Genomic DNA, 119,509 nt, shown 5'->3' with positions numbered 1-119,509 from the left:
AGTTTTTAATTAATTTGAACTCAGGCTAATTAAAATATTTGTAGATTGCAACAACCAAATTCATTTTTAAAAGGCAAGCTTTTACATCTGCAGCAAATATGCTCTATTTTCCATTGGGATTAAAGAACCAGCCCCTGTTTGAAGTGCAAAACCCTCTTCAGCCTTAACAGTGGAATTACAAGTGACAGCAGGTAATAGAAGTGCTCCATCAGCTTGGGCTGCGTGCTATAAATCACCTCCTGAGCATTCCCAAGTCCACTGCTCCCACTTGCATGAAAATCTGTGCACTGGAGACAGGAACAAGAGTTTCAGCAAGCCTTTGGTGGTAACAGCCTTGGCTTAACCCCTCACTTATCAAATACTTACCTTTTTATGCAGCACTGGATAAATGAAAAAGCCAATGGCTCGCTCTGACAGCCACCCTGCAACAAAATTTGCTAGGTACCCCACAGAAACTCTAGCTTCAGTGGGTAGTTTCAAAAAGGAAAGGCAAAGGGATTCAAATTTGTAAGCAACAAAAATAAGGTTGTGGTTGTGCTACAGATGTCTCACTGCCCACAGCTACTTTTGTCTTCACTGATGATTTTTAATGTCATTTGAGAAAGGGGAAATGGCTCCAATGACAGCCCAACAAGTAGCTGGCTGCAGGCTGGACTATGAAGCCAACACAGTTAGGAGTTGTTTTAGTCATATTCTGTATCTCAGAGCCCAGGCTTGCTAGCACCTCCATAATTTCCAAGCCAGAATCATGACTTGCCATTTCTACCCCAGGGACAGAGGAGAGACCCCATTGCTGGAAAGCTGTAGATTGGACCAGGTGCTGTATAATCCCACCTGGGCTCCCTTTCCCATGACAGGGTGGACCAGAGGATCTTCCCAGGTACCTTTCTACCTGGGCTGTTCTATGATTACTAGGGGCACAGAAAAGAAGAAATTTTTCTGTAGAGCAAAACAAAGGCTTAAGGAGGACAAAGGACCTGATCCCACGGTGCCTAGATTTTGCTGCTTTCAGTCTGCGCTGCTTTAAAGGCATGAAAGTCACCAAGTCCTTGACTGGCATGAGCCAAGTTGGATTTTCATTACGACACCTTCACACAGCTGCTGGCTATGAGCTTCCTTCATATACAAATATAGCTAATGTATACAGTGATTGTTGGCTTGATTCCTCCATTTAGAGTGAGCAATGCATATAGCCATAGTAACCAGCTCCTGCCACTGAGTCCTCCTCTTCTGAAGGCAATTCATTTATGCATGGCTCTGTGAAGAGGAGTTCACATTTCTCCTGTCTGGAAGAGCAGGAGAGGGAGTTCTGGCTCTGCAGTTCTGCCACACGCTGCAGACATGACAAGGAGTGACCTTGGCTATTGCTCTGTAAGTGGTTTTCCAACATGTCACATGCATCTGTTACACACTTATCGACCCACTTGAGTCTGTATAAACCAGCCAATACTCTCTTTCCTAGGCAGGGTTATTAAAAATGCATCATCAATGTGCAGTAATATCTCCAAATAAATTTTTTAGTCAAGGTATTAATAGTTTTAAGATCTTGGAAAAACATTTTCAATGGGTACATGGAGTTTCATAGCAAGATAGGCTTGTAGCTAACATTCACATTAGCATTTCTCCTGCCTAAAGGATATTGAATCTGAGGACATTTAGCTTTTAATGCTTTAAAGATATGAGCATGCCAGAGCCTTTAACACAAGATAACAAAATCCAATTTCACTTGTCTCCATCAGCCTTTGTAAGTGTTGCTACTCAAGTGCTGAACTCAAGTCCCAGATCTGATCTAAGCTTTATCCCTTTCTAAACGGGTAAAAATAAACACATCCTTTCTTATCCTTTCTTGCCCTTTATGGACACAAAAACATTGCAAAGAAGGAAGAACGCTTGTACTCTAAAGAACTGAGCCAAGCAGCAAAGATTACCTCAAAAGGGCATGCAGCAAGTACTACTTTAGTTGTTGAGCTCTTTATGGTAAATAGTGGTGTTTATATATACACTAAAAGATTCATAAGGCCGTTTAGACTGCACACCTGTAAAAAAAAATCTCACCTCCTACCCCAGAAAGCCCTAGAGGTTACAGAGACCATTGCATAGAAGAATAATATGCAGAGACCAAGAAAAAGCCTAAAGCTATTGTGATATTTTTAATTGCTACACAGTACTTTACTGAATGAAAGGGAAGCTAGCCATATGCATGAATAGTGGAAAGCAACTATTTTAGACAGCAGTAAAACAGGTTTGACCTAAATGCCTGAGCCCAGAACTTACCAAAGCCCAGCTGGCATCAATAGCCCATGGAATCCCTGAGCTGTGAAGCATGAGTGCAACTATCCAACAAAAAATTGCCAGTTTCTATCAGTGCTATGAATGTTCATAGTTTAATATTTCAGTCCAGCAGAGCTCTCATCTGAGTACATGTCCTTGTTAGATTTTCCTGGGACTGATGGTGTTTAATGAGTCTGGGAGAAACCCAGGAAAATGTTATCACAGAACAACAGACAGAGACTAATGCCAGATTTCAGCTACCCGATCTAAAATTGTTATCACACTTCAGTGAATGGAAAATAGTTCCCAAAGATTAGGACCATTCCTTCTATCTCTCCTCTAATTACTTTCAACCTTAAGTTCTGAGAAATGGAAGAACTCGGGGGAGGTGACGGTGTAGGGGACACTCTAGTTCGAGTAAGACAAGCCCCATGCTTCTTAGGTTGTGGAGCAACCCCCACTCTTACATCCATCTATTACACTACATGGCTGTAGTGTTACAGTTTTTTTAATTACATGCATCACACACAGTGGTAAAATTCTTACAGATTTAAACACTAAGACTTTACTTTTAAACCCTTTCCCTCTTAGACTTATTTACATAAAACGTCAGCTTTATCTCAACAGAATAATAAGGAAAGATAGAGGGGACTTAACAAGTATTACCTTCTGACAAACAGCAAAGTTATCACCTGGAGAGCTGCAGCTCAGGACTTGCACTTGCTCGGGTTTAGCCAAAAGGCTTTTCACCCTCTAGCAATGGTCACTCACAAGCCTCCCTTGTAAGCAGAGTCTGTAAGCTAATAAAATACTGACTGTAGCTTAGGTCTAGCTTCTATCTTTTCTTCTCACCAACTTATGAATAAAGATGACAGAATCATCAGGCCTTGAGCAGTTAGATATATAATAAACACGGTTTGGGAGCAGGAGGGAAAGAGGGAAGGAAAAATGTCATTTGAGTACTCCAGGCTTCAGAAATAGAACGCAAATTGGAGGCTGTGTGACCTCGCACCAGCACCTGCGTGCATAAGCGCTCTGCTTCCAGTGCTGTGATTAGATGCTATTTTTCCCCTGGGGGCTCTGCCTCATTCTGCATATGAGATAGGTCTGCATGGGGAGGAGGGCAGAGTCAGGTGGCGAAGGAGACTCTACTGCCTGCTTGTCCCTTTCCACTCTGTTGCAGAAGCTGCCTTCTGTATGAGTCAGAAGTGGGAAAAGAAAGATGATTTTAAGATGCAAGTAATTGCTTGCTGCATTAGTATTCCAGGAGGCTTCACTACAAAGTACCTGTGCGATGGCAAGCAAGCCATTTACACCAACTTTCAGACAGACAACTACCATAATACATGGTTGTATTTCCTATGTGGCTAGAGGTTGAAACCCCCAATTTGCATGGAAATGCTAAGAGGAAACACATAAAAGTACGGCATGCCAGGGCTGCAGCCAAAGCCACCAGGACCAGCCTCTGGAGCAATGGAAAGCACACTTGTGCATGCAGGTGTGAAGTGCTATGGAATAACAAATGGAGGTTTTCACATAAGGAGCCCCAAAACAGCAGTTTACCCCAATGCATCTTGGTACCATGATGGCAATTGTATGTGGATACTGTAACAGCAAGTACCCCACAGAAATGAGTGACTGAGAAAGGCAACACAATACATATTCTATTTTAGGGTTCTATAGCACAGGCAGGCATATCTTTGCACATACATAACCACTGAATATGCTCAGCTGGAAGGGACCTTCAAGGATCACTGAGTCCAACTCCTGGCCCTGCACAGGACATCCCAGGAGTCACACCATGTGCCTGACAGCGTTGTCCAAAAGCTCCTTGAGCTCTGTCAGGCTGGTGCGGCAGCCACTGCCCTGGGGAGCCTGTTCCAATGCTGAGCCACCCTCTGGGGGAAGAACCTTTTTCTAATATCCAACCTAAACCTCCCCTGAGACAGTCTCATGCACAATTCCTGCGTGTTTGAGCACCGTCTAAGCAGCAGCGGCCTTTGAGCAGCTACACACTGCAGTCCTGCTCTGCTGATGCAGGGAGAGGCAGGGGCAGCCTCTGTCATGGCACTCCAGAGCAGAGCAGCCTGTTAACCTCTCTAGGGGAGAACAGTCATCTGGGAGGGTAGCACACATCAGCCAGCCCAGAGACTGTGCAATCTAAGCACACCTTGCCTAAAAATACAGAGCGCTTTGGCCAGACACTAACCAGAAAGGATGCTGTTTCCCAGCATATTCATACACACTCCTCCCCCAAAAAACAACTTCTTCCCTGGATAGTGAAAGGCATGAGGGCATGTACTTGGTCTTTGCAGAACACAGCTAAAGCAATAGCACAGTGCCTCAAAGCATATTCTGAGTTTTTTGGTGTTGAAGCAAACCACTCAACCAATACTGAAATGAACACAACTCTGTGATTTCCCACTGCCATAGAAAGCCACAACAAAATTCACTTTGTTTCATCTCATCCTGAATATGCACAAGAAAATGAAATGCTTCTTTCAAAACTTGATTTACTTCCAATTACTAGATACATGACAAAAATAAACCAAAGATATTTTCCTCAGCTTTAGCATCAAAGGATAAAAAGAGGAGCAATTAAGGCACTCACCATGACACATGAGCAAGCAGAGATGGTTCCCACACTCCAACCAAGATTAAACAAAATATATTATAACTGATCGCCACTGGATTTTTATTCCTTTTAATACCAGGCTTATCAGTAGCCTCTGGCTTTTTAAATTGCAATAGCCTTATATTTCCTTATAGGACATCCTGGCTATGGTGTAAAACATAGGTGAAATTCAATATTTGAGTATCAATATAAGCAAAGAATACACCCATACAGATTATTCTGAAGTTAAACTGAGTCAAAACAAGAGTTGTTTGTTTACAAAATTAGTTTTTAATAACTTAATACATGGTAAAAAACCTAAGCCAGATTGTTAGCTCAGTTACTCTAAAGAAACATTTAACCAGTACAGTATTTGTTCTCTCATGTAAAGGCTTAGCTACATATGGGTAAATCAAGGGCTGGCAATCCCTGCTATGAGGGGGATCGCAGCAGTATGAGGTACTTGTTCTGCATGCAGTGATAACCTTTTCAAACATCTACAAGATCCTTTGGAATTTAATCAGTGCCTAGTCAGTGAAAACTCACAGCCTGGACTAGAGTCTCTGTAACATAAGCCAACCACTTTCAAAGAAAACTGCAGTCAACTATGATACAGCCAAAGAAATTTGGGAGTTTTCACTCCTGTCTTAGGATCTGGTGACACAATCTCCCCTTTCTGTGTACTCTCTTCTTTCCTTATCCCAGAGTACAAGCAATGCTGGAAATGTCTCAGAAAAACAAACAAACAAACAAAACTGTGCTGTCTCCCTAGGCTTGCCATGTTGCAAGGAGGAATGTGCAAGCCACCTCCGTCACATTTGTCAAACACTGATCATTTCTGACACAGAGCTTTAGAAGGAAAAGATGTTTTAATGCCCTGCAGGCGACCAGTGCTTTCAAAGTCCATCTAAGCAACAAGACTGCAATTCCCACTCCCAGGTAACATACTGTCCTTGGCTTGTCACTTCTTTACTGTCACTTGTACAGTATGCTGTGTTCAGGACTGAGATTGCGTACTGGCTGAAAAGATACTTCAGATAACACCCAAATATACTTCAAGATCCTCTGGACCTTCTTCCTTCCTGCCTCCGTGCACCAAATAAAGTGTTTCACTACCTGCTTTTCTCAAGGTCATGCAAAGGCTCAGCCATTGTCTCAGCAGCTTTGGATTCAGTTTTACAATGATGCACAGTTGATACAAAGAGGTTGAATACTTCCTATTGCCATTAAGACTTCCTGCCTCGCCTGTGGTGCCTTTTGTCCCTGCAGTCCATTTTCCAAGCTAGGCCAGAGCCTGCACTGCCACACTTCAGTTTTGTGGGAGGTGAACCCACAGACCTTTCTCACAGCCAGGTGCCTTACCCCCAACACCTTCTTTTTTGTTTCTTTGTCTCTTAGGTATGGAAAATACATAAGGCTACCTAAATGAGAAAGTTGTACCCCAATAGTTTCATTATATTCCTTTCCCTTTTTTCTCCACAAACCTGCTCAGAAGATACTGGTAGGGGAATGCAGCATGCAATGATGTGCTTACACACTTCTCCTGGGACAGTGGGGCAAACACCACAAAAGTTTTAATAGTTAAGCACCAAGAGTTTGCATATTTCCATTTCCAAAGACATCTTCTGTAACCAAGCCAAATCTATTCTTGGCAAAGTGTAAAGTGGCTGCAATGTTTGCTCGACACCCAACACAGCCCAAAAATAATGGGTCAGGAAGACTGACTATACACTGGGAGCAACATGTCACATAAGGGATCCCATAACTTAGTTCCCGTTTTTAGACAAAAAGCTAACGGCCATAAAAAATCCCAACCCAAACTGAACTCCACCTTCTGCACTCAAACTCCACTGAAAGCTCAGTTCAAAAGTCATGTGGTCAAAGTCATGCAGACATAAGAAGAAACACAGAGAGGTTGAACTGTAATGCTGAGCATGAAACCCATACATGGACCCAGCTGGCTCTTAGTAACTGCCCTTTACAGGAATCATTCACAAGACAAAATCTTCCCGCTAACCAGTTCTGCAGCCAAGAGCATCAAGCAATCTCAGGTCAAAGAACATGTCAGAAGGGACACGAGGTTGTTCCTCAGGAAAGGTTTAACATACTGCAACCATGAGAACCTCAGGCACAGCAGATTCAAACAGAGGCTGGGCATAAAAATGAGACTCACATTACCTTGTTACATCTGCTCTGACATGGATGCCCTCTTGGATACAGTTGAGCAGAACAACCAGACTGCCATTCAGGAGGTGGGGAAGCACCTGGCCCTTGTTGTCAGGTGTGGTCTGGAACTCCCAGGATATTTACATCAACAGCTATACAGCTTCCAGTGTGGCATCACTCAGCCTATTTACCCCTCATTTCTCTGCACTCCTAGGAAAGGATCCAATTTAGATTGGACTGGGGTAGAGAGAAAAGGATGTGTCACTGGGGACATAAAGCTAGCAGACTGTTCCCAATTTCAGCGCTCTGCAGCAGGGAAATTGGTGAGGGAGTTAGAAAGGAAGCATGCTTCAGTGAACAAATCTGAAGATTTCAAAAGTTACCAGATGGGAACGCACGGAGGAGTTTATTTATATATAAACCAACTTTGCAAGGTTGAAAGCATTTTTTGAGAAATAAGTACTGGTCTAAAAATACCTCATCTTTGGCTGCTAACAATAAACTCTAAGAAAAAGGAGCAGAGAACCTCTTCTTACATCTTCACAAGAATGTTGAACCAAACCTATAAAGCTGGGTGTCATAATTTCAGTGGAGTCTCTCCCATTTTTGGCCTTCACTTATTCCAGAAAACTGCACTGCTAGATAATTCTAGACATGTCAGGACATGTTTGGATCAAGAAAACCGTAAACATAAAAGAGAGCTGGCATAAATCCTGACCAGCAGCTATCACTTTCAGCACTGCTGAATCTGTAGCATAAGTGGTTTCTAAATTTCTTTATTCAGAATTTTATGTTTTGCTTACACCATCACTAAATAAATCCTACTGGTCACCATGAGCACTAAGTACTTCCTGAAAAATCTGTCCAAGATCACAGCAGCTGTTCATTAGATGGCTTTTTTTAAGCAGGCCTTCTTACCAGCCCTTACATTTAGGATCACTTTCTACTTCCTACAACAAGGTCATGCTTTCAGTTTGTAAAGTTCTGAATTCCTATTGTTTGTGCAGGATATTAACTTCATCCTGCAGTTAAGAAAATTCCAGCTGAAGTTTCACAAGGTTGGGAGGAAAAGGCTTTTTGCCTACATGACATGCTGGCATGTGCCAGCACAAAGACCTCAGCACAGATATTTTGGCCACACTACTACCACAAAGCTCTGCCTTGTTTGTAACAGAAATAAGTATGGGGTGAGGGTGACAATGAAAGCTGGGAATTGGTTCAGGTGAAGCTTCCCATTCCATCTTCCATGTAGGATGAGGATGATCAGTTGGACTTAATTCAAAAGTAAGAGTACCATTCTACAGACTGTTTTATCCCAGAGGTGGAAAAGACTCTACTACTAATAGATCTAAACAGCACACAAAGACAGCTTCCTAATTTCAATAAAAGAGATTTCACCAGGGAAAAGCAAATGGTAGGCACTGTCAGTTGGAATGAGTGGTGAAAGAGAGGTGAAGAGATGGAGAATAAGGGGAAAATGAAAGCCTAAAATAAACCACTATCAGGGAAATAGAAAAAGATCAAAGGATGTAGAATCTAGACTAAAGAGGAGTGCTAAAATGAAGACAACACACAACAGGTCATGAATTGAAGAGCATCAACTCCAAACCCTTTACTGTGTCATTATTCCCAATAAGTACACCAAAAGTGAAATAGACAGCAGAGAAAACACATAGTACAGAAAAATAAATATACGTTTAAGGGTATTTTTAGGCATGAATGAAATAACATACAAAGCCATACAGAATCACATGTTAAATGGAAAACTTTCTCCAGATAATGTAGAATAAAAGGCAGCTACTTTCAGGTAAGAAGTACTGGAGTCCCCTATATTGAGATGTTAAGGTACTCAGAACTAAGACAGCACAAAAGTCTCTGCTTGTAGAACATGCAATTGACAACCTGACATGACTCAGATAATTAAAAATCGACTCTTGTGGAGCTATTTTTTGTGCTGGTGCCAGCTACTCCGTGCACTAAATGAGAGAGACTGTGGGGAAAGGGAAAAAAAGTCCGATAGTGTGGTGGATAAGGCACATAACATGAATATGAAAACAGCACTGGGAACTTTATTGCAGAACTATTTTGATTACAGAACTGGTAATACCACGATGCCTATCAGCAAAATCCCTTACATAGGTATTTCTTTGCATGAATGAAGTATAAAAATCTCCATTTTTTTTTTTTACAGTTAAGAGTAACATATTATCTTTTTTAAATAAAATTTTAAACAGATATCAATTTATTTGGTAGTTCCATTAGCCACTATTCATTACCATTTGGAAAAACACTACCACAAAAGAACACAGAAATGCTGTCAAAATATCTTGATGTGTTCGTGCATTTATTTTCTATGCAACCCAGAGTTCAGCTACACTTGGCTTAGAATAGCATACTGAAACAATGTATTTTTCCAGTGGGGGGGGGGGGGGGGGGGGAATCAATATGTATATACTCTGGATTCTGTCACATAAATGCTAAAGATTAATTTACCATTTTCTGCAGACATGTATCTTATTGCCATCTTACTCTGGTGAGCAGCTTGATGTCTTCTCCCTCCCATTCCACCATTTGACAAAGTCAAAATGGCATTTATCAATTTAGTTATTAACAAGCTTAGCATTCTCTACTAGAATTTTTTTACTCGAGCACTTTCTGGTAGAAAAGGAGGAAAAAAACCCAAACAACAAAACCTTCCCAACATTCACTTATCCCTTCCCCATGACCAAGACATTTAGAGGGAAAGCACCCATGTCTGCCAATTTACTTTGACACTAAAAGTTTTTAACCCCTTACACTGACAGTTACCTTCACAACTGACTTTGCAAAACTCCAACAAAACCCCTTAATTCAGCAGCTCTGATAACATTTTTTTTTGTTGCTGACCTTTGTAAGCAATAACTGCATTATGCAAAAAGGCAGCCAAACTGCATGTGCTGTGTACAAAGCTGGCGGTCACCCCTATAATTTAGCTCACTTAACAGAATTCGTAAAGCACAGGAAACAGAGCCCTACAAACTGAGGTTCACTGTTTCTACACTTTGCTTGCCATCACTTAGTTTGTGAATTGCTGCAATCACGCTGGCGTGTATGTCCAGTTTTTCCTTCTGCAGATTTATGAGTGCTTCTTTTTCTGCCAAGCATCCTTCTAACTGGGATTTTTGAACTTCCAGAGAAGATGCCTGCAGAAAAAAACAAAATATTATAGCTTCCTCTATTACCAATGGAAAAACACATAATACAGTGAAAGCTGAGTGGCCTGGTGGTGAACTTAAACAAGTATTTAAAAAGCAGTTTTAAAATTACAATCTTGTTTCAGAAATCTCCCTCGGCTGGTGCTCATGAGTGATTACAGCTAGTGCCACACTGCAAAATGTTGGATACCATGGGAAAGCACCAACTCCTTCGTTATCATGGTGCTACCATCTACATTTCATTTCAAGCACCACAACTGTAAATATTTACTGAGAACAAAAGAAATATTTGCTATATACATTGCCTGAAGAGATTAAGCTTTTGCTTCCAGGAAATGAAAACACAATAAATTTGGTTGTCAGACTGCACACTTTGCATTTGCTGATCAGTTTGCATGTAAAATGAATCTCTGCTTTGTGATTTTAGAGGGAGTCTTACTTGCAGTCAAGTAAGGCTGCACTGAAGCTTGGGGGATTAGTTTTGTGAGTTTTTTTCCTTCGTTTTTTTCCTGTTAACTTTATCTTGTTGACTTGGTACAGCCAAAGTAATCTCTCTTTTGAAAAAAAACCCACCTTTTCTTGGAGATAAAAATGTTTTTTTACTAGAATTTCAATGATCAAAAGAACCCCAGGTGCATTTTGGTGCATACATATGTACCTTAATTCAATGTGAGAAAGGGCTGACCTACATTTTCAGTAGTCAAAACTACTGGAGGAATTCATTACATTTTGTTATTTAACATTATGCCACAGGTTTGGTGGGTTTTTTTCCCTTCCCAACAACATTATGTACTCACACGCCATGCCACACAGAGTCTCATTAGAATTTGATCCTGACTTAAAACTCAAGAGGTACGCAATTGAAGTTGAGAGAATTTGTTCTTGTCCACTACTACATCAGCTACTCTAGGGTCTTTAGGTACTTAGCTACCAAAGTACTGATTTACCAACTCTATCAATTAAACAGATACCTAAAACTCCAGTCTCAGGAATGCAGGCTCAAGTAATCCCTTACCTTGACACTCAGTTCTTCCCTTGCTTGCTGTGTTTCACTTAATTCCTTTCTAAGAATATCGATAGTTTGTTCCATATCTGTTTTTTCTTTCTGTTGAGTTTTTATTTTTTCTTCCAGAACATTTATATTCTGTTGCAAGGCTTAAGGGAATGAACAAATTAGAAGATCAGATATCAAACTTAGAAAACAGATACTGCATTGGCCTGGGAAACAAGGGGCTTTTTTTATTAATATTTTTTTAGACTCAACATGGCTGCTAATTGAATTACTGAGTAGTGCCACCTACTGATAAATTTTAGAGGTTGCTTCCAGTCATTTGCAGAGTTAAATTAAGCTCTTCTAATTTGCAATTCATACAGAAAATAGTTCTAATGGACATGTTGCAAGAAGATCCTGAAGGGATACAATATGCAGAGATTCAGTCAAGTCTGGGAAATCAACTTCATGCATCCTTTCTAAAAGATTAAAATTTGTATTTGTTTCATTCAACTATTAAATTATGTATCTGTGCCCAACTTTTAAGTTTTACAAGTTGCTCATTAAGATACAGCAGCTTATCTAGAGCCTATAATAACAATATCTAGTTAATACAGTTATTTCTCTAGCTTCAGTGACCTTTAGGTAGGTAACTTACTTGCTATTGTGCCATCTCTCTCCTGCAGCTGTTGCTGTAATTCATTTCTGTGATGTTCACTTTCTACTAACTGTGCAGCATTCCTAAAAGTGCAGAGAAATAAATTTTAATGACTAAAATGAGATATGCCACCATTTCCCTGTCCTAAGAAACTAAAATGATTTTTGTATTATTTCCTGTTACTGTCAAGAGCTTCATCCATCCTATGAATGTGCATGGTGTGAGCAGAGATAGATCTCATTTCCTTCATGCCACCATGACCCAGTCACTGCCCTTCTGTGATCATGGTAGGAACGACTGAAAAGGCTGATACTGGGAGTACAAAGGCCAGAAACTGATGCCTTTGATCACAGCCACAGATAATTCAAAATACTGTGGCAGAACTAAAATTGGCATTCAATGCAAGTAAAAATTCCCTGCCATTAGTGATTAAGGATGCTGGGCTTTTAGCTCTTACTATGCTCCTGAAGAGACAATGCAATTACTAAACCTGTTTCAGGTATTATCCCTGTATCTATACACAAAAAATACCATTCTGAACATCTCCTGGATTGTCACACAACACTCAAAAGTGACCATACCATAAGACAGTGACAAAGCTTTTGTACAGGCCTGCCTCACTTCTCACTATTTTGGGTAATCCTCCGTTTCCACACTCATTTAATACAGAGGTACTGGCATCTACCAGTAGTACAGCTCTAACATGAGCACTTCACACCCTCTGAAGCTAATCTACTTTTTCCATTACCAGCCAGACTAATTTCTAAGGGATATTCTACTTGCCACTTGCCTTGCCTAGATGGCATCTGCTGTCGCTTTTGTTTACTTGTTTATCCACTTCCTATCTACCAGTTTCTAAGCTGCAGCCTCTAGCAAGAGAGAGGGACATATATTTCCTGTGTCTCCATTTCTGTGGCAGTTCAAGAGTATCTATATAATAAACTGCTCCTGCAGACTGGCATTAACAAGGGTCGGCTTTCATCAGAGTGCCTCCTCAATTACCCTGAGCTGCATATTGCACCATTCGATGTAAGTAGCCAAATTTGCTCAGTAGCAAACTAATGTATCACTATGAAAATTTTCCATCTGAATCAGAACTCAAGGCAGTGATTTGGACTGCTCTGATTACTCTCAAGGCAAGAGCCTGGAAGGGTGAAGTGAACTTTCCGAGTAAAACCAAGAACAGCATTTTATTTCTCAACTGAATTCAAGGCCTGCCTATGAACATATTTTAAATACATCTTCTGAAAATTATGTATTAAATAAAATCTGTCAAGAGCCTATATTCCCTTAGTTACATTGGTGAAAGGTACACCAGACCTCTATTTTAAGCCTCTATTTTATTTATCAAAAATGAAAAATTACAATTTCTCTTCAAGAAGACATAGGTAACACTAGTTTTATAGTTAAAAAAGATGTTTTATACCACAGGCAGAATACCATAATGACTTCTAGGGTAACTTTCAAATGTGTTCATTTAGTAGGGTTGGTTGTTTTGGTTTTTTTTTTCCAACTTGACAATATTAAGAGAAAACATACAGGCTAAAAGAAAGTACAAGGAAATTTTTGCATGATAAAAGCATTTAAGAATTCAACGACAACCAAAATAACACCTCCATGCTCTCCCATGGGCACCTGAGAATTGGGTCATCATCTTTCTCTTCATACTATTGCTGAAGTCTGTCAATACTCCCTCACCAATTGCTCCAACCAATTAAGGAGCAAATAAAATAAACCTAAGTCAGTACTACAGATTCTCATCAAAAATAAATGTATAAACCAACCCAGCATTTTTGGCTAACTTCACTTCTCAGATGTTACTTAAAGCACAGTTGAAAAACTGAGACTAAAGTGCTATTTAGTTTTACTGCTTCACTTGCTTTAAAAAGACTGAACTGATCTGCTGCTTGAGTGATTCATTTAGTTTCATCATTGCTTCCACTTGTTTATTTAGTGAATTGCATGTAATCTGTAGATCTTAATATTGCCTTTCAGTTGTTTCATACCTACAAATGAAATGTAATTGCTTTTGAAGAGAGCTTTTACTTTAATAGTTTGCCAAATAAAAATATTTGATATGATCTATGCGATCATCCCACTCAAGTGACAAGCAAGGTGTTTTTTGGAAGGGGGTGTTCAGTTTAGTGGTTTTTGGTGACAGCTGGCTGTTAGTGTGTTAGATGTTTGGGTTTGTTCTTTTTAAATCAACATACTTAGAATCATAGAATCATTTAGGTTAGAAAAGACCCTTTAGATCATTAATCCAGCACTGCCAAGTCCACCACTAAACCATGTCCCTAAATGTCCCATCTACATATCTTTTAGATACCCCAGGGATGATCACTCAGCCACTTCCCTGGGCGGCATGTTCCAATGCTTGACTTGGAAGAAGAAAACAGACAAACAAACAAACCAGCCAAGCATCAGAGGATCTCTTACATATCCTGAAGTATTAATGATCAGGAAGCAATCTCCTTCCAGCAGAAAACTTTTTGGAATTGACAAAACTATCAATACCTTTAGAAATTTGCGAAGAGCTAATCTATAACAGTTTGTGTATGTCAGTCATCTTTTAAGGTACCCTATGATCTTCTATAATCTTGTCTTGTGGTGTCAGTTAATTGATTGCTTTCAAGAAACAGCATATATGAAGTATGAAGGTTGTTTTAAAAAGTAAGTTTTTGCTTTAGAAACAGATTGTAAGGATTTGAAAGTTTTGTTCCTAGTTTGGAGAATTTAAAACTGTTAGATCCTAGACAGAGGCTGATTTATTTCCCATGAATTAGACAATACATGTTCACAAAGTGTATGACTGCCTACAATTCAAGCAAAAATGGAGGCACTTCCACAGTGACCATACTAGACACTTATTCAAGAAATCTAGTAATGGAAAAAAGTTTTATACATTTTCCTCCCTCAATGACTCCTTTATTGGCAGCAATATGCTTTCAAAATTGTCTAATAATGCTTGCTTCTGTTATTAAGCAAAGAACTTGATCTCAATGTTATCAGTTTCTTTGCCTTGCTGACACCTAGTGTCAGCTCATGAGTTGAGAAGTCAAAACTCTCTTAGGCCTTTATTCTTCCAAAGCAAATATTTTGCTTGCAAATATTTTCTATCTTTATGTTCTTTGCATGTCTCACATATTCTTTTTAGCTTAAGATCCCAAAGAAATAATGCTTATAAATAATTCAGGACACACAATGTGTCTCCTTCCCCCATACCTCATTTTTACACAATTTAAGTCAAATTTGGTAGAGACTTGACCAACAACACCAAGTCCTACATTATGCAAACACACTGATATTGGCTGTTTCTCCAGAACTCTTGCAAGCATGTCATCAAGACAGCTTGTAAGATCAAAGAGAGATATGGAGAGCATGGTATAATGCTAACAGAAACTAAGCATTTTTAGTTCTGTGTCTTCGAGAACAACACTCTCTTTTTATACAAAGCTTGTGCTATTTCCTGAACTGGACCTTCAGCACCTACAATTCAGTTCTCATTCCACTGAAAGCTGAATGTTAATACGTTAATAAATTTAAGTATGTAAATGTAACATAAATTTGAGTTCCTGAAAGACCTTATTGACAAGCATACAGAAGAAAAAATAATGACCTTTTCATTTAAGAACATGACACAGCATGTAATGTTGCTCTTCTAATGTGCCTAGCACAGTAAAGGACATCAGAACTCTTTTCATATTAAATATTTGTTTAGAGATCCTACATGCCTTACCTCTGAAGGAGATCAAGAGTGGATTTTTTTAGTATTTCATGTTCTTCAGCAACTGCCTGCAATTTCCTGTTGTGCTGAAAGAGCTGCTCAATATCAGTCTGTGCTCTTTCAGATTCTACCTGTTGAGCCTTCAACAAATCGTTAAGCTCTTCATTTTTTCGTTCTGCATCCTTCAGCATTGCAGCAAGAGTTCTTGCCTTGGGGTGGAAAGACACCCCCAAATAAAAAGAAAAAAAAAAGCCACATACATTAAAGGGAATTTTGTTTCTCCAGTTGTATTGGGCATGTTTGAGGCCATAGATCTAACACCAAAATGTCACCATCTACCTTAAGAGAATAAATTCCCTCACCTAATATTAACTACAAATTAATTGGTTCACTAAATTCCTTTAGCTCCATTTATAGACAATCTGAGGGAAGAACAAAGTAAAAGATGATACATTTTAGCTGTGGATTTAGTAACCAGTAGCACAATCTTTAATGTAACCTTTAAAGAATAGAAATTATTCTCACTTTTCAATGTGCAGCCCAAATACACACCCCACAAAAGCAAGCTTTATTTGAAAGTTCATCTCTGACCAGTGAATCAAAGGCACAAACAGGAAACAGTTCTTTATATACCAGCAAATTCGATAGAGAATTCTAGTAAGTGGGTTTATTACTTTTTAATATTGCTGAATTATCACTAATGGCTAGCAAATTATAACAAGCAGAGTAGGGTGGTTTTGTTGCCATCCTGTAAGAGAAATGACATTAAAGAAAACTGTGCCAAAGAACAGGCCAGAGGAAAACAGGATTTTCATGATGAAATTTAGGACTGCCTTAACTTGCAAGCACAGCTTACAGTAAGCAGTATAGTTTTCACATGTGATCACAGTTAAAGCTACCCAGATAATCATTACTCAGTCCTACCTTGAAGTTCCTCTACTTACCTCAGACTCAGCCTGGGCTCTCTGACACCGGTACTGAGCCATCAGCCTCTCAGCCTGAGCCAGAGCTACTGCCTTTACTTCCAGTAGATCCTGCAGCCTCGTTTCTTTAGACTGCATATAGAGAGAACATTTCTCATTAACATTTTCTGAAAGTACCAACTGCAGCATCCCCATGCACATTAGGCTGTACTTACTGCTAACGCCAAGAGCTTCTGCTCATAGACATCCATTATGTCAGATATCCTCATATCAGCCAAGGGCTCCTTCATCTGTGAAAACGTTTTCCAATTACTGATACTGGAATTTTCAATTTACTTAAACAGGTAATGTGCCACTAAAGAGCTCAGTAGTTCTGTGAACTCCCCCTGCCACTAGACTTTCTGAATTCACATTTTTGTGTCTGAGGCTATCTACTCAAAGATATCCACCTCACCCTTCCTAAAGTTTGGAAAGGGTGAGGAAAGTTTGTGAGCAATTAAACTGGTTAGGCTTAATAGGATTCATCTGCAGAACACTATCAGTCCAGAACTATAAAAAGATAAAATCACCATTCTAAAATCATTCCCCTTGGTTCAATCTTTGCTGAAGAATTAGCAGGCCCCTCATAGGACACCTAAAATAATCTGCCCTAAGATTAACAGCACAAAATGCATATGGTTAGAACTCCTTGTTTATACTCTGTTGCTTTCTCAACATACATATTAGGAGAAAAGGCCCAGGAAAGTTTTTCTAGGATACTGGAAAGGATACTATTGAGGACCTACAGAGCCTACTGTGTTAACCCAGTGACTTACTAGAGGAAACGCACCATGGATGGCACAACAAGACCTAAGTGTTTATTAAAGTATATGCCTGAGTCAAGTGAAAATGCTACTTAGATTTCAGGGTATTTTCTCTTAGGCAGTGCTGCTATAACACCCATTCTGAGCAGCTGTTCACAGATGCTGATGCACAACCAAGTGCAAACTATGCCAGCTGTTCATACATTGAACACCTACAGAAGCCTGCAGCATCCTGAACTACTATGTATGAATGCTTTTTGCAAATTAACAGGAGACCCTGTGTAGCTCCAGTTCTCAGCTCATTTTTCTGTCCCTAAAGTATGAAACAAGTAGTTTATTTTCCTACTTGCAAACTTAAAATATCTAAAGGAGATAGAAATTACTACAAGAAAAGCTCTAAGAATGAAATTCCCTTCATTCTCTCTGAACAGTGATACTATGAAAAGTGTTTTCTCAATTATGTTTTTACAAGCATTTGAGCTTCACATAATACACAGACAGAGCTCAAGTACTGGATATTTTAGAGTGAATGTGTATATTGCTTTTGAATTACTAATTAGAAGGTCTAAGAAAAGAATAATTCAACAATTCATAAACAACCTTCACCCTACAAAAAATTGAAGCAGGTTTACAATCTGTCACATTAGTGTGAAGGTGCTGCATTAGTGCTGTGTAGGCACCTGTGCTTGCTTTGATTTACATTAATATGAACACAGCAATGCACCCACAGACTGTCATGCAGTCCTGAAAAGAACGATCAATGGGAGCATCCGGTGGCAGAGTAAAAAGTAAGCCAAGGAAGACTCACCTGACCTTTTTCACTGTTATTCTGGCATCTCTCTGAGATGGTAGTTCTCTGCTAGCTAACTGGTACCTCTCTGAGTTTCACTTTTATCAGTTACAACAAAGAGATAAGAGTTGCAAAGCTAAGGCTGGAGGCAATACCACTCATACAGATATCAACTGTTACCAAGAAACTTTCAATTTCTTTTTCCAATTTGCATACTGTTCTTTTAAGCCAAAAGAAAATAGAATCAACAATCCATCTCTCAGTCTAAAGCAGCTACAAAGCAGGTAACTTGCTTTGAACAGAAAAGGGAAAGAGGAGATATATTCAGTATCTGCCAGGATGCCCCACAAAGCAGCACATGGTATGTGCTGGTTGGGTGTTTCATTCACAATGCAAGTTGCTGCAGAGGGAAGTAAAAACTGCCTTCTGAAATAATAACAGCACCTTTCCAAGAAGGCCACAAAAGCTGAACTGCAAATGCTAGAGTCAGCTACAGCCAACCAAAGGGGAATGTCAGTATGCATGTTTAGGCACACAAGAGATGCACCACACTTTTCTAAAGTAGCACAGCATCTCTACTCTATAACAGGCTATTTCTTAGGAAGCAGAGGGAGGAGGTTCCTTCTATGTGTCCCTGCAAGTCTAAGCAGTTGGACTGTACCTGGCTCCTGCCTCTGCATCTGACAGCTAAGATGACCGTGGGCAGACCCTCTGGAGAAGGCCCTCAGTAAGGAGCCCTACCTTCAGGTGTAGCTCAATATAGCATCTCTGAATTCTGCTCAGGAGCTCAGTAAAAAGAGCGCATTCCAAACAGACAGGAATCTAAACCAAACTTGACTGTTCCACATACAGTAGTCTGACACTTGGATTTTAATTTCCGTCCCTTCCAGTAAAAAAAGTGTCAAACGTTTCACAAGGGTATATAAATTCTACTAACCTCTAGTCCAGAATGAAGTTTTTGTATTAATTCCTCGATATTTGAAGCTTTGGAGTCATTACTTGAAGGATAGGATGAAGAACACCTCACTGAAGTAGTGCTCATCACAGGTGCCTGCATTTGGATTCTCTTTGCTCTGTGCTGCATTTCTTGCTGTCTGTAGGCATTATTTGCTACAATGCTTTCACCCAGCCTGTATAAACATGAGGCTGTTAATGACACAACCTGCTACAAATAGCATTGCAAGGACTGAAGATGAGATGTACAGTCACATTTGCATTACCACAACTTACAACGATGTGTGTTGGGCATGTGCTCAAACTGGCCAGAGGTACAGAAAAAAGGGGAAAAAAATGTATCATGGCTAACTTTTAGAGACATACAGAATCTCATCAGAAAAGGTATAATGCTCAGCTCTTTTTGAGCAACAGATCATATCTCTTATGCACCTGAGAAACAGGTTATTTCACCTGTTATTATTCAAATTAACTAGGCCACTGTTTGTATCAAAGAAGATGGAGAAAGCATTAGTAAGAATTTTTATTGGGCATCAAAATAAGATTAAATCAAGAAAAGGCAGAGTGCAACCAATAAACCTCAGTTTTTCCTTGTCTGCCATTCTATTTCACAATACTGTATTGCATACAACACATTTGATTTTGTAAGTTTTAACCAAAATTTAAGTATGCAGATAAAAGTGCAATCTGTTTAAATTTGTATAGGGAAGAGAACTCAAAAGCTTAGAAAAAAAAGCACCTATATTCAATTGTCTGTATGTAATTTGTGGCTGGTATTTTCAAGGCAGGTACCAATAACATGTTTCAAACAAGAATGATAAATCAAGAGCTGATTTTAGAGGCACCAATTATAAATTTTTTGCTCTTGATAAATTCCTTAATCACTAAGCTATCTCAGCCACTTCACTGAAGTGCTGTCTCAATTGCTTCCTAAGCGAGCATAGCTTATTTTTAACTTGCATTTATAGACATCTTATTTGACTGTTCCAGACATTTGATTTTATAGATCCTTCTTCTTTCAGCCAGACTATTCATTACTGGCTACTATAAAAATATTCTTATATCCACAAACCCATATAATTATAGAATAATTAAGATTGAAAGAGACCCATCTACACACCACCTAGTTCAACTCTCCTGCTCTTAGCAGGTTGCCCAGGACTATGCCTTGTAATTTTGACTCTCTCAAAGGATGAAGACCCCACAACTTCTCTGGGCAACATTTTCCAGTTTGACTCACCTTACAGTAGTTGGGTTTCTTTTCTGATATTTAAAGAAATCTAAAAGGTTTTTTCTTATATTTCAGTTTGTGCCTACATCTATCCTATCAGTGGATACCACTGAGAAGTCTTGTGCCAGTCTCTTTTGTTCCTTTCTATCAGCCATTTCAACACACTGGTAAGAAGCCTGCAAGTCTTCCCAAAAGTAAGCAAGCTCAGCTCTTGCAGTCTCACCTTGTGTAACACATGCTCATCCCTCAAACTCTTCACTAGACTCACTCTAGGATGTCTGTATGTCTCCTGCACTGGAGAGCCCAGGCCTAGACACAACAGTACAGGTGTGGCCTCACCACAGCAGAGCAGAGAGGAATGCCCTCCTTTGCCCTGTCATCAGGACTCTTCCAAGTGCAGTTCAGGGTGCTACTGATCATCTTTGCTATTCTTGAAGACAGAAGTTACATTTGTTTTCTTCTAGTCTTCAGGAACCTGTCCCAGTCACCATGAATTTTCCAAGGCATTCTGGAGTGGCCTTGGAATGACAACAGGCAACTCTCTAAGCACTCAAGGGCACATCCTGTCAGGTCTTCTGGACTTCTGTATACTCAGTTAGTTTAGATGTCCAATAAGCTGACCCTGTGCCGCCCAGAGTACGTCTTGCTTCCTCTAGGCTTTCCCATTGCTCTTAGGGACATTGCTCTGCCTTTGGGAATCCTTATCAGTGAAGACCAAACAAGACATTCAGTATGTCAACTTTTTCCATGTCCTTTGTCAACAGGTCCCCTGCTTCACTCAGCAGAAAAGCATACATTTTCATGTCTGGCTTTTGCTGCAGATGCAATGGTCTTTCTCACTGCCTTGATATCTGTCATGTTCGACTCCAGGTTGTGATACAATTTGAAAATTTTTTGTATTTTATTACATCTATGGAAATAAGGACTTCACCAGAGTTTCTCAATAATTTTTCCATTGTTTAAACCACCTTATTAAAATACTACCTAAACTGCCATCTGCCTGAGCCTTAGCCTAATCTGTTCTTTCTTGGAAGATACTGCAAAAGGGTGAGCAAAGCTTTAAGAACTGAAGAATGACACATTTGACAGAGTTCATTAGAGAGAAATCTGACAGTCAGATGCACCCTAAGTTCCAAGCACAGATTTCAGAGAGATGAGCACAGGGACAGGAGTCAATTGCTCCTCTGCTCTCTAGGATCTGACATAAAATGAACACCATCAGCATTGCGATGGCTTCCTCTGGCCTCTGCAGGATCACTGTGGTCTCGTAAGTGCACATAAAGCAGAAACAAGACAATTTTTCTACAGTTTCTGTGTCTGATAAGCTGAAAATAGTACTCAAAAAAACATGAATATCACTAAACTCATAAAAATGTCAAATGTAACCAGAGTATCACAAAAATACTTACACTACGGCAGGAAAATCCGGTAAGGGTGCAACCTCAAACAATATTTTAAGCCCCACTTGGACCCGCTCTCCGTGGTCCGATGTTAAAGCAAATGTCAAAGGTGTAATCAAGCGCTGATCCTAAAAATAAATTAGTTTGGTCAAAACAAGACACAGCAGACAACAACAAAAAAAAAAACCCACAAACACAAACTACCAAAACATCACAAGGCCCATGAGCACAGCAATGCTTTATTCAAAACTTAAGTTACCTTCTTAAAGTTTGCCCTTCTAAGTTTCTGAGCCTGAAGTCCACGGAAGACGTGATTTTAAAAGTAGTCTATACTTCTGAGTATTTGAAATCACATTTTACATTAAAGGCAACTCAACAGGTAAAGAGGCTAGTTAATTCCTGCAACTTTTCAAGTGCTTGAAACTCAACATAAAAGGTCACTAGCAGAAGTTATAAAGATTAATTGTGGACTGTAAAACTCATTGTTACCCATTAAATTACACAATTCCCATTCTAGAATGAAGAATCTCCAAAACAGCAAGAAGTGTTTGACTCTCTGGATTGCTTTTCCATCTATAAAGTAATAAATTAAGGTATCATCTGACCAGAAACTGTTTTGGCCATGCAAAGCTCCAAATCAGATGTACATACTTAATAGTAACCAAACCCAAAAATGCCATGGTAATTGTTTTCTAGTTTGCTACCTTTAAACTGCAGTCATAATGCAGTCTAAAAAGGATCATTCTTACCAGGCAGCTAAAATATAATTTCATATGCATTACCAGAACAAATGACAAGAGTAAAAGCAAACTACTGTTATTTTAGAAGAATAGTGACACAATCTTTAGGAATTGTGCATAAGGGACTGTACTTTCCTAGAAGCCTTACCACTTCAGAGATAACCACGCAAAACATTTATAACTAAAACTACTGTAGTGCAGTGACACTTTATTTCACAGATACACTTCATAGAACATATTAAAATCATACCTGTAACATTTTGTAGAAGCTGACCTTCATACCAGATACATCCTGCTGCAATCTGCTCATAAGATCAAGTGTTTTCAAAATAATATCAGTAGCAAGTTTACTTTTAAACATCCAAGTAGAAAACCAAATTGGGTGGGGAAAAAAAAAGTGAGATATGTCAAATCAGCACTGACAAATCCAGTCAATTTAAAAAAACCCTAATAAATACCTTCACAAAGAAAATAAATATATCTAGCAAGGCAATGATGCTAGAACCAAAGAGATCATACTGATTTCCCTGGACATGTGCCTGAGCTTCTCCAGCATGTCAGGGATGGCAACAGTGAAGACCAAAAACACCAATTCCAGTTGAAAGTGAGGACGGTTTAATTATAGGTCCAATTATATTTCACTGGGTTTTGGCCATTGAAACTGGCTGTAAGTTATAGCTATAGCTAAGCTATAAGTTATAGCTAACTTATAGCTATATTGACTTTTACCTATAATAACACTGAGCTGAAAGAAGTGTGCATTTAATTTTCAGTGCAACAACTGAAAATCGTTGCGCCCCATAGTGATGTGTGATATTTTGGATCTCTGGTTGCATAAAATCAAAATAAGAAATCACATGCCATGAGCAGTTCTAGTAAGCTTTCACTTGGATCAGCCTGAACTACTGCATGGGTTTTAAGGTCACTATTCCACATAAGTGGATCTCCAGCTTATGCCAAAAACATTATCTGAATAAACTGACCAACAAGATTACTTTTTATTCCACAAAATACCAAGTTTAATTTACTACCAATATTGATTTAAATGGTACTTTCAACTACTATATTCTTTCCATTGTAACAATATCACAACTCTCATTCTAGTCATGCCTAATTAGATTTTAGATAAATATGTGTGCTCACCACATTTTAGAGTCCACCAATTTTGTCCCAAAGCCAGTATCAATCCCACAATAAGGAAATTGGTGTTCTATGAGACATGTGCATTGGCTGGCAGTCAGGACCTTCGAGACATGCATTTTCAGTGTGTCATCTCTGCAGAGCAGTAGGCAGAGTTAAGAATAAATTCAATATACCTATGCCTAGGTATTGGCACCAAAAGGCAGTATTTTATAATAATAAGGCTAGGGCACAAAAGCTAGGGCATCAAAGCACAAGAGCCTCTAAAAATGCTTGTAATACCCAACAACATAAAGCAATTAATTCATGCCTAACAAATCAAATAAGCTTCAGTTTTCAGTTAATACATACACTTATTGGAAACAGACAGTGAAGGCAAATGGATGGCATAAAGAAGCATAGTCAACAAAAGGCAGGGACCAAGCAGTCCCTAATACAAGACTCAGTTACCCAGAAGCGAGCCAGCAGAGACTTCTCCACAGAACTCAGCTTAAATGCAGGACTACACCCTGCAGTCATGTCCCCTTACTAAACTTACTGTGGACACTAAGGACTCACTGAGGAGTTTAAAACTGTATAATTCCATGTTATTTTTTGTAGTTTCTCTTATCTAAGTTTGTATCATATTTGGCTGGGAGTTGCACTTGTCTTTGCTAGGCAACAATACTATATGGATCAAGAAGATGGCTGCCCAAATTCCCCCACAATTTCAATGGAAAACACTCATCTTTGTTTTTGATCCGCAAAGGGCTTCTGTTCTGTTGAATAGCCACATTTTATCCTGCACCACTGTATTACAAAATAATTTCACAGCAATTAGAAAGCTACTTTAGATCTTGCAATATGACATTCCTAAGTAAAATTAGGGCAAATATTGTCATTAGAAGCTAATAAAGTGTCCCAAGGTGAACATGCCTTTTAATATCTTAGAGCAGATCATGGTGGAGGAATAATAAATCAGTTGCCAAGAAGCACATTAAAAGGATATTTAAGAGGACATTAATAGCCTTGACCATTCTTTCACACTTTTTCTTCACTAATAGCTCATCCACAATCTGTTCTGGCATCTGAAGATGATCAAGAAGAACAGGCAGCAGAAGATCCATAAAGTGTTCAGCTGATTTACCATTCTTATTGTCAGTAACATCCTGTAGTAAAGACATTTTATGTCAATATTGAAAAGTACAACACAAGAAAGCCAAGCTTACTCTACCCCTTCCTGCACCAGTCTGTGTTCCTGCTTTCCCAGTCTCTTGCTATTTCAGGTGTAAGATGGCTGACCAGTATCATACTGGAGGAGGAAGTTTACAGGGAACAGAAACAGCAGGAACTTCCTCATTTCTCTAAGTCCTAGAAAGGAACTCTGATAGTGTTCTACCTACCTCATGACTTCATAAACTGCCTTGTCTTCCACTTACAACACAGACATATTTCTAAAATACTGCATGTCTTTAAAAGAACGGTTGTTTTATGAAGTATGTTTCTTCCAACATAACTATTATACAATGAACTTTATTACAGGTATTTTTCTATGTGCTATTTTTCAAGTCAAACTATAACAGCTGCTTAAAAATAATTTAAAAATAAGAGCTATTAAGAAGCTCTTTAAACTCAGTTATCAGTCTTGGTACCTCAAAAATCTCTTTGAGTAGTTGCAATGCTAGCCCTGAACAGTCTTCAGAGCCTTCCAATGGTTGGTTTGACAAGTGCACCAATGCAACAGATGGTTCAAAACTCTTTGAGCTAGTCACAAGTCTGGTGTTTGCAGAGACTGGCAAGCCAGCTGGTTCCAGTATCGCCTGCCGCAGGATGTGACGCAGTTCTAGCACAGAGCAGAAGGCAAGCAGCAGCTCTAAGATCTGTGTGAAGTGAAGAAGAGTTCAAATACTTTTAAATCAAGAACTTATACAAAAACTGCAGCTCCCATAACACAAGTCTAAAGAGATACACAAGTTCTATGCAACTCCTTTTAGCACTTGAGTTTTTTGAGGAATAATTTTCTTTCTTTAAAGCCAAGTCAGCAGCAGAAATAGTTCATTGGACTGGTGAAGGCTTGTGACAGTATTCAGTGTATTGCCTTCTTTTCTTCTGACATGGCTGCTGGCTAGTGATATAGTAAAAGTACAAACATGTATACACTCAGCATGAAGAAAGCCGTCAAAGAGAAAAACAGACAGGAATGGATGCACATCTCTGAGCGTGCACAAAGAGAAAACCATCCTGGAAAGCTCCATGTCAACATGCCTCTCTAAACCAAATAAACAACAGCAAAACCACACAGAGAGAAATAGTGGCATCTATTATTAACTAGGATGTGTAACACATTCATAGAAAAAAGCTCTAGATCTGTTTCACAGATATATTTAGCCCCAACATTTTCACATTTCATATTTTAGACTTTAGTGACAGATAGCCAGTTTCATTTACATAAGGTGGTAGTGACACAAAGCTGAATGTAACAGTTCACTGCTTAAACAAGTGGCATCTATTTGTTCAGCTAAGGCAAGAACACTTATTCCTACATGTTTGGGACTAGCATCATGGTTCCCTGATCACCAGCTGAAGTCTTAGTAATAATTCAAGGTTTAGAGAGCAAAGTGGGATATACTGCATTCCTGGTAGATGCCAAAATTTCTAATAGCCAAAGCACAAAAGGTGTTTATGTTGGCTTTTTGCCTTTACATCTGTTGCCTGAAAGCAGACGCACAATCCGGCAAAACCCCAACATTACAAATTCAACCTGACAGCCTTTTGAATAACTAGAAAATATAAACCTGGTGAATTCTCTAGGTCATTTAAGAGTCCTGAAGACAGTGTATTTTATGACCAACCCTTGTATACAAGGAACCTATTTATAATAACAGAAGAGAAACTAGTTTAGGAATGTAGCCTCAGCCTTTAACAGAAAAAGTATAAATACCTTAGATGATGAATCAGGATCCCTTCCATGAAGAAGATCTAATACTTGACCAAGGCAAGAGGTGAAGTGCTTGTACCTATAGCATGCATAGAGAAGAAAAAAATTATAAAACTGAAATTTCAGCACATTTAGACATTTACACCAAGTGATGAATGAAAGTGCCCTATTCTTCTTCTTATCCCCAAACACTTCAAATACAGTGACGGTTTTGATAACATAATTTCTATTTAAATTTTTGATAATTTAACAGCACAAGCATTAAAAATATTTAAAGTTATTTATCACTAATAATGAAAGCAAATTCCTTAAAATAAGCTATGATTTTTCAGCTATGTTTACTGCTTGATTTAGATTGAAAATCAGCACCTAAATTCTGCTAGTGGAAAATGTGCAAAACTACTAGTCAAGCTCTCCACAGAACCACTCTATAACCCCCCACCAATAAAATTATTACTTCTTGCAATTTCAATTATACTATTCCACTTCAAGATTGTATAACACTGTAAAAAGCAGCATAGCTACTCATCTTGTTGTCTGACTACCAACACTATCCAGATAAAACATTACAAACATTACAGAACAGAGTATTCAATGTTCCTTCAGTGACAATGAAAGAAAAAGGTTTTAAGTCACAATTCTGTGTCAAACTAGTAACCCAGCCACCCTTTAGGTTCAGATATAGCAGTTATAATTATAATCAACTAGCAACATTCAAAAAGCATCTTGGGATTTTTTTCCCCCAGTGTTTGGTTTAGAATTCAAATAGCATACAGCAAAGAAACTGAACTAGAGCTTAGGAAAAATACTTTTAGGAAATGAAGCCATACCTGGTAAGATAATCTGCAACTTTGGGGTTCTTCATAAGATCCATGAGTAAATCAACAGAATATTTTCTTGTTAGAGTATCTCCATTTACAACAATATTGAATATTAACTGAAATGTCTGATGGATATTTCGACCGTGAAAGAGCTGGAAGGAAGAAGAAAGTTGTGTATAGGCACATACTTTGCTGGGTGTCTTGCTCATTAAAACTAGGTGGAATTAAGATTTTATTTGGCCAGTGTGACAATTGGTTTTATCTACAACTTAAGAATAGAAACTACTTCAAAGACACACTTACTTTTTCTCCTACTTCTTCATTTAGGGTAAGGCTTGATAACACCGAAAGTGCAAACACAACCATAGTCAAACTGCTGTGGGCCAAGAAACTTATTAAGGTACGATAGAAACTCTTCACATTATTCTACAGCAAAAAGGAGAAACAAAGATATTACAAACCCATCAAATTTGCAGGTTTGACATATCTACACATAAGCCATACAAATAATGAATAATACAAAAAAAATGTTAGTATGGTAACAATTCTCTGGGAAAGCTATTTCATTGTTCTGCTGCACAATACTGGCACTGATGTTAATATTCTCTTTTCAACCTGTATAAGGAAAAATGAGAAAAAACACCCCAAAACAACAGAGAACCAATGAAGGAAGAAATTCCATCATTATTTTAAGGAAAGATGAGAAAGTCATTTTGCTAAAGCCCATAAGAGAAAATAATCACTGAAAATTGACTCTTATCCCTTCTCTGATTAATGATCAGATCTGACAATAGTTTCTCCCTTTTTTTTTGCCCCCTGCCTCTTCCAAGGTAAACAGAACATTTGCTTTTATGTAGATTAATTTCTCTTTCTGAACTAAAAAATAAAATGTTTGCACTGATTTATGAACACATAGGAACAAAGCAGTTCAGATATGTATATGTATTTGAGGATTCAAGGACCCTGACATGAAGATCAGTGCTATTTTATTGATTTATCTTTTGAAAAGCAAATCTCCTTTTTGCTTATCAAAAATCCACCTATAATCTTTATGTTTTAATGACATTTAGTTTTTTCTATGGAAGAATGATCACATTTTCAATTCACTTTTCAGCTGCAGAGAACAGTTGCAAAAACCAAACACATAATACAAGCCAGGGCAACTACACAGCAATGTACCAAAGGATAGAGGATATCCAACTTCCTGTTCTGCTGGTTATTTTCTCCAGCATGGGAGAAACAACTGCCCTTCGGCAGAATAAGCAGAAAATGTTAAAGTGCTGAAAGTGTTAAAGAAGTACTAAGGTACCTAGTAGCATCAATTAACTCTTACCCTTAAGCTGGAGAATCATGACACAAAAGCAAAGCTCTTACCGAAGATTTTATCTGACTTTGAATAGACAAGTTGTGACGACAGAGGTTTGCCAGGAGTCCTAAACACGGTATTGTTAACTCATCTTCAGTGGATTGACTTAAAAGAAAAGCCAAAAAGATGATTTCATTGAAGCATCCTGAATTTAATTACAAGAAATTGCAGGGTGGGGGCTGGGAGAGCTGGGTGCTTGGGGGACTTATATTTTGTTTTGTGTCTTGGCAAGAGCTTGTTTTTTAATAAGATACCATTTCACTATGCAAAGCAAAATTCAGACTGTAATCCATGCAGTGTGGGCAGCTTTTAACTGAGTACATCTGGAACAAACCCAAAGTATCAGAGATCACTGCTATCAGAGGTTGTTTATTAAATATACTTATAAGTTTCATTAGATTTCTTACAAGAGCACTTGAATCAAATTTTTATTAATCTAACAGTCTGCTCCTAGTGACAAGCATGAATTTCCTCCTGGCTTTTCTCTTTATTAGCTCCCTGCTCCCACAGGTGTGGAGGTGGGCTGAGGCCAATTAATATTCCATCGCTCAAAGTCCCACAATCACTGCATTTGACAATCTGCAACAAGTACATGGTTTTCAAAGGAAAGTGATAAGTCAGAGCACAGCTGAGACTCTCACTCTGGAGACCAGGTTAGTACAGTACTCTAATAGTCTTCAGAAAGTTTAGAAACTTAGCTTGCTGTTTCCCATAAGAAAAGACACTGAGTACACACTTACACATGATGCATTAGAAACAGAATTAATCCATCGATGTTGGCACCAGCACAAAAGATGGGAACGTTGTAGGTTAGTCTCTGCAGCAACTGAATACCCTGAGGAAACAGAAAGCTGTTCACATGCTTGTCCTACACCATCTCAGGAGAAATGTTACAAAAGATGAAACTGAAAAGACAAATATCAAAACACCACAACTTAATTAATTTTCAGACTCTAACATTAACAATTACATAAGCTGCTGCAAGCACATTGTAATGTCCTAACATACTGATGTACTTAGTAAAACCCAAAAAATATTATTAAGATTTTATTTTGACAGAGGAGTTACCTTTTCAGCCAATTTGATGCCTTAAGTTTTAGCTTTCATATTTTTCAGATTCTGTACTGCCTTAGTGTGTAACTCTGAGCCTGAAGTGTTAGTAAGTTCTCTTCATAGAGTAGACAGACAAAACAATCATTTTCCAGCTTGGGAACCAAGGACAACTGTTACCAGCTTCAGGCCCAAGAGTATAAACAACAGAACTGAAGAGACCAAACATGGAGGATGGGACTTCATAACCTGAAGCTGTAATTAACCCCAATATGTAAATAGACCAAAACTTATAAAAGTGTGAAACCTTGTGACCATTTTGGGTCCATCTTGGATGTAGCCCTGACCAGGCTCTTGTACTGCCCAAGGTATATCCTTTTAAGGCCTTTTAATAAATACCTTATTTATTTTTTAGCTCTGTCTAGTCTCTGTTCCAGGTCAGCCTCTCAAGGCATCACATTCAATTCTCTACCTTTGCCTTACCAGCAAGTTCTCCATTCTGTCAGTGATAAACAGGCTTTGTGCTATTGAAAGGTCTAGAAGTCTCATCAAAATCCAAAAAAGCACTTTGCAAGCTCTTGTAGAAAGGATGCCTACAGGAAAACAGGTTTGCTCTAAAGACTGTCAACAGATCTAAGGTAGCAAAGTCCTTCATACAGCACTCTTCTGGCACATAACCAAAGTCAATACACTCAAACATGACAAAAATCACAGCAGAGGTTAGCAGTTGAAACAAAACCTCAACATTTAGATATCTAAGAGCTTCAAGGCGTTAAGATTGGATCTATCTGGTGACTGCAAATTCTCTCCTATTGACTGGTGATTCACTTGGATCCCTAGATCTTGTGGTACTCCTAGTGCTTTGAGAAATACACAAACCACAGGAATAGAGATCTTTACTTGATGCCTGACTTATTTTCCACATAACAAGAGCCATAGGACTACCAGTAAATTAATTTTCTGCTTTTCAGAAAGAGACAAGTGACAACAGGCAAACAGCAAGTACTTACTGAAAGCTTAGAGGAAAACCTGTGCATATTTGAAAAAAATAAAGCAAACTTTAAGGACAGGTTAAAATTGGTGAGTTCAAACTGATAGTCAGACATTCACTTAAGTTTTGATTAGTACAGTGCCTGGCATCCACTGGCAGATAGTACTGACCAGAAAAAAGGAGGCCATACATGCCCTGCAAACCTCCCATGAAAACAGGCAGCCACAACTTTCCTTTCACTCCTTCACAGTTACCTGTCAAAGTACTGATTAGACAAAATGACCTCCAGGCTTGTGTTATGAAATGGCTTATGTCAGGAGAAACAGCCAAATACCTCAACTGGAAATCAATCTTCTGAGCTCTCAAGCAATGACTTCTTGAAATAATTTTTAAAAAGCAGCATTTTTTTTGGCTGGTTGTTATTTTTGCTTTGTGGGATTTTTAGGGGCTCTTTGATTAGAGCACGTGAGAAGCCCAGTAAGATTAAAGAGTACAAAGAACTCTATAAATTGTTAAATTCCTGTCACACCCACCTCAAACAGCAAATAAAGCACACAACTAAGATCAATTTTCCCTTGACACATTATTTCCAATAGAGTTTTTGAAGGGTTATTATATGCATAAAGTATAATGTTCATTATGCAACAGTAGCCAAAAATTATGAAGCATTAGTTCCTTTACCTGTAATAAGACTGGGTCACTCAGATTAGTAGAACTTCGATGGACCACTCCTGCCAGCACGCTAGTCAGATTGTGTGTGTCCTGGAGAGCTTCTCTAGTCTCTGTGTCTGAAGCTGGAATTTGGGAATTATTAGCAGAACAAACTGTCATATTAGCTACCAGTTGAAGCAGAAGCCAATGTCTTTGAGCAGTTCTTCACCCATGTTTTAAAGGTAATTACAAATAAATGACAGCTCCTATGCTCTTGCCTCTCTACCTCACCTTTGGACATACAGTTAATTATAACACTAATCCATTTCCTTAAGATGGTTGGACACTGAAAGAATAGTCTGCCTCCTACCTACCAAGTTTCATTTCTGAGATCTTGAAACCTGCACTTCAAAGGCTTAGATCTTAATGAGCTCAGTTTCTTGCCTCACACTATGGTAGAAAGGTAGACTCAAACTGATAACCTGATAGGGTTATCTAGCATTAGTTAAATAAATAAATAGAAGCCAGTTCTGCTTAGGCAATCCTCAGAGTTGTAGCAAAACAAGTAGAGCAATAGATCATTTGGAAGAGGAATTAATTCTTAAAATTTTCCAGAACCCTATAACAAATATAATTTCACAGTAATTGTTCCAAAAACATAAAAGGAAGCTCAGAGAGGCTTAAACTCCATGAATCACAGAAGATAAACGAGGGAGTGTCACAAAGGACTCAGATCTTGAATAACTACTCATATATGATGAGAAACTAAGCAATGATGGGATAATTTTTCTCTGTATATGTAGGTTGTGCTCTGAGCACAGAGCTCCCTGGATATTGCAATCCCATTTCCATGAAATAGAGGGGGAAATAAAAAAAACAAAAAAGGCATTTCAATACACAAGCAAAAGGCAGTAGAACCTCTTTGCTGTTGGGAAACTTGATGCACATAGGCCAGGCTGTTGGAGAGCCCACACTGCCAGAAAACACTCCAGTGGGAGAGGCAACCTGAGGTGATGTCAGTTGAGGATTGTTGCAGATGCAGACAGGTAAAAGATGTTATAAAAGAAAGGTCTTATAAAATATGGCTTAGGCCCTGCTACTCTAGCTAAAGCTAGCAGTAACTTTTAAGTTCCCATGTGAAGAAATCCTAAGAATGAGAATTTGTTTGCATTGCCACCTATTCTTAGAGAGAAAAATAAGTGGCACCAGCATAAACAGTAGATCTGTCCCATGACAATCCACCAAAGCTATATGTAAACACCTGTAGATGGAGAGAGTCTTAACACCTACACACACAAGCACTTTCTAACCAATGAATTAAGGAGCAAGAAAACTACTAGCCCATCAGAGTTGAGCACGAGGTCTGTGAAAACTGTGTAAAAATAGTTATGAGAATAAAGAATTGGCTTCCTCTGCACGAGGAAACTGAGTCCCGACTGATTGCTATTACAACAGAGGATGTGACACCACTTCTCCCTATCCTTGCACACCCTAGCCACATTTTTCACTTAATTAAAAAAGTAGTCTTTTCCAGCTCCAAAAATAAAGGACAAGAGAATAATTTCTCACTCTACCCAGTGGATAAATTCTGACAAGCATGATCATTGTCATTCAGAGGGATGACTTCAAATCTCCTTCTCACTGCAAAACTTCTTAATAGGTAGCTTAGCCAAGCACTCCACTACAATGAAAAATACTTCATCTTTCACACCTCAAGCTTCTTCCAAGACATTAATCACCCACAACACAGACAGATAAGACAGCATCTGTCTTATCTTCCCTTTTCCAGACAAAAGATAAAAAGTTCAGATGCAAACCTTACCTAGCTGTGATAGCAAAGTAACCACAGACAAGACCAGAGAAGGGTTTATATTAGTGTCCTCCAGGAGCTCTACAAGGCAACTGAGACATTCACTTGGTAGAATCTGGTTTGAAGCAAAAAAACGAGTAAGCTTCAGTCCGGAGATAACCTGGAGATGAAAGGAGAAAAACCTTACTTACTCAACTGCAACAATGTAATTGACACGGAAGTCGAAGCACAGAATTGCGAGAAATAGATTTTGTCCTACTTGACAAACTGAGAATGTAAGTGTCATTGTACTGGGACATTTATGTTCATGTGTGCTGGGGGGAAAAAAAGAGGCAGAAATGGAAAAAAAACCTGTTTTTCATTCCTTTATGCTTGGAAAGTACCAAGTTTATTTATTTTGAAAGAATAACCACGTCACCATCAGCCTGCCTTCCAAAGGCCTGGACAGGGACCCAAAGGTGGCACTCTGCAGGAAGGATCTGCAGGGGCAGTCAGGGCTGTTTTGGGAGGACTCTGTGGCTGGAATGAAAAAATGGAACCTGAGCTAGCAGAACCCTTCATAAGAAGAGGCCAAAAATTATATACCTTTACACCAATACAGTCAGACACGATTTATATTTTGCATATGGGAGACACATAATGTTGCTTTTGTGTATTCCCTCTGTATCTCCTTGCAAGGGATATAGGGAAGAAAGCAAAGCAAGATACTAACTCTCGCATAAACAATTAAAGCAATTAAAATAAATTAAAATAAATACCAATTAAAATAAATCTGTATTTGAAAAAGTAACTTGGAGATTAATTCAAAGTTGTACACAAAGCTGTACCACATAAGTTGTACACAAAGCTGTACCTGAAGATCAGGGAAAGGAACTGGTCCACCTCCTTAGTGAAAACTCCAGTTTCACTACTCCTTAGTAGCACGGAACTGGAAAATTCCAGATGCAAGACCAATTCGTCATTCACACGCTATTTTTTAAGCTGTGAAACGATTCATGCGGGCCAGAATTTAAGGGATAAATAAAAAATTAAGTCCCCTGTAACCCACGCTATCTGCTTGCCCTGGGTGCATATAGACTCACAATACAGCTCTGTAAACACAAACACACCATAAAACGTTATAATAACAGATACCACAGCACCCCCCACGCCCCGCTCCCTCCGCGCCCCGGCACGGGCGCCGCTCCCACCTCCAGGCTGCGCTGCAGGAGCGCGGCATTGTGCGCCGTCTTGGCGGCGCGGTACTCCGTGGCTGCGAGGAGCAGGGCCTTCATGCAGCTCGGGGGGTCCATGGCGGCCCGGCACCTCAGACGCTCCACTCGGCCCTCACTCGCATTTCCCGCCGCCGCCGCCGCCATCATGACGCAGCGACCACTGAGCGCGAGCGGCCGCCGCGCGGCAGCACGGGAGACGTCGCCGCCGCCGCCATCTTGCTTAAGGGAGGCAGGGACGGGCAGCAGCCACGGCTTGGGGCAGGTGGCGACTGCGGATCCGGGAAATGCGGGCGCTTGGATCGGTGATAGCGGCTTTAGGGCTCACGTGCCGTCGGGGCGATCCAGAGGGATGCTTTTCCTAAGCGGAGCTCTGCGTGGTCGTGGGGAGCTGAGTCTTCCAGTCGTCCTGCCTCTGGAGGGCTGCCTCCGATTGGAGGTGCTGTCGCTTCCCACCTGGCTCCCGCAGCCCTGCCTCACCTTCCTGCTGTCTTTCTAGTACCCATGATCCTTTCCTCTCCTATTCGGGAGGGCTTAAGCCTGGCCAGATGCCAGCCTCCCCCTCCCGCGAGAGAGGCCAGGGAACCACGGGCGGGAGGGAGAAGGTTTAGCAGTGTCCTGGCGACGGTGGGGACCGAACCCGGGGCCCCGCGACCCCGGCCCACTCATCCCCCTCACACAGCGACCCCCGCAGGCCGCTGCGGGCACAGCGCCCGCTCCCGCTGCCTGCGCTGCAGCAGGAGACCTTTCCTCGTACTCCTTGCAGCTGGAGTGCTCCGGGACATCGGGATCATGCCTTTCTTGGACCATGTTCTTCCTTACACCATGTGCTCGAAGTTCGAATGTACAAGAGGTACAAAAAGTTCCGCGCCCCCACTACTCAACCCCCCGATATGGACAAACACCCACTCACCGATCCACCCTTTGGATGTCGGCAGGTAGATGCTGCTGTGTGAAGCTTTTGAACATATTTTCTCAACTCTGATTGATTGCACTGATTGTTTTCTGTCATATTAGGTCTGCAAATATGTGTAGGAACGTCTATATCGGCCTCTGTATTTTCCTGTGCTGTTTCCCATGCTGTTTGTCCTAAACATTGCCATAAAGGACAGGCAAGCAATGTGAATGTAACGTCATTGTGTCTCTTTTTCCTCTTTTAAGTCCTTGATCCTGTGTCCCCTCTTTCACATGACTGCTGCAAGGGAACGCTGGGGAGGTGACTGGAGTGTGGGCCTGAAATCACCCTCAGTCCTGGACCAGGAGTTACAGCCACCAGGACTGGTGGTGTAAGTCTCAGTCCATAACACGCTGACAAGTGCCACCTGAAAGGCACCACGGCCCGGCCCTTGCCCTCTGTTCAGCCATCAGAGTCACTCAGTAGGCACCATGAGGCACAGGCTGGGATTCCTTGTCGCTCGGCCTTTTCCCAAGGCTGAACATCAGTGTGACTGAGTGAGCACCTGGGGGACTGCTGAGACTTTTCAGAAGAAACTACATTTCAGAAAAACTACAGTGCTGTGCTTTGTTGAGGACCGTGCTGCTGGAGGTGGGGTGTCTCAGCACAGCAGCTGCTCAGTCTGTTACCTGTGATAACCAGCTATCAGACAGGCTACAGGATTCTGCAAGTGAAGAGGCAAATTAGTTACGTGCTTCTACAGAGCAAGGGCTGGAGTGTTTATGTCCCATAGTACGTTTTTCATGGATGACTACTTTCTTTTCAATTAATGACGTTTTGGACATATATTTTAGTACTTCCTGGCATTTCTAGGGTTAGTTAATAGTCTATTTTTTTTTTTTGTCTCTTTCATACTACAAATACTAGTTGAGCCTGGAGCCAAAAACTCTGCAGCACTGTTAAATTCATAATGAAGTCCAAAGCTCTGAAAGGTCTAAAATTCCTTTGACAAATAATGGTGCGAGAGAAACATAATAGAAAAAAAAATCTAACTAGTATTACCTATTAAAATACATAAATAATTTGTGAAGGGTCTTAAACATACAACAAATACAAATGTCTTCCTCACAGTCTCAAATGGTGAGCAAGTCTATAGGAGTGACTGGAAGACTCAGGACATACATTCCCATTTTGGCTGTGGCTGCTAGTTGCAGACCACCTTCAGAACTAAAGTATTTATTAACTATTTAAAATTGGGGTTAATATTAAAGCAAATTTTTGCATTAAAACCAAGCAAACAAACAACAAAAGACATATACATAATACAGAACTAATGGCAATAGAAAATCAAATGGAGTAAGTATTTCCATAAGTACAGAATCTATTTAAAAAATGATGTGTTCATGCTGACATGTATGTACAACTTGTAGCCCTCTTGTAATCGCCAGAACCGTTCCTCAAAGTTAAAAGTATTTCAAACAATTTTCCTCTGGTTGGTTATTTTTTTATGGCATGGATTTAACACAGCATTTTTGTCTTTTGTCATATATGATTTTTATCAACACCTATCAATTCTGCCATAAATTACTGCTTTATGCCTATTCATTTAATGTATTTATATTGCTGCCTTCTAGCAGAATGTTCACTCTAGCAGTCAACATCTTAGACAATTTCCTGGCTAAAAAACACCAGAAGACACATACATGGACGCCTTCCCCCATACCTACATATGTGTATTTGTGTCTGTAACAAAAAGTACTTCTTTTATTGCTGAGCAAACATGCATAATAGCTTGTACTGGATCTACTGGCTGAACATACAGCTACTATCGCAGTGAGGGAAACTTGGACGCTCAATATGAGTGTTTAGCAAGCTTCGTTTATTGAAGAGAGCATCAGACTTTTATGCACAACAAGTAATAAGCTCATACATATTCTGCAAGCTAAGCAATCTATTGGCTATACTACAATATCAGCTCTTCCTCATACCTAGGGGTTACATCTTTCTTTTCTCATGTCTCTCTCACTACTTGTTATTGTACCACAGCTATGCTCAAGGACACAGTGTTTTGCAGGTGCAGGGACCCAGATTAGCTGCATCCTCCTGATTCTTGGTCCAGAGCATGGCCCCTGTCATGTAGCCATTCCTCCACAAGCTACTCTGACAGTCTGCAAAAGGAGAAGGTAATTCCAGATCTAGAGCAGAGGACACCCAGCTGGAAGCTCTCCCCAGCTGATGCCCTGTGCCGGGGCATGTCCTGGAATGGCAGCTTCCGAAACCATCAGGCACAGATCCTTCAGGGTAAGACATCAACGTAATCATCGCTGTCATCAACTTCTGTGAAGTAATCAATACAAATAAAAAAAGATGTCATTGCAAGGTGCTCTTCTGAAAGGCTGTGGGTGCAGCACAGCCTGTGGCAGGGCAGGTATCAGTAACTCAGTTTGGTTTCTCAGTGTGCTATTGCAGGGCCAACATTTAGGCCCCCTGTCCTATGGGCTGGATTCTCCAGGAAAAGGCAAAGCCTTTTCTGAGCCAGGAAGCACTGTTGTAAACAGCTGTATTCACATGATACTACCCCCTTCTTCCTGAGAAACAGTCAAATGTCAGAAATGATCCATTCTTGCTAAATCAAATCAGTAGCTGAGATATCTGTGACTCTCAAAATGCATCCCTTGTTCTGTAAATAAATACCCAAGAGAAAAGTTCTCATCCCAACTAAAGGAGGAGAGCCTGAAAAATCCTGTTCTCTCTTACACTTTGTAAGATTGGTTGTGGTTTTTGAGAAGCCAGGAAAAAGGCAGAAATTCAATGCTTGGAACTCAAAGTTCCACTACGGAGACCTATTGCTCTTCAAACAGCTGCCCTCAGAAAAGCTATTCCTAAGCTAGAAAACAAAACTCAAATATCTCCAACCACCAGGATCATGATCTCAGTCCCTTGAGGTGTTCCACTGGTTGTGCTGGAGTGCTCAGTTCCACGTGTGCAGCAAAGCCAGCTGCTGGTAGCACGTGAGGGACGCGCTTGCTTTAGGGAGCACTGCTGTGCTTTGGGCAGTGCCTGTGTTTCGGAGAGCATGACCTTTAAGCCCCATAAGCCCCTGCTGTGGACATGTAATAATGCAGCCTGAGAGGGAAGTTTGGAATGCTGTATAAGTGAAATTTAAATCAAAATTTAATAAAAACAATTCCAAAGTAGCTTGATTATTTCTAAAAAGCCTCCATATTTATGGAAGCCTACCTATATTTTGACATTGAAATATAAGGGTTTATTTTCCTCCCTGTGATTCCAGATGAGGACACTCTTCATCTTCAAGAAAAATTCCTATTGCAGGACCAAAAATTTCTAAAAACATATCCATGTTACTGCAATGTTTTCTGTCTCCCTGCAACAGCAATGATAAGAAACCATAACAAAATTTTTAGAGCAAATATGGCATATTTGCTGTGTGATACAGGTGACAAGGTAATGTTGATGACATGGGAAATGTGTCTCTGTGGCTTCCCCTCAGCAAGGTTGCTGGAGGTCAGGCCCCAAAATTGCAGCAGTGCACGCTGTGCTGGGGAGCTTGGCCAGAGCAGTTGTACTGCTCTTGTGTGTGAAACCCCAGCAACTGCAGCAAAGAGGGCCTGTCTGTCAGAGTCTGAAATAGTTCATGCCTCGAACTTTGATATAAAGTTCTGCTCATTATAACAAAAACTGTATAAAGAAGTTACAACCAAAGAAGCCTCCCTGAAGTTACCCAAACTACTGAGATTAGATAAAGGAAAACCCATTCTTCAGTCACCTGAAACAAACAAGTAAACAAAGAAAAGAATGTGATCCAAACCCAGCAGCTGAACTGAGAATCATCTCTGCCTTGCTTCAAGGTGGGGGAGGCCATAGCCGTCAGACCCCTTTTCTGGGAGGAGGTTTGTACAGATTTCCCCCCCAGCAGAGGTGGGGGGAGGAAGTTTTGGCATGTTGTTTGCTGCTCAGGGGCAGTGAAACCATCCTGCCTTACACAAACTGGCTATGGAACCCCCAACCTTGGGAAGGCCACATCCATGGGGCATTCACGTGAGAGGCAGCTGAGAGAGTGCCTTAATCCATCAAAGACTCCCTGAAGTGCCCCCCAGAGTCCTTCCTGAAGCCTTGCATCACAGGACTGCACGTGATGCAAAAAACCCAGAGTCTGTTGTAAGAGACAGTGGCAAACTCTCGCTGCCCCAGGGAGGTACCTGGGTTTTCCTACCTAGCCTGAGTGTATATTAAGCCATTGGATTCTATGCATTCTGGGGACACCTTCACCACCAAGAAGACCAGCTGAGAGGATCAAAGGAACATTGTTGGGATTCATGGAGTGGTGATATTTTCTGTCACTCTCTTTCTATCCCCCCCACCTCTTTCTCCTTTCTCTTCTTTTTACTCTCCTTTTTCTCTCTCTCCCTCTCATATTTACTATCAAATAAAACCCAAACTATTGTCACTGGCATATGGTCTCATTTCCACCTTAATTTGGGCAGAGGCATTTCTAATAACTTTAATAACTGGATTATAACACTGCCGCACACCACCGTGCTGAGCTGCTGTTGGGCATGAGATGCAAATCACAGGGCAGGGTGGAGACTCCAAAGTTTTGTTTGCTTTATGATATCTGTACTTAGCAAAAGGATTTACCTTACTCCTGGCTGGGGCTCTTGGCACACTCTGCCAGAGGTCATGGAACAGTCTCAGGGTTATTTTGCAGCCCATGGCCTGATGGATGCTGCAGCTCAGTGTTGTACAGCAGGAACATGAGGAATGGTGTGAGGGATACTAGCAAGTTATCAACAGTATCTGCAGTCATGCTTCTCAAAACAAGGATGTAAGGATGACATGAGGCTATACAACACAGTCTAAAGCTTTATGAGAACCTCTGTCTTTATTGTATCCATTTGCATAATTCTGTCAGGTAGAAGCATCATATCCTCATCCTACACCTGGGAGTCGTGACCATAAATTAGCAGAAGAGCAATGAGAGGCTGAACTCTGGTTCCAAAGCTGTGATCCTGAGCACAAGGCTATATGCTGATCACTTAGTCATGTTTGAATACAAATCACAAGCTGGCTTGCTTGCCTGCCCATCTTAGAACTAACTGAGTAAGGTTTTGATATAAACATATCTTAAGACCTGGACAATGAAGGTAAATGACAGCCTCAACTCCCAAGTGCAAGGGCCTGGTATCTTGGCAGAAGCACATTAAGTAAAACTGGTTCTCAGTCTTCTCCAGCCTAAAAGCATCAACATCCATGAACGAGACAGCTGGAGGCAGCTTTTTTCATCATTGTGAATCTCTAGTGATTTTAATTTGTACATTTGTGAGGGTAAGTAACCTGTGAGCTAATAACCATTTCAGTGAACATAAGAGAGAAGGGAGGAGGTAAAACTTCTGTCCATGCAAGACAATGTTTAGCAAGTATTTACCACAAACCTGTCAATGCTGTCACCTTTAAAAAACCCACAAAGGCAGAGCTAAGTTTCTCACCATCATAAACATTGTCCATTTCTGACTTGAACCTCTGGCTTCTTTGCAAGGCCTTCGGTTTCTTCACCGGGTAGCGGAGGTTAGTTATCAGTCCTTGATTTGGCTTTTCAAAAGCGTATATTAAGTCCTTTAATGTTTTGAAGGTCCTCTCTGGAACACCTTCAAAAGTCTGCAAGGAAAGGATAACAAAATGTGTTTGCAAGTTCCCTTCACATGGAGTTCCCTAAATGAAAAGAATGATAAGTTGTTTCTTATTTACCAAGGAGCTGTTTTGTAAACAGGTTTGGTGACAGAATATTGCACTGTCCTTAAAACACTAGGGAGACCTGTTTGGAGCCATGATTATGGCATTAAAAGTAACCTCCCTCAGTATCTTTTTTTTTTCAAGAAGAACATCAGTTAAATTATTGGTGTAGATGTGTGCTGCAGTGATCCACTACAGCAGAGTGTTGAAGATTACAGCATTACACACTGTACTCTGGTCTGAGAGTAAAAGTTTAGGGATAACATATTTAGTTCTCACTTAAAATGCTGCCTTTAAATAACTAGGTGACAAACAGAACTCAAACTTTTACAAAATATCAGCATTGGCAAGCAAAGGTCATGTGCAAAAAACTGTTCTTTAAGTGTGGGTTCATCTGACAGGACTGAACTGCTCCTGCAGCTCAGCCCTGTGGGGGGGATCTGTGCATGGACTTTACAGTGCTGTGACTTCAGGGCAGTGACAGACAGTGAGCAGCCTACTAGTAGTCATTAAAAGAGAACGGGGCTTTCTCTTAATCTGCTAGCTAACAAAGAAACATGCATTTATTTGCTTTGGTTTTCTGCATCCTTCATCTTTTATTCAGCCCTGGATGAACTGGGTGCCAATGCCTGTGTGTACTGGGTCTGGCTGGGATGAGTAAACTTCATAGCAGCCTACAAAGTGCTGTGCTCTGAATTTGTGACTGAACATTGCTGATAACACAGCCACCACATTTTGGCTGTTGCTGAACAGTGTTGTGCAGCACTAAGGATGTCTTTCTTGCTCTTGGTTCCCCTGGGGAGTAGGCTGGGGGTGTGCAAGATGCTGTCTGTCCTATCTTACCCCATCTGACACTGTACTCAGCGATAAAAGCATAGGGAAAGGGAGGACGTTTGTGGTTATGTGTGTGCTGAGGCTTCACTTTCCGGGAGGTCACTAAATATCTGCCCCCTGATGGGAAGGAGTTGCTAAACTTCTTTGCTTTGCTTGTGTGCACAACTTTGCTTTACCTGTTTACCTATTACACTGTATTTTATCTGGGCCAGGAGTTTTCTCACTTTTGCTCTTTGTGTTCTCTTCCCCCAACCCCGTCCTACTAAGGAGGGAGGGAGTGAGCAGCTGTAGGGGTGTTTAGCTGGTTGGGATCAGCCTGCTGCACTCAAGAAAGCTCATGTCTGAATCTGGCTTTAAAAAAAATCCCAAACAACCTCTCTTCCACATCAATACATTATTTTAGTCAATTATTTTAGTGAGCCAAAATAACCTGATTTAAAATTTTTAAGAACTGAATTCTTCTTTCACACTATTGGCAAAAATTTGTGGAAGAATGGGTTTAAAAAGTCTAAAAATATCTGAGTTACCTGCTGACAAGAATGACAGCATAACCCCAGTAGAATGGATAAAGTCCAAAACAGAATATTTTTTGTCAGTAAACCATTCTTCAGGGGAAATTGGGTCTTTCATGCACAGGCAAAACCATTGTTTTACTTGAATAAGCAGCATTATTTGGCATTGTCGCTGCAGATGCCTCACAATCACACAGAATTATAGATTCTTTAAATCAAAAAGATCATTTCAATATCCCAGATCCTTATGAAATGCTGCATGCACTAGCAGTGCTTTCAAGTAGAAAAAGGTAATTAGGAACAGGAGAAAGTAAGAAACAGGAGGAAGTAAGAAAAGTAATAGATATTTCATCAGTGCTATCAAAAAGAAATGGTCAAATGAGAAAACAGCTGGTTAATAAATAATAGAGCCACTTAAATTATAAGGAAATTCTACAAACACAAGAGCTACTTTTTGAGGTCATCTACAATAAGAATTGAGTAGAGAGCAAACTTGGAAATATTTTCTATAGTATTGTGTTTATGGATTTTTTTTAAATTTATGATCATAGACTAAAACGATAATAGATTAAAACTATCATAGATCATTGATCATAGATGAATCTAAGATATTTTAATTTATGGGTTTTTTTAAATCTATGATCCTTAATGCAATCTTTAGAGATGCAATGAGAGTTACTCACCTGTATTCTAAAATATCCTTGGTGTTCTCTGAAGATACGGTAAGTGTAGATGAGGCCCTCAAAGCTGTGAAAAAACATCATATATGTAACACATTAACGAAGTGGACATATCTGTAAACAGTATTAAAGACATGAGAAGTGCAGTAAAATTGAATGAGGCAGAGATGGGAAAGCAAAAGAGAAGAGATCCTAGAGATTACAAAATGAGTGAAGGTTTAATATCTTGAAATACAAGATTACTCTGACCAGGAGTTTCAAAGAACATATGAACTAAGCCTAACACAGGCCTTTAACAAGCATAATTTCATTCCACAAACAGCACCTTTTCTCATCTCTCTCTTATCTTCCTCACTTCTCTAACCTTCATTTTGTATTTCTGTCACAGGAAGGCTGTTGAATTCTTGGAGAGATGTAGGCAGAAAATGGCCTCCAGTCATTAGCACCCAGAAAATGATGGTATGGCTCCTACTTCTGAGAATAATATTATTCCTTTGCATTTCCCAAGGTTTTAGTCATTGTTATTTTTTATAATAAGCATGTGTTTGAACACTGTGGCTACTGATGTCTTTGGATATATTTTGTCAACAAAAATAAAAGCTTTATCAGATACCACAGTAGCAGCAATTCAGGAGGTGGACTGGAGATCGTGACTGTGATCAAAAAAGGTAGCAGAGCTGCAAGAAAATATACATCACAAACAAGTGAGGAGGTTGGGGAGAGGTGGGAGCAGCATCTGAAAACAAGTTTTTTTAACTTGTGTGCCCATTCATCAGGAGGACTTCAGCTGTGGATATGTGAAGTGAACTGTCATGAGAAGGAGAATCTTGGAGCAGAAACCTGGCTCAGGGCACTTGTACAAAAGTGAAGGGTTACTGAAAATAAACACTTTGTTCTGCAAAAAAAGTTACTATGAACTGAAATTAAAATAAGGCTTTCAGTTATAATACGTTTAATTTAATTCAAAAAGTGGTATAATAGGGATGCATATTTTGGTCTTTGTCTTCTTGAGATACCTGTGGAAATATACATGTTCCTTGCTGAAAAGTACTTTTACAAATGTGAGTGCTTACAGACACAGAGAAGTGAGAAAAAGAAATACCAGGAACTGATCATTTTTGAAACTTGTTCTTTACTGATCAAATATAAAAACATTTCTTTCTGGATATTATTCAGGTACTTTAATTCTTACTAAATGAAAATGAAACTACCACTAAAATGGAAACTTCTGTCTCCTCATTAACTTCTAAATGCTTACCAAGAGCAAGTAAAGGGTAAAAATAAACAAAATGTTGGTCTGGAAGAAAAGCGAGGTGAGAGGGAAAATGGCATGTTGAACAGTAAGGAGAACAGTAGCAAAACCATTAGGTCTGAAGTGAAGTGCTGTCAGAGACCTGGGATAATTCTAGATGAAAGAGACTGTGCTGTGGAGGAAGAGCCATGCACCTTGCCCAATTAGAGAGATGAATTTGAACTGGTCACACCATTCTGCCTCCCAGGTCCTCCATAGGAATGCACTTCCCCACATATCCCAGTAGAAAAGGACAAGAAAGTTTGTTTGCTGTAGCAAGTGGATCAATGTCTCTCCTCACAGATCAGGTAATTTGAGAAGGGTTTATCAGTTTGCACATAAACCGTGTTAGGTGCTAAACAAGGTGTTGAGATGCAATGCTAATTCAAAAGTTGCTTTTGAATATCACTAAGAATTTCAGTGTTGGTTGCCTCCAGTTTTAGGGCAGTTTGCCTAGTGAACCACTGCCAGGCAGCCCAGTTTGTGGGGCAGTTCTCAGCCAGTGTACTAATACTATTCCATGTGCTGTCTAAACACAAGCCTTGCTCTGACCTGTGCAAGCCACCATCTGTGTACCACTGCTGCTGCTCTCGCAGTTTAACTATGGCATTTGTTCATGTCAGGATTATAGGCAAATCCACTAAACACTTCAGTTTTTATCAGCTTTTAACACTAAAACCCACAAAAGCAAACTGGAAGTCATGATTTTTCATGTGCTGGCACAGAATATTGTGGCAGGCAGATGTGACAGGCCAAAATGTTTCTGCAAGACATCACAAGGCAAATCTGCTTTGCCCTTAAAAAAAAAAAAAAAAGATGAAAGGAAAAGCAATTGTGTTGGTGTGGCCTAACCCAGGTTCTAACATTGTCATTCTTCCTCTGTGTCAGGTTCCCCATTTGTCCCTTCTGACAAGATATACATGTGCCTTCCCTCCCACCTCCCTGCCCTCCCCTCAGCCCCTGCATTGTCCCATTCCACACCATACTGAAAGCAGGTTCCTGTAGCTGCCTTGCTGAGGGGTCTGTTTGTCCCCAACTTGCTATTTCTCTTCAACTCGTTCTGTTATTTTGAAGATCTGCTTTCTTCTACCTGCCAACCCAGTAGTACTCCATTTCTCTCTCTCTTTTTCTCCCCTTTCCATTGATTTGTTTCATAACAAATTAATTTTTAGTGATTGACAAAAATATCTTCTCATATTTGTTCATTAACTAGATGTTAAAAGGTTTTCATGTCACATTCAAATGTATCTGCAACAAGAGTTCAAAACCTCATAGGTTCAAACAAAGACCTAGATTCTAGTTTTTAAACTTGTGAACAGATCAATTATATATGAAAAGAGTAAAAAGGGAAATAAAAGTGCTATTCCCCACAGAAAAAAGAAAATAATAAAATTTTAATTGTAGTAATTAAAGCTTTGGACTAGAAGTAACAGTTTTCTATGCCCATCTTGTCTGTGGATTTGTCATATAAATTCAGACAGAACTTTGTAATTTTCAGCCTCAGCCTATGTTCTTATATCAGGTAAAATTCCTTTGAAACACAAGACTGAGTTTTTATCAGACAGAAAGTCTACAAAGAAGGAGGTGTTTTGTAACATGCCATGAGACTTTTCAGTGTCTCAACAGTGCTAAAATGCTGTTTACTCATCATTACAGAGGCAGTTACTTTGAGTAAGGATCTTAACATATTTTGGCAGGCTGAGTTATTTTCTCTGGGCTGCCCTTATTGTCTGCAGAGAGAGACCAGCATCACCAGACTATAGTTCATTTATCATCTATTACATAAAATAGCTTTTTGGAAATGCTACCCCCTCATTTGTCACTATAAAGGAAACCTAAAGCAACCAGCACTACTTGAATACATAGACACACTCCCTTGGAGTCTGTTAATATCATGGAAGAACTATTAATTTTAGAGAAGATGATTGTTGTCTTTGGATCCAACTGAAAGCTCATAAAAAATCAGTATTAGAGTACTTACAAAACACAGAGACACAAGGCTCCTTCCACACTCTCACTCTCCCGTATTAAATAGCTGCCATTCTTTTTCTTCTTGCTCAGCAACTCTTCACAGGTTCTTCTTGTTATCTTTCCGTGAAAAAATGGGAATTCCATGGACCAAAGAAAACAATGTGTCTTGCCCTTCAAAGCAATTCTACAGCAAGTCAGAAGCCTAGCATGAGAAGAAACCTTATTCCAAAGGCAGCTTCTTGTGGACATCTGAAGTTGGAGGTGCCAAGGACACACAGGAGTTCATCTGTGTTGTTTACTGAACTGTCCCCAGTGAGGTGGGTTAGCTCTGCAGCTTGACAGCTCATGAGCTCTGTGGAGGCAGGAAAAGGTTGGTCTACACTGGTCACAGTCCACATCAAAAAGTAAGACACTTTTGTCACATTATACCAGCAGGTTTTGGGTACGTATCACACCTCTAGACTATGAAATCACTAAGTTGATACTGAGGTATAGTTACATTTTTAAGTTAACTTTCATGTTTAAAGTGGCTCAAAGCCCAGAAAATAGGGTCCTATGCTTCAGGAATAAGTCAGGACTGTATAGGAGGATAAAATTATGTAAAAGCACTCTTATCTTTTTTTCAGGTGATTTTGAGAAGAGAAAAGAGGTATTCGTGATATTTTAATCAGCATCAGTCATGAACACATAGGATGTGCCAGAAAAAATTTGGCAATTCTCTGTTCATGCAGAGGTTTAAAAAAAATTCATCAAAATAAGCTGTAGAAGGACACAAGGTGTTTAATGGAGGAACAGTGTAAGATGCAGGGACTGCTGTCATCTTGATCACAGTGAAAAAAACTGTGAAAAAAACAAGGTAAATACTGATGGAACACTGTAAGGAAAATCAACCATGTTTTACATGCAGCTGTTACATTCGTGCTTTTTCTCTGACAACTTTGTACACACAAAAATCTTATATTAACATTTGTGTGTTTAACTGCAAGTTGATCATGCATCACACTAAGACCATTTCCAGATGGTATCTTAGTTATTTCAGGAATAAAGTACCTCTAAAAAGGTACTGTTTTGTCTCAAAGAATGTAGAAACCTAAGGAAAAAAGATATCCCAAGAGAGAAACCGAGAAATGGCAAGTCCAAGGTGATGCTGTCGCTGAGGTCTGTCCTGCAGTGACCGCAAGTTACTGATAAAACAAGTCCTGATCACCAAGGGGATGAACTTGTTTATGTAGTTAGATCCTCCAGTTTCAGCTGTCTGCAGACAGCTGCATTTGGAATAAGTCTTATTTTATCCTCCAATGGGATGGGGATAGTGATATTGGGAGGGAAATATCCCAGTCTTCTAAGCATCCTTAAGAACAAACATCCTTATGTGACAAAGATTCTCCTTCTTATCAAATGCATTTGTATTTTCCTCAGGTTAAAACTGTTTGTGGCTTTTTTTCCTACACATTGTATAAATAAGCATTTTCCATGAGGTATTGTGAGGTGAATGGCTTTTCCAGAAGCCCAGCTCTGCAAATGAAGAGCAGCAACTGCTCAGCACTGTCCTGCTTCAGGCAGGTACTCTGCTTGCATTGAAAGGAAGGTAGATAGGAAACAACTGCAAATTCCTCTTTCAAAAAGGTAATAAATAGACGTTCTTCACATTTTTCCCTGAAGGTCTCATTACCTAGGTGCAAAAATATGAGACAATAGTTTCGGTAGATCTTGCAGCTCTGAATGTAGAATTTACTTAAAGTGAAACACAACCACATGCTACCTGCTGTCTGCTTAGCAGAGTGTTTGATTAAAAAAATCCTAAGGAGGAGAAAGTGCTTGAGGAGAAATGGGGCTGGGGTCTCCTTCCAGCAGTAGTCACCACCTACTGGCCCAATCACCTTCCTCCTCAGTCAGTCTCCACAGCTCCCTGAGAGGATTCAGGAATTAACATTGTCCTTTTACCTCACCTCGCCTTTCTGCAATATTCAAATGGACCTGAGAATAGGATTGAATACTTGATTTTAAACCAGAAATCATTGAAATATACTAGAGAAAGGGGTCTGGGAGGGAAAAAGGAGAGAGACTGTAAATATGGTCTGGTCAGTCACTAAATATATGTGACTAAATTTATGCCACTAAAATATATGTGTGGGTGTGGGGTTGTGTGTGTGTTTGAGGGCTAATCCAGAGCAAAACCACACAAATATACAACAAATATACAACAGGACTTGCAGATCCTAGCCTGGGATACCTGTTGATGGATGCTGTGTAACAACTAGCAGGTGGGGGATTTCCTGGTCAGTCACCACAAAGCTGCGCCATGAGCCTCACCACAACTTGTACAACACAGCACTGAATCTTTACAGTGCATGTAGGGGTCACATAACAATATATTTCCATGGGCTTAATGTAGCCTAATGTAAACTCTGAGCAAACATTTCCTAACACAAACATTTCCAGCTTAACAAATCTCGCAAGTATTTTTGGCTTACACAAACCTGCATACCCAGTCTGCCTCCTCAGCCAAGTCTGAAGAGTGGTAAGAAATATGACGTGACGATCTTAAGTCTGATTAAATGTATGATAAGAGACTTGGGGAACTGAAACAGCAGTGATGCCCCAAGGCAGTGGGGCTTGGGTGGCAGAGGCAGTTGCACCAAGCTGAGCCTTTGGGAATTTTAGCTACACCAAACCAAGCAATAGCTCTTGTTAATCTGTGCTGAAAGTTATTTTACTCCATTCCAAAATAAAATTGGGTTTGTTTTTTTTATTTCTCATCCACTTAGGGAGATTTCACAGTTCCTAGGATAGCCTCTTGCAGTGACTATTGTTTCAGATGGCAGAGAACAGGGGGAAAACAAAGTTCTTTTTCCTGAGAATCTGTCTCTTGGCCTGCTTCTACCATAGCATGGGAAAGAAACAGAGTTTCACTTCCTAAAAATCTTCTGTATATCAAAACAAGCACATCCTTTAGTCGGTCTTACACTTTCTGAAGTTATTGCAATCACTTCTGAAGGAAGTCTTTTTCCATAAGCCGCCTTTTCTTGCAATTGTTCTCTTTACTTTTCTCTGGCACCGCTTTGGCTACTACTTCTATAAAATTTGATGCCTATAAATAAGCAAGTCTTTTGATTAGAAGAGCAGGATAGTTAGCCACTCTTCCCTTCACAAATATGTGCTAGAGAAACAAGACATGCAACATTTTCGCAGCAGTGCCAAGCCCTTGTTGACCATTTAGATCATTGGTTTTCTGCCATTCAGCTGCCTGGATTAATTTTCTTTTTTTTTTCCTCCTGTTATTGTAAAACTTAGCAAGGCTATTTCATAGTGACACCTCATATTAACAAGCACAGTTGGAGCTCTGGTTCTGCAATGTCTCCTGGCTGCAGCTCTAGCACAGGAAAACTCTTGACAGTGTCTTCTGTAAGAACAGGAAATCTGGGGAGGAGCTAGGCTATGTGACAAGTGAGGGTCAGACATTCAGTGAGTCATCAGGCACAGTGTGGGATATTGGGGCTAAATAAAAGCTGTGGTCAAAAGCAAAACTAGTGTGTTTAAACTATTGTGAGTAAAGCAAGAAGCTGAAGGTCATTTGTTATCTAGCCAGAAAGAAAAAAACAGACACAACATAAGAAAACAGAAAGTAAGTTGAGTTCTAGCTAAATATGAGCTCTTTGTTGAGTTGAGTCTCTGGGCAGTCCCAGTCCTGTGGCTTACTCTATGAACAGAACCAATAATGTTTTTGCAAGAAGAACTGTTACAGCAAAAATTTACATTTAATTTCAATTTACAGCTTTAGCATGATATCTACACCAGGCTGTACTTTTGCAATTTACTGTGCTGGACACAAAGGGATTTTTTAGTAGTATCTGTTGATGGCAAGATTTACTTGATACTGAAAGAAAAATCATTATGATGTGAATTTAAGAAGAAAATTGAACTAGTGTGTTTGTTACTTAGAGATTGTTGCTACAGCTGTCTGTGGAGCCCCAAGGCATCAGAGCTCTCCCATTAGCTTTCTAACAAAATATAAACATAGGAGGAAAAACCTGTTTTATAATTCTCTTAACATACTGCCCGTTTTTTAAAATACAAGTAAAGAGAAAATGGTAGTTCAAAATTAAGGTGGTAGTTCAAAATGAACTGAGAATGATAGTTCAAACTTGTCTGTGCTAAAATTTGAATTAAAAAGTTACAGAGCCAAACAATTAAAAAAGGTTTATAAGAGACATGAATATGTGTAAGTAGTGGGTTTTGGTCTTAAAAATTATCTAGAATGTTGCTTAAATGTTTACTTACAGGATAGAGTCATAAAACAATAATTTCCTTCTCACTGGCAACCACATTGTGTTCACTCACAAGAGTGATCCATATTCAATTACTCCCTGAGATTATAATAGCTGCAATGTTTGTATTTAAGTGTTATGATCTGCCTCTGAAGGAGGGTAACTGAGGCTCTTGTTAATAGATCCCTTGGAGTGAATTAGAGTGAAACAATACTGAATGTCCAGTTTATATATGAGGCATGCTTATTTTAAAACAATTTAATTGCAGCAGAAAGAAGGAATGTAGCCGTTTTAGTTCTTTTCTACAAAAATATAAAAATATATCCTGAAAATTCAGCTTCTAAGACATCATTCATTGGTCTCAAATATCACATAAATCAATTAATGAAATGCAGTAAGAAGTTAGCTCACATCATAATGCCCCCAAAGTACTGCCTTCCTGTTAAGAAATGTGCAAATAAAGCTGTAGGAAGTGACAAACCTCACTTACACTTAATCACATTTCTGTACTTCCGCTACATACTCCATCACATACAACTGCACTATAAAAGTTTGAGCTTTTGTCTTAATATTTGACAAGACTCCATCCAGGGTGTTTATCTGTCCTTCACATCTAAAGTCATATTAACAGTGGCATCATTTTTACCTTGTGAATTTTCTCTTATTAGTAGTTCTTTTTACCATTACTAATATTTTGCTAGTCATTAACTTACAGTGTCCTCTCAGAATGCTGTGTACATGATAACTACAAACAGTGCCATCTTTGCATAATATTGAAAATAACACTTATTTCTCACCCCCCCCCCCCCATCCCCTGTAGCAATTAGGCACTGAATAATGTAAAGAAAAGCAGGATGACAACATACAAACTTAAGAGGGCTCTTGCATAGTTTTCTAAAACACTGGGGTGCCAGCATTTAACTTTTATCCCACAACTACCAAACTTTCTTCACATAATCCTCTTCCTTTACTGATGGTCTGGGCAGCACTACAGAGAGGTGATCAGAGAACCAGGCTCTGCAAGAATGTGCAGTGCATGCACAGGACAAAATGATGGTCCCAGCTCTCAGAAGTTTACAGGACAAGTTCACACAAGGCTTGGATTCATATCTTGGGCAAGACAGACATGAATACCCATACAGAAGCTTATGCTTGAAAGTATCAACTTTCTAAAGCTAAAGGCTAAAACACAAATAGGAGTTTAAGTCACAGACTTAAAAAAATGGGGTCAAAAGAATAGGCCAGGAGAAATGATTAAAGCCGAATTTATGGAGCATGTCAAAAGCAAAGAAAGCACTAAGGCTGCCTATCTGGTTTAAGCCAAAAGCCATCATCCCACTTCCAAAAATGGCTACTAGTGGATATGTAGAAAAAGAAACAGTAAGATACACCTTTTTTGTACAAAGGTGAGTACAGTTCTTGTACATAAGAGGATAAATACTGTGAAAGGACAGCCAGAATAGGAAGCTTATCTGTAAAAATCAGTAGGAAAAAACATGTCCTGCTAGACAGAAGCTGCAAAGTTCAGATGAAGTCTGAATATGGGAACCTATAGATGCCCCAGCAAAGGTGACATTCAGCTTTGTGTCCCTTTAGTTGTGCCTTGTGGTAGAAAACATAATGGAAGAATGGTTTTAGGGAAAACTGGCTCGGTAGCCCCAGATTCCAAGAGAATGCATCAATTAATTTAAAGGGTTCTGTTAGCCAGTTGTCTCAGTCAAAATCTTCTGTGATTCCTCAAAGGAAAGCCAGAAGGAAGCAAAGGGAATCCCTCAAGGAGAGTGGAAATCACAACAGAGCAGATCATAGGATAGAAGGGAGAGAGGCAGACAAAAGGGGCACAGAATAAGCAGCAGGAAGCATAAGTGAGATCCTGTAAGGAGTCCTTACAGTGAGGGTCACTAAAACCATGGGAAGAGTGGCAGGTGTCTCAAGGCCGGTTACACTCACCCAGCAGGTCAGTGGCTGAGGTCAGCCACACAGGATGGGAAGGGCAGAGGAAAAGCAACAAAGGAGGGAAAGGAAGGGAGTTAGAAAAAAAAAAGATTAATGAATGAAATAGAATCTGATTTTCCTAAAAAAACAATCAAAGGCTGATGAGAATAATAAAAAGGGGAAAATATCTAAAGACCATTTAATTTACCTTTGTTTAAAGACTTATCAGCAAGCACTGATCATACAACAAGTGATTCATTAGGCAGTATGAAGTACAGGTACCATGACTTTCATGTGAACATAGCCCATGAACTGCATTGCAGGATGGTTTTCCCACACTGCTTCATCTTCTCTGATCAAATTAATTTTGATTTTCTCCAGCACAGTTGTATATGAAAAGGTGAACTTTTCTCTTTTTCAAGGACAATTTATAAAAGTGACCTGAGTAGAGACTATGTGAGGATTCCCAGCTTTTCTGTGGATTTCAGAGCCCAAGAGCTTCACTTTGGCAGCTTACTATTGGCCTGCAAAGGCACCTGCCCTCTCTCTGTGAGAAACATTCTCCCTAACCCTTAACTGGTCTCCTGCTAGATTTCATTATTTTGTAAATAATTAGATGAAAATATATGAAATCAGATTGTAGTTTAGCCCAAATCAGTGCTTGTAGACCCCCAAACTAGTTAGACAACCTTTGTTCTTTTTGACACAAATTAGTAGAGGCCAACATTTATCAAGGGCTTTGTGTTTTTACAGCATGCCTAGATTAGAAGTGCTGAGCCAGGCAGGAACATGCTTTCTCTCACTTGATTAACAGGGAGAAAAAAAAGGACTTGAACTACTGCAGCACAGCTATAGCAGACTCTCTTGCTGATGGAGTTCTCAGTTCTGTTCCATTTTGACTCCCTTTCCCAGACAAAGCTTCCCACTGCTACTGTTGCTACTATCAAATTCATATTCAAATCCAAATGCTCCATCTCACAGCATGAAAGCTGAGTGCAATGATTCTCTGGCTTGGTGCCTCTGAAAATAACTCCACTGCACTGGTTAAAATAATCATGAAGGAGGAAGCAGAAATGAAAATTAACGGCACAAACACTTCAATTTTTCTTTGGAAGTCTAAGAGTTTATCAACAAAGCTTATTTAACTCCTGTAGAGGAGAGAGGGGTAAGATTTTGTGCTTACATAAAGACTATTATAATCTATTTGTATAGATATGCTCCATTAAAAAGGAGGAAAATACATCTCACTATGCAATCATTTGTGGTTCAGCTCATCTCTGCAACCTCACACACTGGCAGTGTAAATGTGGGAAGCCTTCCCTGTTCTGTTTGTTGAGTCTGTCCTACTTGCAGCTCAACACCTCACTTCTGTGATCTAGAGAATACATCTGTTTGGATATGAATTCACAAGGACCTTATTACTCACCTGTGAAGAAAAGACTTGTTATGAGACACCACTTAACATATATGCAAAAAATTTCAAATGTTCTGCAACTGTTATTAGGACCAAAAGAGAGAAACTGCAGTGCAGAAACCCTTTACACACAATGCCAAGAGCCCTGAAGGGATGACTGGCATGGCTGCAGGGTGTCCTGGGTGCTCCCAAGGGACAGTGACCTGACCCAGGAGCTGCTTCCAGTCAAGGTGCACCAGGAAACTGGTAACTCAGGGATGACTGCCTGGTCCTGGCCCTGAGTGCCAGCCTGTCCCCAGCCCCATGGAAAAAGTCCTGAACATGACTGTAAAACTGTGCAAGTGGAACATCTGGATTTACAGAAAAATCAGATGTTATCCACAAGTTTCCTTGCAAAATTGGAGATTATTAGTGTCATACTAAAAGGTGATTTTTAACAGCAGACCTTTCAGCAGACTATCAAGTAATCTGTTTTCTTGCACACCCTCTGAGAGCCCTATTAGGCCCTTCCGCTCTGCAGCCTGTGCTCTTTACTACATGCTGGGCTTTTTATTTTAGTGAGGAGTTTTTTCAGAAGTTTTACTGCTGAAAAATATGGAAGGCCTGTCATGCTGGTTTGTCACTTCATGATCCATTATACTGCCTTCTCAAACTGAGAGCTGCTCTGTAGGTTTCCGTAACAACTTTCATAAAATAACATTTCACTGAGCTTGTTACAGACAAATATGCAATGGTTACATCTAATACTGGGCTAACAGCAGGTGGGGTAGACTTTGGCTTTAGAAAGGTACTCAGTTGTTAAATTTTAGGTCCCCAAAACAAGTGAGAAATTTCTTTCATAGTGAGTGAGAAAATGGATTTCTGGATTATGTTACAGAATTTGTCCAGTTATTTATTTTAAACTGCAATTAAATTATGTATAGAAACTAAGAAGGAACCAACAAGGTAACTGATATAAATCAACAGAGAGATCTCACCTCTGTATTAGCGTATTATATTTGGGCAATACACATCTCTCTATATCTATCTAAAGAGAAGCAGAGAGGGTTTTTATCACAATTCTTAGAGTAACTCCGTGAAGGGATAGGACCTGTAATTGAGACCAATCTCAAGAGGCTTCTGTGGGACTCCCTTGTATCGATATTTTTGGTCAGAACACGTCATATTCTCCCCCTTTTTACATTTCACACAGCTGAGTTAAGAGAGAGAAAAGAAAAGGAGGGTTCATTTTGTCATCTCAGGAAGGAGTAAGGCTGATGGGTACATGGTCACCCTGTGTCCAGTGGTGATTGATAAGTCCCAGTACACTGCATACCTTTTGTGTTGACTTCTCCCTGGATTGAGGGCTACAGCAGGATGCTGAGGCCAGCCTCAAATTTTGATATTTTCATTAATCAATTCCAGCCTTGTATAAGGTGTGTCACTTCAAAAGCAAATGCTCTTATATGTTAAAGAACAGGTACAGAAGAGAGCAAGGCAGGGATTTACACACTCACCTCATCATGGGCTGCCCTGGTTTCTTCAGAGACAGCACTGTGGTGGTGCAGGAGGAGCAGGGCTGCCCCATGGGCCACACAGCAACCACAGGAGCAAAAAGCAGTGGTAGGCCTTCCTTTGGCCCTGCCATCTTCAGTGCCCCAACACAGTCACGAGCTGTCTAAGGGAGGGCTGAGAATTACCCTGCCTAATGGTCACTGGATGCAGATATGCACAATGGCTCTTCCTGCAGGAAATAATCCTGGGATGGCTGTGATAGTCATCAAGCTTCTAGCACCATTTTACCTTCATTTCTCAAAGAGAAAAAACCCTTTCATGAGATAAAAACAAAATAGGGAGATGAGGGTATGATAGCTAAACATCCTTATGTGCCCATTCCTGAAGCAACAAAAAGCAGTGTCTCTCTCCCTCTGCCAGGGGAAGAGCAATTCTTCATCAAGATGTACTTTTGGGAGAAATGAGTGTCCAATAGGTCTGCCAGTGATTTTTCCTTAACCCACACAGTATGCTATTATTATCAGTCAGCCACCCAAACTCCGTTTTCAGTCTGCTTAAAAGGGAAAAATGAAGATTTTAAATTTGCATGGTATGCAAAGAAGTCATGTATTCAAGCATCTGTAGCAGGACACTCTGGGCTAGGGTACAGCAGCTCAAACTTTGGCTCATTTACAAGTTGGCAATGATGGACTGAGCGAAGAGGATTTTTGGAGTTAAGAATGCTTGCCAAACAATCTCAGTTTAGACCCATCATGAGCAACTGCCAGACAGATGCTTCCTGGCTGAGGCTGGCACCAGTACAGGTGTGCAGGCCCTGAGAGGAGTGTGAAAGCCAGAAGTGTTGAGTAGGAGAAACCGAAGAGCTGATAATATCTCTTTCAGCAATAAAGCACATTTTGCTGAGCAGGTGTATTGGGTCTGAGCTGGAGCTCCTTTTCCCTTGGAAGCTCTCACAGTGCTGTGCTTTGCATGGGTAGCTGGAAAGGTGTTGATAACACACCGGTGTTTTGGGTACTGCTGAGCAGCACTGGCACAGCATCAGCGCTGCCTCTTGCCCCCCCATCAAGGGGCTGGGGGTGGGCAAGATCCTGGGAGGGGACACAGCTAGGAGAGCTGACCCAAATTAACCAGAGGGATATTCCACACCACAGCGTGTCAGCTCAGATATAAAAGCTAAGGAAAGGAGGAGGATCCGGGAGAGCAACTTTTGCTCTTTACAATGTTTGCCTTCTGGAGCAACCACTCCACCTGCTGAAGCCCTGGTTCCTGGGAAATGGCTGAACATCTCTTGCAGATGGGAAGTAGAGAATAAACTTTTTTTTTTCCTCTCTTTGCTTATGCACTCACATACTTTCACTTTTGCTCTAGTAAACAGCCTTATCTCAATCTATGAGTTGTTTTCCATCTTATTCCCTCTCCCCTGTCCAGCTGGGAAGGGGAGTGGTGGAGTGGCTTGATGACCTGGCACCCAGCCAGAGTCAGCCCACCACAGCAGGCACAACACGTACTTGTATATGATTGACAGTCAATCATTTTAAAAAGACCAGTCCAGCTTTTCCATGGGGGGGATTTCTAGCATACCTCCCTAAGGTGTCTGAAGATCCTTCTCTTACATGGTGATGCCCCTCAAGGATACCCCTCAAGGCTGGGTGAAAGTGATTCCCCATGGCCATTGGTATGGGTGAGTAACATCAATATATATTTGATAAGCTAGCTCTGATATTGATTTAATAAGAAGTACACTATATTTTTAGTTTTATTTTGTTGTAAATAATTCTGATTAAAGCCTTTTGTCTTTTGGACGTTTTGTTCTTTTCCATTTTCACTTTTTCAATTTTTACTTTCTTACCTAATCATTAACAATTTTTTAAAAAATCGTTCATTTTATTAATACTGAATATCTGGTTTGCTATCCTAAATCCTGCAGGACAAGCTCAGATAGAGGTTCTAATTCACCTATACATTCTTTAGGTATAAACTAATGACCAAGTCTGGGGACAGGACTGGATCCAGCTGCGCCTTAACTCCTCTCTGAGAAGGAGTTTAGAAAGCATGATGATACATCCTGCACCTTGTGACTCAGCAAGAGGGTCTGCCTGATAAACTTTTCTCAAAGTTCCCATTCAGTTGTGCAACAACATCCAGTGTAAAGGCTATGGGTAGCTATTGTCCCAGCTCTGAAATGGCTTTACAGACCCTAAGAAGGGTGGAATGGGGGATAGCCAGTTCTGGGGAATTGCTGGGCTTTCCAAATAACCTGCAGAGCCTCCAGGCCTCCAAATCTTCCTCTCCTTTCTCCTTCAAGACACCAAAAATATAAAGTATAAGCACAAATTACAGCACCTCTGTGGGCCCTGGGTTTCCAAATCCCCAGAAGTGGGAATTAAATGAAATGTTTGCATCTTCTCCACAGAAACAGGAGACATAACCCAACTGATTTTGGACACCTGACTGAATTATACAAACTATGGCCATGAACCATGTCACCCAACTCCCAAAATTGGCTCTTTCCTCTTGGGCCATCTGAATCCCAAATTTTCTGACACAGATGCAGGAGACTGTTTTCAGGGGCAGATTGCAACTCCTGCTTCAGGTCTCAGGAAAATTCACAGGGGCTTGTTGTCATTAGAAGACATTAATTAAATCTCTTTGGTTTAATTAAAAAAAATCAGAATGTGTTGCTTTTCTAGTTTGCTAATCCCAGATTGTTTACCTTGGTATTTGTGGTAACTGGCTTTTGCCAAGTGTTTTTTCCCCCACACATTATGGAGCAGAGAGAGGTAATGCTCTTCAGACACTCATGCCACTCAGCCTTCCTTCGTTCCTGTAGGTGTGAAGGTTGTGTTTTCACAGCCAACACTGAGCACACAGGCTTCCCAACACAGCTCTAACCTGAAAGGCTGGAAGTGCACAATACTTCTTTCAGGAGCCTTGCCTTCCACCACAATAAACAGAACAAGGGAAAGCATGTGTCACTTGGATTCACTCTGAAGTTCCCTCAGATTATCTCATGAGTGCCTAGTGCCTTCTGGTGTATAACAGCACACCTGCACTTCAGCCAAAAATACTTCAGGGGCTCAGGTTTGTTATCTGGTTAGTTTTGCTTAAGCCTGCCTCCACCAGGCCCCAGTCTTCTTTGCATTTTCATATAAAAGATTGAATTTCAAAAAAAACTCCATGAAGACAAGAAGTAGGCTCGTGATCAAAACTGGATATTAATAACCACAAAGCAAGCTATTGTTTCAGTGAAAAGCAGTGTTCTCAAGGCATAATGTATTAAACTTAGGTATGACAACAAAGCCTTCTCTGTTCCTCTAGTATCAGTTCTGAAAGCTGTCTGCAGTCTCTAGATGGCACTGTGACTCTTTATAATGATTAATCTAAAATGACCAACCCTTGTAAAATAGTGCATTGCCAATTGAGTAAGAAGTCACAGCTGCCAAGTGACTATCTTCCATCCTTTATATATCAGACATGCAATAATAGCTGGGTTTATAGTGCCTATTTACTTCTTCAGTCACAGCACAACCTTGTGCTTTATAAAGTGTCTCCCTTGGTGTATTCACAGTTAATACCACACATACAGCCAGGTGGTGCTGTTTTACTCAGATGTTCTTTCTTAAGTAATCTGAATTATCCAATTAGAGATCCCCTTCCCTACTATTCAGAACATGTATTCTGGATGTAGCTGTACCTATAGCCAGGTTGTTAGGTCTGATTAGAAGCACATAACTGAAGGGTTAATCAGGTGTTCACAATTGCAGGGTATCAGTGTGATCAGTCACTACTAGTGAATTTACTGCTAGCCATCATGTTATTAAAGGCATGGAGAAATATATTATCCAAAGTCTAAATCAATAGAGATAATATTTTTTCCTGCTTCCAGACTGGAAATTAAAAGTTTTCTAGTATAAATCAACTTTCCAATCTACATTACTATTCAGAATAGCCACTTGCAGAAATACAAGTGTAGGTGGTGGGGGGCGAACAAACCAAAAGAAAGTTCAAGATCACAGGGATCTTTTGTATTATCAGAGACTGGTATTTAGTCACATCCTGATTATAATGATAAAAGCCTCTAACATTATTTCCTTAATGGAAAGCAGCATGATAGCTGTCATGATGAAAGATCAGATTTAGCATTTTGTATGACCATTCTGTGTATTTGGGCTGCAGTTGGATATTGTCTCTAAGAGCGCTACAGAATTAGAATGAGAGAAGAACAGAGTTTTCACAAAGAAGTTTAATCTGTTCTAACCCACTGAGAAGTCCAGTGCATTGTATAATCCTTTCTTATTTGTAATAAATACTTTAAAGTAGTGGTGTATATTATCATTACGTGACCAACTATGCTTCAAAAGGAGATACAAATAAATGTTATAATGAAGGCATAGCAGTTGGAATCAAGTTATCAAGTGAAAATGACAGAATTCTTTGTGATCACATACCAAAGAGGCCTAAGATGTTTTACCCTCACCTCTGGGATGCAAAGATATGCATCTTTCCTAAATTCAAGTCAAATATTTCAGATTTGTACAAAGATGATTTCACTGCTGTAAACACGAGGAGAAGCCTAAGCCAAGGCCACAGGGCCTAAGACAGTCAATTGGTTCAGTGCCTTACAGAGTGGGTGCAGGCTGTATTCAGACTAGATGTTAGTGATTTCTTAGCACAGCCATCAACAAGGATGGCAAGAGGACTGGGAGAAATAATGATCACCACTGAATTCCATCAAGTCATAGACAAATTACTCCAAATTTCTTTATAATGGCCATCAGGGACCAGAGAGCATTATGGTGTGAGGATGATCTACACAAATATTGTCAATAAATAATGCTGGCTCATAATTTTGTGTCTCAGATCTCAGTGGGAAAACAAGACACAACTGTAAGATATAATTAGTAAATTCTTGAATAGCTAAAGTGAGGAAACTTTAAACTTTTTAGCTTTAACCTGGTTTTTAAGTGCTACATTTAATTTTTCTAATATACTCGATGTTCCTCCAAGATTATTTGCCTGTTTTGGACAATTTTCATAGCAACAAGGAACTTTACCAGAAGAGCCAAGCAGTGCCCTGCCCTCAGAAGTGGGCTTGAACATTCTCTGAAGCAAACTTGTGTTACCTGGTGGCAGGGCAAGATGGGAGAGTAGCAATGGCCATTTGGGTTCCCATTCTGCAGGATGAAAATGATTGGGTTCCAGTTACTGCTGGTGCAGTGTGTACCTCTGGCAGGCTTGGACTGTGACCCCAAACAGCCTAGAAAGGAATGTTTTACACAACAAGTGTATTTTGTTGTGGTGGTGTAAATATGCTGCTATACAAGCAGCAGCATGGTAGAAATAGCAACTACAACTGATTGAGTTCTGAAGATCACAAAGCCTCTCCAACAGCTCGGCACCATGTGCCCTTCAGCTGTCATAGGTCTTATGGAAATGGATGGACCAAGGTAGGCATAGAATTACAGCAATAAATCAGTTTATGCCTGCTTCTTGCCTCAGTGTCAATGAGACTGTGTTCTGACCTATGTTTAGCTAGAAATTTGAACTAAATGAGAACTTAAACTGAAGTAATCTAATTTCTGTTTTGCAAAAGGAATACCATATTTTTACTGTCCACATCCAGAGAAGAACCAAAGTGAAAGCAGTTTTACTCAATGGAACAGCATTCGCATTTCTTGGTCCCATGTCCCATTCCCCACTTCTTCATTCAAACACAAGAATAAAGCAACTGATGGTGCATCTTACAGTAAATGTGGCACTTTAATAATTCTGCATCTCATTTGTCAGTTTATACTGTGCTCCTTGGAAATCTGAAGATCTATTGATTATATTCATACCAGGAAGCTAAAACAGATGACTTGCCAATAAAGTCTACCTGCTTCTGGTTCTCAAATGCGATTTACTTACAGATTTAATGCCATTTTACCATGGTGTCCTGATTCCAGAACACCAGCTCACATCTGTCTTCTTGCTACATTACAGAAAACAAAACCCAAGCTTGTTCTATGCCAAGATGAGGAGTATATTTTGTCTAGGGAACAGAAGTAACATTCAAAGACAATTCACAAATCTGACTTCCAAATAAGTAGAAAACATAAAAGGTCATTATGAAAGATAAAAGTTGTTTTGAGGAAGATTTGAAGGGGGAAAGCCTTATTCTTATGCATTTGTGCCATGAAGTTCCACTTTTGATTGCAACCCACTTGTTTAAGGTGGTAAAGATTTTGATTCAAAACTTATTTAAAGGGTTCAGATTTATGATTCTTTCATGATTTTGACTGAAAAAAACCCAACATAAACTCTTTCATTTCAGCTCAAAGATTTGAAAATATCTTTTTTTTCAAGGTTTGGAATTTGAATATTTCAGAAATTTGTTCTGAGAAGCAATAATGATTTAACCATTGCCCTACTTCACAGTAAAATATATCAACTTTTAGCTGATTCTCCTACTGGAAATTCAATTTTTTTAATGCCCTGATTTGCACTGTAATTTTCTTCTTTCTTTTTCTTTGCATCTGCCTCATCACACACTCCAAGCACAGAGACAAGGAAACAGCTAAATACCTTTTTAAGAAGCTTCTCTGATATCTGCCCAATGTTATAAATCACTACTTGCACTTTGGCTGTTTTGGAAAAGTTTTGTAGGCTTTCCTCCTTCAAAATGAGACTGGGAGTTTACACAGAAAGCAGCCTTTGTGTACCATTTGGGATGATTTGGATAGGGGTACAGTAATCCCTCCTAGCTGACAGCAGAGAATGGCAATGTTTGCCCTAGCCATCTGATTAAACTCTCCTGTGCTCCTGAACATGGGGCCTGAGTATTTTCCTCCTTTTTCTGATTGTTCAGTTTCAAGTAATTTAGAATTGTTACAATGGAATATTTGTTCTTAATTCAACTGTTAATATATTTCCCTAAGGGAAAAATCTGCATTTTATTCTATTTTGTCAGGACACTCTTCATAGGCTCAGGCTGTGTAAAACTCCTAGAACCAAGGCACTTAGTACAAGCTTTCAGCATTTAAACTTGGAGTTTCCCTGGGGTTTCCCTTGGCTTTTACTTGGATCTCATTTTTCCTTTCTTTACTTATGATATGAAGGGATTAGTTGGGTGCATGTAGTTACTGCCAGTCAACAGTTTCTCTTGTAGTTCCAGCCTATTTGCTGTGCCCCAAGAGTCTCAACAATTATTTTGGTTCTTTTCTGTTCATGTGTCTCCTTGTTTATCTCTTAAGAGGTCCTGTACAAGTACAAATCTTGAGGAATGTTATTGAACCACCAATGCCTTTTGCTGCACCTCCTTAAATTTCCTTGTTATTCAAATACTTCTGGCACATTTTATGTCTTGTGCTTTGTTTTACATCAATCTTTTTAAATCTTTATTGCAGGTGTTCACAGAAAAAAAACAAGGCTCACCTTTGCTTGTTTACTTTCTTAATATAGATTTTCCATTTATTCATTTGAGAGTAAACACAACGAAACACCCAAGCCATTAGCATAGTGATGTTCCTCACATGACAGAGTTAAAGGGGATGAGAATGTGCTTGTGCAAGTCCGGCTTTTTGAAACTGGAGCTCTGCTCTCCAGTATCACTTTAAATTGTTGTGTTAACATCTTTTTTTATTAGCTGGTTGCCAATAGCTGTCTTAGTGCTGTTTGGCCTTTTGTTCCTGAAATGTGATTTTAGTGTTGCTGTATAGCAAATGAAGTTGAATTTGGTGTCAGTTCCTCTGTGCTTTGTTATTTTAGTCGTGGACCTCAGTCTGCTGAAGGCCACCTCCAGATGACATGGGCTGACCCAGAACTCAGTGTGGCTCTTGCTTCCTGCACTGAAAATTCATGCTCCCAGCTGGCCACAAGAGCCCTGCCTGCTTTCTGGTGGAGGCCAACTCTAGCAGGAGCAGTAATCACATCCCAGGTAGGATATGATTACTTTGCACTCTGATATAGAAGCATAAAGTCATAAATATGTATAAAGAATGTTTATCAGTTCCTGACCTTTACTTAAAGACTTCAGGGATTTGCAAAACCACAAGGGAATCCTGTTTGGTCAAATATTATATCCTGCTCTTTAAGAGGCAACAGTCAAAAAAAGTTTTTTCTGACTCTATACTGCTCTGTGAAATACTGCTGAAGTAGCACCAGATACTGCTTTGCTTTCTGGGCTGTTACTTCAAATCATTTAGGGAAAATATCAGCTTTGGTGGTATTAATAAATAAAGGAAAGGTCTTGTAATTGCCAAATTTGGCAATCTGTTATTTAGGCATAAGATCTCCACCAATATAGACATCCAGTCATAATGTTAGTCAATGGAGAGGGAAATAAAATTTTTCTTTTATTCCACTGCAAGTCAGGAGGTAATCTGTCGTATTAAAATAATGGTGCAAACTTGCATCAGTTAAGGGACTCAAGCCCTAAAACATTTGTTCTCAGTAATTTTCTGCTGTTACAAGATAATTATTATTGTACATTTAACGACTTTCATAATTTTAAGCCTATTGTAGACAGCTACAATTGAGTGCTACCTATATACTAGTCAATCCCATACATTTTCTATTACTTAATTATAAATCTTTATTTCTGAATAATATTTAGTGTGGAGTCAAAGTATAGAAACTATAGAATAGGATTGTTTCCAATTGCAGTAAGGATGAAAACCAAAGGCTCTGTTTAAATGGACTATTCAGATTGCACCATATTCTGGGTATATTATACAGGGTGTTCAGGGGGAAAAACACAAATTTTTTTGTGCAGAGACAGCTTCAGTCTCAGGTTTCAAATCAATCTCTGTTTTGTATGAAGAATCTCTTTTGAGCAATCACAGTATTTCCTTAGAGAAGTGAAAAATTATGCATCAAACTGAGGATGCTGGCCAGAAAGGCTAAAATGCTATTCTTAAACCATTTCGAGCAAATTATTTAGTGCTCGTTTTGCTTTGTAGGCACAGGATTCAACAGCACATGACTGAAAACAAGGAGCTGAAATTAGGAATCTTTCTGATTTCTCAAGCTAAGCACTATTGCCCATTTTAAAGTGACTTCCTTTTATGGCTCATAATGCCTTTGACCTCTGTACCCCTAGCCAGCATTTTAGATATGTTCTTTGTACTTAGAATCAGACTACCTACCACACGTAACCTTGCTTGTGTAACCAAGGTCAAAATAATTCCATCTGTCAGTCTTGAATTCCATAAATGATACCACCCTTGTGCTCTGAGGCAAAGAAAAAGCTTTCAGGCAATGTTGCTGGTTAATGAATTCAGCATTTATGTGTTACACAAGGGTCATCTTGCCGTACACCATTCAGGCAAAACAGTGATTGGAAGAAGAGGCACAGCATCTTCATGGAAATTTCTCTGACAAGCTTGGGGCACAAAGCCAGTGCTTTTCAAAATATTTGCTCCTTATGTCAGTGTTTTAGCATGACACTTTCCTAACAGTCCTGTTCTGCCAGCTTCAAGAATGTGTTCCCTATTGGTGTCCTAACCTTTCCCCAGTTGCCCAGAATGACTTCATAGGCTGACCATGATTATGTGCTCTGGATCAGTAAAGAATTGGGAATTTCTGGTCTAATATGCACCATTTGCTCTTTGTGTAGCCTGTCAGCCTGCCTGCTGCAGACAAAGACTGACTCCAGAAAGAAATTATAGTTCAGATAGAGCAAAACAGAGAGATGTGGCAGTAAACCATTTCTGCAATCACACAACAGTTAAAATTTTTCAAGACCTTTACACAAATTACCCTTGCTTTTTAATAGAACATGTTCAATTATAGTACACAAAAAGACCCCCAAAACCAATAGACTGATGTTGGGGAATGTGCTAAGAGAAGGTAGGCTGTTACATGTCCAAGCATGGCTTGGAATGGTCCCCTCTTTTTGTTTTTGGAATGGAAGTGCCAAACCATCATCTTTCTGGCACCAGTCAGGATCAGACCTGTTTTGCTTGCTCTTCATATCTATGTATTTGTTGAAGGAAGAGCTCAGTGACAGAGATAGTGGGCAGCCCTTTGCATCAGAAGGAGTTCTCTAACAGTTTAACTTTGCATTGCACTGTGTCATTCTCCTTAAGCACGCAGATCCTGCTCAAGCAGTTTAGGTATCAGACTAATAGCTTGAGCTTGATTTGGTATAGGCAAGTGTAATAGTAAAATGTCCTCAATAAGGCAGGACCATTTGGACTCTTTATTCCCTCTTTTGGGACTCACTGTAATGGGACAACCATTACAATTGTTGCCAAAACTCAGAGGATTAAGCTTTCAAAGAGTCTGTTATAAAGCTAAGTTAGCTAAGTTAGGGTTTGGTTACAGAAGTAAAACATTCCTCAACGCTTAGAATGAAAACTTTTGACAGCTCAGACTTCAAAGCTTCTTTTCCAAGGAGGAACAAGAGGTCCAAAAGAGACAACATTAATTAATGAAATTGAAGCTCATATCTCTTACCTTTGATAACCATGTAATTTTTTGTTACCAGTCCCCTGTAAATTCAAGCCTTTCAATTCTCAGAAGGAGCTGCTTCCAATAAATAATCCCCCTTTGGACCATGCAGTGTTCTTACTGCAGCCATGTTGACAGTCCCATTGCAAGGGTCTTGCTTACAGACAGCCCTTCTGGATTGCTAAAACCTGGAGGCAAATGGGGGAAGTTCTGTTGAATAAAAAAAAAAAAAACAACAAAAAACCCACAAGCAAAGAATCAGAGCACAACCTTTGGTTACATGCTAGACCATGTAATGTTATTCAACATGAAGGACAGATCTGCTAGGTAAGTTGTGATCAAGTCAGAGAACTTCACAAGCAACTAAAACCATGACCATTATAATACTCAGTTGTTTCCTTACCCCAAGAAACATCAATTACAGCTCACTGAAGTTTATCACCCCAGTGCAAACATTTTAAAAATACAGATTTTGATCAGTAATTTTGATTGCCTGCAGCTCTAACATTTAACATCAGAATAAATTGTAACTCTTGAGAGATGGATTTGCTGATGCAGCTGGCTCATTCTATGTCTAAATGAAACATGATCTTCCTAAGGCTAAAGGTTGTTCTAAAATGATTTACCTAAAGATGGATGGTATCCATGGGCTTATTTCATTACTTCATTACTTATTTTGTTAAGGTTCCTCCTCTCCGCCATCTCTTCCCAGCCTCTCTAAGAATGGTTTAGCTTTACATTGCCTCTGTGGTTAGCACTTTTTTTTCCCACTGAGAATCCCTACATAAGAAACTGAAAAATATGTGTACTTTCTGCATAACCAACAGATTCATAGAAAAAAAGCTAAGTTACACTTTGTGTTTATATATGAGGCGTCACTTTTCCAACTTGATAGCCATGTTAAACAATGTTTTCACAATCTGTTTTTGAATTGTTGTACTTTTTGTAACTAAAACTCATTGGAAGAACTTACATGACCAGTGTGAAGCTATGGGGCTGATATACTTGTTAAAAATATATATTTTTTCCCTGTTGACACTGTCTGAACTTTCATTTGATCATTATTATATTGATTCTAATAACAAAATTAGTATAATTAGTGATTTTTATATATTACTAATGGACAGGGGCAAACTTAACTTGAATTCTTTTCTTCTTAAGCATATTTGGGTGTTTTCTTCTGTGAAAGGGCAGATTTTCAGGATTCTTATACCACAAACTTGTTTATTTATTAGTAGCAGTCATTAGGCTAGTTGAATGATCCTGTTCTATGTATATCTAAACTTTGAGAACAATAGACGGACTGAAAATATTTGATTTTTAATGGAATCTATCATATAAAAATAATATTAGAGTGAAACAACATTTAAAAAACCAAAACCAAACCAAACCTAAAAACCAAACCCCAAACCTGACACAGTAGTTGATTAAAAATATTTACCTTATATTTTGTCTGAAAACTCTTTCTCCCTCCACTTTTTTAAGGAAGAGAATGATTCTAGAATGAAGGAAAAATTTTGCTATGAGTTGCATGCAAGTCAAGAATAAAAGATCTAGAAGTAGGCTTCTCTGAATAAAAAAAAAAAAAAAAAAAGACAAAATGAGTTCTTTAAGAGAAGTTTACTGATTAGTAGAGACATGCTAACAGAAAAAGTCCAGCAAGGTGTAGGTGGGGTGAGTTGGTGGAAGGGACATTTGGGTAACTGTGATCATTTGTGTAACTGTGATCCAGCTCTCAAGAAACTGGTCCAAATCTGATCATACATATACATTTATTTAGAATAATTTTCTGTGTTCTCAACACTAGCTGGATTTCTGTGTGTAGAAGTCTTTCCTTTGAAATTTATCTTACCAGCATTCAAGACTGAAAATTTAACTACTTAGTTGCATTGCTCTGTTCTGTACATTAACACTCCCCTGTTTGTTAAATAAATATTTATAGCCTTGGAGGAAGGCTCATAACTAACCGTGGTTTTATGTAACTAGTTACTTTGATGGTTTCTGAAGACTAAAGCAGTGCTTGACAGTGACACATCAGTGTTTTTCTCTGGCAAGTTCTGTTACTTTATTTGCAGTAAACAGGTTCTTGACAGCTGAGAATTGCTCTGAATGTAATCCAGCTGAGTGCTCAAATGAATCCTTACCTTTAACTACATAAATATCCCTGCTGAGTTCAATAGGTGCATATAAGACAAAATATATGCTACTCAGTGCTTTGGTGAATCATGACCAGAATGCACAAAAACTGCAGGATTGCATCACACAGGGCTTATTTTCATGGTCCTTGATACTCACACTGATATTTATGGAGATATCACTTTTAATGCTAATACAGGCTGGAAAGCATAACAGCTTGGTCTATGAAAGTAAGAAATTTAAAATTTCAGAGTGTATACTGTGTGTTTGACACTAGGAATCATACCTAGACAAAGTGGGATTTTACAGTTTAGAACAAGGATCCCAGACAGAAAATTACTTTTAAATGCAGAAGGATACTCTTCTTTCCAATTGGAACCTGTTTTGTTCTTGTTTTGGTGATCTTTACAGAACTAGCATAGTTAGAGAACTTTTTTACTTGACAAGAAAAAAAAAGGCGCCATTTGTTTGATAAGAACATCTATTATAGGTCTTAGATGGTTATAGAACTTTGACAGAAATAATTTCGCTATTCAGTGAAAAATATAGACTTTTTTTCTGCTGGTACTCACAACTTTAAACCCATGAAGAACTCCATAGTGGATAGGAACCTGCTAAAATAGTGACAAAAATAGCCAGTGACTCAAACTGAAAAGGATTTTAGGCTTTTGTCACATGAAAAACACATAGGGCTAAAAGCAAACCTTGACATGGCCATGTTCATGCATCCCCTTTTCCATAGCTGGAACAAGCACTTTCCCCACAAACAGCCTATCTCTGGCTCCATGAGATCCAATAAATAGCAAGTCAATCCCCATGGCTACAATCTAGGATGGGCCTTAATCTGAAGGACTTTTTATAGCTCTGCTTAGAAGACAAAAACATAATTATAGCTACTTCACTGATGTGAAATGCTTTCACGTGGGCAACAATTTGCAGATCCATTTCTATTGGCACAAGTGGGAGCCAGGATATACTTTTGCATTCAATTGTAGGATAACAACAGCCTTCAGAAATTCTGCAAAATTAAAGGAGTGATTTGTTTGGTTCAGGCTGTCCCTCAATTTTCCAATACCTTTTTCATCCTTTACATGCTCTGAGGGCCTCTACTGCTTATACATTACCTTTTATTTTCTCTTCTGTGCTTTTGCAGGAGTGCAGTAGAGAAATTTATCTGTTGGGGCAGGTGGGAAGAGGCTGAGCAAGATTTAGGCAGGAAAGACTAGAGGTGAAATTAGAGTAAGGATAAATCAGACTCCTCTTCCCTGCAGCTTTCACAGAGCTACTCCAAACCCTTCAAACAGCCCACTCTACCTACATATAGAACTTCCTTTCAGCTACAGGTAGCATAACTAAAAAATCTAAAATCATCTCCCATTATCTCATCTATTCAGAGATTCTGCTGTATGAGGTACAGCAGGGTGGAGCTTTGGTGTTTGTTAGCACCTGGAGTGAACAGAGAACTATTCTGCATTTCAGTTTCTATCTCTAAAACATGGATGCCAGGTCTTCTCTGTATCATAAGAACATCATGCCTATACATGCACTTTTGTACCCAGATACTGCAATGAAAACAGATAAAAGATAGACCTTATTACGTGTAAAACTATAGTACTTGGGAGAGTAACCTGCTCCCTTCATGGACTGCAAGCTCTCCTTTTTCTCAATCTGAATAGCAGCTGCTGGCATGTCCCTGAACCATCTCCATCAATGTGGAACACCGAGGCTCCTCCTGAGCAGCTCAGCTGCCTGCTGCAGGCAGGCAGTGCTCTAAGTCCATACCAGATTGCTCCTTCCTCTCCTTGAATTGGTGAAACGTGGGATGCATTAGTCTTCAACTGACTATGTCTCACTTGCTCCTACCTCCTCCGCCCCCCCAAATTGTCTTTCTACTTAATATGCATACGAAATTACAGTGAATTGATTTCATCTGAATTCAAAATAATCTCTACATTAACTTTGCTTTCTTAAAATCCTTCATTTTCAACTACACCTTTTATGACCAAAATCTGCAGACTTTGGGGTTTTTTTCTTTTGTAAAGGAAAGACTGGTATATCTAGTCTTTATCTTTGTAAAAACAGTTGCAAAATTATACATTTATATTCTGAGGATGAGGCACATTTAAACTTCCAGAACTCTTGCGCACCTGCATTCATCTCAATTATGCAAAAAGCTAATGTTCTGAACCAGACATTCAGTTTTGTAATAGAAATCTCTAATTTGCAACACTTCCATAGTTTCATGTGCCAAAACAAGACTTCTTGTTGTCTTTGGAGTCCATTAATCAGCTTGGCTTTTGGTCTGTCTGCCTCTGAAGTTGAGTGCAAGAGGGCTTCTTTCAGATCACAGCACGTGGTTCTGCTTAGTGAACCTCCAGCTATTTCAAAAAGCCTTAATAACTGGTGAGAATTTTGATCATTTTCATACGTATTTTATAGACTGTTGAACTGCTATCCCTTTCCATCTGCTATTTATTTCCTCTAGTTCAGGTGAGCATTGTTATTCCATGTAGGACTAATGCAGTGCGATAAAGGAATCCAAACAACAGAAATAATCAAAGTAAATGGTTTACTTATTACCAGTGGGATGCAGATTCCTTCTCACCATTTGGGAAAATAAATAGTGGCTTTTTTTTCCCCTCCCTGGATGTTTGTAAGAGAAAATGTGCAGTTTTATGGGTCAAAAAAAATATTAATCAGCCCTTGAAGCCTCAAATATTGGATGCCTACAGACACAGCACGTCAGTAATTAAAAACTTAGTTTATCAGTTCAAAAGGAGAAGTAGCATCACAAGCAACTCCTACTCTATAACTGCATACTGTATCCCTGCTGCTATGACAGGCAATTTTTTTTCTGGGAAGCCATTTTAGAGCTCAAGCAAATAAAAGTAGTTTACCTCTATTTGAAATCTTTGTCTCAAATATTTTTAAAATTCTATTTACACTACATTTTTTTGTTGGTGGTTGTGTTTTTTTTTTTCCCTAACACCAAGAATAAAACACATTCCGATTTAATCATGAGAGTCCAGGAGCTGGGTGGGACTCCTGGTCTAGATCTGGGGCTCCTATACTTCAAGCCATTCAGCAAGGAGATTTCTATAAGCTTCAAGCACTCACCAAGGGTATTGTTTCTAGGCCATCAATTCAGTTCTATCATCACATCTAAAATTAAAGTTACAAACTGTTTTCCAAATGTCATGTGTGTGAGTTTTTAATTTATGCTGAATGCTTGACTCTGTTTCACCAGCTTGTTTTTCAGAAAAAGAAACAGAAGCAGAACATTCTGCAGCACTCCTCATTCATCTACAAAGTAATTTGCAGACATCCCTAATAAAGGAGCATGGAAATTAAAACAAATTAATTGCAAAACAATTGAAAAGTCATTAAAGTGATCTTATAAATGAAAGGTAATTATGAAATTGAAGTATGACATATGTAATTAAATATAATATGATAAAAGTTTATGTTTGTTATTCCATGGTCCTTTCAGACTAATTACTATGCCAAATTTGGGAGAATTCTACTGGTTAAAAAGAGAAAAGGAAATAAATAATGTTTTACTCATAGAAAACATATCTGTCTTGACTAAAAAAGCAAGAGTTTACTATAGAACCTCAGTTCTCATGAGTTGGCTGAAGTGTTCTGTGGAAACCCAGGGCATCGAGAATATTTCTCTGCTCTGGGGTGCCCTGACCCCCAGGGGAGCACTGACTTTGACCCTCATTCATGGAGAAAGTTTCCTAGACTTCAAGATAGACTAGAATCCACAAAAGTGTGAAATAGATTATAGAGAGTAGTGTAGGTGTATCACTTGGTGAAAAATTTAGGTTTTGGGATTTTTAGTATGTTGTGGATGGAAGCAAGATGGAGGGCACAGGGTGTCATCCTGGGTTTCTTCTTCATGCTTCTTCTTTCTTCTTCATGGTTTGGGTGGCATTTTGTAATTGAGCAGAAAAGTCTGCATTGTGGGCTCTTTGGGATCAGTTATTGTGTTAAAAGGGAAAATAATCTAGGTGTCAGTTCTTAATTGGATAGTTTAGTCTTAAAAGACCTTGTAACAAGAGATTGTTACCCATTTTGTGCTTTGCTAATGAAAAGCTGCTGAACTCACATTAGTGAGACTGTTTTACTGATAAGAAATAATAAACACTTGAGTCCAAACATGAACTACTGTCTCAAGTGCCTTCAATGCAGACCCAGAGAAACCAACAACTGGGACCCCCACAGTACTTTTCTCTACCTGCTTCTGCTTCCATGCCTCTTGCACAAGAATGTGGTGATTGTTCTGGCTATAAGCGTTAAAAGAATAAAATGAATTTTATCTGTTCTGCAGAAGTATTAATATGTTCTTTGGTCTGTTCTACATGTAGCCAGCTGCTTCCCATTTAGGTCCTAACCTAAAAAAAACACTTTTCACTCATTGTAGTGATTATTACACATAAATTTGAAAAATAATTTACACTGCTTTCCTTAGTTGTGTGTCCTCCCAAGATCCATGAATTAGTCACCTCTCACACAGTTCTGTAGGATCTCAGCTTTTGATGAAGAAATCAAGAAATCTCTAGCCTTCTTTTTTTTTTTTTTTTCTTCTTTTTCTTTCTATTTTTCTAAAATACATGCAGAAACAGGTAGTTTTCTTGAATCAATACACTAATGTGGCTAGGGCTATTTCTGGCTATAACATTTGAAGTGGTGAATCTGAATTTAACATTTTCAGATTTTCAGAAATGCTCCAGAGCCTTAGGAGCACAAAGGTGTGCTGACTGCTGTGGGTATTTTGCTGCTGTAAAGTATTTCACAGTTCATTTACCACAAGTGCTGCCTGGTACTTAGAAGTATCCTTTGCAGCCCCACATTAAACTACGCACAGCCTTAACTTGCTCTGAAATATTTCACTTTGAAGTCTCTAAGCCCTTGAATAGCTTGGAAAAATGCAATAGCTCTCTCATTCTCTGAAGAAGCCAAGAACCAGTCAAAGGACTTCCCCACAAAGATGATCTGGCTTGGAGTTAGGTTTCTCCAGTGCTTTGACACTTGTTAAAATCTGAGCAGGGTTTCATAGTTTCCTTATCTCAGTGTAATGTGCACATGCATAAACCCCTCTCTATGGCACCTGGCTCTGTAGAAAGGCAGATTACACAAACCTCCTTCAGTGGATGATGGATAGAACGGGACTATGGGTATTCAGCTCTGGTGCCTAATCAAAGCTAGACCATTTTTGTATGTGAGAGGTTTAGTTTATGAAGGTTCATCTAAAAAACTCTTTTTACAGAATAAATTGCATGAATTACAAAATGAACAGGATTTTCCCCCTAACCTGCACACAAACCAGTGGTGTTAAACTAGTTGTTGTAGGACAACAGTTGAGTTGTCCCCACTCCAAGGCTGTGTAGTTGACAACTGCTGTACAATATTAACAGTGCTGCTTCCACAATCTTAACAGTGGTTTTAGGCTTAGAATAGAGGCTGGTTTTAAGTACAGTAATGTTAATAAGCGATTACACCAGCATATAAATGATTCTTTAAGCTACCATGAAGACCTAGGAATAATTTTGAAACATTAACTGAAGAACTAGAGAAGGAGCAGATCAACACATACAAATCTTTTAAGGCTGATTTTCTGCACAGCCTGTGTTAAATATGGCACATCAGCACTACTTGCTTTTATATTCAAGTCTCCATGTGATGCTGCATTTGAAGTCTACTGGAACAGGAAGCTCCTAAACAACACTAATATAGGTTTAGATGAAACTAAACCTATATTCTGAGCACACACAGGTTGAAACTAAAGACATCATCTCTGAACATGATGGGGAAAACAAGTTTGAAGGCAATCTTCTGAGTGGCAAGTGAAGACTCTCCAGCAAAGAAAAGAGAAAAACCCCCACAATGATCTGGCATGCAGTGAAAGAATGTTAATTTCACAATGATCTTAAAGCCTCAAATCTACAATAGCAGTCATGGACACTGAAAGCCTGTGCTTATCCACAGACTGAGACCCAGTGAGACCATGAACAATTCCCAAGTTTCCTTACAGTCCTATACAACACTCCTGTTTTGGCATGGAGGCATGCTCTAGTCATGGGCTTGGAGCAAGTAAGAGACCTAGTAACCATCCTGTGCCTACTAGAAATCCTGGTAGTAGCAAGGTGGTGGACAAATCATGTATTTCACACATCAGTTCACTCAAAGTGACTTCTCGTTGATCAAAGTTTCTAAAGTTTACATCTTGGAATGAAATCCTATATTCACTGCCACACTCATGCCATGCAATCAGCAAACAGTGATGGCATATGTATGGATTTTGGTTTAGAGCTTGCGGAGGTGTCAGTTTCTGCCAATGTCTTCCCTGTTTACTAATATTCAACTTTAACAAAGTGATCTGAAGCAAAAAGGATTTCTACAGAAAAGCTGTGTACATATGCTGTTTAGACACATTTATTTTTTAAATAATTCCTGTCACAGGTGTGTATTTTCAACTCCTTTCTAATCTGTAGATCTTATTATAACAATGGAATCTTTTCACCTGTCCTTCCCTTTCCTCCCTAATTCCTGAATTTGGGCTCTGCTTGTAGCTGGGACTGATATTTTGACCTAATTTTAAGAAAGTATGCAAAAAGTTAGGACTGGATCTCAATCTTAAAGTTGTGCCACTTTCTTTTAGGAGTAAAAGACACAAGCTTCACAAGCTTCTTCTGGGACATCAGATGCAGTTTCTTGTCTGCACTGCAGTTGTGCCAACTTGTGCATCTGGCATAGTCACACCCATGGGTAGTCATGGGTAATTGTTTTGCTTCATTCATATATGTCCTAAGTGGAGTGGAAAAAACCCAACCACCTCATCCAAAGCCTTAATTCACCTTAAAAAGGGACTCCATTAAGAAATTTTTTATACAGTTTATTCATACTGCCACAGTGGAATAAGGATGTAGGAAGTCCACAGTTACATTTGACTTTTCAAAAGTCAAACTTCACAAATTAACTACATTTTGGAAAATCTGTATTGGTACAGATGTGATTTACAAGTGTAGGTTCACTGGCTTGGGGTTAGATACCTGGGAAGCTTTCTACATTTTGCATCTGAAAGGAACATTGTATGGGCTCAACACTTTCCTTTGTTAGGGAGTGAGTAACCCTCCTCTGCTAGAGAACTGGAGACAGAAACAACTCACCAGAGAAGACAAAGGGACTAAAACCTAAACTGTATTTCTGCATTAACATTGTCTCCTTGAGTGCAAGTCATTCCTCTCTTCCCTGCCTTAGTTTCCTCTGTGGAGTGAGAGACAGAAGTGACAGCTATGTAAATACTTTGCGCTTCATGAATGGAGAGGTATCAAATTAAAAAGCCAAAACCCTCAGCAATTACCAGAGCATTCTGCTGCAAGGAGTATCTGAAGGTAGCAGCAGCACGTCACTGCCTCCTCATTCCTGACTAGTGAATTACAGGACACATTGAAAAGCAAAGGTAGGCACTCAGATGATCATATTCCTTGAGAGCATTTTCAAATTGCAGAGCTCTTCATTTAGCTAAAAAAAGAAATACCATCAAGCTACTGAAAGAAACAATTCATGAAAAATGTCATGCAAGATGATACCCAGCTCAAAAAGTCTCCAGTGAAATGAATATCTCCGCAAGTCTTAACTAGACACACTTGAGTGACAGCCATTATGCACAGACTAGGGGCTGAATACTCTCATATTCTTGTCACGTTCCCAGTGCTTTTTATCTTAGGGGTTTTTTTCCTCATACTTTCAAGCAGTTCAAAATCATTTATTTGGCATTTTTTATTGTACCAGCTGCTTATTCCTGGTGTTATCTAATAGGATTAGGGGGATGCAGAAGGTGGGGACGTGCTGGCTCTGTAATACTTTGGGAGATTAAATGTTTTCTTCGTAACATTTTAAAGTTTTATTTCATTTTGCGCCAATTTAAAATGGAATTATTTTCCCCCCTCCCCTCCTTCCCCACTTCCTCCTCTGTTTGAAGAGTGGTGTGTCACCTTGAAAACCAGCATGTGGAATCAAGATGAGATAGGTGGGAGAGAAAAGCTTTCAGTAGCAGATCTGTAGTCCTGTGAGAATCAAAACTGTAAATCTGAAAAGCACAGGATTAACTATAATCTGAGATTTCAGGAGAGAAGTAATGAAATTGCATGCTCTCCTACATTCTTGTTAAAAATAGTTTTCTCCTTAGAAAGAGAGTGGCATAAAATATCAGGTAGGATTTATCATTGCATCTCAGAAGCAATTCAAAAGGAACCTGATACATTTGCTAGAATTCTGCAGTTTATATAGATACTTCCCTTTTTTTCTATAAATAAGTATTTTCTAACAAATGGAGTGGTGAGTGCCCAGTAGTTAATTAGAAGTATACAGCACAGGAGCCCACAGATGTGTCTCCACAGCCTTCTATAAAAATTAAGATATATTACTAAAAATCCTATTTCAGCCTTGCTGATGTTCCTGTGTCTGAATGCAACATGAACAATGGCAGATATATTGTTCTAGGTAAGGCCATAATGCTGTAATGGACACCTCTGGAAGCCTTTGTCCCTTCCATGAGCAGAGCATTTGGCAAGGAAGAAGGATCAGGGAGTGGAATATTTAAAGATACAAAAAGGCAAGAGCAGTTAGAATGCCTTCACAAGAGGCATTGCTTACTTTAATTTTGTCTCAGCTGCTTTCAGATGCAAAGCAGAGTACATTAAGTGAGGAAAGTGGCCAGGCTGCAGTTGACTTTCACCCTGACTAGCAACTTAAACAGCCTTGACCTCCCATGCATGAGTCTCTCTTGTCCCATCTAACGGCTCACACATGACACAAGTCAGGGCTAGCAGGAAGCAACCTTATTCCCATGCTGCAGACACATGCCAAGTGCTCTTAAGGAAATAAAACTAAATCTCTAGGGCTTGGTAAGAGGAGTCACAGATCCAGGTTGTGGTCAAGAAGGCTTAACTCTTTACTCTCTAAGTCACTCACTGTTAATTCACACATGGATTACTGTAAGAGGAAAAAAAAAAGCACCCCAGCTCTCAGTTATATGAGTTGCTTTACATTTAAGCTTTAAATTTATCCTTAGACTTTCCTGAATCCTGTCTCTTTCACCCTTCTTTCCTACCCTGCTCTCTCTGCCATTTCACCTTTCCTACCAAATCTGCATTCTGCTGGATTTTAACTCCTACTGTTCCCTGTGATTTTGATCTGCACATAGGGAAAGTTAATGTTCAAAACCAGCAACTAGTAATATGTCAAAGCTGCTAAAATGAGCTTGAATTGTGCAAGTAGACAGGTAAGAAATCTGCCTTGTATCTCTATTTACTTCTTCCACAGCAGATTGGTCAGTTTGCTATAGGTAGGAAGATGTTCAGCATAATTCTAAAGCCCAGATTTCCATCCATCCTCCTCCACTGATCTTCATGAGCATTTGGCTTGAAGGAGTCATTATATCCCAAATTCATCTCGCTCAGCCTCTCTATTATGCCCTTTTATTAACATCTGTGATGTGACTGAAGCATTCAGGGTTCCTTTTGTAACCTGTACCAAACCTAGCTACAGACATTGATAATAAATGAAGCACCAGGTTCTATGTGAAACATTATTACACAATACATCAGTTTTATGCCAGAGTTACTGATGTTTTCATGGTCTCTCTATTCAGACAAATGTGCCTGTACTCACAGGGGCTTCATAATTTGAATAGCAAGCATCTTTTAGATTGACAAAGTAATTTATAAAACCTGCATTGTGACTCAAGGCTAGTTATGTAAATCAGTTTTTCTTGAAGTGAGAGTTGCTGTTGCTTTCCGTTGATGAGTGTGGTCTGCAAGATCTCTGGAGAAACTCCTAATCCTTACCAGTATCCTGAAAATAACATTATGCTAATGAAGGCCATTTTTCACTTGTAACCCTACCCAATTAAATTTGAGCAATGGCTTTTTGCATATGGACATATATAACTTGACTTCCTGAGCAATTATTTTTGCATGCTATAATCAGTGTAAGATCCCACAAATTCCAAGGCACAACACCTGCAACAGCTGCTCTGAGTCATGACAAAATGCATGTTTCCTACTTTGTCCCTACATAATCTAAAAAATAAAGGTTGAGATAAAGCAAAGCGTCTTCAACAAAGTATTTCTGAACCCTCTTGAGAAACTGAGTTCAACTGGTAGACCATTTGTTAAGCTGAAGAAAATAAGTCAAATAAAACTGAGTAACTGCTTTTTTCTCCCCTCTAAAATATGTTTTTAAAAACCTCTTAAATGTATCTCCCAGGTGTAAATCAATGAAAATTTGATTTCATGCACAGAGGTGACCAGTTGCCAGCAATGCCAGATTTGATTAATTATCTCAAGCTCATCATCTCTCCAATGCTTCCTACAGGTTCTTTCTTTTTTTGCTGTATTTTTCACATTTCCTGTCCCATTGCTTTGCCAAAATCCTGATAATCTGATCCAAGAGACAACCCAGCAATGCTACTGCAGGACATCATGCTGTGTTCTCACTTGCTGGTCTTGTTACCCAAATGCAAAGCAAGTACACTATTAAACTTTGGTCTTGAAACTTCAGTGTGACAAAGCTGCTCTGCAGTGTTTCTTTAATCTGAAAACAGGGAAACTGCAAGACAGTCCTAGCAGTTTATCATTATAAACCACACAACCCTAAACTGGTAACAATACATTGTCTCAACTTTCTCTCTCTGTGGCTCAAGTTTCTTCTGTTATTCTGATATTCAACTAAGATGTGAAACAGTATTTCAAGACAGTGTTAGAAAAATGGTTGAAAAGTTCTAAATTCATCTCAAATCCTAAAATATCCAAGCAGGAATGTATTCTATTGACTGCTGATGCTGGAAATAAGGGAACAAATTCCCTTTTTGTGTCAGGCTAAGCCGAATGGATCTGAATCACCTTTTCCTTCCTGCCACTGAAGCAGCGAGGGTCTTAACCAGAAACTACAAAACTCAACTCGCTTCCCTCTGAGCCTGTTGCAGTGTCTGGTTTATTCATGGGAGGCAGGAATTTTCCATATTTTAGGATTTTACTGTGTTCCCATGAAATACTCTGTTTTGATCTCCTTTTATATTCAAAAGGAAGAAAGATGAGCTTTCAAAAGGCTTACTTTATCAGAAGATATTATCCAAGAAAAGCAGCTGTAAGATTTAAATAACTTCAAGTGGCCATTTAGAGATCTGCAAAGAATTCAGTCTTTTCATATTATTTAACTACTGTAGGACTCATTTAAACAGCCATGAGAGATTAGAAAATGTATTTCTAAATTAATGAGAAAGTTATTAGGAAAATATCTAGTAGGTTGATGGAGATAACCTACTAGATTTATTTTCGTGCTTCGTGTTGAGCTAATTAGCACTTTCTAATGCAACACTATTTCACAGCATTTGCATTCTAAGTGCTGGAGAGGGAACAATGACTCAGATGAACAGATTTGGAAATAAGTGTATTGAAACTTTAGGAAATGTTTAAACATGAGGGGAATAAGACGTATCATTTATAGGCTAGGTAGCTATGCTGCTGAAAAAGACAAAGGTAAGTAAAAGGTACTTCAGCTTAGTGCTTTCCTAAAAGAATATCACTTGAAAATAGATTAATAGATATTACCTATGATCTGCATGAGGCCCAAACCTTTATTTAGTATCAGGCCAGAAGACAAAGAATTTACCTGTTATCACATCATTTTTAGTCCTACCTACTATATATCTGACACTCTGCAATGATAGATAAATAAAGTTCCTCCTCTAGGATCCTTTCTGCACTCAAAGAAAGGAGCCTACTGGGCAGAAAAAACAATAAATTGTAACAATGACAATATCTTACATAAATATTATAACAGTTATGCCTGTAAACTGCTGAATTATTCTGGGAGCCTGACAGTGAGAACATATACACATATACATATAAGCATATCCAAAGATACATTAGTCCAGAACACTAAGTAGAAAGTAGTTACATGGGTAGTTTGTGCAATATTTGGAATATATAAAAGATTTGTCCTTTATTCCTATTTTCATGTTTTGTAGTAATGTTTGGTGAGCAATGTAATACTGATAGTTTCTTATGTTTACATCTAGTTTTTGAGACAGCATTAGTCTTTCTGGCATCCCAGGAACTTTAACATCCTTGCCTAAAATATACACATAATAACTTAATTACAAGAAAATCTAACTTCAGTCTTTTATATATGTATATTTACCAATGCAACTATAAAGTAAGTCATGAAATACCTGCAGATTTCCTTCATGTTCTTTCCAGCTTCAAGGGAAATAATCTGCCAGATGACACTTACAGCCACCAAAAGATTCTTTATTATATATGGATATGAATATTCGAAGACTGAATACCAAGAGTGAAAGATAAATGACCTTGAACTAAAAAAAATTATTATTGTCTCCTCCTATTCTTCCTTTCCTTGTCAGAAAAGTTAAAGACACAGTGCATTTTCTTTGAAAAACACTGGCTTAGCACAGCATGCAAGTAGCATAAGCCTTGCTTGTTTTTTTTCTTGAGAGCTTTAAAATTTAATTTCATGTAGCAACTTGCAAGCCAGTCTCAGAGCCAACAGAGTATTTCAGTTGCCTGGAATAAAAGCAAATGCCAAGTCTTATGAATGTAAAGGGACTTATTTTCAAAAGTTGATTAGAAGTTCCTTAGAAGTTTTTTGTCTATTTCACGGGGTTTATTCTTTGGCCTGAAGAAAAAATAAATTCTCTTTCCCTGTAAGTGCTTTAATACAAATTATCTTAACAAGCCACCAATAATTCTTCTTTCCAATCAAAATAATGAAATCCTAAGATAAGCACCTCAAGCAAATATTGTTTGCCTGCTGTACTGACCACCCACCTGATCCAGTGGGCACTTCTCACAGCAGTATATTTTTTAGACTTACCATTCATGTCAAGTACTATTTGGCTGCTGGCTTTCAGTAAGCCTTCATTCATTAACAATGTAGATTAGATGCTGGGTTTTTTCATTGGACTTTAAACAATATTTACTTACCTCTATGAAAGTATCAGTGCTCTTAGAGACAGCTAAAAACCCAAGAGAGTTGCTCAGTGATCATGGACCAACCTCAAACTTACTCTCAGATTGTGTGGTACTTAGTTACCAGCTGTGCTTAAACCATGACACCATTGGTATGCAGGAATTACTGAACACCACAAATCACCGCTTTTCCTTCCCCTTTCTGCTAAGATAATGTGTTGGTTTTCACTAGCACCAGAAATGGCTATCAGCTCCTGTAATTCCTGTTAGTTTTATATCAGCCAGCATTTGTAAAAGCAGTCAAGAATTTGCATATTTACCTGACCTTGTTGGAGTCTTGCCACAGACTTTACTCCACACGACTGTTTTTCAAGCAGGTTTGCTCTTGGATGTCCTCAGCCACTTGACCAGAAGCCGTGACAGCCTCCACATAGTGCACAGCATCTAGCAAGAAAACAGCTAATAGACCAAGAGACAGTTCTTATGGATCTCTAGGTAAAACAACCTTGTGTTGCTGGCATGAACAAACTGCTGGAAAGAAAGAACTGCATTTCATTACACTGTGTTTTGTGTGTGTAAAACAGTGGAGCAGGTAGCCCAGATGCCCCATCCCTGTAAGTGCCCGCAGTCAGGTGGGACGAGGCTCTGAGCAATCTGATCTAGTTGAAGATGTCTCTGATTACTGCAAGGGGGTTGGATTAGGTGATCTTTAAACCCAATTCCTTCCAACTCAAATGACTCTATAATTCTACAATTTAGGACAGGAAGATTTTCAAAAAATCCAGGTGCCACAAAAATATAAGTAAATATGAAGAAAATATTAATGTTGCTTTTCAGTCCAAGAAAGCTTCCCCAAAACATTAATAACTTTTAGTCCATAGCACACAAAAACTTTGAAATAAAATTATTTTGTGCCAAAATTGAAAATGTAGGCAAGAATATTGAAATGGGACTTTTCATTTTGGAGACAGATGATCATCAAAACCAAATATTTTTCACAATCCTTTTCAATATATGGCATTCTCCAATTTGCAGTAGTTTTGCCAGAAGTGAGAAAAAAAGAAACCCCAAACCCACAGACATACCTGTCTGGCTTGTAAGCTAATTTTTGTTTTAAGGAAGGTTTTAAGCTACTTGTGTGTTGAAGTAGCTTCCAAAAACTAGATGTTCAAAAAAGTAAGGATTTGTGCATACTGAATAGCAATCCAGGTTTTCAATTATTCTTTGGACAGCCTTGGATGAAGAGGAATAAAAGAAGACACAGGAGGAAATTTGTTGTGTTACCTACTTATATTCCCAGTTACAAGACAGGTATTTCTTGCAAAGCAAAAAGGGAGCAGAGCAGATAAACCATTTCTTTCTGTCAGAGAAATTCCAAACTTTGTCACTACTTGAGGAATGGATTTGTGCAAACCCTAGGATTTAGCTGGGTTTTTAGTATTCATGGGATTTGTATGCATCCCCCATCCCATTTGTATGTATCTGTGGACTTCAGACAAACTCTAGCAGCAAGCCCAAGGGTTTTCCAAATGCAGCAGCATTTCAGGTTCACTTAGCAATAAAAGCAAGTTTGCTCTTTGTGCTCCCTCTTACAGCAGCACAGTAACGAGGCAAGTGCTAGAGCCAAGAAGAGCAGAGCTGGAATGTAGCTACAAAGAACATACAGAACTATTTTAAGAATATTTAAGTCCTGTGTTACCAGTACTGACCAAATTATGAGATATCATAATGGCTGAATTCTTCTTAATATATACCACCTGCCCTGAATTCAGTATTTAGTATTTCACATCCCACCATTCCTGAACTCAAAATATCTCACTGCAGGGGCAAATTGTTTGCTCTGCTATACCCTCCTCTAGTCATTTGGGGTAACCTGTCACCAGACCTCCTAGAGCCTGCTCTCTTTACCACAAGCCAGTTTATTCCTTCATTACAAACATTGAAAATAAAAGTGTGGGTGAAGCAGGATTATCTTCTTCTCAAAATCCTGGTAGTGAAGGACTTCTGAATTAGATCCATTTTTTAGCCTAGAATTGCCATTATAACCCTCTTCTGTATAGTTGTTGCTGGTATTTGCTCCAGCAGTTAGTTTATGAACCCACCAAGCAACATCCAACATCTTTTGTGTAGCTGCTGCTAAATAAGTTTGATCTGGATTTACTTAGAGCTCTTTCTTCCTGACCTTCAGAAGGGAGCTGATTTCTCACTATCTTCCTTGACCTAAATTACTCAGGAATTAAAAGGAGAAACACTAAGGTCCAGGACACCGGCTGAGAGATATAAATATGGAGCCTGGAACCGTGCTGCCAAGACCCTCCCAAGGAAATTAATTTTCCAGGACACCACATCTTCAGCCACACACTGCTTTCACTATCAAAAGGACAGCTCACCTACTCCTACAAGAAGTCTGCACAGTATAGTCATCTAGCCTTTAATTTGTGCATGAAAATTAAATATAGGCTTTAGCTTCACTTATTTCTTATGTAGCTGAAATAGGGGATAGGAGTAGGGGACTGAATTAAGATCTAAAGAGGGTTTAGTGAATTGTATTGGATTGAATTGCAAAGGTTCAAATGGGCTTATCAGCCAGACAGGCAAGCGACCTGAGGAAAGGATAATTCACTGTGCAGCAGTGCTGCCAACACTGTGCAGCTGCTGCATGCATATCATGAAAGGTCAATAACCTTTTGTCATACCTTTGTCATTCATCTTCTAAACCACTGTCTAATTCCTCTAATTTGCCTAGTTGTGTTCAGCAATCCCTTTCTGAGATAATTCTTGCCCACAGAGAGCCCCAGAGCTTTTCTCTGGGAACTAAATGCTACACATGTTACTTAATGTCCCCATAAAGGCATTTTCCATTAGGGGGGCCTCAGGCTTGTTGAGATTTATTAGCATGCAGAGGTGGGCAGCATCTTGAGCAGTGGAGAGGCAGCAGACACCAGCTGACTGAAGTCCTCAGCAAGTCACTTCACATCTCATAGGTACTAACCACCTACTCTACATGCTTGCTGCAGTAAGGGATGGAAATGTTCCAGCCTCTGAGGATCAGGATTCAACCCATCTAAAGCATCAACACAAAATTTTCCCTTTCTTCCTCCACTCACCTTCCTTTCCTTATGAATTCACCACAGTTCTCCCTCCCTACATCTCTTCATGTCTCATTTCAACAGTGATAAAAAACCTTTCTTGCCTTTTGCTTTAGGGTCTTCTTTTTTAATAGAAGTGTGTCCTTTCATTCAGATGTCTTCAGTTCTATTATTTGTTAGGCTATATCTCTTTTGTTGTCCTAATTACTGCTCCTTGCCACATAATTTTTCACTTCCCTTACATATATGTATTATTTTTGTTTCATAGCTTTCTGTCTCTGCAGTCTTTGTTCCATTTAGTGTTCTCATTTTCTTCTGTAGACCCACTCAAAGTTGTTTTGATAATAAACTCAGAAGAACATGTTACACTGTGGTGACACATTAATCTGACTAGTCATAGCTACAATACACTTTGACCTTTGAAGGAGTCCAAGGTTTCAAATAGTTTTGACCCCAAAGGGAACAAAAAGTCAACCATTTAAAATGACTTTCTGAAAACTACGTACTATATATCCTCAATTTTTAAGGGAAGAAACATATGGTGACCTGGTTTGGAATAAGGAGATTCAAGAAGGTATTCAAGAAATACTTGCTCAAGCAAGTACAAAATGAAACATCATAACAATTTTAATGAAAATTTTAGATCTCATTTAAGGTGACATTTTGGAGGAAAACTCATACAGTGAATGTTACCACTTCCAATTGTGAGCTTTCTAGATGAGCTACTCAAACAAAAAAAGGTGCATTTTGCCATTTTTATAGTCATTGGGTAAATATAAATTGGCTAATGTCGAGTTTGATACCACAAGAGAATGGCTTTATCTCGAGTACACACATCTGTGAAGGTCATTAGTGCTAGACATGAGATGCAAATGGCACCACAGACTCACCTCTGGCAGAGCCCTGCTGTGTCCCCTGCAGCACCTGTGCTTCCAGCATGCCCTGGGCTGGGTTCACCAGGGCTGTGCCACTTCCGGACCCAATGGGAAGGCCAAACTGTCCCCACAGAGCACACACAAGGCAAAAGTCAGGACCGTGTCCCCACAGTGGCTCAGGAGGAGGTGGCAGTGTTGAATGCTCAGTGGTTTATATGGGCTAAGTAAGGTACCAGTGCTGATGCAAGCCCTGGGCAGGCACTGGGGACCTGTCCCCCATGCTGCCAGTGATCAGCTCTTAGATCAGTTATTAACTCCAGATGCAGGATTTCATCTCTGACTTGCCTCCCTGGGCACCCACTGTTCTCCCTCCTACCTTTGTGCCTGAATAGACAGCGCAGTGAGTCTTCCACAAACTTAATGTGTTCATGTGCAACTGGGAATTCCTTGAGATAGGGCTCTTTTTATCTAGACATTTTTGGCTCTAGATAGAAAGGAAAATATCCACCCAAGCATTAGAATTACTATTAAACAAATAAGCAACATCAAAACCTAGACAATACATAAGGTCTCGCTATCCTACTTGTTCCCCAAACTTCCCAGGAGTAGATTACAATAAAAGAAAGGTAATTCCTGGAAAAAGTTTAGGTTTTAAGACAAAATTTTAAGTTTTGCGAGCCATTGGAATGGAACAAATGACAAATACACAGCTTTGAATTTTATAGAAGAGAAGTGTCATGAAGTAGATTATTTCATGCTGCTGTTCCTGAAACATCATCTTTGCTGCAAGATCTGCCTGAGCTTCAAACCTGAAGAAAGAGATACACAGTAAAAAAGCCTACCAAAAATGTGCCTTTATTTTTTTACCTACACACATTTTTTAGGATTATGAAACAGTTTCAAAAATTGAACTATATCATTAGTTTTTTCTAGTCAATATGCAAAGATTCAAGAGCTGCACTACTCATTGTAAAAAAATTATAGATCAAAAAATCTTCTATCCAATCTGGAGATCAGCTTCTGGTCCTACATATATTTTGTTGTGAAATATTAAATTCTTTTAGCTGTGGAAATTACCACCAATTGTCCATTTGATTTTCCTAACTAGAAAAATTAGTTACTAACACCAAATTATTTAGTGCAGAAAAAAGAAGCAGCAAAGTCTTCTTTCAGTTCACTTGCTGAGTGAACAAGAATCTACAATGAGGTCTTACAATAAAATAAGAAAGTGGGCTAAATTAAGCATAGAGCAAATTATACTTTTTTCCTGGCAGGTTTTGCCAGATAACTGCAACAAACTTAGAAAGTTTTTAGACTGGTGTATCTCCACACTTCCCCACTCTCGTATGAAAAACAGAGGGTATGTGATAGTCAAAACCAGGTATAAATAAATAATTATATAAGGGCTGTTCCATTGTAAGTTATTCAGTATTTTTGAACATATTTCCCTTCACAATGAAATAAAAAGAGCCAGTACTTTCCTCAGCCTGATGCATTTTCATGCTAGATGAAGGTATTTAGGCCCTAGTCCCTCACTGACGCATGACTGCTGGGCACATTACATGAGAGGAGTCTCCTTTTCCCCTGTGCCCTGATCCCAAAGACCTTGCTGTCCTTCTGCAGCTGTCACCTCTGTACTTTGTTGTTTTCTACTACACATAGGTACCAGGCCTATGGTACCTATGTGTAGTAGAGGGTTTTGGAGAGGACAGTGGAGATTATTGGAACTCAAAAAACTGCCATCAAAACACCGGGATATTATTCTTGTCCAAACATTTAGAACCTGGTGTGCCACAAACAATAATTTCTGCTGCCTATTCTGTGGGGAAGCTCTGCTTGGGTGTCCTGTGCTCCCTCTCCCGGATTGCCTTAGGCACTACTGTTTGCAAACAAGCATTAGCTGGCATTTTCTTGTTCAGAAAGAGACCACCAAATGCTCTCCGTGGCAATGAAAGAAATAATTTTCTGTGACACATCTCAAGCCTGTATTCAAAGTGTCACATTTAAATATGTGTAAGGTGTCAGAAGTGTCATTTGGTATAAGCCTATGATGCATAAAAGTCTTACATATTTCTTTTTGCTCATTTTTGTTTATATCTCAGAGCAATGTAAGGAAGTAGCTTGATCCAAATCTTACATTCCTCTGACATTAGGAAGAATGTGTTCAGAAGAGTTGAATGGTTCAGTGGCTTACTTGTCCCTTTCCCTCCTAGGAAATGAGATGCTACTATGGTTCCAGATATGTTTTTTTATTCAGTTCAGAGGTAATGGACACAAGCAGATAAAAAGATCCTTTCCCCTCTCTGTAATCATCTGCACTAAACTAAACACACCAAATTGTTCAGCTTCTGGAAAACAAGGTAAGAAGAAATCAGCTGATTAATGGATGGGAAAAAAAACCCAAACAAACTAAAACCAACTCCAAGCTGGTAGCTTGGAAAATCTGAAGATCACTTTTGTGGTTTTTTCACCAAACAGAATAACTAGTTCTAAGATTCTGTCTCCCTTGTTAATATTCTGACTTTATTAAATCTGTTCATATCTACTAGATTTTACAAAACTTAGAAATGCAGAATGCTCAGAATCTTCAAATTTCTAAGTGCAACAGTTTCTGGATCTATAATTTTAGAACTTACTGGCTGATGGCTGGGAAGGGGTGGCCCAAGACATGAGCTGTACCCTAGACTCCAGTGAATAAGCTGTGTACTTGCAAATATACTGTTCCAGTAGGAAAAGATGCTTTAATTTCTATGAAATGGATGTAGATGAGGGAGAAAAAGCACAAACAGAGCAAAAACTAGTTAAGTGCTAATACAAAGCGTCACAAATGAGGGCTTCACTCAGAAACTGAATATGATCATATAAAAACATATTTTTCTATTAGTGACCTCTGGAACATTTCAGCACTAAGTGGTGCTGGTGTATAACAAAAGAGGGAGCCTTGTGCTTCTGTAAAAAAGGAAGCAAAGCCATACTCCCTCTTCATACATCATCAGGCATTAACAGGATAGAAAGATTACAACATCTGAGACACAGATATCTGTGCAGGTCTAATAGTTCCTGTCAGAGCTCCCTTAAGGCAAACTTAAATTAACTAACTTGAGATTCTGAATGGTGCAACTTCATGCCCAATCTAACACTGAAAAAGAGGCCCTGATGATGGAGCACTAGTCAGTGATGAGGAAACAAGATTAAATTTAGAGTTAGTCCTCCCTAGCAGAGAGGGGCAGGTCAGGCTGACTGAGATCCAGAGGAACAAAAAGTGCATTTCGTTTTAAGATGGTTTCTCAGGTGAGCACAGCACGGTCTGCCTAGGAGCTGACAGCAACAGGACCTTCATGATGCACTCCCATGCACAACAAACCATGACAGTGTCAAGTGCATACAGGTTGTGGAATGTTCCAAGCACGGACACATAAAGCTGTCAGGTGAGGTTGTCACAAAGCATTCAGCTCTCAGCTAGGAAGCTGAGGGTAGTTAGCACTGGAAAGAGACCACTTTGGCAGTTGGCACTGGAAGAGACATCTGTGGCAGCTCAACAGGCTTTTCTAAGCTGATACTGAAAGCAACTGCCATGACAATAAGGATTAGGCAGGCAGCTGATATATTTGGCATGCATATCTATGCCTATCAAGGGTGCTAATGTGGCCCCTTCTTTGCCGGGATTGCTGAGGTTCAGAACAGACCATGTACAAACACACCCTCTTCTCTATCAGCACCCTTAGGAAGGGGAGTCAATAGTTAAAATATTTTGCTAGTGACAATCAAAATCCACATTAAATTCTGCATTCAGAAAGCCACCAACAACTTGTCTAAGGAGAAGGAAAAGAAAAAAAAACAGCTTTGCATACAAATGGTTCGTTTTCTTCTGCATCAGTAGATGGTGCTCTTCATATTCTCTCAGAGGTTATTTATAAGCACAGTGCTTTTACGCCTGGGGATGAAATCTCTAAGTGCTTTTTCTACACACCCTTCTTCATCTCCTTAAATTGCCAGATCTTCTTCCCTCTAAGGTGGCTGGACAATAATCATATTAGTGCTCAATGGGTTCAGTTGGGAACTTTAGGATTATCTGTCATGGTAAATAACCAAAGGAGGGAAATGTGGGATTTCTGCGCCTTTCTGGAAGGCTACCACTTGGTAAATACTAACGTTATCCTTCTTTTGTAAGTGCTTCGGAAGGCGCCTCACCATGCTTCTGTCCACGGCTGTCCTGAGCAGCAGAGTGACACCACCTCTCACAAGTGCTTGTGGGTGCACAGTGTTTACAGCCAGCATGTAAGTTTAACACATTGGAGGCACATGAAAACCATGCTGCACACTTCTGTAACACCACTTACTCCTATCAGGCTTCTCAGAATCATAAACACTGCAAACAGTCACATTCAGATAAAATTTCCAAGTGCAGAATGAGGGAGGACACATCCTAAGAAAGCAGCACAAACACCATCCCATTTTCTCATACCCAAAACAGAGACCTGCATGATCTATCCAGCAGCAAAACCAGCTGTCCTCATCTCCACAGGCAGGCACAAATGCCCTTTCCATACTCTGGAAATGGAGCATCTGGGCATTTGTTCCACTGTATTCACTGTAACTCAGGCAAGTGATGAAATATCATGCGGGCTGTAAATAGGCTCAGAGGCATGACGAAAGAGAATCAATTTCTGGAATAGGAAGAAAATAACTCCAAATATACATACACATAAATCAAGGAAGATGGCACACTTGCATGAAAGTGCTATAAATGATGCACTCTGAAAAAGAACTCTGTCGTTTCTCAGTTGCCTTTAAAGTCTATAGACTTCTATTCTCTCTTCATGGCTTTCTTCTGAGTCTGGCTCTGGAAATTGTTCTAAAGACAATGTGTTGTATGAAATGATGTAAAATTATTAAGAGTTTTGGAAAATGCAGCTAGTCCACAACAACAGTGGTAAGACCACAAACCACAAAAAGCAGCACTGACACCACTGAGGTAGCAATACACTGCGGTACTAGTCCATGAGTTTTCCCACCAGAAGGGAAACAAACTAATAAACAACATGAGCCAAAATTTCACCCCCACCCAAAAAAAATGTCCAAATCTCAGGGGCGTATCTGTAACCTGTACTGCTGCCCTAATTCCATAGCACACCTGGTCAGGAGGTGTTATTCCTCAGAGGCCTGAGATTGAGTCTTTAAATCTCTGGCACTGAAGGTGACCCGCAGCAATTAACTCCTCCTCAGCTGCTCCCTTTTTAAACCCAGAAAAGACCCTGGGATTATTTGTTTGGTTTGTTTTGTTTGGTTGTTTTTTTGGTTGTTGGTTTTTGTTTGTTTGTTTGTTATTCTCTTTTGCCTTTGTTTAGAACCTGCTCTGTGTCCTTGGCAGGAGGCACAGTACTTCCTTAGAGTAGGTGAGGGGAAGAAGGATGTAGTGGCAAGATTCAACACTCCCTCAGACTTTTTTCACATAAATGGATAAAGTTGATATCTCCATCACCTATTGCCCCGGACCTGGCACAGTCCTTATGTAAGGGCTCAGTTTTGGTCTTGCAGCAGGGCTCCCAAAGATTTCCAGAGGGTGCTGTCCAAGAACTCCACCACAGAGCTTAGCACCATCATCTGAGGCTCAATACCTCTGGCTACTTTAATGAAGTGTGGCTCACATCATGGGGCCTTTGCTATCTATCCTTTATTGAAATAATTAGAGTTCTGCTCTGTGTTTTCCACCTATATATTTTTCTTTATTTTTTACCTCTTCCTCATCTTGAATCTTGCCCTTCTTTTCCCTGCAGTATTACCCAGTTGTTCTTTCCAGTAAGACATGTGATGCAATTCAACCTTTGATGTAACAGTCATTGTTAAACTCAAGTATCCAGAACCTCAGGAATTTCCTGGGAGCAAAGGAATTCAGCTTCAAAATGTGCTGCTGAAAACCATGCAGAGAGACTTTGGAACTTGCTGTCTCAGTCTGCATTTTCATTATTTCTGTGCTAGAATATTTTCCTTGAGAAAGCGCTGAATATGGCATGAAGATAAATACAGCTTTGGCACTCAGTGCACTCTGCTTTTTCATTTGTTATTTCAATGAAGCAACACAAACCCCAGTATTTTTTTCCGAACAGAAGCCACGTATCTGATAGCCCAAAAAATCCTTTTCTGCACCTTAAACACCTCTCTCAGAAATGCCACCCTGCTGTGGTAAACTGAATTATGTATCTTGACCTGATGTTTACTGAACATGTAAATTGGTTTGTTTTTGCTCCATGCTCTGTGCTTTCTAGATAAGACACACTTTGAACAGAGAAGGGAAGAGGAAATGGTAACAAAGAGTATGAGAATTTACTGGCACTGGGAAGCTTCTAGCTCCTACTGAGGGCATGGGACAGGTTCTGAAAGGTAGAAAGATGAGTACAGAGCTGAGAACAGAGCTGACCTGAAAGAAAGGAGCTTGACAAGCTCTCCAAATTAACACAGATGTCTGCTGGTAGGATCTGATGCTCTGGCTGCTCAGCTTATCATCATAAGAAAGTCTTTGCACAGGACAGATGGATGTATTTACCATTTTAAAATCCTCTAATTAAATCTTAGTTAGGGTTAAGCTAGCAGAAAAGTCATTATGCTTGCCAGAAATCACAGGCATTGGATATAAAGCAACACAGGTATTGATTCCACTCCAGGTTAACAAATATCTTCATCTGAGCTGCAGCAAGGCAGCTGCCAATTAATCGGCAGCCTCGGTGTGCTGGTGAGGGAAGGGAAGGATATGGCTGATCTGTACAAAATAACCCTGAAGTGAGATAGGATCTCTTTGACCACTCTAGAAACTAGTTGGCTCTAAGAAATGCCAGTTTCACAGGTGACACCTCACAACCTGGTCAGCATTCTCCAAGTTTAAAAGATTTGCTCGTAGTCCCCTCTGGCTTCTATTAGGAGACATCAGCGACAGGCTGCGAAAGGCTCATGCATGCAGTCAAGCCTCTGTTCTTTTCCCTGTTAAGGTTGTCAGGTCTCTCATCTGAGGTAAGACAACCTCAGACAACACAATTGTCTCCCATCACATGCTTCACTGCCATCAGAGCATTCCTTTGGGAATCAGTGCAGGAGAGACACTCCAGCTCTGCTCTACAGCTAGGGAAGCAAGTCATGTCAGGAAAGACAGTGCTCAAAATGTACCCTTCCCATAGCAAACTGCCAGCTGTTCAGCCCAGGGGGAGTCCCTCACCCACCACAGGACCAGGATGCTCAAAGCAGCAGGTGTCCCAGCAGAAAAGCAGAGACATAAAAGAATGGTGCTCTAAGTACTGTCAGCCACACATTATCGAGATGCCTGATAGTACTCTGCTCCCTCCTTTGTCTCTCCAAAGCTGAAATTTAACCATTTAAATCATCTATATGACATCTTTAAAAACACTAGCATCAAAGTGAGAAGTACAGATAATATTTCATAATTACTTTGTCAGGCTTTCTACGGCCACAGGGAAACATTGCTGAGTTGATACAATAAGTCATGTTATAAAACACAAGTCTGTTAGGAAGCATAGGAACTGCCTCACTCCAGGAATTTAGAAGTACTAGCACAATGCCCTTCCTGAAAACCTGCACACATTTATCTATAAATGCATTAAATCTTCAGATTTCTCTAGTGCTAAATTAGACATGAATTAATGCTCTCAGCAAATCATTGGAGACCTGAACTTGCAAATACAGTGATGCTCAAAGGAAATGCAGAGCCAAGACTCTGCATATATACCATAGATCAGTTTGCAAAGAGAAAAAATTTACCCCAGTGTGTGAAGGAAACTATAATTACCTGCACTCAGCAGAAGCCAATCTGCATTCCTCACTGGGTATTACCCTTCCATCATGGCTGTGACCAACCTCACAGAGCTGCTGCTGGGTGAGGTGTGCATTCTAATTCAAGGTTGGGTGAATGATCATGCTCTGTATGGTGCACAGTATTTATTGGTTTCACTTTATGAAGAGTTTTGAAGTTTACGTTTTAAAGACAGACAGTCCTGTAATAATACCAGGTTTTTAAAAGCACCTCAGTACAGATTCTTTTTGGTTTGGCTTGTCTCTGGATTTCATTGCCTAAAATAAGCAGGCACATTAAAATACAGAACTCCATTATATAATAGCAGGGAAAAAAATTAGCTTCAAGTCACAGCATTAGCCTAAGAATCATGCACCCAATTATACATTTAACCAGTGACAGAGAAAACTTAGTGAAGTCTCAGAGCTTTTTCCTCCCAGCTGAAAAAAAGAGAAGCTATCAACAGGGTCTTTAAAAGAACCTCCTTAGCCTCCAGTTATGGAGAAAGAAACTCTGGGTTTTGATGCCAAAATTGCATGTTTGTTCAGCAGTTTTATCAGTGCAAACTTTTGATGTATACTGGAAGTTTACAATGGTTAAAGGAAAACCAGTCATGTACATATGGAGAAGAATCCAGCTTTTCTTTTCATGCCAGTTTTGCTATTGGTACTGAACTGAGCACAACTCCAGCAAAACTAGTGCAAAGCACATCAGAACCTGACATCTCTGTGTGATCCAGTGACCCTCTGTGGACTGTCTGTCCCATGATGTAAAGTCATGATGTGCATGGTTTCAAACACAGAATAAAAGCATTCAGTAGGAGAAAGCTACAAACCAGAATAGTCAGCCATTACCACTTTTTTTTCTCCCCAAGTAGCTGAAAAACCCAGCCTGTAACTGTTCATCTAAAATGGATGACTGTTTTCAAAACTGACAGAAAATAATTTACACTCCTCTCAATTTTAGTATGGTGCTCTATCTCCTAAAATTTTTTCACTTGAAGTAAAGGGCAGAGCAATGTTTGAAACTGATGCTTTATCCAGGAAGCTTGAGTCACAGCAAAGACGAAGAGTTTTAAGCATGCATTTATTTATGTACTGAGAAGAAAATAAAGCTCAGTGCACAAAGATCAAATACTAACACTATTCTCTTGCTTGTTTCCCTTTGCTTTCAAGCTTCAGGCATATTGGTACTTTTTTTGTTCCCTCACTGAGGTGTGGGTAAAGCATTTTATCCAACTCTTTTTTCCTCTCTATCCCCCTATAGTACTTAAAACGATGCTACCTCTTTATCAGGGAGGTGTAGGAAAGGTTGGAAAATGGCTTGATCTACCTGCCTCCTCTGCTGAGGGATTGCCATCAAGTTCCTGAGCTCTACAGAGAAGAACCTTCCTTTCCAGCAGCTGCAGAGCATGGCCTAAGGAGTATTCTATGAACCACATAGCTATGGCACACTTTCTGATAAATGACAACCTGTTGTCAAGATGGAAATGCCATTTATTTCGGTAGTGCTAACACAGAGGGACAGCACTGCTGGCTGCTTTGAAATCATTCAACTACCATCTCAGCTACAATGTCTTTGCTCCCCCTGGCCGTACCTGACATGAACAACTGAACCTACACACACATGTACATCAGTGGTGATGCAGAAGGATGAACATCTTATTTTGTGCATCAGTTACCTCAGTATCTGAACAGAAATCCCTAAATAGCAACCAAATCACACAATTGGCTATAACCTTTAAATATTAAGTAATTTTGTTCTTTAGATTATAAAAGAGAAAATCCACGCATGCACATATTTCATCACCCTGGATAGTGCTACAAACCAAACACTGACTAAGCAATCCAGCAAGAATTTGTTGGTGCCAACAACAGCACACAGAGCAACTCTTTCCTAGTCATGAACTATGGAACTGGGAGCTGCACACACACAATAAAGAAGACAGAATATACTCCTGAGGAGCACATTTAATAAAAGAGAAAAACGCCTTTCTTAACCAAACTCAAAATAAGAGTTATGAAGGACAGAACATGAATAAAAAGAACTTTGTAGCCTAGATTATAAACGAAACAAAAATTGAAGTCACATGATTATTTTGCTAGTTCAAGGTAGCCACAACAAACCTTGTTTAGAGCCTATCAGTGTTTTGGCAATGCCGGACTTTTGAAAGAATATGGCCTTGTTAACCCAGAAGCTTAGTGAAATGAGCCATGACATTTCTCTTGGGAAAATTCTCTTGGAAAATTTTGTCATAGAATCATGGAATGGTTTGGTTTGGAAGGAACATTAAAGATCATCTAGTTTCAAACCAAAGTCCTCCCTTTGCATCTGTAGCATTTGTGCATGACAGAGTAAGGTCACTCACAATACCTAAAGGGGTCCATGACTGCATTTTTCATCTTTCACACAGAAACAGAAGTTCTGCCTATGCCCTGCCTCCTTCATACAGACACTTTAGTCCAAGACTCTCATGCTCAAAGAAAATTCCTGGAAGAGCACCTACTTTGGCCTTTGAGAAACGCCAAAATGTACATGCCAATGTAGGACAGTCACTTCCTAGACTTTCAACATTTTGTGGGACAAGACAACCATTTTCTGTGCACCTGTGTTCTTATTTTCTGTAAATGCTAACAAGCGTCTGACAGTTTAAACTACAAGAGAAGCAGCACACGCTTTGCTGTGCCCCAATGTGCTGCTCAACAGGAAGTAGTAAGAAAACAATGTTTTAACAGCCGTGAATGTGGCAAGATGAGCACTTTGATCTGCTTACCAGAAACTTCTTTAAATAGAGATGCAACTACAACACTGTTAAGCTGAAAGGTTCAGTAGTTAGGTAATTCACTTCAAATTCATCACTCCAATGCATCACTGACCACTTTTTAAGGCTTAGCTTAGCTTCACTGTTTTTATTTCAAATCTTTCTCTTAACCTACACACACATTAATTAGATCTAAGCAGTCATTAAGCTGCACTGTGGAGATACCCTGGCTTACTGGTAAATATCTGCGATCACAGATTAAGTTGAGGCAGGCTCATACATTTTTTCATTTCCTTGTCACTGTTTCTGACTTGTCAGACATGTGCATGACCTGCACTTCCACTTCAGTGGTTCTCCTACTGCCCCTGTGTCGAGGGAAATAGTGTCCCCCTGGATAAAATTCAGGAAGTATTTCAGAGGAGATTTCAGAGAAATGTAGTGCAAGTGCTTTCACCTGCAATGCCATGGTAAAGTGAGGTGGGAGCATTCACATATACACCAGAGTCTGACTTCTAACAAGAGCCCTCAACAAAACAGCCTAGACTAGGTCTCCATCAGATTTTAAAGAGCTCAGGGTTTTTCTTGTGCTCAGAAGAACAGGCTAACATGAACCATGCTGTGATATTACAGGCTTCAAAAAGTGGTGAAAGAGACAGTATTCAAATGCAGAGACGGCATCCTGAGTTACAGGAAGCCATTACCTGCAATACCAGTCACTCAGTAGAGCACAGGACTTCTTTTGCCCAAAGTAAGGGCTATTTTCATTCCGAATTGTGGCTGGGAACACTTCACTCAAGGTAGAACAAGTTTAACCCATTGGAAACAGAGGACAAGCTTCTGACATTCTCTTAGTCATGATGAGAAAGTCCACGATGAAGGCTAAGCTGGTTAAGGACACACCACAGAGCAGGAGTCAGCTTAATCACTTCAGCAACGAGGACACATGAGGAGTCAGTTTCTCAGCTCAGGCCATAGCAAGGGACCTAGACTGTTCAGGGTGATTCTCCACGAGGCTTCAGGCCACATGTACAGTCTGAGTTTTCTACACTGGGTCCAACAGCCACATGGAGATGCCTGTGGTAGTCACAAGGAGCTTTTAAAAGAACAAGCTCAGTATTTTAGAGTTGCTATCTTGCTCACAAATTCTTCTTGCACTTTGGTCAAAGTTTATACAGTTGTAAGCTTGCTACCAAGCACAGAGTGGAGACTGCTGGCTTCCCAAGGACGTCTCCCATGAGAACTAGATGCAGGGCCAGGCCTTTGGCTGCCCAGGGGAAAGTATTTGCCCACCCTCTTGTATAAGTGTGTCAAGAGGGAACTAAAAAAAACCCTAAAACCAGGTGAATGGATGATAGCACTTTAATAGGAAATTCATTCTTCTTGTGGCTATTGAAAGAAAAATCACTAGTGATTACAGCTCTCTCAGGATATAGTGTCTATCTATAGAACAGAAAATAAAATCTAGTGAAGTCAAGGGAAAAGCCACACTTTATCTCTGCAGGCTTTGAATGAAGTGGCATCTGTTCTATTTTCTCTCTGCTAAGTACACAGGGACTGCTCTGCTATCTCAAAACATGCAGCACAGAAAACCCCACCCAAAGCTGCACAAGTATGCAGTGTTAGATTTCAATGGAAATTTTTCAGTGCAGAGTTATCAAGATAAGAAATTTTCTCTTTATAATCCTTGATAATAAGGTTTTGTAGCATTCAGAATAAAACTACCCAGTGGTTTCCACACAGGAAACCCATGATACTGCTTTTAATAGAAGCCACAATTGCAGGGGCAGTTAATGAGTTAGCATTCTGCTTAACACTGGTTTTAAGTAAAGCGGTGATTAAAGACAGGCTTGTCTACAGTGCACAAAGGACCCTGATTAGTTTTTTTAATTTTATCATCAAGTACAAAATTCACTGTGAGAGATAGAAGAGCTCTCTGCAGCATTTGAAGCACACTTGTAAGGCCTGACTCTTTCTGGCAGCTATTTTAAACCAACCTCTCTCCTGTAGCACTGTTGCTCATTTGTGCTCACAGCACAAGGAGCACCAGGTCTGCACCCGACATTGAAGCAGAATCACATGCTCAGCTTAAAAGAACAGTTCTATTTCTCCAATATGTTTGTGAGACTAGAACCAGAGCAGACTGCACTTCAGCATAGACCCAATTTAAAGCATTTGTGCTGTAGTTACTTTGCCCAGAAAATTCTGAAATTTTATTATTAAAAATAGATTTCCATTTCAAACAGAAATATAACTTACATCTTGGAGGTATACCTATTCTTTCAAGACTGCTACTACAAAGAGTGTCTCTTAGATTCTTTGCAAGGGGATTTCCAATACAACACTTAGCATAGAAAATGATATGATTTTTCAAATAAAGGTTGCAATTTGAGTAGTAATAGATAAAGTAGGCATTTGAGGCTTGATGGTGTTGTCAGTTGTGCAACTTATTTCGCCTTCTGGAAGCCAGAATAAACATGCATTCTGCAGTTTTAGGAACGCACAACTTACTGGCAACTTGCAAACATTACAAAATGTACTTTTGTACTATTTGTTTGACTCCATTTCAGCACAGGCTCACTCCTTCATGTACATCTGTGCACATCAATATTTAATCATGCTCCGTTTACCTTCTCCAAGAACTTCAGCAGCAAGAGCTATTCCCAGCCAAGGCAGATGTCCACTTGAGACAGACTCTTTTCTTGAGATACCAGCATCATATGTTTACCAAAGATCACATAAGTAATTAAGCAGGCAGAGACACTTTCCCAGAATATGCACCCAGGAATTTAAGTCCCCAGCTTGGGGACTTAAAACAGAGGAGGAAATGCCTTTGTATGCAATAGATGGGGATGAAGTAGCATTGCCTTATGTCCTCTCTTTCTAAATATAGTCACGATTTGTCCTTGTCTCTCTTGTCCTGAATAACAGTGCTTTAAGCAGACTACTGGCTCTCTTAAAGTTTTTAACGTAGCACTGATACAAAGGAAAGGAAAAAAAAAATCTCATATTCCCAATGGATTTTACTGCCTGAAGCAAATATTTTCTTGCTGTCTAACGGAGCCTTCTGTCTCTTGCAGGTTGCAGAAAATAGCATACCAAGTTCACATTTATTCCAAAAGACTTTTCTTTTGCAGCCATTCGAAGCTGATACAGTGCAGCAATGATTTGCTCTTGAAGAGCAGATTTATTAACACACCAGCAGGACTACAGACTCAGAAATCCCCTGCTCCATTCTCAGTGTTCACCTTTCCATTATGCTCCTAATTATCTCCAAAGGAATTTATTTCTTGTAAGCTTCTTGTTCAGGCTGATAAGCATTTTATTTGGAATCCTCTGCAGATCTCAGATTTACCCCACATGCTCCTAGCTGAGAAATGAAGCAACTGCCTTTGTTTTCACAATGTACATCTTCCACCCTCTCCAGCTCCTCTCTCAGTTCAGTATTCTTTGATAAGAATTGCCACCATCTTGAGTATTTTCAGATTAATTCCTCCTGCTCTATTCACTTCATTATGATAAAGCTCTGAGTACTTGAGTCTATACCACCCTTAGACTTGAATGGGATATATATTAATCAAGACTAATCTGTTCCTTCACGTTCAAATAAGATGCTAATCCAGTAAATTATTTCTAAATTATTTCTTTCTTGCATTGATCCAAGGCAGTTAATACAAAAATCATAATCCAAAGTAATAGCATCCCAAGTAAACACAGATTGTAGAGGACATTTTCTCACATTAGAGAAAGAACAGAGCTTTACATTGCTCCTTAGACTACACTGAGAGCTATTTCAGTTTATGTATTCCAAAAAGACTAGCATAGTCATGTGATTCACATTCATTTCATAAGAACCCCCTCCTACTTCTACATCATACTTTGTAGGAAATAAAACTGTTTGCTCTGAAGAAAAACCCCAAAACCCAAACTACACCTAAAAAATCAGAAGCTAACAGAAGGTTTCTAGGACAGTGCTCAGCATGCAAGTTTCCTCTGGAAGAAAGTACTCTGATTCTGAGAATAAAATGGCTTTTCTACCTAAACACAGACACATTTCATTAAATTCTAAAGATAAATACACACAGTAAGCCACATATTGGTTTATCCTTTCTTTCTACAACTGTACTGGACTGTGGCCCCAGATTCAAAAACTCTAAAGAATGGAGGAATGACATTATGTTATTCTAACCTGACTTTCAAGAGCTGGCAGTGTTATAATTCCTTCATCATGCCTCTGAATCCTATTGTTGCTAAACTTTAAGCTCTCAGCAATGATTTTCTGCCTTGGTTTAGAAACTTCAAGAGAGGAAGAGTCACATAGCACTCCTAGGTAAAATAGTTCTGTAATTTACTTTAAGAAGTATCTAAATACTTTTGTTGAATTCAATATAACATTAAACCCAAGAAGACCTAGAGAGTGAATATGAATATTACAATAGTAGGTTTGTATCATATAAATGAAACTTATAGTCCTGTACATGTTCTTCTGAGGCAAGACAGGTGGACAATAAATACAAGGGTACACATAAATACTTTAATTCTCTCTTGGAGGCAAACACTGAAGGAGAATGTGTGTTTGCTTGTAAAAGCTGAACCACATTTCCTGTTTGTAAGAAAGAAAGTGAAAAAAAAAGACTGGAGGGATTTGAGATTAACAGCAACTCTAAAGACAGGTTCATGCTGCCAGGTTCAAAACAGGAGTATCCAACTTCTGCCAACGTAACTTGATTTCCTGTTGGATAAAGGAGAGAGGAGTATTCCTAGAAGCAACAGGATCAGGTAATCCTTATCTTTTAAACTTGTAAGCATAGGAGCAGAAGAACCATGCTATGTAGATTCACAGTCTTCTAAAAAGGTGGCTCAGGGTGCTAAACCTTCATTAATTAAGGCATTGATTTTATTCTGAAAATACTGTGCTGTGGGCCTTCTTATTTTACAGTGTGCTGTTTCCCTTCTGACGTATGAAGCTGATGTCTTATAAAGCAATTAATTGTGCACTAATTAATTGCAGTTTAAGGAATCTTTTTCAGAGAATTAATCCTGTATTAAATGCTCACACAGGTGGAAGCATTTTTAATGCTAATTTAACATTCATCAGCCTCTTAATGAGTTTCTTTTTCTAAGGGCCATTAGCACAAAATATTACTTATATCAATGTTTAATTGGAAGGGGGGAGGAAAGACAGCTTTATGTAATCGTTAACAAAATTGTAGACAAAAACAAGAGGAAAGAAAGGAAAGAAACCATTCTATTCTCCAGATTGCCACCATAAATCTGGTAGCAATTAATCTGCCTCTGTGGATAACACATTGATACCACAGATGGCATGTCCAGCTAGATGGTATCTATGTTCCTCATAGATACCTCACGTTCTTTTCAGTTCTTTTCAGTACAAAAACCTGGTAGAAGTAGCCTATCTCCCTGTTCCTCATGTTCTTTTCAGTACAAAAACCTGGTAGAAGTAGCCTATCTCCCTGTTATTCCTTGTGATGGATTCTCTAAACAAAATATATTAGAGCAAGGAGGAACAAAACATAGCACTTCTGCTACCTAATCTTAAGTTGTTAATAGGACAAATATCCAACATGAATTGTTAAATCTGACTCCACTCCCTACAGGTAACTGAGTACAGGATTATATCTATTTCTTTGAGTTGCAATAAAAGGAAGAGCAGAAATTCACCCAGGAAAGATTGGAATGTTTTGGAGGCTTTTGTTTTTTTGGTTGCATTTTATTTTTGCTTCTTTTCCCTCACAGCGCTCCAGTGACAATATAATGAACCCTGTAAAGAGAAAATCTAAGAACAAATTATCAAAACTATTTATTCCCATGTTTCTGTTGGTGGAGAAAGTTGGCAATAGACTTTTAAAGAGAAAAAGCACAATTAACTATATATTTAGAAGGTCTTTTGTTTGTCTATATTTTGTGGTGTGAATTTAGTACATTCAGTTTAAAACACTGGAAAATATACTAAGAGGTGGTGAGTAACCCATCCCTGAAGTCAAAAAAGTAAAAACATTATCCAAATGAAGTAACTTACCTAAGAAAGATGTTCTACTTGGATGCTACTCCAAGTTTAACCTGGTTTTCAAAGATAAATGGAAGAACAGCAGCATAAGAATGTGTCATTAATACTAGAGAGAGTCTGATATTAGTTAATCAAAACACTGTCATCTTTATAATTATTAAATATAACATTTCTCCACTCACACATCCCAAAGTTTACTAACAATATAACAAATATTGTTGTCCCTCTCATGAAACCTTGGGTATGTAATGAAAATCTTCCTTTCACAGAGGAGCACGTTACTTTAAAAGACTTCAATATTATTTCTTGTGACAAACTACCACCACCCTGAAGTTTTCCTATCACAGATAGACTGTCACAGAAAACCCTGATGGAATTTGAGCTTATAGTTTTAGAATCATAGTGCCCTATTCCCAAGCAGCCTAATTATTCCATATTACTTTTTTCAAAAGATACAAAACATTCTTTTTTTTTAAAATATTCAATTTGATGGCTTGAATGAGAATGCCCCTGAATACAGTGTCACGGGTTCTTTGGACTAATTATATGTTACATAAAAAAAGATTATTATAATTTTGCTCCATTTGAGAATAGATGACTTGCATGAGAATTAAAATTAAAGAATAGAATAAAAGACAACATTTCAAAATGGAATATAATTAGTCTAATAGACTTGCTGTTTATTTCTCAGTCACCATCTACAGTCTCCTTATCTTATTTTTGTCTTTAGCACAACCAGTTTATTCTGAGAGGTTGCATCTGCTATTGTACATTTAGGGAGTGCAGTTACCCGTGGAGACAAATTGTTCTTCACACAGTTGGTCAGCTTTCCTTCTAATGCTGCTGTTGTCAAAGTAGTTAATATTGAAATAATGCAGTTATAAATGTAAGCGGCATATCAGAAACACCTATAAGAACAGGAATACATAGGAAAGATCTGGGAGTTGCACATCTGTAAAGCTAGGATATAAAATCGGATTTTCTCATATTTTAAATCTGGGTATATGATTAGCTTGAAACTAATGTTAGAATGGCGTGGAGCTCTCAGAAGAGCACCAGTACATCTCCGATCAAGGTGTTTACTATGGTTTTACGGGCTAAGTAAAAACTGCTGTTGTTTCTCCCATATAAGTAGTGTTGTCTGACAAACAAATAGCTAGTATTGCAAAAAGAAGCAAAAACCAATATATATTGAAGTCACACATATGTTTGTATACATTCTACTGAAACATAAGCAGATGTTTAAGTTAGTGTCATGGAAAATAAACTTTAAAATAAACTAAGTAGTGTTCATCCAGGAAGAAATTTAAATGTTCTTTTCTTAATCTATCCACAACCAAGAAATTTCCTAAATCATGCTTAAGAACTATAGATTGTGAGATTTAAAACGTTGTTACGTTTTATGAGAAATCTAAGTTTCATATCTTTTTTTTTTCCTAAAATGTTTTTTAAATTCTTGAGAAGTAGGATGGCTCAAATACTATAGAATTTAAACTTGAAAACTAAAAAGAAAAGAATTTTATCCATGCTTTACTATTTTCCAGATAATAATTTCAATTTAAATCAAAAACTGAAACAGAAAAATAATACTTGTCAACAAAAAGTGGGCCAGTTAAGGACTGGAAATAGTCAAATTGAAACTAAGAGTTTTCCTTCTACTCTGGAAACATCAGGCAAAAATTGGATTCCTGAATCAGAGAGATAAATTACAACATTCTACAAGAAGAAAAAGGAACAATGTTAGATCATGACTGTACCTTTGGTACCTGCTCACTCTTTTTGTTCTGATGAACCTCAGCGCTGTGGCTTGTGGAATGGGCTGCCCAGGGTGCTGGTGGAGTCCCTGTCCCTGAGGTGTTTCAGGAAAGAATGACCGTGGCACTGAGTGCCATGGTGCAGTTGGCAAGGTGTGGTTTAGTCACAGGCTGGACTCGATGATCTCAGAGGACTTTTCCAATATGGTTGATTCTGTGATTCTATCACATTTACATGTGCTTCCCTTCTCATAGGCCACAATACTGCTTCTGCTCCCTCGGAAAAGCGTTTGTAGGAAAAGAAATATGAAATGAACATCAGAAGAATGGAAACCAATCACATCAGAAAAGAAAAAAGACAGGAGAAGAATGAGAGGATTCTGATTATTTAGGTACAACAGTGAAACTTGAAATTTCTTGTCCTGGACAGACTTATTGTTTTGGACAGGTTGCATAGGATGCAATATTAAGTGACTAATTGCACAGTAACCAGGTTCCAAAGACTGATGATTCTTGATGCATCCTAATAAAATCTTCTCAGTGTAGGATCTCCCATTCTTTTAATTCCTTCCCTGAAAAATTGGAATGATGTACAGCTGCTCCATGGGGATGTTGTCTCTCCTCATAAATGTCTGTATCTCATTGCATAAAAGTGCCTTTCAACATAAAAAGGAGTATTGCAGTGATAAAGTACTCTCAAACACCTTTGGGAGAACTAAAGTAGTAGAAAGGAAGGGAAAGAGGATGTTTAGTTTAAAAAGAAGAATAAATGGTCACTGAAAGTACCATGTGCAAAAAAAAGATAAAAGTCTGTCAGAAAATTACAGCTTATTTGCTTTGTGTTGTTCCTTTTAAAAGAGCGTTCTGATCAGGAAGGAAACCTGCATCCCAGAAGCCCAGGTAATTTGTGATTTTTTACTACCAGGGCTTATCTTCTCTTGTTTTGTCATTATAAGAACACCTGGGGGTTGGAGTACAACAAAACAAAAAGAGCTTTGGCAACACCAGCACAATGAGGGGGCAAAACCTGTAAGAAGGTTTTGAGCCAGAGCCCAGTCAGGCAAGGAACAAAGCTTTGTTTTCTCAGCAGGAGCAAATGCATTGCCACCCTCCCCTGGCCAGCAACATGGAAAAGTGCATTCCTGTACTCCTTTAACTTGGCTTTACTTAGGAAACAAACAAAATGTGGGCTTCCTGAGGGAATCCAGGTATGTCAAAAAACAACAAAGTGCACTAAGGATCAGTATTGTCCAATCCAGCCACTTGACTGCTCTGCTCCAGCTACACATTTCTTTTTATGCACTATTAGAGTTTTGGGCACCCGGCTTTATTTCAAACACTCCAAATCTCAGAGAACATGAAATATGCCTCTGGGGAAAGTTAAGAATAAAGCTGCAAGCTCCTTTCACTCATTTATTTGGCTCAGTGTTTCCTCTGTCACAGAAGGTTTTCACAGGCCATTCGCAGCAATGCTGATAATTTTGGCCACTAGACAGCCACAAATAGGCTGGTTTGTGATGGAAAATTTGTATAAGCTAGCTTAATCAAATAATTAATTAAATGAAAAAACAGATTTTGCGCAGGGGGGTTCTTTCCTGTCTTTCTTATTGCAAGGAGTGGCAAGTTTAGAGTAAAAGAAGACTTTGTTCAGATAAGTAGACCCACCTTTTACCAAGTGATTTTCCAGGAGCTGTTTGAACTTCTCCTTGGGGCTTCACTGGTTCCCAGCAGATGCTTATCCTTTACCATCACTTTCTCTGGTTTCTCAGGCAAGAAAATAAGAGCAAGTAAAACAAGTAAGTGGTTTTAATAGCTGGAAAACAATGCAAGAAAACATAACCAAATTTTCACTTTTTTTCAGGGACTGTTAAAATGTTACAGTCTTAGCTAGTATTCTGAGACACATCCAGCAAATTTGTTTTGGCTAAATTCAGAACTACTTTCATGAACTCTAGAATTTAGCTAAGAATTTACTTAATTTACTGCAAATACTAACTTAAAGACAACTGCAAAAATAATTTCAAAGCTATCCAGTAAAATGACATTTTTCTTTATTAATTTCGGATTTTTACTGCATCTTACAGGCAAACCAATAGCTTAATCTTTGGCTGAATTCCTGTGAAACAGTACTTCTGCTAACAGCTTATTAAAGTTGCTTTCTTAATATTTAGCATCTGATTTTGATATTAATTATTTAGCTTGTATAGCAATAGCTGTCAGAGAGTAAACAACAAAATAGCAGCTTTGATTACAGAAACCAAAAACTAGCCAAGTACAAAGAGAATACGGTAATATTGTTAGACAAGACATATAGTAAATTTTCTTTCAGTTACAGGAATGGACTGCCATTTTTCTGTCTGGGGAGTTTTGGCCTTCCTGAGTTTGTCTCTACTTGTTTCAGTGACACTGAATATTGTACACTGTATGAAAAAGAAGCAAGGTAAGTAATGTCTTGGTAAGGCATCAAATTTCAATGTTTAAAGCCATCCCTGCTCAGAGCTATCAAGTCGACAAATTGATTCTTCTGAATCTTAAAGTTATATTTTGGCAGGAATGATTTTACTAGAGAAGATTTATCTTTTGAAAATTTTTAAGAGAGTCAGGTAAAATTACAGAATAATTGCTAACTGCCCAATCCACTGCTAAAAACAAGTACTCAAATCCATTCTCTGAAGGTAAATCAGCAAAACAGGAAGAATTTAGTACTGACTAAGTTTTTATTTTTAAAATCTATTTTTAATACCTGCAGTTTCCTTTCCTAGGAAGTATACTTTTCCTATAACTGATTATTATGTATATTTCCATTTAAAATTTATTTTAAGTAGATGCATTGATAGAAAATACATTTGAGAAAATTTTCTCCTCCCCAAATTCCTCAATGCTCATTTGAATTTCAGATTTCATACAGATTTTATGCCTTATCAGTGTATTTTGGAAAAACATTCTAATTGCTTTTCATAATAGGATTCGAATGTATTTCTTAAACCAGTGTGTCTCTCATATGGCTGCAGTCATACTCTGGTTTTGGTTGAAATTAACTTTTACTTTTTGACAGATTGTGCCAGTGCAACCTGTCTTATGCATGTGATTCTATGTTTAGGAAGTTGTACAATTCTCACTATTCCCTTTACACAGGGAAAACTGCCCCTGTGCTGTACATGTAGGGGTGGGCAGGCAAACACTGGTGACTTCAACAAGGCTAAATACACCTGAGCATATAATCTACATAAACAGAGGGCCTGTGCTTATAAACTGAGCTCACTAAGTATTAGAGAGTCAGATATTCACAGGATATCAAGAGAGTTGCTGGAGTCTTTTGGGATGGGTGTCAGTTGAGCTTTTTGGTTTGTGTTTTAGGGCTACTAGGCAGATGTCTCTACGAGGAAGAATCACAATCATTTACGAAACTAACCTGACCAAGATTGAGGTCAGAGTGGCTGATGCTGCATTAATCATTGAGTTGGAGCTTACTGTGGTAAATTCTGGAGTCCTGGAGCAGAGCTCAGAAAGTCAGGCATTCCTGAATTATTCATCAGGCTCTAGCATGAAATCTCTATGTAGCCATTGCCTCTCTGCTTCAGTTTCTTCATCTATGTGGATCACAGGATCTCTTTTTCAGCCATACCAGAACTAGTGAAATAAATAAACCCATTACTTTGTAATATTAACACGATTCACCACCCCAGAGAAAATCTGTGAGAAAAAAATGAGGGCGAAGGAGAATGTGGAGGAAATAAAGAATTTATCACATGTGTTACAATATGTTTTTTGGGTACTGTAAACTAATGTAGACTTTGTAGACACAGCACAGGGCCATAGCAGAAACATTTTTTGTAATTGACAAAATATTTGAGAAAAGCAGAGATCCTGAGAGACAAAGCTTTCAAGTGTACTCTCTAAAACAAAACCAAAACCATGCCTGTGAGACTGAAGTGTTCTAAAATTATGTTTCATTTTCTCTTTTTTTTTTTTATTCCAGCTAAAATGCATAAAGACTATGAAGAGAACGATCCAAGGTAAGTTGTATAAAAAAGTTTTTTTCTGGCAAGGGTTAAATATGCAATAAATAATGACAGATGGCTTTGGAGGGATGGCATAGAGAAAAATTCAATATCTCATGCAGTCTGCCTGGAAATGTTGGTAGTGGAAAAAAAATTTCAAAAAACCTAGGGAAAAAATATTCACCTCTGAGATACATCCTCCAGTCATTTTATCAACAATGAAATAATTGCATGCTAATACTATTTTATCTGAAAGTGCAAGGTATTGAGATAAACCACCTTTACCTATCACTTATAGTCAATAATTCCATAATAATTTAAAAGAACTCTCAGCTCTCACAAAGCAGTGACAAAATATAGTCTGATAGTTAATACTTGTGGAGTGGTAATTTACATGTATTTACATTTCGTAAGCATATTTTACACATAGCATCCAAAAGCAATAAAAAAGTCTGTTTACAGCTGTAGGATATCTCATGATCTGTTACACAAATCTGTTTCAAGTCTCTCTCTCTTATGCCACACAGAAGAAAACCCCAAACCAAGCCCAACTTTAGAAAACAGAGATGCATAGTCTCATCTCAACCCAAATATAAAGGGCCCTTGAAATAAAAATACAAAAGCCTGCACCTGTTACCCAAACCCAATTCTCAGTTCCAAATTTTCTTGACATTAGAAAATCTATATTTGTCTTTCACTGCCTATTCAGATGAAAAATACCACTGAATGTCGTGTTAGAGGACAACTTCACCCCCTTTATGAGATGCAATATAGGGGTGCAGTAAGTAACAAGTAACACCAGGTAATGAAACACAACATACAATCAAAAATGCAAAGCTGATGGTCTTCTCTGTTTGTGTTGACCGAAGTATTTTAGTTGAATCAAGAGGGGACCTTTTAAGAACATCGTCCCAAAAGACACATATGGTGCTTTAGTTTGTATTGCACAGTGGTCTCAGAGGACATGAATTGGGTTCCTTTCAGTGATCATCAATATTTCTTACCCTACCTAAAACTGTAGCTTAATAGTCTTGAGATTAGCTTTGTGCTTAATGAAGTTACAGGGAAGGAGAGTTCAATTCTGGGCTAGGTGACAAATCTCTCCTGAGAATACCCATACTGCCATTTCTGCCTCCTCTGATATTTTTGATCTTGTTTATAAGATAACAAACTATCTGCTATATATAGATATACACATGCAATCTGCATATGTGCATAAAACATTTACTAAAATATAGTATTGGGGTGCTAAATAAAGCATTTTCTGTGAATTAAAAGTATTTTTTCATTCCCCTTGTAGCTATGATGGCTATCACACAGAAGATTATCCAGTTTATGGCAATCTCAATCAAGATATTTTAGGTAAGCTTCATTTTAGGGACACGTGTCTATTCAGTGGCTATAAAAATGTATGATTAAAAAATGACTGGCTGACATATTTTGCATTTCTCAAACGGCAAACTTGAGAATCTACGTATTTTCAACTATTGATATAATTGAAATTATTAAAAGATACTTGGGACAGAAATGCAAACCTTCATACTGCACTACTATTTATAAGAACAGATCTCATGCTGAATTTTTTACAGTCCATATGTTCCTATTCAGTCAAGTATCTCAAAAAAAGAGCTTGTCTAAATGTAAAGCTACTCTAACTGAAACAGCAGCTTGATCCATGCCTATTAAAGCAATCTAAATCCCATATTACTCCCGGTCCAAGGTCAGTGCTCCCACAGAAGGAGGCAGAAACAAACACATACCAGCTCTCTGCTGTGGCTATCCACATATCACCGGCGACACTGACAAATGTGCTGAAGCCCAGCAGCTGAATGGTGGGCAGACAGCTTGGCTCTGCTTTACTGTGCTCAAGTTAACAATCCTTGGCAGAGACACACTAAAGGCTGTAACATCATGTAACTGCAGCGAGAGCTGGGTGTGCAGAGGGTTTCAAAGCCCTTATAGAGTTAAAGCTGTATTTAAGTAATGAGAACGACTTTTTTTGCAAGCCTTAATTGGAGCTAAGCAAAACTAAAGCACTTCAACTGCAGGGAAAAAAAAGGCCCAAACAAACCCAACTTTTTCATACACAGTTTGCATAAATTGAATCAAGCCAAGGCTCAAATGCAGTGACATTGTAAAAGTCTGAAAACTGTAAGGAAATAATCTGTTTTACTGGTGGCTAAAATGAGATATAACATGAGAAAATAAATAGAACTGAATTTAGAGAAAACTGAAGAAGACTAAGGAACAAAATTTAATCACCAGCTGCTACAACTCACAACCTCTTTCTCAGTCAAAGAAAAGGCTGCCTGTGCTGAAAAATTAATCAGTATGTGGCTACCTCTTAATTGCAAGAAGTCCTCCTACCACTCTAAAATGACACTCATATAAGTAAATAATGAGAAACCTCTCCTTCATATGAACACAATTATTTCCATTTTCACAGTATGTGTCTGAATTTCTTAGCTATTTACCTCTCTATAATTAGAGGGAGGGAACTGTGTGTTATTTCAAAACAAACACAAACATCCTACCAAAGCAAACTGGGGGGAGTTTAGAGCATTAATTTAATGTAATGTTAGAGCATTCTCTAACACAGAAAATCTGTTGCTCTGATCATTTAAGACTCAGTAGTATGTCTTAATAAAAAGATTTTTCTACTTTGATAAATTACAGATGAATGTTGTTACGAGCAGATGAAGTCCCAGCCTCAAAGACCAGTTAACCAGCTACAGGTATCTTTAATTTTAGTTATAGATTTCTGAATTAGAGTAATATGGTCTGTCTCAGAGTTCCTTTATTTATCCTATAAGAGTATATAACAAAAATCTTCACACTCTCACAAAAATTACCATGCATTAGTATCTCAGTTCATCAAAGTATTTCAGTACAAACTTGACCCTCCATTCAATCTGAGTCATTAATAAGGAAGCATAATTATAGACAGTTCAGATCCATGCAATACAGCATAATAAAGCTCAGCCACAGGCATGAAGATCACGTGGAATTAAATTTGCATCCATGGCTAATGTAAAGAATTAATTTTATTTGGTTTAGTTATCAACCAAGTGAAAACACAAGCTGCATCACATGATACTCATGAGTTTGACTGGCTCTCTCCTGTCCAGTGCAAAATCTATATGCCTTAACCAGGGAAAGATTATTTTCTATTGATTTGTACTTTGTTGAGATACCTGTCTGCCTAAAAGCATGAAAGCTTCAAATGAAATTTGCCTGTGATTGAAGCATTCCTAGCATCAATTTCCTGAGTTGATTGCCACGTATTTCATAGGGATGGATTTTCAGACTCTCTCACAGGGTATTTCCAGCAGGTAAAGAACAACTTTTTAAATCTAGACATTCCAATCTCAACAGTCATTGATGGTCTGGCTTGAAAAGCACAAAAATCAGGGGAAAGACACAAAAAACATATATTTTGCACTGGAAATGAGATCATATATATAGACAAGAATCATCCATCTTTCAATTTCTGCACAAACAAAGCCTGTTAATAACAGGATTCCAGCTAAAAAATAAAAAAGTGAGAAGAAAACCAGATCAAATAATGTCTTGCATCCCAAAGAATCTGGATTTATTACATGAGCTTCCCTCTTTCCCACAGAGACTCTTTCTAGTGATACCTTGATGAATTTTTCCATATTGCCACTATCAGTCATTTACCATTAGCTTATATTGATCTGTTTTCCATTCTCCCACAGTTTCCTAATTTGTACTTTTAATGAGCTGTTTTACAGCTAGTTTAGGCAAATTACAGGCAGGATTATGATTAGAGCGTAGACATAGTTGAAGACTTAGATATTAATTTAAAGCAAGGATAACTACTGAACGTAAAGTGAATTTTCTTTCAGGTGGAGTCTGCCAGTCAGATGTGTTATGCCTCACTTGATCACAGTGTCAAGGGAAAATGCAGAAAACCAAGGAGAAAGACAGATCCTTCATTAGAGGAAGACAAAGGAGAAAGATCATCTAACCCCATGGTGGCTTCCAAAGTTAGCATTTACCTCAACAGTGAGCAGCTGGCTGCCGAAAACACGGTGAAAGTAGAAGCCATTCACGATGATCCCATCAGATTAATGGGCTTGATTCATAATACAAAAGGGGAGAACCGAAAATGTAATGAACCAAATATGTAACCATAAAGTGAGATTTGCTTTTTCATTCTGGAGGACCAGAAAAAATATTCCAGAAAGCTGACATACTAAACAGTGGTATGAAATGGGCAAGTTAAGTGTTCCAAACTGTCTGCCAAACATATTTATAGACTAAGCAAGACATAGGTCCAGACTGCCACTCAGATGAATCTGCCCTTCTGTGCAGCACTTCTGCAGACAATTTGAAAGAGTTGCAGAAGCTGGTAGCTCAGTGTTCACATGGTAGTGATTCCAGTAAGAATGGATCCTGTTTTAAACAATCATCAGCTTTCAAGCAGTCCTAAAAGACCCCCTTGTTGTCTATACAGCTTTAGCAGAGTACAACTATTCCATATTAACTTCAATACTTTTGAAATGAGATTGTGTTTCATACTTGCACACTTGGTGATTAGTTGTTTTACCAAATAAGAACTAATCTGCTGTTCCACCCTGTGAACTTTCTGACTGTGACTGGTCTATGGCAATGACTGGAGAATAATTTAACAGCTGATTTAAAGTAGTAATTGTACATTTCATGAGACTTAGCAGTATCTTTTTGTATCTTTAGTTTCCTCTAACAATCCTAGAATACATCTCAAATCTCAAGTCCTCTACTAGTGTAATATTGTATACAGCTGAATTCAAGGATCCACAAAGATAATCACACCATCTGTAACAATAAAAATAGGAATTTTTGGGTCTTCCAATACCCATGTTATGTTTGCATTCCTATTGGGTTTTCCATTGCCATCCTTAACTATTTTACAAAAACAAGAGCTTTTTATTTCCCCAAACCCTTCACTTACTATATGCACATTTATTTGAAGATTAAACTCTTTAAATGGTAAGTTTTATAGAGTGGGTATCTGTTTTATATTATATTTTATATTCTGGGAGTCATTAAGTAGTTGCAGCAGGAAACAATAAAGCAAGTTGATGCAATGTGTCTGCCTCTAGGTGTCCAACACTTCTGCCTGCTCAAAAAACCAGGATATTGGGGCCTTTAAAATTCACAGATCAGTGCCAAGGAGCTTAAAACTCGGAAGAGCACAGAGCCCTAAAACTGTGTCAGGTCCTGAGAGGTAAACCTGGAAACAAAAGGCCCATAGTACAGAGAGCCAACACCTTCTAACAGTAGAAATGGATGGCCACATCAAGGGATGAGATACATTTATGGAAAAAAAAAACCAAAACCAAAAAACAAACAAACAAACAAAACCCAACAAAAAGAAACAATGGTTAAATTCAATCTGTCATTTCAATCTGGTAACTAATTTAATGGAAATGAGGGACCCATTTCTCTCATTGAGTGTACGTGTAACATAGGGTTCACTTCATGGGATTTAACTACATTTAGTTTCCTTTCTATTCTCGGTCTTCATTGTTTAGCCCAGCTATATGTTTATGCTAATTTTCATCAGCTGCTTTCCCTTGCAACATAGTTTGTTCAAAGAGCATTTTTGTAAATATTCTCCATATTTATCTATACACACTTCTTTTCCACATTTAATCACTGCCACCAATAAATTATTTATTGTGGCTCTCAGGATGATCTTTAACAGCCTATCAGCTATTTCCAAGGCATTTGTAATGCTGCCACATTGAAATTTAGCTTTATTCTTTTGGCTCTTTACCCTGCATCTGCTTAAATAAGCAATCAAACAACCTAATTTTTTTTAAACAAGTTTTAGGGTAGTTTTCAAATGACGACTGAATCCTTACATAAAAAAGCATCATCTTCAAGACATTAGAGAAAGACCTACATAAACTATCATATTGTCCTAGGTTGACTATATGATGCTTTTATCCCCAGTCATCTTCTTCTTTTTATGCTGAATAATAAATTTTGCACCTTTAAGACGTGTTCCAGAGAGTGAAGGGGGGAGAGAAGAAGTGAGCAGTTTGTTTTCACACACTGCACTCACCCCTCCACATTCCTGCTCCTGGACTGTGTTGTCTGCAGATGGGCAGACAGCAGGACAGAGCTCTCCTTTGCTTTTAGTTAGTTTAGCTAGCTGAGGCAAAGAAGTTCCCTGGACTGTGGGGTTTTTTCCTTTTTCTTTGGACCTGTTCAAACCTGCTCTGGACTGAACACCCAGAAGAGCACCGGCAGCTCACACCTGTGACCCACCAGGCCAGGCCTGGCCCGCTACATTTCCAGCACCAGAGGGACAGATAAGATACTGAGTGAGCTGAGCTGCAACCCAGGAAGGGACTTTCTGAGTTTGTCATCTCTTTTGGAGAGCAAGGGGTTTTATTGTTTAATATTGTTTAGGTTTTATTGTTTAATAAACAGTTTTTTCCACTTTTCTCCAAGGAGGTATTTTCTCCTGAAGTGGTTGGGGAGAGGGGCCGATTGAATCTGCTTTCCTAGAGGAGCCCCTTTGGGAGTCCTCTCCCAAATTTGCTGTGAACCAGGACAAATACATCTATTGGCGCCCAATGCGTGGCTCGAGAAAGTGGAAAAAAGCTCTATTGATTGCATGTTGGTTGTGCTTGCTCTGTAGTGAGTTAAAGCAGTCAGTAGCCATTTTGCTTGAATTTGTAATGTCTCTTGAAGTGGAAGCCTTCAAGTGATTCTGGGTCTCTAGACCTTTTTGAGGTTTCAATACCTTTCTGGTCACTAGGATTATTGTCTCTAACACATAATTTGTACAGTAGAGGGGCACGGAATAGCTATTGTGCTGGCCTTGGTGATAATGATTTATAGGGCGTATACAAAGATACTGGAGTCTGTTTACAATACTTATGGTTTATGGTTTCTTCGTCCTACCCTGCATCCCAGTTCCAGTAGTATGTTTTGGGAATTTATTAGTAATTTCATCCAGTTTGTTAGAGGAGGAGCAGGGCATGAGGCTTTCCAGCCTTTCCTTTCCTTCTTCTCCTTTGAATCTGTTATGTCACTTTTTGAGAATGTTCAGTTTCCCCTGAATGCTAAAAAGACCATCTTTCTGGTATTTAATCTGGTAAGCTTCCTCTATATTGTCTGCAGCTTCTCTAGAATGAAGGCTGAGATGTCCAGAGGAGCTGGTGAGACCCCTGACTCAGAAGTAGATGCAGGTGTGGAAAATCCTGAATGGTGTGGAAAATGGGAAAATATAGGCCAAACCCCAAAGGAATTTTCTGATCCTGTAAACAGGCATTTTCCACGTGAACTAATCCAGAACCCAGCTGAGGTGGGGAAAAGTGCCATGATGACTAAAGAGAAAAGGTTCATTACAATAAGAAATAAAAGTGCCATGATGACTCTAAAGAGAAAAGGCTCATTGCAATAAGTTGGGATCTGGCCTATGCTTATCACACTCTGTTAGATACTGTAGGGCAGCAGACAGAGGCAGGGGGGCAGGGAGATAAAGCAGCAGCTACCGCAGTCAGGCTGCAGCCAACACCCCAGCCTCTCAAGCTGCAGCTAAACCAGATAAGTGAGCCTAAGCCACTGGCAGTTGCTGCAGGAAAAAAGCACACAAGCAAAACCAATCAGCCAGTGACCGATGATGATAATCTGGGGGAAGGACCCTCAACACCAATTACTGATACAAAAGCCAAAGTTAACAACTGACACAGCATCAGAAGCCACTATTGAGTCCTATTTCCTGAAGGACCTTTGTGGCCTAAGGAAGGATTACACTCGAAGACCTGATGAATCTCTAATTAGCTGGTTAGTCCGTCTCTGGGATGCTGCAGGTGAGGCTACAGTTTTGGATGGCACTGAAGCGAGGCATTTGGGATCCCTGTCACATGATCCTGTCATTGACCAAGGAATGATGAGGAGGGCTAACCCTCACAGCCTTTGGGCACGTGTCCTGGGAAGTGTAGCACAAAGATACCTGTGTGCAGATGATCTCTATATGCAGCAAACCCAGTGGAAGACCATAGAACAAGGGATTCAACACTTGGGGGAAATAGCAGTGGCAGAGATTGTCTCTTCAGACGTAAACACTCTAAATCCAGACTTGGTACCATGCACATCTGTGATGTGGAGAAAACTTGTACGACTTGGGCCACAAGAATACGCTTCTGCTTTAGAATAATGAAGCAGGATGATGGTGAGAAGACTGTGCTTGATATGGCAAAGAAGCTCTGAGCATATGCAAATGCTGTACATGGCCCAATACATGCCAGAATCGCAGCAGTGGAAACACGTCTGCAAAAATTAGACAAGATGGAGGAGAATCACAAGAAACTGAGGGAGGAGATTAAAGAGGACTTTCTCCAAATCTCATCAGTACAGATCAGAGGTTCTGGTACTCAATGCAGACATTCCCCAGATGGAGAGAGAAGGTACACCCCACGAGCTGAGCTGTGGTTCTTCCTGCGTGATTGTGGAGAAAACACGAGGAGATGGGATGGAAAATCTACTGCCGCTCTGGCACTACAGGTGCGTGAACTGAAGACTCAGAGAGGAAGTTCTAAAAGGAAAGCAGCTCCAGTGGCCAGTAACCGAACGGTCATATATGATGATAATGACAATATTTTCGATCCCCTGGAAGAAACTTCCAAGACATATGCTTAGGGAAAGAAGGATAACCAGGCTTAGAGGGGCCCAGCCTCTAGCCAGGTAGAGGCTAGGGAAAATGGTGTTTTTTGGACTGTGTGGGTTCGTTGGCCTGGCACACCTGAACCACAAGAATATAAAGCTTTGGTCAATACTGGTGGCAAAATGTACATTAATCCCATTGAGACATGTGGGGACAGAATTTGTTTCTACTGCTGGTGTGACAGTGGGATCACAGGATTTTACATTGGTGGAAGCTGAGGTGAGCTTGACAGGAAATGAATGGAAGAAACACCCTATTGTGACTGGCCCAGAGGCACCATGCGTTTTAGGCATAGACTTCCTCCAAAGTGAGTATTTCAAAGACCCAAAGAGACTCAGATGGGTATTTGGAATAGCTGCTGTAGAGACAGAGGGCATCAAGCAATTGAACAGCTTGCCTGGACTGTCAGAAAACCCATCTGCAGTAGGACTCCTGAAGGTGGAAGAGCAACGAGTGCCGATTGCCACCTCAACAGTGTACCGCCAACAGCACCGAACAAATTGAGATGCTCTGATCCCCATCCACAAAATGATGCGTGAACTGGAGAGCCAAGGGGTGGTCAGCAAGACCCACTCACCCTTCAATAGCCCCATTTGGCCTGTGCGTAAATCTGAAGGAGTATGGAGATAGACTGTGGACTACCGTGCATTGAATGAAGTGACTCCACCGCTGAGCACTGCTGTGCCAGACGTGCTAGAACACCAGTACGAGCTGGAGTCCAAGGCAGCAAAGTGGTACACCACTATAGACATTGCTGACACATTTTTCTCCATTCCTCTGGCAGCAGAATGCAGGCCTCAGTTTGCCTTCACCTGGAGAGGCGTGCAGTACACCTGGAACCAACTGCCCCAGGGGTGGAAGCACAGCCCCACCATCTGCCATGGACTGATTCAGGCTGCACTAGGAAAAGGGTGAGGCTCCAGAATATCTGCAATATATTGATGACATCATTGTGTGGGGGAAGATGGCAGCAGAAGTGTTTGAGAGAGAAAATCATCCAGATTCTCCTAAAAGCTGGCTTCGCCACCAAGAAGAGCAAAGTCAAGGGACCGGCTCAAGAGATCCAGTTTCTGGGAGTGAAGTGGCAAGATGGACGGCGTCAGATTCCCACCAATGTCATCAACGGGATCACAGCAATGTCTCCACCATCCAGCAAGAAGGAAACACAAGCTTTCCTAGGTGCCATAGGTTTTTGGAGGATGCACATTCCTGAATACAGTCAGATCCTGAGCCCTCTCTACCTGGTCACCCGTAAGAAGAATGAGTTCCACTGAGGCCCTGAGCAGCCACAAGCCTTTGCACTGATCAAGCAGGAGACTGCTCATGCAGTAGCCCTTGGCCCAGTCAGGATGGGACCAGAGGTGAAGAACATGCTCTATTCTGCAGCTGAGAACCATGGTTTGCCCTGGAGCCTTTGGCAGAAGGTGCCTGGGGAGACTCAGGGTCGACCACTAGGATTTTGGAGTTGAAGCTACAAAGGATCTGAAGCCAACTATACTCCAACAGAGAAGGAAATTTTAGCAGCTTTTGAAGAAGTCCAAGCTGGCTCAGAGGTAATAGGCACTAAAGCACAACTCCTCCTGGCACCCTGACTACCAGTGCTGGGGTGGATGTTCAAAGGCAAGGTTCCTTCCACTCACCATGCCACTAGTGCTACATGGAGCAAGTGGATTGTTCTTATCACACAGTGTGCCCATACTGGACACCTGAATCACCCTGGGATTCTGGAAATAATTAAAACTGGCCAGAAGGTGAAAACTTTGGTCTCACTGATGAAGAGGAACAAGAGGAACAACACGTGCTGAAAAAGCTCTACCATACCAACTGCCAGCGGAAGATATGTGATATGGTCTTTTTACTGATGGTTTTTGCCACATTGTGGGAATGAAACGAAAGTGGAAAGCAGCCCTATGGAGCCCCACATGACAGGTCGCAGAGGCCACTGAAGGAGAAGGTAGATCAAGCCAACTTGCTGAACTCAAAGCTGTTCAACTGGCCCTGGACATTGCTGAGAAAGAGAAGTGGCCAAAGCTCTACCTTTATACTGCTTCTTGGATAGTAGCCAATGCTCTGTGGGGCTGGCTGGAAAGGTGGAAAGAGGATGACTGGCAGTGTAGAGGAAAACCAATTTGGGCTGCTGATGAGTGGAAAGACATTGCTGCCAGGGTAGGGAGGCTACCTGTGAAAGTCCGCCATCTAGATGCCCATGTCCCCAAGAGTAGAGGTAATAAGGAGCACCAAAACAATGAGCAGGTAGACCAGGCTGCAAAAATAGGGGTGTCCAAGATAGACCTAGACTGGGAACACGAGGGAGAGATATCCCTAGCTCGATGGGCCCATGATGCCTCATGCCATCAGGGTAGAGATGCCACCTATAAGTGGGACAAGACCGAGGGGTGGATTTAACCATGGGCAGTATTTCTCAGGTTATCCATGACTGTGAGATGTGTGCTGCCATCATGCAGGCCAAGCGAGTGAAGCCCCTATGGTACGGTGGGCGGTGGTCCAAGTACAAATATGGAGAGGCCTGGCAGATTGACTACATTACACTGCCCCAGACACGCCAAGGCAAGTCCTATGTGCTGACCATGGTAGAAGCCACCACAGGATGGTTGGAAACCTACCCTGTGTCTCATGCTACTGCCCAGAACACCATCCTGGGCCTGGAAAAGCAAGTCCTGTGGAGGCATGGTACCCCTGAAAGGTACCCATTTCAAGAACAGCCTTATCAACACCTGGGCTAGGGAACATGGCATTGAGTGGGTGTACCATATCCCCTACCATACACCAGCTGCAGGTAAAGCGGAGAGGTACAATGGACTGCTAAAAACCACCTTGAAAGCATTAGGTGGGGGATATTTCAAAAACTGGGAGCAGCATCTGGCAAAAGCCACCTGGTTAGTTAACACCCAAGGCTCTACTAACCGAGTGGGCCCTGTCAAATCTGAGCCTTTGCACAGAGTAGATGGAGACAAAGTCCCACTGGTACATGTCAGAGGTTTGTTAGGGAAGACAGTTTGGATTAATTCTGCCTTGAATACAGACAAACCCATTCATGGGGTTGTTTTTGCTCAGGGACCAGGTTGCACATGGCGGATAATGCAAAAAGATGGAAGAACACGATGTGTACCTAAGGAAGGAAGATCTGATTGTTGGGAGACCTATGCGTAAATATTTTATTTTTTTTTTTTGCTTTACTACCATTGTCTAAATAGCTTTATATTGGATGTATAATGTATGTGTTTGTAGAGTTAGAATATATATTAGTTTTAGTAGTAAGCTGACGATATGGGGATAAGGGGTGGAATGTCCTAGGTTGACTATATGATGTTTTTATCCCCAGTCATCTTCTTCTTTTTATGCTGAATAATAAATTTTGCACCTTTAAGACGTGTTCCAGAGAGTGAAGGGAGCAGAGAAGAAGTGAGCAGTTTGTTTTCACACACTGCACTCACCCCTCCACATTCCTGCTCCTGGACTGTGTTGTC

The 119,509-nt window shown here is 39.5% G+C and overlaps 3 protein-coding genes and 2 long non-coding RNA genes across 10 annotated transcripts; 2 read left to right on the top strand and 3 right to left on the bottom strand.

Annotated features, from left to right (window-relative positions):
* Nucleotides 1-8,633: 8,633 nt before the first annotated feature.
* On the bottom strand, nucleotides 8,634-35,080 carry CIP2A (cellular inhibitor of PP2A). 4 transcript variants are annotated; one of them, XM_054627972.2, is made up of 20 exons: nucleotides 34,399-35,080; nucleotides 33,221-33,368; nucleotides 31,429-31,541; nucleotides 29,447-29,541; nucleotides 28,715-28,811; nucleotides 27,644-27,766; nucleotides 27,350-27,492; nucleotides 26,523-26,598; nucleotides 25,234-25,461; nucleotides 24,591-24,750; nucleotides 23,606-23,747; nucleotides 22,713-22,812; nucleotides 21,732-21,850; nucleotides 19,075-19,267; nucleotides 16,760-16,834; nucleotides 16,566-16,676; nucleotides 15,634-15,830; nucleotides 11,895-11,977; nucleotides 11,261-11,400; nucleotides 8,634-10,233 (listed from the first exon to the last, which is right to left on the bottom strand). In XM_054627972.2, the coding sequence occupies exons 1-20, from the start codon at nucleotides 34,567-34,569 to the stop codon at nucleotides 10,063-10,065; spliced, it is 2,685 nt and encodes an 894-aa protein (XP_054483947.2). In that variant the 5' UTR covers nucleotides 34,570-35,080; the 3' UTR covers nucleotides 8,634-10,062. The 4 variants fall into 4 exon arrangements, with proteins under 4 accessions (XP_054483947.2, XP_077030496.1, XP_077030499.1 ...); XM_077174381.1 differs by lacking the exons at nucleotides 33,221-33,368; nucleotides 34,399-35,080 and adding exons at nucleotides 30,240-30,349; nucleotides 30,767-30,785; XM_077174384.1 differs by lacking the exons at nucleotides 33,221-33,368; nucleotides 34,399-35,080 and adding an exon at nucleotides 30,767-30,785.
* Nucleotides 35,081-37,172: 2,092 nt separating this feature from the next.
* On the bottom strand, nucleotides 37,173-92,897 carry SH2D1B (SH2 domain containing 1B). The gene is made up of 8 exons (XM_054628092.2): nucleotides 92,789-92,897; nucleotides 81,350-81,473; nucleotides 67,337-67,393; nucleotides 65,902-66,083; nucleotides 46,364-48,025; nucleotides 43,095-43,158; nucleotides 40,822-40,990; nucleotides 37,173-37,651 (listed from the first exon to the last, which is right to left on the bottom strand). Exons 5-8 carry the CDS (start codon nucleotides 46,600-46,602, stop codon nucleotides 37,611-37,613), a joined length of 513 nt encoding a protein of 170 aa, XP_054484067.1. The 5' UTR covers nucleotides 46,603-48,025; nucleotides 65,902-66,083; nucleotides 67,337-67,393; nucleotides 81,350-81,473; nucleotides 92,789-92,897; the 3' UTR covers nucleotides 37,173-37,610.
* LOC143693399 (uncharacterized) lies at nucleotides 56,876-72,364 on the top strand. Its single transcript, XR_013181038.1, has 3 exons — nucleotides 56,876-57,145; nucleotides 63,211-63,379; nucleotides 71,279-72,364. It is a non-coding gene; the product is annotated as an uncharacterized LOC143693399 (long non-coding RNA).
* Nucleotides 92,898-100,190: 7,293 nt separating the features above from the next.
* Nucleotides 100,191-113,403, top strand: TRAT1 (T cell receptor associated transmembrane adaptor 1). 3 transcript variants are annotated; one of them, XM_054654824.2, is made up of 7 exons: nucleotides 100,192-100,328; nucleotides 103,587-103,723; nucleotides 105,661-105,771; nucleotides 107,311-107,347; nucleotides 108,633-108,694; nucleotides 110,009-110,067; nucleotides 111,202-113,403. In XM_054654824.2, exons 3-7 carry the CDS (start codon nucleotides 105,669-105,671, stop codon nucleotides 111,484-111,486), a joined length of 546 nt encoding a protein of 181 aa, XP_054510799.2. In that variant the 5' UTR covers nucleotides 100,192-100,328; nucleotides 103,587-103,723; nucleotides 105,661-105,668; the 3' UTR covers nucleotides 111,487-113,403. The 3 variants fall into 3 exon arrangements, with proteins under 3 accessions (XP_054510806.2, XP_054510799.2, XP_054510804.2); XM_054654829.2 differs by lacking the exons at nucleotides 100,192-100,328; nucleotides 103,587-103,723 and adding exons at nucleotides 104,419-104,539; nucleotides 105,019-105,127; XM_054654831.2 differs by lacking the exon at nucleotides 103,587-103,723 and having other exon boundaries at nucleotides 100,191-100,328.
* Nucleotides 101,590-109,144, bottom strand: LOC143693400 (uncharacterized). Its single transcript, XR_013181039.1, has 5 exons — nucleotides 109,093-109,144; nucleotides 106,803-106,961; nucleotides 104,997-105,095; nucleotides 103,335-103,601; nucleotides 101,590-101,630 (listed from the first exon to the last, which is right to left on the bottom strand). It is a non-coding gene; the product is annotated as an uncharacterized LOC143693400 (long non-coding RNA).
* Nucleotides 113,404-119,509: the final 6,106 nt, after the last annotated feature.

The sequence above is a fragment of the Agelaius phoeniceus genome, chromosome 2, assembly GCF_051311805.1.
Source record: "Agelaius phoeniceus isolate bAgePho1 chromosome 2, bAgePho1.hap1, whole genome shotgun sequence".
In the NCBI taxonomy this organism is placed as follows: domain Eukaryota; kingdom Metazoa; phylum Chordata; class Aves; order Passeriformes; family Icteridae; genus Agelaius; species Agelaius phoeniceus.
This window is presented reverse-complemented; position numbering and strand designations above follow the sequence as displayed.

Excerpts from the sequence above, each read along its gene's own strand:
- CIP2A (XM_054627972.2), bottom strand. The coding sequence starts at position 34,569 with ATGATGGCGGCGGCGGCGGCGGGAAATGCGAGTGAGGGCCGAGTGGAG. Across the intron at positions 25,462-26,522 it reads ATCCTGATTCATCATCTAAG|ATCTTAGAGCTGCTGCTTGC; the intron begins GTATTTATACTT and ends CACTTCACACAG. Across the intron at positions 21,851-22,712 it reads GCTTCTACAAAATGTTACAG|GATCAGCGCTTGATTACACC; the intron begins GTATGATTTTAA and ends ATTTATTTTTAG.
- SH2D1B (XM_054628092.2), bottom strand. The coding sequence starts at position 46,602 with ATGTCCACAAGAAGCTGCCTTTGGAATAAGGTTTCTTCTCATGCTAGG. Across the intron at positions 40,991-43,094 it reads AAGGATATTTTAGAATACAG|ACTTTTGAAGGTGTTCCAGA; the intron begins GTGAGTAACTCT and ends CTTTCCTTGCAG. Across the intron at positions 37,652-40,821 it reads AATGGACAATGTTTATGATG|AAGTTGATGACAGCGATGAT; the intron begins GTGAGAAACTTA and ends ATTACTTCACAG.
- TRAT1 (XM_054654831.2), top strand. The coding sequence starts at position 105,669 with ATGGACTGCCATTTTTCTGTCTGGGGAGTTTTGGCCTTCCTGAGTTTG. Across the intron at positions 105,772-107,310 it reads CTGTATGAAAAAGAAGCAAG|CTAAAATGCATAAAGACTAT; the intron begins GTAAGTAATGTC and ends TTTTTATTCCAG. Across the intron at positions 108,695-110,008 it reads TCTCAATCAAGATATTTTAG|ATGAATGTTGTTACGAGCAG; the intron begins GTAAGCTTCATT and ends GATAAATTACAG.